The sequence below is a fragment of the Plecotus auritus genome, assembly GCF_963455305.1.
Source record: "Plecotus auritus genome assembly, chromosome: 1".
Classification (NCBI taxonomy): Eukaryota; Metazoa; Chordata; class Mammalia; order Chiroptera; family Vespertilionidae; genus Plecotus; species Plecotus auritus.
In genome coordinates this window covers 177,351,018-177,495,196 of record NC_137770.1, presented here as the reverse complement: position 1 = coordinate 177,495,196, position 144,179 = coordinate 177,351,018, and the positions used below count along the sequence as shown (strand labels likewise).

General features: G+C 40.9%; 2 protein-coding genes across 3 annotated transcripts; one reads left to right on the top strand and one right to left on the bottom strand.

Annotated features, from left to right (window-relative positions):
- The first annotated feature begins 57,167 nt into the window (after window positions 1-57,167).
- DAPP1 (dual adaptor of phosphotyrosine and 3-phosphoinositides 1) lies at window positions 57,168-110,419 on the top strand. Its single transcript, XM_080670718.1, has 9 exons — window positions 57,168-57,438; window positions 74,086-74,208; window positions 78,338-78,471; window positions 93,723-93,853; window positions 102,759-102,806; window positions 104,094-104,156; window positions 105,059-105,144; window positions 107,287-107,374; window positions 108,699-110,419. The coding sequence occupies exons 1-9, from the start codon at window positions 57,338-57,340 to the stop codon at window positions 108,765-108,767; spliced, it is 843 nt and encodes a 280-aa protein (XP_080526844.1). The 5' UTR covers window positions 57,168-57,337; the 3' UTR covers window positions 108,768-110,419.
- Window positions 62,607-132,577, bottom strand: LAMTOR3 (late endosomal/lysosomal adaptor, MAPK and MTOR activator 3). 2 transcript variants are annotated; one of them, XM_080670731.1, is made up of 7 exons: window positions 131,933-132,064; window positions 131,619-131,664; window positions 128,867-128,901; window positions 123,495-123,553; window positions 119,911-120,044; window positions 66,822-66,922; window positions 62,607-62,697 (listed from the first exon to the last, which is right to left on the bottom strand). In XM_080670731.1, the coding sequence occupies exons 2-6, from the start codon at window positions 131,625-131,627 to the stop codon at window positions 66,857-66,859; spliced, it is 303 nt and encodes a 100-aa protein (XP_080526857.1). In that variant the 5' UTR covers window positions 131,628-131,664; window positions 131,933-132,064; the 3' UTR covers window positions 62,607-62,697; window positions 66,822-66,856. The 2 variants fall into 2 exon arrangements, with proteins under 2 accessions (XP_080526857.1, XP_080526856.1); XM_080670730.1 differs by lacking the exons at window positions 62,607-62,697; window positions 66,822-66,922 and adding exons at window positions 115,508-116,507; window positions 118,580-118,643 and having other exon boundaries at window positions 131,933-132,577.
- Window positions 132,578-144,179: the final 11,602 nt, after the last annotated feature.

Genomic DNA, 144,179 nt, shown 5'->3' with positions numbered 1-144,179 from the left:
CATTCATATGCAAAAGCCTCTGTGCTCAGCTTGGATGGGGCGGAGTCTCAGGGTGGAGCAAACCACAATGGCTTCCCGTCAGCCCTGCCCTAAGAGGCCCCTGGGTCTCAGTGTCCCGCGGTAATTGCTGCAAGCACCTCTGAGAGAAAGCTGCCCTCGAGTTTCGCCCGCTGCCAGACAGTCCAGTTTCTCCCCATATGTGTCTGGGTCCCCAGAGTCTCGCCCGGAACTGGAGTTTAGAGCAGTCGGGAGCTTGTGTCTCCCTCCTGACTGAGAAAGCCAGTGGCACACTCAGTTGCCAGCCCTCTTTGCACACGCGCCTCTGCACCTCTGCCTTCCGCAGCTCCTGTGAATCTCAGTGTGCCCTTCTCTTTCCTTCTAGTTGTAGAATTTCCACTCAGCCAGCCTTCATGTGGTTCTGGATGATGTCCGTTTTGTCTTTTAGTTGTAGTTTCAAAATTTTTGTGTGAGGCAGCAGTTCAGGTGTTTACCTATGCTGCCATCTTGGTTTCTCCCTAATCATTTTTTAATAAGCATACTAACTCACTTACCATACCCATCTCCAATGGCTTTGTAAATCATTAGTTCCATTTCATATCATTAACCATGTTGATTTCAAGTATAATAAAGAAAAGCATGTGCAAGGTTAAATTCAGATCTTGAGAGTGGACGTTTTAGTATCATGCATTGATTTATCAAATATTTGTATAGTTGCTTACTATATTCCAGGAACTGTTTTTAGAGCCTCATAAATATAAATTCTTTTCTGAGTAGTTATGTAGCACAACGGAGAAAGAACTCAACGCTAGATTATGAAAGTTGGTACAGGAAAAAAATAGCAAAATATTACTGGAAGCAAGATTTGTGTGTGGCGGGGGGTGGGAGGGAGTGCAAGCGATATGCTTGACAACTGGAACTTTCTTTTGCTTTCTCAGAGCTGCTCCTCTCCTGAGCATTTCATTGCTGTCCTTAGTGCTGTGCTGCCAAGGGCACTTCATCTGCACCAAAGGGATGCAGAATGAATGATCCATTTTCCTCCCTGCTGGGATTTTTTTCAATTGCTAACATTGATAAAACATTTTTCAAGTTATTCTGTGCACATCATTTCATAGATTTCTATTAAAATAGGTATTTAGTGTAAACTTTAATATCCCAAATTTTATTTCATTACAATATTTGTGCATTTTCTAATTACCAACAGCTTTCCATAGCTGTATGATAGCCATTTCCTGTGACTGTAATATCCTCAAGTTTTCATTCTTTTCCTTTCATATATTAGCATCTTCTCTTTTTTTAAATATATTCTTATTGATTTCAGAGAGGGAAATGGAGAGAGAGATAGAAACATCAATGATGAGAGAGAATCATTGATTGGCTGCCTCCTGCATGCCCCACACTGGGGATCACGCCCGAAACCCAGGCATATAGCCTGACCGGGAATGGAACTGTGACCTCCTGGTTCATAGGTCAGTGCTCATCCACTGAGCTACACTGGCTGGTCAGCATCTTCTCTTTTCAAGAATGTGTCCTGTCCTTCCATTGAATCTTCTTCTGGATGTTTTACATGTCTCCAACATGCATCTCTACTAAATCAATAACTTCATCTGCGCAATGTGACTCTGTGTTTCCTTTCTTCTTTCAATTTGTCCATACCTAGCCAATATTTTTATTTCTTTATTGATTAAGGTATTATATATGTGTCCACCCACACCCCCACTCATGCCTTCACCCCCCTGGTGTCTGTGTCCATTGGTTAGGCTTATATGCATGCATACAAGTCCTTTGGTTGATCTGTCCCCCTTACCCCCACCATCCCCTACCTTCCCTCTGAGGTTTGACAGTCTGATTGATGCTTCTCTATCTCTGGATCTGTTTTTGTTCATTCGTTTATGTTGTTCATTATATTCCATAAATGAGTGAGATCATGCCTAGCCAATTTTTATTCAAAGGGTTTAGAAACCCAGCCTTTTGGTCAGAGGTGTGCTATTGGCCCTGACTGCCAGCAGTGGGAGTTTTCCGTGTATTACTGTTATCTAAGCCCATCTGCTCCCTCAGGTCCACTCCTTTCTAATTAATGCCAGGCACAGATGTGTTACCTCTGTGTCACCAATGATGAACAGAATAGTGTCCCAGTTCTCATGGAGCAATAAGGAAGTAGCCAAACATTGTTTCAATTGTTCTAAGTGCCAGGAATGAAACAACCAAGTTCTCTGAGGAAACTAAAAGAGCAGACCAACTTAGAGTGGTTGAGAAAGGCTTCTTCAGTGAAGTGTGATTATTGCTGTGATCCTAAATATTTTTTATGGTACATCTCTCTGATTTTTTCTTTGGGGACTTTTACCCTTGTCCTTCAGCCATCTCTGAGCATCCTTTACAGAGGTGACTTTCTCCATTAGCATAACTCCCAGATTAACACACCCTTCCCTGCACCTTTATTCAGAACTGGAAAAACCTGCTTTCTTTATTGTCATCTCCTGCAGTAGAAATAAAAGAGCTCTATCTCCTGGTATGCTGTACATGGGGACATGAGTCACTAACTGTGCTTTATTACAAGGTCAAAATAAGATCCCCTCAATATGTGGCTATCCCCACCACCCAGGCAAACTTGGCCATAGGGAGAGAGATTTGGCACCAGGGGCCATGTGACCAATTTTATCTTGAAAACTTTTCTGATCCAGTCTCTTCCCATTCCAACATATTTTTCCATATTTTACTTTTTATTTCTGGATTTCTTCTCTTGCCGTCATCCCCTGTGAGTGGTATATCAAAGTTCTTTAAACCATCCTCCACTCTTACATTTTTTTTAATTTTATTTTATTGTTTAAAGTATTACACATAGTAGTACATATATCTCCTTTTTTTCCCCATTGACCTTCCCCCAGGCTCCCCTATTTCCCGTCACATGTCCTCATCCCACCCCCCCCCAAGTCTCTTGTGTCCATTGGTTGTGCTTATATGCATGCATACAAGTCCTTCGGTATCTCTTTCCCCCCCTCGCCAACACTCCCCAACCATCCCGCTGTAATTTGACAGTCTGTTCGATGCTTTACTGCCTCTGTATCTATCATTTTGTTCATCAGGTAATAATGTTCTTTATTTTCCATAAATGAGTGAGATCATGTGATATTTTTCTTTCATTGTGGGGCTTATTTCACTTAACATAATGCTCTCCAGGTCCATCCATGCTGCTGCAAATGGTAGGAATTCCTTCTTTTTTATAGCAGCGTAGTATTCCATTGTGTAGATGTACCATAGTTTTCTAATCCACTCATCTGCTGATGGGCATTTAGGGTGTTTCCAAATCTTAGCTATGGTGAATTGTGCTGCTATGAGCATAGGGGTGCATATATCCTTTCTGATTGGTATTTCGAATTTCTTGGGATATATTCCTAGAAGTGGAATCACTGGGTCAAATGGGAGTTCCATTTTTAGTTTTATGAGGAAACTCCATACTGTTCTCCACAGTGGCTGCACCAGTCTGCATTCCCACCAGCAGTGCACGTGGGTTCCTTTTTCTCTGCATCCTCACCAGCACTTGTTGTTTGTTGATTTGTTGATGATTGCCATTCTGACAGGTGTGAGATAGTACGGCATTGTCGTCTTGATTTGCATCTCTCGGATAATTAGTGACTTTGAGCATGTTTTCATATGTCTCTTGGCCTTCCTTCTGTCTTCTTTTGAGAAGATTCTATTTAGGTCCGTTGCCCATTTTCTTATTGGATCATTTATCTTCCTTTTATTAAGTTGTATAAGTTCCCTGTAAATGTTGGAGATTAAAACTTTATCAGTGATAACATTTGCAAATATGTTCTCCCATAAAATGGGTTTTCTTATTGTTTTGTTGATGGTTTCTTTTGCTATGCAAAAGCTTTTTATTTTGATGTAGTCCAATTTGTTTATTTTCTCTTTAGTTTCCATTGCCCTAGGAGCAGTATCGGTGAAGAAATTGCTTCGGCGTATGTCTGAGATTTCTCTGCCTGTGGATTCCTCTAGCATTTTTATGGTTTCCCATCTTATGTTTAAGTCCTGTATCCATTTTGATTTTATTTTTGTGTATGGGGTAAGTTGGTGGTCTAGATTCATTTTTTTTTTGCATGTATCTGTCCAATTTTCCCAACACTATTTATTGAAGAGACTGTCTTGACTCCATTGTATGTTCATGCCTCCTTTGTCAAATATTAATTGAGCATAGTGGTTTGGGTCGACATCTGAGTTCTCTATTCTATTCCATATGTCTGTTCTTGCACCAGAACCAGGCTGTTTTGAGAACAGTGGCTTTGTAATACAGCTTGAAATCTGGTATTGAGATCCCACCTACTTTGTTCTTCTTTCTCAGGATTGCTGTGGCTATTCGGGATCTTTTTTTATTCCAGATGAATTTTTGGAGAGTTCTTTCTCAGTCTGTGAAATATGCCATTGGTATTTTAATGGGGAGTGCATTGAATCTATAGATTGCTTTGGGTAGTATGGACATTTTAATAATGTTGATTCTACCAATCTATGAACATGGTATGTTCTTCCATCTGTTTACATCTTCCTCTATCTCTTTTTTCAGTGTCCTGTAGTTTTCCACGTATAGGTCTTTTACCCCCTTAGTTAAGTTTATTCCTAGATATCTTGATTTTTTTGGTGCGATGGTAAATGGGATTGCTTTTTTAGTCTCTCTTTCTGTACATTCACTATTGGTGTATAGAAATGCCATAGATTTCTTGGCGTTAATTTTGTATCCTGTTAAATTGCTGAATTCATTTATTAAGTCTAATAGTTTTTTGATGGAATCTTTAGGGTTTTTTATGTACAGTATCATGTCATCTGCAAATAAGGACAGTTTTACTTCTTCTTTTCCAATTTGGATGCCTTTTATTTCTTCTTCTTGTCTAATCGCAATGGCTAATATTTCCAGTACTATGTCGAACAGGAGTGGTGAGAGTGGGCATCCCTGTCTTGTTCCTGTTCTTAGGGAAAATGGTTTTAGTTTTTTCCCATTGAGTATAATGTTGGCTGTGGGTTTGTCATATATGGCTTTTATTATGTTGAGGTATGATCCTTCTAGTCCCTCTTTGCTGAGAGTTTTTATAAAAAACGGGTGTTGGATTTTGTCAAATGCTTTTTCTGCATCAATTGGTATGACTATGTGATTTTTATCTCTCAATTTGTTTATGTGATGTATCACGGTTATTGATTTGCGGATATTGTACCATCCTTGCATTCCTGGGATAAATCCTACTTAGTCATGGTGTATGATTTTTCTGATGTACTGTTGGATCCGATTTGCTAGAATTTTGTTGAGGATTTTGGCATCTATGTTCCTGAGGGATATTGGCCTGTAATTCTCTTTCATTGTGTTGTCTTTATCTGGTTTTGGTATTAGGCTGACGCTGGCTTCATAGAATGAGCTTGGAAGTGTTCCTTCCTCTTGAATTTTTTGGAATAGTCTGAAGAGGATAAGATTTAGTTCTTCCTTGAATGTTTGGTAAAACTCTCCTGTGAAGCCGTCTGGCCCCGGGCTTTTGTTTGCTGGAAGCTCTTTGATGACTGCTTCAATTTTTTCCATAGTTACTGGCATGTTGAGCTGTTTAGATTTTTCCTGATTGAGTTTTGGAAGGTTGCATTTTTCTAGGAATATGTCCATTTTCTCCAGGTTGTCCAGTTTGTTGGAATAGAGTTGTTCATAGTATTTTTTAACAATCCTTTGTATTTCTGATTTTGTTTATTTGTGTCCTCTCTCTTTGCTTCTTGGTGAGTCTGGCTAGAGGTGCATCAATCTTGTTTTCCTTTCAAAGAACCAGCTCTTGGTTTTGTTGATCTTTTGTATTATGTTGGGGTTTTTTTGTGGTTTTTTGTTGTTGTTGTTGTTGTTTGTTTGTTTGTTTTTTGTTTTTGGTCTCTATGTTGTTTATCTCCGCTCTGATCTTTATTATCTTTATTGTTTCCTTCCTTCTACTTACACTGGACTTTTCTTGTTGCTCTCTTTCTAACTCTTTGAGTTGTAGGGTTAGGTAATTTATTACCATTGTTTCTTGATTTTTGCAGTAGGCTTGTAGAGCTATGAACTTCCCTCTAAAGACTGCTTTTGCTGTGTCCCATAGGTTTTGGATTGTTGTGTTTTCATTGTCATTTGTTGCCATGATGTTTTTTTATTTCTTCTTTGATCTCTCTGGTAACCCAGTCATTGTTTAATAGCATGCTATTTAGTCTCCAGGTGTTTGATTTTTTATTTTTTTGGATTGTTTTTATTGTAGTTGATTTCCAGTTTTATGCGATTGTGATCTGAGAAGATGCTTGATATGATTTCTATCTTGTTGAATTTGAAGAAACTTTGCCTGTGCCCCAATATATGGTCTATCTTTGAAAATGACCCATGTGCACTTGAGAAGAATGTATATTCTGTGGCTTTGGGGTGAAATGTTCTGAAGATGTCAATTAATTCCATCTGGTCTAGTGAGTCATTTAGGATTGATGTTTCTTTGCTGATTTTTTTTTTTAGAGGATTTGTCCAATGGTGATATTGGGGTATTAAAGTCCCCTAATATGATTGTATTGCTGTCAATCTCTCCCTTAATATCCTCCAGGAGTTGTTTTTTTTTTGTTTTTTTTTTATGTATTTGGGTGCTCCTCTTATGGGTGCACGTATGTTTACCAGAGTTATTTCTTCTTGTTGGATTGCTCACTTTAGTATTATGAAGTGGCCTTCCTTATCTCTTTTTATGTCCTTTACTTTGAGATCTAATTTGTCATATATAAGTATTGCTACCCCAGCTTTTTTTTCATTTCCATTCGCCTGAAAGACCTTTTTCCATCCCGTCACCATCAGTCTGTGTGTGTCTTTTTTCCTGAGGTGGGTTTCTTGTAGACAGCAGATATATGGGTCATGTTTTCTTATCCACTCAGCTACCCTATGTCTTTTGATTGGGGCATTTTATCCATTTACATTTAAAGTTATTATTGATAGGTACTTGATTGTCGTCATTTTTATTCTTTACCCCTGTGTTCCTTCTTCGCTTCCTATTTCTTCTTTTTACAGCAGACCCTTTAGCATGTCTTGCATTGCTGGTTTGGTGGTAATAAATTCCTGTAGTCCTTTTTTGTCTGTAAAGCTCCTGATTTCACCCTCAATTTTGATTAATAGCCTTGTTGGGTACCGTATTCTTGGATTCAGCCCCTTGCTTTCCATGACTTTGTATATTTCATTCCATTCCCTTCTGGCCTGATGTGTTTCTGTTGAAAAATCAGTCGCTAGTCTGATGGGGGATCCTTTGTAGGTTACTTTCTGTCTCTCTCTGGCCACTTTCAAGATTCTTACTTTGTTGTTGGTGTTTGCCAATTTAATTATAATGTGCCTTGGTGTTGGTCTTTTGGGGTTCATTTTGTTTGAGACTCTGTGAGCTTCTTGATTTGTGTGAGTTTTTTCTTCCCTATATCAGGGAAGTTTTCTGTCATTATTTCTTCAAACAAGTTTTCTATTCCTTGCTTAGTTTCCTCTCCTTTTGGCACCCTTATTATGTGGATGTTGTTTCATTTCGTGTTGTCTCAAAGTTCTCTTAGGCTCTCCTCCTGCTTTTTAATTTTTTTTTTCTAGAAGCTGCTCTGCTTGGGTATTTTTTCCTACCTTGTCTTCTAGCTCACTGATGTGGTCCTCTGCTTCTTCTAGTCTACTGTTGATGATGCTTTCTATTGCGTTCTTTATAGCAGCAATGTCATTTTTCATTTCCTCTTGGTTCTTCTTCATTTCTTCTTGATTCTTACACATATTGTTGAATTTGTCTTCTGTTCTTTTCATCCACCTTATAACCATTTCTCTGAATTCTTTCTCTGACAGGTTGCTTGCCTCCATTTCATTTACTCCTTTTTCTGGTGATGCCTGCTTTTCTTTCATATGTGAGCTGTTTCTTTCTTTTTTTTATATATATATTTTATTGATTTTTTACAGAGAGGAAGGAAGAGGGACAGACAGTCAGAAACATCGATGAGAGAGAAACATCGATCAGCTGCCTCCTGCACACCCCCCACTGGGGATGTGCCCGCAACCAGGCTACATGCCCTTGACCAGAATCGAACCCGGGACCCCTCAGTCCGCAGGCCGATGCTCTATCCACTGAGCCAAACTGGTTTTGGCTGTGGGCTGTTTCTTTATGTCCCCATGGTCTCTCTTCTTCAGGTGTCTGGTTATGTAGTTCTCTTTCTCCTGTGTTGATTTAAAGGCACAAAATACAACACAACAAGGCACAACGCACAAGGCACTGAACTCAAATGTATTTACTATACTAATAACCCCAAAAAAAGGTGAACATCAGAGAAAAGAGAATTAGGGGATAAGAAAGAAAGAAGAAGGGGAAAAAAAGAGAGAGAGGAAAAGAAAAAAAGAAAAAAAAGGAGTTCAAAAATGAAATTGGGAAAAGGAAAAAAAGTAAGAGAGAAAAGAAAGAGAATAAAAAAGAAGAGGGGAAAAAACTATATGGGGAGAAAACTCCAATAGAACAGCCACTAATCCCAACAAATTCCATCAACAAATACCTAGAGATGAATGCAAACTACAAACAACAATATCAAGCAAGGCGAGAGAAAACAGAAGCAAAAAACAAACAAAAACAAAACAAAAAAACAAAAAGAAAAAGTGAAACAATCTCACAAACAAGCATAAAAAAACCAATATAATCAACAATCAAGCAAACAACAAAAGGACACAGACAAAAAATTGTATAGTGAAGAAAGAGAAGAGAGGTGTGTATGGACTTGGAGCAGGGGATTGGAAATTAGATATATAAGTTGGGTGAAATTTTAACAGGGGGTGAAAAGAAGGAATAGGGAAAATCTAAAGCAGGAATAGGGTAAGAGAAACAGGACAACAAAAGGGGAAAAGTGAGGAAAAGAGTGTTGGCATAAAGGTAAAGTTGAGATAGAGTAAAATGATGCTAAAGGAAAGATGAAAATAGAATGTAGCACACTGATCCCAAAATAAAATAAAGAGAAAATAAAATGACACTTTTTAAAAAATGGTAAAATAGTAGTAGTAGTAATAATACTGATTAAAAATTTAAGCCGAAGCCGGTTTGGCTCAGTGGATAGAACGTCGGCCTGCAGACTGAAGGGTTCCGGGTTCGATTCCGGTCAAGGGCATGTACCTTGGTTGCGGGCACATCCCCAGTGGGAGGTGTGCAGGAGGCAGCTGATCGATGTTTCTCTCTCATCAATGTTTCTAGCTCTCTATCCCTCTCCCTTCCTCTCTGTAAAATATCAATAAAATATATTTTTAAAAAATTTTTTAAACGTAATAATTAAAAAGGTAAAATCAAGTGAGGAAGAAAATAGTTTCTTAAGTAAAAGATGAAAAAAAATTAAAATTAAAATGTGCAGGAGTGAAGGTCATTCACTTCCTCTACTGTTCTGTTTGGCACGCCTGTTTCCTATTCAGGACAGTATTGAAGATACCTGCATTCCACTGCTCCTCAGTGTTGTAGGCCACAGTCCTGATTTTCAAGCAGGCAGTACTTCTTTCTTTCTTATACTCCTTTATTTGTGTTTACACAAGAGTCAATTTGTGATTCAACCCCTGGGTGGCAGTGTTTCTAGATTGACCTCCAGATCTATAGGTCCTCTCTAGCTAGTGTTTAGATTTTGCTTTCCCTGTGGCACTTAATACCGGTTTGGGGAATGGGCTGCCCCAGAGCTGGTTCTCTGTTCGTTATTCCCCACTCTAACCCCCAGGTTCCACAAAAACAACTTTCCCCTGCAAGGATTTAAAGAGGAAAAAAAAAAGAGATAGAGAGAAAAGAGCCAGAGTAAGTGCGTGAACTCCGGCGCTGCAATGCAAGTCTGTGCAATCTTTTTTCCCCTTGGGTCTTAGCAGCCAGAACACTCTTAAAATTTTTAGGCTGAAAAAAAAAAAAAAAAAAAAAAAAAAAAAAAAAAAAATTTTTAGGCTGTCCTTTTGTGCCCAGTTCAGCTACGGGTTGCTTTTTAGAGTTCCCTTCTGTTAGCAGCCCTGTGGATCCCCTTCCACATTCGGGGATCATGCCAGCCTCAAGGGCCACGGACTTTTCTGAGCGGAGACTTCCCTGGATCCTCCAGCTCCCGCAGTGCACATTTCTCTCTCCTGCCCAGACCACAGACCTCACCTTATCCCAGGCAAAATCTGACCTTTCTGTGAGAAGGTGCAGAGCTCCTCCGAATCCGTGTGCTCGTGCCGCTTGGGGACCCGTGTTTCCAGGTCCGCAGCTGTTCACTGGGTGCCATTGTTGTAAATTCCTGGGATTTTCAGGCTTCCGACATCTACTCTCCCCTTCAAGGTGGTGCCGTCTCCGCCATCAGAGTCGGTCACTCCGGCAATATTGGTTACTTCTTAATGTCATATTTTTTCAAGTAACTTAATGTGTTTTCATTTTTAAAGACGCTGCTCCACCAGTGGTGAGGAGAGGAGGAAGAAGGACCTCTTTTATACTTGATTTCTTGATCCAAAGGGAAGAGATACTCAGGGTTGACGGTAATGTTCCTTGGAACTGGGATAGTATTAGAAAGCTCTGTTTGAAGTTCCACGTGGTGGAGGCCTCTTGTCACCGACTGGTGGATGGGCAGACGGGAGCCACTCTTACATTTTTAATGGATTCTCTCCATTGGTCTTGCCTCTTATAATAGCTTACACTTACATAGCACTCATGATGTCCCAGGCACAGTTCTAGACACTGTACCTATATTATGCCAACTAATTTACTATACACAGCCATCTAATGAGATAGCTACTTTCATTATAACCATTTTAAGGATGGAAAAGAGGAAAGAGAAAGCTGAGACACAGACAGCTTAAGTAACTCATCTAAGGCCACACAGCTAATAAGAGATGGAGCTGGAATTGAAACTCCAGAATCCATACTCTTAAGTATTTTGTTATATTGCCATTTTTTGTATTTTTATATCTTCTTGTTTAAACATTTTTATGTGTTTATGATTTTTTAATCTCTCATCCCCTCTGCTTAAATGACCATTTTTGAGAAACTAATTTCTTCTATTAGAATAGCAGGGTCAGAAAAGAAAGTATAATCTCTATTCTTCTATGCTGTAAATTCCATTGGTAGTTACTCTTTCTCCCCACTCCCCCGCTGCAAGAATATACCTACTTCCTTTTCTCGATGCCACACTGGGATCTTGGCTCCAACTTCTGTTAGAAATCTGTTATTCTTACATTCTTTACTCGTTCTCATCATGAGTTTCTCTAAAGTGGAGTAAATTCAAATGCCTACCCAGGACCCAAGCAAGTAATAAAAGGGAGAGAAAAAGGCCATGTGTCAGAAGCACAATGGTATGAGCTAAATGGAAGCAGCAGCTGATCCCAGACTTCAGTACCCCAAGGACAGAACTGATTGTGAGTCTGTGTCCATGCACATATAACGGTTAAGAAACCCAGCATTCCATAACCCATGGCACAGACAATAGGGTGGTGAAGGCCTGGGCGGGGCATGAAGGCAGGCTAGGAAACATCAGTGGGGGAGAAAGGGGGCATATGTAATCCTTTCAACAGCAAAGATTACAAAAAAAGAAACCCAGCATTTGAGAGGGACTGAGAGGGGTGGTATGAGGGCCGGAGGCAGTGGAGCCCCAGTGCATTTCTATGAGGGAACACCCTCCCGTGACCCAGGTCTTCAGATTTGTCCAGATAGGCAGGAAAGTGTACTCTTAAATGACAGTTGCTAATGTTTCCATAATGACTATTAATGCAGCTCTTTGCTCTTGGGCCTCCGGGTGGGGACCTCAGCTCTAAGTGCTCTCCCGTTCCATCTTATTCTCTTTACCTTTACATCCCCTTCTTCCCATAATTTCATGGAATTGCTTTTTCTTGCTTTCTATTATCACTTTTAAAGAAATATTTCATGTCTAACTTTTTAAAACTATTTTTATTGATTTCAGAGAGAAAGGGAGGAGGAAAGAGAGACAGAAACATCAATGATGGGAGAGAATCATTGATCGGTTGCCTGCACGCCCCCTACTGGGGATGGAGCCCACAACCCCAGGCATGTGCCCTTGACCAGAATCCAACCCAGGACCCTACAGTCCGCAGGCTGACTGAGCCAAACCAGCTAGGGCTCATGTCTAAATTTGAATACTACCTTCATTACACAGGGAGAAGATAGTCATCTATAAGCCAAGGGGAAAAGCTTCAAACTGATCCTTTCATTACAGCCCGCAGAAGGAACCAACCATGCCATCCGTCACCTTAATTTCAGACTTCCGACCTCCGGAACTGAGAAATCCAATTTCTGTTCTTTAGAGCATCCAGTCTTTGGCACCTTGTTGTGGCAGCCTGAGGGGACTAATACACCCTCCATTCTCTGTTTGCCAGCAGCCAGAGTGAGCCTGATGAAACCCGAGTCAAATCCTACCTGTCCTCTGTTAAAACCCCCAAAGCAAAGTCCTTCCGCAGGCCCTCAATGATCCGTCCTCCCCTCTGTCTTCTCTGCGCCTCACCTGCAGCTCTACCCTCATTCCTGCCCTAGCCACTCCAGGCTGTCTACGGTCCTCCACCAGCGGCACTGACCCCTGCCTCCCCGTCCCTGTCCTTCCGTGCCTCCTGCCAAGATACTCACCTGCTTTTCTCCCTGCCCACCCTTCAGGCCTTGGCTCAGGCACAGCCTTTCCAGTGGGCCTTTCCTGGTCATTTTACCTAAAATTAGAATGTCCAACCCCCCACTTTCTATTTGTCTTGCCTGCATTCTTATTCTCCTTAGCCTATACTACTATCTAATATAGAGTATATTTTATGCATCACTTAATATTTTCTGTCACCCTGCTAGGATATAAATTCCAGTGGGGACAATGTTCTATGACTGTCTTATCCACCTGACACATAGCTGATGCTCAATAAATCGTTCTTGAATGAATAAGTAAATGGCTGAATGGAGAAATTCTCTATACCAATCAGAACTCTTTCTTCTTCCTAAATGAAAAGCCTTGGTAATATTATTAATTTCATCTGTCCCTTTCCACAAGCTTGCAACACACTGTAATGTAAAATCCTTCCTGGTAGTTTTTCTGGTGTCGTTAACTTATAACACCATGTTTAATCACGACATGATATTATTTAAAATCCCTAATTCATTTTGAAAGAGTGAGAAGTCTTCTTTCTTCATAACTGTCAATGGCTCTTTTTATATGGTAAAATAAATCTAATTTCCTTGCAGTCCCATAGATGCCCTCACACCCATTCACAAGGTTTCTTCTGTTTCATACATCTATTTTTTTTTTTTTTTGCTTTACAGTATCTGAGTTGCTACCCCTACATCCCTTAGTTTTATCTCTATGGAATGAGCTGAAGGTCTCAGAGCCTCGCTGTCACAAATGTACAATGTCTGCTCACCTCCTAAAGCTATAGATTCATGCTTTTTCCATGAATAAAAAATTCCAAATGTTACTTAAACCACTGTAGCTTTAATAGGATGTTGAAGATAAATAATAATACATTATTAATTTCCAAAGGCTAAATGAATCATATTCTAAATTTTAGAAAGAATGGGAATTAGAAACCCTGTGGTTTTTAAAATATGGCCTAGAAAAGTCTCACTGATTGATTATAAGTACCCATTTGGGCAAATTGCAGCTTCCCAGCTTCCCATCTCTCCTGTTTTAATATGTCAGCCCTTCAGCTAATCCTGGCCTTTTCGGAGGACTTCTCTGACTGCTGCTTTTCTCTCCACCGCGTGACTCTCTAGATTAAAAACTGTGCCTTCCCTAAATTCCCTTCCATTGAGACTCTATGAACCTTCTTCATGCTGGGGAAGGGACCACTCACAAATTATTTAAGCTGTCATCAGTGTAAGATTCCTTGTTGGAATAGTTTTGGTCTTTAAGGAAGTATGTGTTTAAGCGACCATTCAGTCTGCTTTCTAGCTTCCAAAGGATTTCTGGGAACCAGGTTATCAAAAGAGTGCTCTCAGAGTTGAAACTTCAATTGCATTATATTCTTCAACTTGATTGCAATGGCTTCCAAAATGTATTTATCAAGCGAGGCCGTGGCGGGAAGCAAAAGAGATGCGTAATCTCGGCCCTAAAAATGCTTGCCTTCTGGCAGGAAGGGTGAAATCAGTATCTTTAAAGCAGTGAGAAGCCAAGAAAATGCAAATTGGGTGGAAGGGATCAGAAGTGCGGGAGCAATTCAGAGGAAGGACTGAAATGTGGTCCGCATACACAGGTAAGGTCGCAAGGCAGGAGGGGAGTGTCCTACCTAAAACCCCAGGGGGAAGATTTGGGTGATAGGGCCAGCAGAAAGATACTGCCGTCCAGAGAAAGAGCATAGGCGAAAGCATGGCCATCTTTCCTGAGGAATACTAAATGGAGGATTAAAATCTTCCACCTCCAGCCTTTCCTCCCTTCCTCCAAAATGCATGGTGGCCTGACCCCGTGGGGCTCTGAAAGCACCCCCAGAATGGAGCCCCTGTGTATCAGGTGAGAAACGTGCACGTCTACCCAGAATACTAGTGAGCAGCCTCTTGGTTTCTCCACTATACTTTGAAGAAAATAAATAAGCAAATGTCAGATTCAAATAGATCCCTCAAGAAGGATAATTTTAGTTGACTGCGACTGGAAGCCTGTCTGGGCACGTACCAGCACACAGATATCAGTTACCTTCGGTTACTGAGGAGCAGCAGGTGTCCTAACAAAGCTGCTGCTCGCCAAACCAATTTCAAATGACACTGCGCTCCCCCACAGCCCGGGGATTAGTGAGCGTGCAGCGGGCCCAAGATCACCTTCTTTACAAGTGGCTTCTGAGGACACCTGTGCTTAATTAACCATCATAGTCAGTGGCTACGTCTGAACCTGACATTTTGCCCGCAGAGGATCATGAATAATATAATATTGTTGAATTTAGAACCTGGAGGAAGTGACTCCCAGCTATCTGTCCTAGGTTCGGTGACGTCTGGAACATGGCTGGGTCTCTCCGAGCTACTATTTAACTCTAAGTCATGCTGTTCTTTCCTACCTGTGCTGTTTACTTTTTCCATTTGTCAAAGCCTGTTTGCTGAGCATTTACTCTGTGCCAAGCTCTCTGTCAAATGTTTGAGGGACGAAGAGAAGCACAATGATGAATGAGTCCATTTATGCCTTCAGATAGTGTAAAATTTTCTCTGATAACTAAATAGGGTCGAGCCCTAACTGGTTTGGCTCAGTGGAGAGAGCATCGGCCTGCGGACTGAAGGGTCCCAGGTTCGATTCTGGTCAAGGGCATGTACCTTGGTTTCGGGCACATCCCCAGTAGGGGGTGTGCAGGAGGCAGCTGATCGATGTTTCTCTCTCATCAATGTTTCTAATTCTCTATCCCTCTCCCTTCCTCCCTGTAAAATAATCAATAAAATATATTTAATAAATAAATAAATAGAGTCGAGTAAGACTAAGGCTATAAGAGGTCCAGAATAGGTCAAAAGGATGCTGGGGTAGAGTGATTAATTTTGAGAGAAGGTTTCCGTGGTGACTCTGACAGGTATCTTCTGAGTCATATTTTGAAGAACAGATACTATTACGATTGGGAAGGGAAACCTTCCTTGATAACAGAAGAACATAAACAAAGGCACATAATATGAAAATGCATGATGTATGTGGAAAACGATCAGGATCCCAGTGTGGTTGGAAGGGATATAATAAAAAATATGTTTCAAAGGTAGATGATGGGGAAGTTGGCCAGGCTGAGCAGATATAATTTTTCTTCTATAGGTTGGGGCAAAAGTAGGTTTATAGTTGTTTGTATGGAAAATAATACAATAATTAATAAATAGTAATACAAGAATAAACCGCGTTTTAGCCCTGACCAAGGGCTCTGTAAAAAATCAATAAAAAATATATTAAGAATAAACTGCATTTTATATATGACTTTAAACTCACTTTTGCCCCACCCTGTATTTAAGGGAGGGGGAAAATTATTTTCCATCTACCCAGTTTAGATTTATTGGCTGGGACTCTGTATATTAGACTGATAAAAGACAGATTAACAGGAGAAAAACAGAGATTTATTGACCTGTGTATCATGCATATATGTGGGAGTACTCAGCAATGAGTAGCTCAGAGAGTTGCTTAGAACTTGGGCTTATAGAGCATTTTAGAAAAAAAGTAATAAACTTTTAGAGAAGTGACAAGACAAAGGAAAGGGACCTTGAGCTTCCAGGGAGCAAATTGTGGAAAAGAAAATAAATGGAGAAACTAATGATAAATAAGGGTAAGTTTTAGCAAAATTTGTTATGTAGATTCCTTTGATGCCATCTCTGAGCCGAGAAAGGACCAAACTTCAGTGATAAACTTCTGTCCTTCCTGTAGAGAGGGGAAGGGAGACACCTTATGCCTTGTTTTTAGGCAAACAGGGGGAAGACAAAGAGCTTTTCTTGTATCTGCTGTTTCTCAATTGCCTTCAGATCAAAATAATCCATATGCCAAAGTGGCATATTTCAGAGTGGCATATTGCCACCCTTCATATATTAATATTCACATATGATCATGCTATATCTTCCTGCTCAAAACTTTGCATAACTATTATTTGTATATACAGGGTAGGGCAAAAGTAGATTTACAATTGCTCCTATGGAAAATAATACAATAATGAATAAGTAATAGTACAAGAATAAACTCTGTGTTACATGTACTCACGATTGTAAACCTACTTTTGTCACATCTGGTCTGCAACCAGAAATGTGAATGATGAACTGGAGATATTTTTAAAAGGCCAGTTAGGACCAGCAATCACCATATTTCTAGAGTGAGAAGGCCTGAGCTGGTTCAGAGAAAGTGAAAATAACAAAAATATGTAAATTTAAAATGTGGGCCAAGATGGCTCCAAAATTTCTATTTGAGTTGCTTGTCTTCCATCTTCCACCATGCTTTTCATGAGCATCCCATCTCAAGGAATAGAACCTCAACCTATTTCTAGATGTTCTGGATCTTCCCAGACCACAGTTAGCTATTAATAGACTAAAACTGACAAAGGATCTGACTTCAAATCAGTTGGAGGGTAGAGATACTTTCAAATGAGAAAGAGGAAACAGTAAGAAACAGTTCCTGAAGGAAGACACTGGGGTAGATTTGATCTTAAGCTGCCTAGTGGCCATCTGTGTAGGGCCATTCAATGGTAGTTAGCAATGCACACCTATGTTCTCTCATAGGATAGAGGTGATGACTACTGTGTCAGATGTAGGCAATCATTTGTTTGTTTTTGTTCATTTGTTTGTTTGGAAAGTTATCTACTGGGGAAATATAAGCTTCAGTTCTGGTGAATCTTCCAAAATGAAAACAAGAAGATGGAAAATATTCTCAGAAATCAAACCTCTTCTAAGAAAAACTCCAGCAGAGAGTTGAGGAAAGCATTATAGGAAATCCTGCTATGAAGACCACAGTGGTTTCTCTTTTTTAAAATGTTTTTTTAACTGATTTTTAGAGAGAGAAGAAAGGAGAGGGATAGAGAGAAAGAAACATCAACGAGAGAACATCATTGATTGGCTGCCTCCTGCAGGATGGGGATTGAGCCCGCAACCCAGGCACATCGGGAATCAAACTGGTGACCTCTTGGTTCCTGGGTTGACACTCAACTGCTGAGTCACACCAGCTGGGCATTGTTTGTCTTTTTTAGGGGGAGACCAGGCCTTCAGCCTGATGGCACAGGATGAAGTTCATTCATTTTCACTTAATCTACTAAGTCCCTATTTGCATAAATAATTGCCTTTGGCCCACTAAATGGGTTATGCCTTCCTTGAATCTAATCTAGAACTTCTTCTTTCCCAAAGATTCTGAGGTGGGGAACTTCACTTGTGATTTTGGGGAGCAAACAAGGGGTGGCACCCCAAGATCACACCTCTGTGCAGCTTGTACACCTCGCCTCAGGAACAACAGGGCAGCCAACCCTTGACCAAACAGGCAACTGGAAGTAACAGTTAGATGGAAAATGTGCTGAAGAGTTTTAAATTCCTCTGAAAGTAAAGCTGATGTCCTCATGTGCTTCCAGAGTAGTTATTACAGACTTTATTGGTTGAAAACTTTAAAAGATTAAGATCATTGGAATGAATACCTTGAAGCGATCTTGCCTAGCATCTAGATAATCATCTGGAACAATTTAGATAATAACATCTGCTTTTACTGCTTCTAAAACACTTTTGTAAAACATGATTTTTAAAAATACATTTTTGAATGGCAAAAACAAAACTATAAAGCAAAATTGGCACCCCAGATATGGGGATTTTTGGTAAGTTAATTCATAGTTATAGTTGAGCAGTATATTGACCCAACTGACATTTTATGATATGCATTATCTACAAAAAAGTATTCCCATTGTAGGATTCCTGAGCAATTATGAGCATGGGGTGTACACATTTTGTATACATGTGTGTGTGTGTGTGTGTGTGTGTGTGTGTTTGAAGTTTGCCTTTACTTACCACAGAAAACACATAAATTTGCTATGTAGGAGACAATCATTATCTCAAAAGAGTTCTGTCACCCCAATAAAATTTAATTAAAAAAAAAGAGTTCTGGATTCCTGTACTATATCCTCTGCCTTACAGTTTAAGGAAGACGAAAATATCATCTAAAAGAAAAAATATTCTTAGGAAATTTGCTATGCTCTTGAATTTTTAGGTGGTTTCCACAAAGCTGACATGGTGTTTTGTATGTGTATATGTGTGTGGGGGGCGGGGGAGGGCACGCGTGCGCGCGTTTCTCTTACAAAAGAAATGAACAAAGATAGGGTGTCCCCATAAATGTATACATACACTTTGAATAATTATATAGGCAGTGTTTATTAAACTACATTTCATTTTCAAAATTGGGCTATCAGCTGTCAAAATGTGTAAACATCTTTTGGGACACCCTGTACATAACAAGGAAGATATTTTAACAAAACTACGTTTTATCCCTGTGTTTTGTCCTAAAATCAAACATTTTCAAGATAAAAATTTCCCAAACAAGGGGAAATGAACAATAGCATTTTTTGTAAGAATGCCTTCTTGCCACTAATGAGAATGATGTTAGGTCATGACAGCTCTCTGTGATGCAAATTCTCATGGTGCCAAGTCAGTGTAGCATCAGGAATGGGCAGCATAGACCCTTCCTCAGGGCCTCGGACACCGTCTCGAATTAAGTTCTCTCAGTCTAGGCCTCCTTCTAGCTCACCCCCAACCTTGGCCTCTCATGCTAAACCTTGTCTAAATCTGACACCTCCACCAGGTCCTGCACTCGGTGGAAAAATACCATCGGCACATGTTATTTCCCATCCTCCACAGCTGTAAGACACTGATGACACGTAGTTCTCCAGGCTTCCAGAGACCTTTCCAGTAATTAACTATTTTTCATGGCAGGTGTCCATGAACCACTCCACCCCATAGATGGTCATGCTGAGTCCCCAGGATTGATGCCCTGCCCTCTGAAATTCCCTCACTGGGTGATGGCAGAGCCAAGTTCAGAAAGTGAGGCCCCTGAAGAAATGGGTCACCCCAATGTGAACTCAGGAAATGAAAATATGGCCTCAGGCTCAACTGCAGGGAGAATTCTTTTAGTCGACTAAATATAGTGCCCCAGACTGGAAGACAGCCAGAGCTCGGGGTGCCAGCTCCAGGGGCCTGCAGAGCACTCGAGGATCCCTCATTGCCACAGGTGGATCCCAGAGTCCTTTAAAGCTCTCCAAAAATAAACCTTCAATGAGACTGACTCTAAGTGTTGATTGTCTTGTCATTTTGCGATTCAGGATGAAAAGAGGTAGTGGTGAGGAGGAGGAAGAGGTGGTTATTCTTGTGAAATCAGACATACATTCTATGAGTTGCTGGGGAGTGATTTTGAAAGTTGATTTTTGTTGTTGTTGTTATTTTTATTGATTTCAGAAAAATAGGAGAGGGAGAGAGAGATAGAAACATCAATGATGAGAGAATCATTGATTGGCTGCCTCCTGCATGCCCCACACTGGGGATGGAGCCTGCAACGTGGGCATGTGCCCTGACCAGGAAATGAACCATACCTCCTGGTTAGACATTGATGCTCATCTACTGAACCACACCAGCCAGGCTGAAAGTTGATTTTCTTTCTTCTTCTTAAAATTTCCAACAGAGTCCTATGTAATTTGATCTCTACACTATCCTGTTTGTTTTGTAAAAGTTTGAGATGTGCATTTGGCAATCCATGATTCCTCACTGTCCCGAGTCTTCCGAGCTGTATGTGTGTGCAGCCCGGAGGCACCAGCTGTACACAGAGTGAAGGGAGCCCACAGAAGGCCAGCAAGGCCCCTTCCCCACTCCCCAGGGAGCCCAACCTCCTTGGGTGCAGGGGGAGGGGTGATAAAACACAGTGGGGATGAGCAAGGGCTTTGAAGCCTGATAGACCCACAGTTTGAATCAGGATTTCCCTCTTTCCTGCCATTTCCATGTGCATACCTCAGGTCATTTGTTTCTACCTCAGAAATAATAATAATAGCAAGCCCTCTTTATACAGAGGCTGTGAGATCAGATTGTCATCTATGGGATGCTCTCTGCATTTCCACCTGTTGCCAGTGAAAATGGGTTTCTTGGGGTGCTGCAGGAATAAGAATGTCCTGAGAGCTCTGCAGGAGGGTGAGGTTCCATGGAAATCTTTATTTCTGTGGAACTAAATCCCTGGGTTTCCAGGGTCCCATCTCTTTCCATGCTGCCATGGAAAATGTCCCATTTTGTCTTCATCAGGGCTAGGATCAAAGCCACTGCCCAGAGTTTCTGTTCCATATTGAAGCACAGTACAGCCCAGCATCAGGCTAGCTTAGCTCGTGTTCCCAGCGGCAGTCCATTGTGCATGGGGTCCGCTTGGCCATGGGCCATGTAACTTCTAGGGCCCCATGACTATGGAGGGAGCACGGCAAGTACAGCGAAGCAGGAGTGAAGCACGAGGAACCAGAGAGAATTCCTTTGTCTGGGGAGTATGTATTCCCAAATTTTCATGGGCATGCATTGGGGTCCTAGCCAATGATCTTGTTCCCTCAACTAGATTGACAGGCAAGCACCTTCCCTGTGTCACCTGACTTCACTGCCCATGTGCCCATCTTCCTCTTTGTTGGGCCCCTTCCCCCCTGATCTGTGGGAAAAGTTGCGGCTGCCCAGGTGACTGTGGTTATAATGTCTGGCCTCCCCTTTGCTCTTTTTGTATTATTAATGTTAGCAATATAATTGTGACAGTAACAAGATGAAGAAATAGTGCAGAGGGGTTATCAAAGGGCCTAACACATGATACTATCAGTACACCTTAGGATCTGACTTAGCAACTCAATAATTATCTTGAACAATTTAGGTAATTGTAGTTGCTTATACTGCATCTAAATCACTTTTGTAAAACATGATTTGGCATTAGCCACAGAGTATTAGAGACAGCGGTTAGTTGTACAAATGGTAGTAGTTCCATGGGATAATTCACAGAGAATGACTGATTTTATGACTACCAGAAATACAGAGGGAACACTCTCTTCTTCATTGGCATTTAGAATGTCCCCGGTTTTTCCATTTGACTCCTGAGTTAAAGTCCCTAGAAAGTGAGCACATTAAGGTGGCATTCCTTAACCAGAGCCCAGCTGTGACAAATGGGGTCCTTATGTTCGCCATTACCATTCCTCCATATTTTCGTGTGCATGTTCCCTTCCCCAAACGTATAACAGCACCCCTCATTCTCTGCTTCCCCATCTAGTAACTATCTAGTGTTCAGTGAACTTGGAGTCAATTAACCGTTGGATGCACGTGGAACCATCTACTGCTAAAAGATTCCTCCAGAGACACAGCCTATGAGCTGAGTTTCCCATCTCATTAAAGCCACTCTCTCCTCCCAAATTCCTGCATTGAAATACAGTCCTCAATAAACAGCTTTTTTTTCTTTCTTTTTTTTTTTTTTTGCACAGTTTGCCCTGTTTTGTATGACTGCTTTTGTTTTAATCCAATTCTACTCCTTTGTATTTGCTTCTGACAAACTCTTTTTTTTTTTTAATGTGGGGTTTCTTTCCCTGAGACTTTTGACTTTCCTGAGGCTTGTGTGGCTTGAATTTTGTTTATGTGCTTTTAAAATTCTAATTATAACTCTTTGGGGAACTGCTCTGCAAAAGGCAGAGCAAAAAAAGAGCTGGATGGGTGGACTGGCACACCGGCAGGGATTAAACATACATGTCACTTTGGGGCTGGGCGCAGCTGCCACAGCTAATGCCACAATGGACACCCTGCAGCAGAGGTTTGCTGTGATCCTGGGTTATATTTTCCTGGGTGCTTAGAAGGAGACCTACTTAATGGAGGAGAATGTAGTACTATCTCTTCAAACTGACTTACAAGTACTAAGGCATCCCCCCAAATCACCCCCCTCCCTCATTCTCTGCAAACAGTCCAAAGCCTGTCTAATTAAAAGGTCAAGTGTGGAACCTAAAAATCCCTGCTAAAGTCATGGTGAGCCACTTAAAAATATATTATATATATATATGTGTGTGTGTGTGTGTATATATATATATATTAGAGGCCCGATGCACAAAATATGTGCATGGGGGGGGGGGCAGTCCCCTCAGCCCAGCCTGCACCCTCTCCAATCTGGGACCCCTCAGAGGATGTCCGACTGCCGGTTTAGGCCCGATTCTGGGTATCGGGCCTAAACCGGCAGTCAGACATCCCTCTCACAATCAGGGACCACTGGCTCCTAACTGCTCACCTGCCTGCCTGCCTGATCGCCCCCAACTGCTCCCCCTGCTGGCCTGGTTGCATCCAACTGCTCCACTCCGCCAGCCTGGTCGCCCCTTACTGCCCCCTGCTGGCCTGGTAGCCCCTTACTGTCCCCCCCCCACCCCCCCGCCAGCCTGGTTGCCACTTACTGCCCCCCCGCCAGCCTGGTTACCCCCAACTGCCCCCCCTGCAGGCCTGGTCACCCTACTCAGCCTACTGCTCAGTCGTTTGGTCACCCCTCACTAGCCCCCTGCTGGCCTGGTGGCCCCACACAGCCTGCTGCTCAGTCGTTTGGTCACCCCTCACAAACCCCCCTACTGGCCTAGTGGCCCCACACAGCCTGTTCGGTCATCCATTCGGTTGTGATGGTCACTTACACTTTTATTATTATAGATATATTATATATATATTTAAATATATACATGTATACATAAACATATATACATATATATATATGTATATATATATGTGTGTGTGTGTGTGTGTGTGTATTTCAGAGAAGAAGGGATAGGGAGAGAGAGATAGAAACATCAATGATGACAGAGAATCATTGATTGGCTGCCTCCTGCACGCCCCCTACTGGGGATCAAGCCCGAAACCTGGGCATGTGCCCTGACCAGGAATGGAACCATGACCTCCTGGTTCGTAGGTCCATGTTTAACCACTGAGCAATGCTGTCCAGGCCGTGGTGAGCCATTTTATAAAAGATAGTCACTGACTGGTGAGGGGACTGCAGCGAGGAGACAGCATGGAGTCACCTCCTGAGAAGGGAAAGCTTTGGTGTAGGAAATGCATTTACATGCTTTGTCCCTAGCCCAGTCCAGTGAGGACAAAATAGATTTTCTTGTTAAGGATGCCCATTGAGGAGCCTCAGGATTGCCACTCCTACACACCACCCCACCACCCCTACCACTCTACCGTAGAGCCTACCTTCTACCACGAACAAGCAGCCTTTGGGGCTAAGAACTGTCTTTTTCCCTGAGTGACTGTTTTTATTTTTGTCATTGTTTGTAAATGCAGGGAGGGGGGTAGGCAAGGAGAATATCAGGTGCTTACACCCTTGCTTCCCAAAGTGCAGCCAGGATCAGCAACATCACCACCTGGGGACTTGCTCTGGATGAAGTCTCCCAGGCCCCACTCAGACCTACTGAATCAGAATCTGTTATATTTTAACAAGGTCCCCAGCTGGTGTGGGTGAACACTGAAGTTTAAGAGGCAGGAACCACACTTCATGCAGGTTGATTTATTTGGGGTTTGTATGATGGAAAGACAAGGCATTGTTTCAGGGTGTAGGAAGAGGATATGTGGACACCAGAGTCTGAACCCATTATATTCCTTGGTAGATTTATTTGAATGTCCCTGTCCCCGCAATGCCCATCAGTTTGTCAGTTCCTATGCTTGCTGGGTCAATGCCCTTCCCCTGCCAGAGGCCCTGCCTCAGTCATTTCCCATTCTTGCATCTGTCAGAGGTTCCCAGAGGGGAGGGGAGGGGAGTGTCTCACATACCTGGTACACTCAGGCCTCTGCCTGGAACTCTGCCCTCCTTCTGCTCCAGCTGGGGCCGCCTCTGCCTTGGTCTCTGAAGCTTGACTGCTGTTGCAGACATGGTCTCCAACTGCCCACAGAGAAAGGGGACACGTTCCAGACCTCCAAGGCCCAGACCAGCTGCACTAGGCTGCCGTCCCCTGGAGCTCTTTGCCATCTGCTCCCCAATGCTCCTTAATGGTCTCCAATGCTCACTGCTCTTCCAGGTAAGACCATTTCCCTTTAAGGGGCCACCACTTTTCTAGAGAGAGAGCCAGGGAGTGAGAAGGTTGGGAGAAGGGGCCCATGCCAGGTGGCTGGAATTAGTGGTCAGAGAGCAAAGCTGGAAGTGATGAAAAACTCAGCATAGAGAGTTTACTATTCAATGTGAAGCTTTTTTTGTTTTCAGGTGAGTGTGGGGGGGGGGGAGGCGGGGGAGGCGGGGAGGGAGGGTTCTGAGCTATTCGAGAGTGCAAGCCTTCTTCCATTTCTCCAAGCAACTCTTTAATAAAGTCTGTTGTCTCCAACTCTTTGGCAAGACGGCCAAGGTCAGAAGGACTGTGTCTAGCCTGAAGTCAGGTGGTCTGGTGAGAGGCGCTATCACCTCACCTTAGAAGGCACACCAGCTGGCTAAGTGACCTAGATTTCAGTGGAAGCAAGAAGTTGGGGAGAACAGTATCTATGAGAGTGTAAGTCCCTAGAATTCATCGAAATCTTGGGGCAATCACTGGATTTGCCATAGAAGGTGGGATGAGGGAGCCTGAAGTGATTTTTAAAAAATATATTTTATTGATTTTTTACAGAGAGGAAGGGAGAGGGATAGAGAGATAGAAACATCGATGAGAGAGAAACATGGATCAGCTGCCTCCTGCACACCTCCCACTGGGGATGTCCCCGCAACCAAGGCACATGCCCCTGACCGGAATCGAACCTGGGACCCTTCAGTCCGCAGGCCAACACTCTATCCACTGAGCCAAACCGGTCAGGGCCTGAAGTGATTTTTTAAGTAAAGGAATGGATGCCCCAGAAGGCTGAAGAGACGTGGATCCCTAGGAAACAATCCCACAGCTGAGTATAATTGTGCCCTTTCCTTCTGAACACAAAGCCCTGGAAGGGGAGAGAGATTGGCCGAGTTGAGGGTAAGAACAGCTACTGCCACCAGACTGTCCTTGGCCCCGAGGACCCCTTTGTCATTCCCTGAAGTCCAGCTTCCATCCCTTTCTCCTCTGCCCCTGTTATCAGATGTATGTCTGAATCCTAAGTCTGGATAACCTTCACGTTCCCTCCCAAGGGACCCCAGGGCCTCAAAAGCATCCGTGATGTTGAGTGACTTAAGAAGGCTGTGTCTGCTCAGTGCACTTGGAGGGTCTCCATGGGAAGCCACCAAGTCACAACAGCAGCTTAGATACGCTCCACAGAGCCACAGCCAGGAGACACGAGGACAAGAGAACTGGAGTTTACTTAGCTGCAGCTGTGCATGAAAAGGTCCTGGCCTTTCTTATTCCTGGGAACTTTTCTTTCTCTCCCTTCCCAGCCCACTGCCTGTCAGACACACACCGATAGTTAAAGGAAAAGTTTAAACCTTGTTTTGTGCAGAAGTGTTGACTGGTGCAAACCTATATAGTTGGTCAGCAGATGCTCGGTTTTCTTGGCTCAGGCGTATAGCCCTCATCATTTACCCCAAGCCCAAGAATCCATCACCATCCAGTCTTGGTCTGCAGGCTCTTTCATAGTCTCCAATGGCCCTCAACCTTTGCAGGCATGAGAGTCACTTGGGGTGATGATGGGGCTGGCCTGGCTGATTTGAGGCTGGTTGGTCTGTAGACCACGCTACAGGGAGAAACCTGTGCCAGCCCTCGACCTCAGGTTTCCCAGTGTGCTGACTCCAAGCTCCCACCCTCCTGGACACTTTGCTCCTACATGGCCTGCAGATCCCTAAATCCCTCTCAGGGGCAGGTGCGTCCTTTTTGCTCCTGCATATTCTTGTTTGAAGAGTTGCGTATTTCACAAGCTTAGCCAGAGCCCTCTTTTTTTAGTTTCCTTGGTCCCTTCACATCCCCTCCCAACCCCATCCCCCCACCCCCGCTAATGCCCTCTTCTAGTTCTTCACAATTCTGCCCTCCGTCCTGCTTCCTCTCTCCACTTAACATTCTGGAGGGGAAAATCACCTTTGTAATAGACCTTTCCACAGACCAAAACAAAACAAGACACATTTACATTTTAAGGGAAACTTCTCTTTACTATCATTAAAATATTTTAAATACCAAAGACTTCATATTTATAGGATTAACAGAGAAACCTCAGACCCCAGGGTCAGGAAGGAGCAGTGGCAGACTTCATCCACTTCAAAATCGTTGCTGTGGCGGAACCTCAATCTGCTTTCATTGTGAGACTGACGACCCTGAGGAAGCTGTTGGCACTATTCCCAGTCACCACTGCAAGGAAGGATTCTACCTTAGCACCGCATCGTCACCCACATTCCTTACTTTTTCTTTATTTATTTTTATTTTTTTGTTAATTCTCACCCGAGGATATTTTTCCATTGATTTTTTTAAAGAGAGTGAAAGGGAGGGGGAGAAACAGACAGAAAACAACAGTGTGAGAGAAACATACCAATTAGTTGCCTGCAACCGAGGTACATGCCCTTGGCCAGAATCAAACCCGGGACTCTTCAGTCAGCGGCCGATGCTCTATCCACTGAGCCAAACTGGCTAGGGCCACATTTCTTACTTTCAATGAAAAATAAAATGCCTTGAAGATTTATATTTACTAAATGAGGAGGGGAAGTGAGTGCTTAAAGTATATTGTTACTGCAGGAACAAAAAATTCTTTTTTAAGTATAAAGTTGAAATTTTAGCCTGGCCGGCATGGCTCAGTGGTTGAGCATTGACCTACAAACCAGGTGGTCACAGTTCAATTCCCAGTCAGGGCACATGCCTGGGTTGCAGGCTCGATCCCCGGTGTGGGGCGTGCAGGAGGCAGCCAATCGATGATTTTCTCATCGTTGATGTTTCTATCTCTCTCTCCCTCTCCCTTTCTCTCTGAAATCAGTAAAAATAATATTTTTAAAAAAAGTTGAAGTTTTAGACTCAACTCACTTTTTAAAAAAATTCTTTGATAAATGTTTGCATACTTATTTATTTATTTTTAATGTTTTTAAAATTGATTTTTAGAGGGGAGAGGGAGAGATAGAAACATCAATGATGAGAGAGAATCATTGATTGGCTGCCTCCTGCATGCCCCCTACTGGGGATGGAGTATCAATCTCAGGCATGTGCCCTTGACTAGAATCAAACCCAGGACCCTTCAGTCCGCAGGTTGATGCTCTATCCACTGAGCCAAACCAGCTAGGGCTCAACTCACTTTTTGTTCATTCAAATTTTTTTGGTGATGGTCCTAAAGCTTTGAAGGGAAAGGAGAGAGAAATGAAAAACTGAAGTTTTTAAAACTTGGTGAGACAGGTCATGATGATGCCGGAATCATCTTAATAGTTTGTTTTTTAATGTATCTTTCGTAAATGTGGTGTTGGGTGACACTGTTGAAATTCGGCTCCTTTAATAAAGAGCTATACTTTTATAGGTAGGAAGAAAAAAAGCAGTGGATCTCATTTCCACTCCGAATAAAACAGTTGGGACCCTAAAACCAATGCTGCCTGACTGCCACCTGGTGGCAGCATATCCTCATCACAGAAGTCCCACCTAGTGGCCGTGGAGGGGAACACGGGGTACAGCGGCCACTGGACTGCAAGACTAATCAGCAAACTAAAAGCACCGCTGACTAAGTATTTTCTATAAGGTCCACTCTCATAGCTTCTAGGGGTATTTTACCGTATGGGTTTGTTGATGCAGTTCCAAAGAAAGTTACATAAGGGCTTGTAAACCATGGTTTTCACTCTTAAGGAGTTCATCTTTATTTCACGCAGGCTCTAAAAGGACAAATGATCTACAGCCAATGTTCAAGTTTCCTAGTAATTTAATCTAGTTCAGAAAACACTTTGTGATTTTATTTTATATTTTGTTGTTTTTATTGAATTTATTGGGGTAACATTGGTTAATAAAATTATATAGGTTTCAGGTGTACAATTCTGTAATACATCATATTTATATTGAATTGTGTGTTCACCACCTCTTCTTCCATCACCATTGATCTACCCTTTACCCTCTTCTACCTCCCCCCAACTCCTTTCCCTCTGCCCCTGCCCCCTGCCCCCTGCCCACACACAGGATTATGGGCACTTACTTTCAAGGCCGACCTATGTTCATAACCTGATTCTACCCTGGCACCTCCTGGGAAGCTAAAGTATCTCAGAGATATATTAGCTGGCCCATTGGCCAAGTCATTTTTGCACTTTGTCATTTGCACATATTGGTTAGGACAGCAATCTTTTCAAATGAAGTCACACCAAGAAGACAAGCAGGATTTGAACAAGCCCACAGGATCCAAAAGTATGAAACCATAGTTTCTCTTTGTTGAATTAGCAGCTACTCTTGGAAACTTAAAAACAAAAGCTGGTGTGTTCCATTTCATTTCAGTCCATGCTTTTGTTATTTAGAAATCAGTGCCAAGCCAATTAAGCATGACCTTTCCATACAGATGGCGTCCCTCCTCATCAGCAAGCCCCTGTCACACTAAACCGTCAAATGCAGATGTTTGCATATTTTTGAGGCACGGTCCCTTAAAATGGCAAATTGAGTGCTAAAGTAAAGGCTTTGCAGAAAGGAACACAATATCACTTATTCTGTTTTCAATATGTGATAAGAAAGCCAATACTGCAGTTCTGGGAAAGTAGAGATGTCAAACAAAGCACTCTTCTTAAACCACATGGTTAATAAAATTATATAGCTTTCTTAAAATTATTAAGAAAGCACATATGCTTTCTTAAAATAATTGGAATAATGTACCAACATTGCTCTGTCTGAAGGCATATTGATGCACTGTAAAAGGAATGTTTTGTTAAATGCAAGTAGTCCCCAACACAAAACATAATGTACACCATGCCTGTGTATACAACACTGCATGATGGTTTCTAAAAGGTAACAACATCTCAAAGTTAAAAGGAAATCTTCAAAGTGATTTCCCCCAAATACAAGAATATTTTTCCAGTAGCTACAAAGGCAGGTAAAGAAGGATTGGGGGCCATTGAACACCAAGAATAACCAGTAAGAATTGAGAAACAGTAATAAACCCTATGAGAATGAGAAGTCAGTCTGCTTTTATCATCACCAGATACCAACTATTCGGAACAATGTCAATGTTGCTACTTTTCCAGTAGGGGCAGATCACCCTCATTCACTCCCCTCCCCCAGCCCATCCACAACCCATTTCCTGCACTATTAGGCCTCTGGTTTAATATAAAATTATATGACTAAGAGCATACTCCTTCCTGTAATAGGTTTTTTTGCCGCATCCTAGCCAGCACTTGTCGTTTGTTGATGATAGCCATTCTGACAGGGTTAGATGGTACCTCATTGTCATTTTGATTTGCATCTCTGGGATGACCAGTGACTTTGAGCATGTTTTCATATGTCTCTTGGCCTTCTGCATGTCCTCTTTCGAAAAGTGTCTATTTAAGTCCTTTGCCCATTTTTTCATTGAATTGTTTATCTCCCGTTTGTTAAGTTGTATGCGTTCCCTGTAAATTTTGGAGATTAAACCCTTATTGGAGATAACATTGGCAAATATGTTCTCCCATACAGTGGGCTTTCTTGTTGTTTTGTTGATGGTTTCTTTTGCTGTGCAAAAAGTTTTTTATTTTAATGTAGTCCCATTTGTTTATTTTCTCTTTAGTTTCCATTGCCCTAGGTAAAGATATTGCTACAACATATGTCTGATATTTTGCTGCCTATGGATTCTTCTAAGATTTTTATGGTTTCCCGTCTTATGTTTAAGTCCTTTATCCATTTTGAGTTTATTTTTGTGTATGGTGTAAGTTGGTGATCTAGTTTCATTTTTTTGCATGTATCTGTCCAATTTTCCCAACACCATTTATTGAAGATACTGTCTTGACTCCATTGTATGCTCTTGCCTCCTTTGTCAAATATTAATTGAGCATAGTGGTTTGGGTCAATATCTGGGTTCTCTGTTTGGTTCCATTGGTCTATATGTCTGTTCTTGTGCCAGTACCAGGCTGTTCTGAAAACAGTGGCTTTGTAATACAGCTTCATATCTGGTATTATGATCCCTCCAACTTTGTTCTTTTTTTCTCAGGATTGTTGCAGCTATTTGGGGTCTTTTTTTATTCCAGATGAATTTTGGGAGAGTTTGTTCTAGGTCTGTGAAATATTCCGTTGATATCTTAATTGGGAGTGCACTGAATCTATAGATTGCTTTGGGTAGTATGGACATTTTAATAATGTTGATTCTACCAATCCATGAACATGGTATATTCTTCCATTTGTTTATGTCTTCCTCTATCTCTTTTTTCAATGTCCTGTAGTTTTCTGAGTACAGGTCTTTTACCTCCTTAGTTAAGTTTATTCCTAGGTATCTTAATTTTTTTGTTATTGTAATGGTAAATGTGATTGTTTGTTTAGTTTCTCTTTCTGTGAGTTCATTATTGGTGTATTAAAAAAGCCATAGATTTCTGGGTGTTAATTTTGTATCCTGCTACATTGCCAAATTCATTTATTAAGGCTAGTAGTTTTTTATGGAGTCTTCGGGGTTTTCTATGTACAATAGCATGTCATCTGCGAATAATGACAGTTTTACTTCTTCTTTTCCAATTTGGATGCCTCTTATTTCTTCTTCTTGTCTGATTGCTATGGCTAGCACTTCTAGCACTATGTTGAACAGGAATGGTGAAAGTGAGCATCCCTGTCTTGTTCCTGTTATTAGGTAAAATGGTTTTAGTATTTGCCCATTGAGTATGATGTTGACTGTAGGTTTGTCATACATGGCCTTTATCATGTTGAAATATGCTCCCTCTATTCCAACTTTGCTGAGAGTTTTTTATCAAAAATGGGTGTGGGATTTTTGTCGAATGCTTTTTCTGCATCTATTGATATGATCATGTGATATTTGTCTTTCAATTTGTTTATGTGAGGTATCACGTTTATTGATTCGTGAATATTGTACCAGTCTGGCATCCCTGGAATAAATCCCACTTGATCATGGTGTATGATCTTTTTAATATATTGTTGGATGCAATTTGCTAATATTTTGTTGAAGATTTTAGCATCTATATTCATCAGGGATATTGGCCTATAATTCTCTTTCTTTGTAGTGTCTTTATCTGGTTTTGGAATTAGGATAATGCTGGCCTTATAAAAATAGCTTGGAAGTGTTCCTTCCTCTTGGATTTTCTGAAATAGTTTGAGGAGTATAGGTGTTAGTTCTTCTCTGAATGTTTGGAAAAACTCCCCTGTGAAGCCATCCAGACCTGGGCTTTTGTTTGGGGGGAGTGTTTTTATTACTGCTTCTATTTCATCAGTGGTTATCTCCTAATTATCCAAAGTGATATTTTGTAACTTAGAAGATATAGAAACAATACAAAGAAGCATTTTAAAAAGTTGTTCATGGGTGGGGGGGCAGGGAGGCGGGTTTCAATTGGGAAAAAATGAGACATATGTAAAACTTTAGACAATTAAAAAAAAAGTTGTTCATAATTTCACTTTTCAGAAGTGCTTCCAGCTACCTATTGGCATGTTTCTGGCATTTCCTTCTCCTACCAATTTTTTCTTTCTATGATTGAGATTATTTATATATTTATACTACAGACACTTAACAAATCACACTTTTAAAGGCTACGTAATAATCTAGTCTATGTCTGTGCCATGCATTTCTTAATTCTGTTAATGTTATACATTTAGGTTGCTTCCAACCTGCCACTTTTATAAGCTAATGTAACAATGAAGATTTCTATATTAATATTGAATTTGCCTAATTGTTTTGATTAAAATTTCTAGAATTTTAACTGGGTCAAAGATTAAGTACTTCTTACAAAGACCTTAGAAATTATACTGCTAAATGGCCAGTTTTCACACCCAGAGCAGTGTATGCAAATGCTGATCATAGCAGATCTCACTGACACTAAGCATTATCAGGGGGTGGAGGAGAGAGAGGGTGTTTGTTTGTTTTCATTTTTGCAATTTGATAAACAAAAAAAATAGTATTCCATTGCTGATATGGTGTATATTTCTTGAACTACCAGTGAGATTTTGCATTTGCATTTTCTCATTCATGAATTGCTCTTCAAGTCCCTTGCCCATAGAGTCACCCTTTTGAACTTAGTTTATACTGAAAACCACATGAAGAAGCACTGGTTTTTATAGGTTGTATGCCTGGGTGACTCTCATGTGGAAAAACCTTCTCTGCTGCCACATAACCTGACCCCGCTGACTGAGTCCTGCCTCCTGGAGCCACACACACTACTAGTAAGTGTTCTTTTTTGTTCCACAGACTTTAAAAAAAATCATTGCAGTCCCTCTGCAGTTTCTCTTCCCAGATGTGTCAGCTGTTCACCATCCTACTTGGACACATTTTAGTTTGTTGGAGTCCGTTAGAGTGATGAACCGAAAAAAATACAGAAAACAAGTTATGGTCTCAGTAGGAGGATGGGGCAGAACCTGGACCTCTCTTGGTATTGGTGCTATTTGTTTCTGTTAATGTTGCCTAAAGTGACCCTAATCATTTTATTTATTTATTTATTTATTTATTTATTTATTTATTTATTGCTTTTTGTTGTTGTTTTGGGTTTGTGGGGTGTTTTGTGGCTGTACTATCTCAAGGATGTCTCACAGTAAGCAACAAAGCTACCCAAACCCTCAACTCTTTTTCAGATGACCTTCTCACATATCATATCATTCTGTGCCTAACAGATTTCTATGAAGGTTCAAAAAGCTGGTCTTTACATTGATGGGAGGTGTACCTGGCACCACTAGCAATACGAAAAAGCCCATCCACTCTCTTTCTGGCACACAGTTTGATTACATTTCCAGGCTCTGTTGCAGTTGGTAGAGTCACCAAAACATTGTCTTCAGCAGAATGTGGGTGATTATGTGTATCTTTTATTGGCCCAGCCCATAAACATCTGCTCCTCCAGGCTGACTGGAACAATAAACCTGAGAGTAACTTTGAAATCTATGTGTTAACGATAGCAAGACCACCATCAGCTTGGTTTGTAAATGACTAAGGTGGAGGGTTGCCCCCACTGACGGTTATCTATGCTGGAGAGTTATGTGAATAAGAATTAAACTTCTTCTGTGTTGGTGTATCAAATGTTGGGTCTGAAGGAGCCAATTTAGCAGACCCTGACAACACAGGAGAAAATGAGGCCTAGTGGAAAAAACCTAGAAGGGAAACATTATGTGCCAGTTAGTCATCATTGACTCTCATTTCCACGCCCAACCTTCTCTGCTCTCCTTAAGTCACAGGGAGCTGGAAGCTTACAAACCACATTTCATTGATTCTCTTGCCAGCTATCTCCCAGAAAGAATTTGCCAGTTGGGAGAATAGAGGAAAGGAAGCAATGCTACTTCTTTTTAAAATTTCTGCTTTCGGCATTGCATCCGGCAGCAATAGTGGCAGCTGCAAGTTTCAGAAGCATTCGTGCCAGTTTTTAGCTGTCCCGACAGAGGGGTGTCCTCCTGGGCGCCCCAGAGGAACAGTGGCAGTGTCTCCCTCAGATCATCAACAGGTGTGACCTAGACCAGTGGAAGTTCCTACCACATGATCTCCTTCTTCCTCCTCTTGTTTTCCCAACATCTTTGTAGCCAGTTTTCTGCATTAGATCCCTGTCTGGATAAAATATCTAGAATAGATTTTCTGTTCTAATCTGGACACTGACATGCACAAATTCTCTGCCCAGTGCTGCTAATTACTAACAAGTTTCTTAACATTTCTAAGCTCCACTTTTCTCATTTATTAAAAAATAACAAGAATCATGAAACTTGCTCTGCCTAATTAACATAACATTCATACTATCCCAGTGAAGTGATTATGGAAATTCATAATTTATAGGTATGTTATTACATCACATATAGTTTCTGGTTAAGTTTCCTCTTGTTGGTCACATCTTTCTCTTTCTAGAATTTCAGGAGCCTGTTGGATATTTCTAAATCTTAATTCAGTTAACTATATAAGTTATTTCTTCTTATGAAAAAAGACTAATATAACCTGCTACAGGAAGAGCTGTTTCTTTATAACCACTGAGTGTGATTCTATTTCTCATTTAAGCACAAAGCTTCAGTCGTTTCAATGCTGCCTGTTGGCAAATGTCACCAATGACCCAATCAGCCTGGCTTCCTGTATCTGTGGGGAGCTAATTGAATGCCAGGGCTGGGCTTGGGCACAATATACATGGTAGACACAAAGGAAGACTGACCTCAATATCCCAGGTTAATGTTCCTTGACTTACACTCCCCAACTCAGGCCCCTCTTAGAAGAAGCAAGACCTTTATCCCCTGGCCTTTATCCCTCACATCTTCCCGTCATTCCTGGGAGTTCCCAGAAACACCTCCTCATGGGTGCTGAAGGCCAAGTTCCCTCCTGTTCTCTTGCTCTACCCTTTGTGCCACGGGTCCTATAGCCACCTTCTCCATGAGGTTGCTCTCTGCAGTGCACAGGACTCTACCCACTCCCCTGGCATGCCCCATCCCCTGGGCCACACTGGCTCTTTGGGTGCAGTCGGGTGAAGTAGACAGAAGTAGATGAGAGAAGGCTGGATTTTAAGTCCGTTTTAGCTTTCTCCTTAGATGACGTTGCACAGCTCCTTTTAGAGATTTATGGTGTTACCATTTTAGGATGTTCTTAGAGTGAGAAAAAATAAAAGACCAGACTGCCCCTCCTGATGTCTCTGGCTAGGCAATACTTTGTTGTAAGGAGCATCCTGTGTGCTATAGGATGTTCACTGCACTGTACACTAGATGTCAGTAGGTTCCCCAAGTTGTGAAACCAAAATTGTCTCCAGATTCTGCCAAATGTCCCCTGGGGGGAAAATTGTCCCCTATTGAGAACCACTGCTTTAGGGCCTGTGGATACATTAGGACTCTCCAGGGAAACAGAACCAATAAGACGTGTAGACGTGTATACAGGAGGTCCTCAAATAACATCATTTTATTCAACATTATTTCCTTCATTGTCATCTATATATATACAAAGAGCCAGGATCTATAATGTCCAAAACGACCAAAGGCTCAACCGAACACCAGAAGTCAGTCTTGCAGTCAGTGCTGCGGGTGCCTCAGCGACCCAGCACTGACTGCCAAGGGGGCTGCAGTCAGGCCCGGACAGAGGCTGGGAGAGAAAAGCAGGGTCTGATTGCAGCCCCCATGGCAGTCAGTGCTGGGTCAGCACGGCAGAAGTCAGTCCTGCAGTCAGTGAACATAGGGTCAATTAATATCTCTTTGAGAGGAGTTGAGAAAATAAAGTACAGTGTAGAGCAGGGGTGGGCAAACTTTTTGACTCGAGGGCCACAATGGGTTCTTAAACTGGACCGGAGGGCCGGAACAAAAGCATGGATGGAGTGTTTGTGTGAACTAATATAAATTCAAAGTAAAGGAGCGGAGGGGAGAGCAAGAGAACCGGATAGAACAGCCGGATCCAGCCCGCGGGCCGTAGTTTGCCCACGGCTGGCAATTACTTATATTATTTCACATAAAACTCTTTTCAACTAAGATATTTTCCTTTATTTAAAATGTATCTTTATTGTTGAACGTATTACTGATGTCCCTTTGTTTTAGTGTTGTTGTTTTTTTCCCATTGATCTCCTCCACCCTGCATCTGCCCCTTCGAGGCCTTCATCAGACTATTGTCTGTGTCCATGGGCTATTCCTATATAATACATAAAAATCTAGAAAGATTTAAATAAAATAAAATAAAATAAAATAAAATAAAATAAAATAAAATAAAATAAAATATATGCCAGGTAAATATTGAACAGAAGAGCTGAAGTTGCTGCATGAATACTGGATACAGGCTTGAAGCCAAAACACAACTCATGAGATAAAGTTAGTCATTGTAACATAACAAAAGGTTCCTTTCACTAAAGAGATAAGATAGTTCCCAATACTTATACACATAATAGAACAGTGTAGGGGTTCAGAATGTGCTTCACCAAGATGTGTCTCAGTGGTATGCAGATTTTTGAGCTAAGGGCAATTTTAGCTTCAGGCTCAAGTGAAAATTCTGTTGGGACAACACAAAACGAAACAATATTAGAATAATAGGGATACCAGAAGGAGAGGAAGAGAAGCAAGGAATAGAAAACCTGTTTGAAGAAATAATGACAGAAAACTTCCCTGATATTGGCAAGAAAAAAACTATGCAAGTCCAAGAAGTACATAGAGTCCCAAACAGGTTGAACCCCAAAAGACCGACACCAAGACACATCATAATTAAACTGGCGAACACTAACGACAAAGTAAGAATCTTAAAGGCTGCCAGAGAGAGACAGAAAGTTACCTACAAGGGCTCTCCTATTAGAATATCAACTGATTTCTCAACAGAAACACACCAGGCCAGAAGGGAATGGTTTTGGCGCCGATCAGCCAAAAGCCGGGCTCATGGCTGGCTAGCGCAGCAGTGGTGTTAGGCACCTCTCCCGCCTCTGTGGCAGCACTACGGATGTCCGACTGATGGGGAGTGGGCCTAAGCCATCAGTTGGACATCCCCTGAGGGCTCCCGGACTGCGAGAGGGTGCAGTCCGGGCTGAGGGATCCCCGCCCCCCGAGTGCACAAATTTCGTGCACTGGGCCTCTAGTTATATAATGTTGATGACATACCATAGGAACTTAACTCTTGTTTATATCAGTCTATGGCAAAATTGGTGTCTTTATATGTTGTTTTTGCCAGGGTTTCAAGAACTTGTTGACAAAACTAAGTGAGGACTTACTCTATATATAGAAAGAGATTTCTTATAAGGAACTGGCTCACGTAATTATGGCTGGCAAGTACAAAATCTGCAGATTGGGCCAGCAGGCTGAAGACCCAAGGAGAGCTGAGGTTCTGGTTTGAATATTCAGGCTGTCTGCTGTGGAACTAGGGAGAGCAATGTTACAGATGAAGTCCAAAAACAGTCTTCTGGAGAACTCTCTTGCTCAGGGGAGGCTGGTCTTTTTGTTCTATTCACACCTTCAATTATTGGATGAAGACCACCCAATTATGAAGAGCAATTTGCTTTACTCAAAATCTATCAATTTAATCTCATTCAAAAACACTGTCACTGAAACACCCAGATTAATGTTTGACCAACTATGTGGGCAGCCTATGGCCCAGTCAATATGACACATAAAATTAACCATCACTCATCACAGATACATAGTATCAGGACACTTAAAGTCCCTGCTCCTGGAGCTCACATTCTAGGCAGTGACCCAGATGACAAGTGTTTCAGTTATCTGTCACAGAGTAACAAACCACCCAAACCTTGTGACATAACACAGCACCAGTCTATTATGTGCTTGTATTCTTTATCCTAATATATATAAAGAGCTAGGTGGTGTCACGACCAAATGGGCAACTGGTCACCATGAAGTGCATGGAGCTTCTCTCAGTCCCCCCTCTCCCCCAGCCCCCGAGCCGCTCACCATGAGGGGGGGCTGGTGGCAGGGCGGGACTGGGGACTGTTGAGCAGCGGTGGTGGGCTGCTTCGCGGGGTGGCCGTGAGCTTAGTGGAGCAGTCACCCAGGCAGCAGAGAGTTGTGCAAAGCAGTTGCGGGGTCGGGGGAGCCTCGCAGAGCAGTGGCCGGGGGCGGGAAGGGGGGGCGGGGTGGTTCACGGAGCATTGCAGGGTTGCAGAGGCCATGCGACAGAGGCCAGGCTAGGCCTAGGGACCCTAACCCTGCACGGTTTTGTGCACGCTGGGCCTCTAATATATATATTGATTTCAGAGAGGAAGGGAGAGGGAGAGAGAGATAGAAACATCAATGATAAGAGAGAATCATTGATTGGCTGCTTCCTGTACTCACCCTAATGGAGATGGAGCCCACAACCTGGGCATGTGCCCTTGACCAAAATCAAACCCTTCAGTCCGCAGGCTGATGCTCTATCCACTTAGCCAAACTGGTTAGGGCTGTGCCTGTATTCTTTAGACCCAAAATTCAAACAGGACATAGAGGGATGTCTCGTTTCTGGTCTTCAATGTCTGGGACCACAGCTGGCAAAACTCAAACCACTCCGAGTGACTTTAATGGCTGGAGTCTGGAACCATCTGGAGGCTCCTTGTCAGTTGTGTCTAGAACCTGGACTGAAATGATTCGAGCTGGGCTCCTTTGGGACTGCCAACCAGAGCACATACATGAGACACTCCATGTGATGTGGGCTTCCCTCAGCATCACAACTGGATTGTAAAGAGAACACTTTGGAGAGAATGTCTGAAGTATGAATGGTCCAAGAGACATGGCAGAAAGGTCATTCATGTCACCTGCACCATATTCTATCGGCCACAAATGTGTCACCAAAGTCAGGCCAGATTCAAAGAGGGGAATTGGGTACTACCTCTACTTTTTCTTTTCTTTTTTAATGTAAATTTATTTGTTAACCCAACAATACATTTGTTTATTATAAGAAAAAATTAATACATATACAACTGTTTTGATAAACACAAACATGTGAGATCAAAAGTTATGATGCAGTTATATCAGTCCACCTCTGTAATTTGTTTTTGGTTGCACATTAGTGAGATATTCTCACCCTTGAGATAAGTATTTGCAAATGGTAATAGCTTTTATTCCCTCATCCAAGAGCACACTGTGTATCTGCCACCTCTTGATGAGAGAGTTACAAGGTCATATTGCAGATTATGTCAGATGGGAGATATATAAATGGATAGATAGATTGATCGATAGATTATAGATAGCTAATATATAAGTGTATGTAATATAATTTATTTGCCACCACAAGTAAGCAAATGTCCTATATAATTAATTCAGGTAGTGCTAAGCAGAAGTGGTATTCAAAATATTTAGATTGCAAATGAGTACAAAGGATCTTTTGGGGATGATGAAAATGTCCTAAAATTAGATTGTGGTGATGGTGGCACAACTCTGTAAATTTACTAAAAATAATTAAATTGTACACTTAAAGAAAATGAACATATGGTATGTAAATTACACCTCTGTACACCTGTTAAATACACAATTAGCACGTCATGGGCACTGAAGAATTAGAACAGACACGGATGCTGGCCCTCATGCTGGGACAGGGCCCCAGAGGCTCCTTCAGTTAGTGGGGATGGAAAGGTCTCATGTGTCTGGGGGACACAGGTGGCCAAATGATAGGGAGAAACTTAGGGGTTCAGGACAGTGGCTACTTCCAAACCTGTATGGAAATATTTTTGCATTTTAATAAGCAACACTGAGTGTTTTGAAGCAATAAGGCAGAGTAAGGAAATGGGAATGACAGGCCTGGGGCAGTAGGAGAAGCATTTATTTTATTTATCTTCACCTGAGGATATGTTTTTACTGATCTGAGAGAGAGAGGAAAGGAGAGAGAGAGAGAGAGAGAGAGAGAGAGAGAGAGAGAGAGAGAGAGAAAGAAAGAGAGAGAGAAGAGATGGATTGGTTGCTTCCTATATGCGCCCTGACTAGGCATCAAACCCATCACCTAGGATATGTGGATATGTGCCCTGACTGAGAATTGAACCCACAACCTCTTGGGGTACAGGACAATGCTCCAACCAGCTGAGCCACCCAGCCAGGGCTGGAGAAGCATTTTAGATTTGTAGTAGTTAGAGAAGCACTTTCTGAGAAGGTGACCTTTGAACAAAACACCTGAAGGAAGTGAAAGAGGAAACCAGATAAGATCTGGAGGGAGAGCGAGCCAGGAAAAGCGAAAAGCAACTACAAAGTCCTGAGGCAAAAGTGAGTCAAGTTCAAGGAGGAGCAGGGAGGAGGGAAGAGCTAGTTTGAAGAGAGGGGGTAGAGGGCGAAACATGTATTTGTTTCATATCACCGAGGGAGATACCCTGTCGCTACTTCAATAACAAAGCAACTGAACATACTGGTAGGAACTGAGATAAAGTCCATGGAAGCCATGAATTTGATCCTTGACATTCCATTCCCATGGCCCTGAAGGAGCTCTCCTATGAATGCACAGTGGATGAGGGGACATATGGCCCTCGGGAAATATTGAGAGAACGGAGCTTTTCCTGGGTGATACACCAAAGGGAGATTCCCAGGGAACCTCACTGCCAGGCAAGGATTTCCCTACTGCTGACGAGGACTCTTGGTTTTCTGCCTTTCCTGGAGTGGGCTTTGTGACCCACACAGCTGCATAACCTTCAAATACTTGAAGATGATATGGAAGAATTAATCAAGGCACTGGTTTTGTGAATGGAGCAAATATTTCACATTAAATAAAGGAGGCTGAGATTGGAGTCCAAGACTGAATATTGAACATGAAAAGTGGGAAGACAACAGAGAAGAGGAGAAATCAGAAAGAGGCAAGGGGAGAGGTTGGGAAGACTTCTGCGGGGTGTATGCTTCTGGCAGATGTCTGGTTTTGTTGTGGAGCGAACGCAAGTGAACGACCACTGGAGTCCAGACCAGATTAAAATTTAGGGAGCCTTTAATAGCCAGCCGGCGACTGCTCTCTCTCCACGCAGGGAGTCCAGAGAGCAGCCCCGACCCTTTGTGCAGGACCACTTTTAAACACATTAACCACATCTTGTTTTTGCAGAACAAGTAACCCAAGACAAAACAGTTTTTCCTAAGCAATGTCAGGATCATGCTATTGACGACCATGTTATTTACAGGGTCATCCTGTTCTTCAGAAAGCTGACAGTGATCTATGAAAGAAGGTCTACATGCTGGGAAGGGGCCATGAGACCGTATCTCAAGGCCTGGCCTGGTGTCAGCACTGACAACTCTATCTGGGGCATAGTCCACGGTCTCTCTGGAATGGGCAAAAATTCCCACCCTCCAACATTCCCCACTGGTTTTATGTGAATGAGTCAAATCATTGACTCTTTTGGGTCATTGTTGGCGAGGGAGTTATATTGACCTATGAGGACTATAAGCTTGATAGAATTAATTCTCTGCTGAATAAAGTCAGTGGGCCTGTTTATAAGGTAAGGGCCAGGAATGAGGGCCAGGACTAATCTTTAGAGGGTCCAAAGAGTCCTGGACTCTCTATTTTGCCTGGGCCGTCTTAAGCCAGGTGTGATGAAGCCATGTCGGGATCCTGTCGACCTTGACTGCTGTGGGGGTGGTCCTTTCCAGGTAGGAGTCAGTCCTTGTGTGGCAAATTTCTTTCCCCAAACAGAGTCACCAGGGTGGAAGGATGGACCAGATCAGAAGTTGGTATACATGCTTCTGGACTGCTTTCTGGGTAGGCTGTAAAGCCTGTAAGAACTTGAGTAAAGATTGGTTATGGATTTCAGCTTTTCTAGATTGGGTTTCTATGTAAGCTGGTGAGGTGGTTAGGTCAGGGTTTGGAAGAGTCACTAGAATCTGTAGAGGCCCCACTGGTTTTAGGGCAGCCTCCCGGGCTGCTTCATCTGCAGCCTCCTTCCCTCTTGCTTCTGGGGAGTCCCCTTGTCTCACATGGTTAGATATGGAAAGGCTTAATTACATCTGGTAGTGCTAGTTGGCCCATCGTCCTTGCTCTGCTCATATCTGTCTAACTGCCTAATATATTACCTCAAGGATCCTGGCTCTGAATTCTTTTAGGGAAAATGGACGTTGAATTTCTTCTGTAGCTGCTTCGTGCTGAGGAGGGGCGGAGTTTTCTCTCAGAGCCAAGAGATCCTTGCTGTCTGTCAGAGTGACAATGAGGCCTGGGCACAGAAGGAGGTGGGCTTGTGACCTGGTGGAGACAAACTGTAACAAATGGTCCGGTGGAAGAGAAAGAAAACCTTTCAGTTTTAATAACTTCTATTGAAATAGAATTTTTCTCCTCAAAATTACCCCCATGTTTATCAAAAGAGCCAAATCAAGACTAATTTATCTATTGTATTTAATTTGGCCTGATTGTTTGCATAAACATAACAAGAATGGTAACTGACTACCTTTGCCGAATTTCATGATTGAATCTTAATATGCCCCGTATGGCCAGGAAGCCAAGCCATCCAGCTGCCGTCAGGCCTGCCTCTAGTATCTGCTGAGTTAGGTGAATCCTCACCTGTAGTGGCTCTAACCGGGCCCATGCCCTAGGCTTTAAGGCTCATCTTAGCCCTCCTACTCATCGCGGCTCAGAGTGCGTTGGGGTCCCGCAGGGACGCAGAGGCACCCTTATTGCTCCCCTTCTACTTTGACCAACCGCCAGTAATGGTAGGGTATGGGCCTGATGCTCCAGCACCAGCTATTTTCAGGGCTACCAAGCAGGATACCAGACTTTCTCCATGGCACTCTATTGGCTTCAAGTCTTCAGAGTTCAGGCAGGGCTCTTTAAAACATGATACGCCAGTCAAAGTTTCTGGTTAACAAAACCACTATTGGAAACCGGTCTTATTGAATTTATGCAAAGAAATGTATTGCCATGATTTATTTATTAAGTATTGCCAAATTTCAGAGGAATTGTATAAGGAGAAAAATATACTGACTGCTTTAAGATCTGATTTTCCTTGGCAGTCCTTTCTATGGATTCTTCAGAGTAATGTAACTGTCTTCAAATGACAAGGAGAAATTCAAAATGTGTCTATATTCAAGTAGACAATTATAGCTGTCCTTGTAATAGGATTCCCCCTACTTGACTTGTCCTTAAAATTTCATATGGTCTCTGGGAGGGGTGACATGCCCTCTGAGAAAGGACTAAGGGAGCTTTATTGCTTTACAGAGTCTCACATGTCACAGGACCTCACGGGGTCTGTAATTCCTGTAACAAAGGGCTGGCACTCACCACTTCCCTCTGTTCCAAACAGGCTTCCCGGTTTCCTAAAGTTGAGGTTTGTGCCACAGCTGACATGGGCATGATCACACAGGCCTGCAAGACAGTATACAGGCTGCCAACTATCTTTTAATAGAGACCAAAACCAGATGGGTATTTTCCTTGCCCATTTGGGTATCTGCCCTTTTGGCAACTGCATTCAAATCTGTAAGGTTAATGCAATATTATTAACACAATGAAGTACAATATTGGCACTGTGGCCACCTTAGGTAGCCAAATCTTCTGCTACCATATATGACACATGGTAGGGCTATACACATATCTTACGTAGGTGACTAAGGTCTATTCTTGACCTTCCCACACAAAGCAAAATTGTCCTTGTCTTTCTGGAGTCATGTCCATGAAGATGCAGGCATCATCTAAGTCTATTATACAGCTTTCTGCAGGCCACTGTCAGGGCTGTGCATGGTGGCCAGTTCTTTCTAGCCACAAACACAGCCTGTCTAATTTCCCTAAAATTTATTCTGGCACGGGAGAAAGTTGCTTTGCTGTAAATAGTCAGCTTAACCCCTACATAACTGGGCTTGGACATCTGCCTAGAAAGCTGTAATTTATAAGTTTAACATGTGGCCTTAGGTCCTTCCAACCCAACAGGGTCTCTGCCACCCCTCAGTCAGACTCCTCCTCTGTTGGAGAATCTCAAAGTCCTGAAGGCTCCCCGGTCCAGGGAGAGTGCCTTTCCTTTGCTCTTTGACTTTAAGCTGCCAGTCCAAAACAGCCAGAGTTGCAGTTAGAAACAGCTTTGCATATTGCAAAGTGCTTCTGTGCCAGTGGCTTGGGTATTAGGCCCCTTGTCTTCCCGCCAGACCCCTTTGTGGCAGAGCAGCGACCAGGCCTCTCCCAAGGGAGTGCACTGGAAGGGGATCTCAGCCCCTCCTCTTCCAGCAGCAACAGGTACTGAACCCTTTCAGTACATTTGCAAACAGGGAGCTTTCACTAGCTCTCTCTGCTGCTTTTACAGATCCCGGGCTCACTGCTCTATTCCTGGGGCTGCAGGAAGGCTAGTAGCAGTCACTGGCTTCTGGTTTAACTGCTGCAGCCAGCAAGCCAAAGGCCTAAGTCTTGTATTACTTGTTGTAAAACACTCATTACTCACTGGGCAGCAGCGGGGCAGCTCTAGTGTCAGGTAAATGCCTGCTGTCCCCGCTTTTCTCGCTTTTCTCGCTGCTGCTGCTTCTTCCAGGGCCACTGTAAGCAGCTCGGGCATCCAGCCTCCCTCACCCCCTTCTTTCACCTGGCTCTCGGGGGTTGAGTCTGCCTAGCACCCAGTTTTAAATCACCAGGGCGCCTGCAGACTTCAGCTCCATTTTTCCTCCGCTTGGCTCCTAGGAGACTAGTTGTGTGTTTTTTTCTTAGAAACCTCAATCCTTTAAAGATTATTAAAAGTGAACAGTTAGCATTTTTAGATGACTTTTTATGAACACATTTAAAATGTACTTTTTCAAGAAAATATAACTAGACCTTCAGTGATAAAACCAAGAGAAGGTAAAAATATTTCTTTTTGAGAGACAGAGATTTTTAAAACTTAAACTAGTTGTCAGCCTTAAAGATATTATATCTTAAAGTTCCTTTGCTGAATATTCCACCACCACCCAAGAAGTAATAAAATGGGGCAGAGGAAGATCCACTGTGTTTTGCAAAAAACCTTATATAGCATAGTTCAGATAAGTAAGAAACAAAGGACACCAGCAGAGCGGGTTGTAACCTATATCTCCCTGATCTCCCTGCAACGCCGCCCCCCCCCCCCCCACCTTTTCTGCATTAACCATTTACTCTGTCCTTAGCAGGGGAAATAAGGCAAGCGGTCTGAGATCCTGTATAACCAGGCTTTTTACACTTAAGGATACTTTTTTCTTTCTATAACCGTTGTTTTCCCTCATAGATTTTTTACTCTAAGCCCCTAGACTCCTAGATGATCTTAAATCCTCCTCCTTACTATTCTTGATTTCTCCAACCACCCAAAAGAGATAAGAAAGCCATAAATAAAAGTTCTTTGCTCTTTGAAATGTCACAAATTTATACCTTCAAATTAACCCTAGGACTTTAAAATTTCAATTTAATACAGCAAATTCACAAATCAGAGCAAACTGAAACCCTTACTTATACATAGACAGAAAATTTTATTAGCTAAGTGGGCTGATTCCCTCTCTGACGGAGAGCAAAAGACTCTGAGAAAAAGGCATCTCAGCAGCTGCTAAAGACTTCTGAATTCCGTCATAGCAGGTCCGCCCTATCTTTAAACAAATTAAACAATAGAAAGAGATAACAAATACTCTCATGTGTATAGCCAGACAGCACAAAGTAGCTTTCACTTCACACAGACTCTCACACTTACATTTATACACCAGACAGTCTGAGTTTTTGACTTCTGGGGAGGTGATCAAGCTCCCCCTTCCACTCACTGGGATATGGGAAAGTTGGCCATTCCTGCTCACAAAATTTCTGTAAATCAAAAGCATTAACGGAGGCTCCGTAATCATCCGCTCGCCACTTGAATTCCTGAAAATTTTTCAAAAAACATTGCAAGGGAGTACAGACAGAAGCAGACTGACCCATTCTAATGATAGAGACAATTAGACCACAATAACACAGAATAACAAAAGACAAAGAAAACCGACTGAGGATCACCAGGCACCGTCGTGCGCCGGGATCTGGTCTCGGAAGTAGCGCTGCGCCCAGCCTTCCAGAAACTCCAGATGGACGCCCACAGAACAGAACCAGAAATAAGTTTCTTTCCGGTAAGAACCAGATCCAGGCGGCTCAGATCAGAGTCAATCAGGAAATTTAGCAGGCGGGTTTCCGACCTCTACCAGTCCCGGGGCAGAGGAACGTCTCTCAGAGATCTCCCCCTGGGTCGGAGAGTCCGGGGACCCTGGTGGGCTCCGGTCACAGGACCAGGCAAAGGCTGGTTATCTCACGGGGGCCTCCAAATGTTGTGGAGCAAACACAAGTGAACGACCACTGGAGTCCAGACCAAATTAAAATTTAGGGAGCCTTTAATAGCCAGCCGGTGACTGCTCTCTCTCCATGCAGGGAGTCCAGAGAGCAGCCCCGAACGTTTATGCAGGACCACTTTTAAACACATTAACCACATCTTGTTTTTGCAGAACAAGTAACCCAAGACAAAACAGTTTTTCCTAAGCAATGTCAGGATCATGCCATTGACGACCATGTTATTTACAGGGTCATCCTGTTCTTCAGAAAGCTGACAGTGCTCTATGAAAGAAGGCCTACGTGCTGGGAAGGGGCCATGAGACCGTATCTCAAGGCCTGGCCTGGTGTCAGCACTGACAACTCTATCTGGGGCATAGCCCACGGTCTCTCTGGAATGGGCAAAAATTCCCACTCTCCAACAGTTTGTCTGGAATGCCTGGACCTTGGGAGCCCAGACTCTGGAAAGCCACGTTTGACTGTTACACAGATTTCCCTCCAGAGGAGATCAGTGGCCTGGGACACTGGGAGGTGCTCACCGCAGTCTCCCAGCTGCTCCAGAGCTAGCACTTCCATCAAAATTACCTGATAAAAAGGAGGAGAAAAAAAAAAGGAGAGGTGTGGATGAAAAGAGAGGTTCTATGGAAAGGAACCTCACAGGGTGATCTGATCGTAAATTACTAACTGGCAGGTCATGGTGGGTACTCATGCCACAGGCTATAATTTTTTATTTATTTATTTATTTTATTTATTTATTTATTTTTTAAAAGCACCCCTGGTCCTTTTTTTTGTAAATCAGTAGCAATACTGTCTTCCAAATTGTCTTTCTTTCTTTCTTTCTTTTTTTTTTTTTTTTATAAATTTTATTGATTTTTTACAGAGAGGAAGGAAGAGTGATAGATAGTCAGAAACATCGATGAGAGAGAAACATCGTTCAGCTGCCTCCTGCACACCTCCCACTGGGAATGTGCCCGCAACCAAGTCACATGCCCTTGACCGGAATCGAACCTGGGACCCTTCAGTCCGCAGGCTGACGCTCTATCCACTGAGCCAAACCGGTTTTGGCCTATAATTTTTTAATAAAAGGTTCTTTGCCTTAAGCAAGCCCTGCCCATTGTTTCCGTGCATATAATTTAATACACCTTTGAAATAAGCCATAACCATCCTCAAGAGAGCATCATACTAAAGAACCATACTAAAATCCAATCCCCACCTTGCTTTCTCCAGTCTTCCTTATGTCCCTTCTTTAATCTCAAAGGCATAAAAAAATAGCTGCAAAACAACTCATCTTCAGAGGATCTAAGATCTTGCTCCCTGGCATATGCTGTCAGTTCGGCTCAAATAAACTCTTACAAAAATTCTCTACAGGTTTGGATGTTTCTTATGTCAACAGAGGGAATATAACATTTTTTAAAAAGAATAGTTTATTGATTTTTAGAGAGAGAAGAAGGGAGAAGAGTGAGACATCAATGTGAGAGCTTAACATGGATCAGCTGCTTCCTATACACCACCTACCTGGGATCAAGCATAACTTTTGCCACTGTATTGAGATGGAAATGTTTTTCTTCTTGATGAATTCCTCAAGACAAAACTCTATCCATTAGTGTGAGAGATCACTTAGAGGAGAGCTTATGTCTTGTTCATTTTTGTACCCCTTCCACTCAGCACAGTACCTTGGGAGTCAATAGTAGCAGCTTGACAATTCTTGTTTAATCGATGGTAAAGACCCTTGTCTGAAGATTCTGGTAGAAAGATGAACATTGAGCTAACTTTTTATTTTGGTCATTGTGTCGGTTTGAGTTTCTGAATAGAAACTAGATGCCAAGACAGAACTAGACATGCAGGTCATGTCTTAGGTGGGAATGCCTGAGAAGGCTGAAGAGGAGGAGGAGAGTAGAAGACCTGGAGAGCCTCAGACCACAATGTGGAGCCATGTGCTAGGTTCTAGAGCTGCCATAGCAAAGTGCTGTGCCCTGGGTAGCCACAAACAATCGAAATCTATTCTCCCTCCATTTGGGAGGTTGGAAATCTGAAATCGAGGTGTTTGCAGCATTGGTTTCTTCTGGAGGCTCTGTGGGAGAAGCTGTCCCCTCTCCTGGCTCCTGGTGGTTGCTGGCAGCTTTTTGTTTTCCTTGGTGGGTAGATACGTCACTTCAATCTTTGCCACTGTCTTCACACCACCGTCTTCCCTGTTTTCTAAAGACTTTCTTGTGAGGACACTAGTCATTGGTATTAAGGACCACCCTAATCCAGTATGACCTCATCTTAACTAATTACATTTGTAAAGAATCTATTTCCAAGTAAAATAACATTCTAGGTTTTAGGTGGACATGAATTGGGGGGGGGGGTGTGGGAAGAGCACTGATCAACCCAGTACACACTGACACCTGTGAAGGGAGAGAAAGAGGAAGAAGGGGGATGGGGTGCAAAGAGCCTCAGTTCTAAGAAAATCTCCATCAGGCCAACAGGCAGTCGCAGAACAAAAACTGCCCATGAGAGAAGTTGACATTGGGCAAGAACAGTCCAGCTTTAGTACCCTTATTGCCACACCCTCACACCAGGTTCTTTCCAGAAGAGAGTTTGTGTGGCTGGCTGCCATGGCTGCCACAGAGGGGCTTGAACATAAAGGTTATGTTCTGACCCTGGCCGTTGTAGCTCAGTTGGTTGGGCATCATTTCGTGCACCGAAAGGTTGCTGGTTCGATTCCCAGTCAGAGCACAAGCAGTACAGGTGAAGGCCACAACCCAGGCTTGGGGAGAGCCAGAAAAACATCACAAGAAGTGGTATAAAACCATGCTGAGGCTTGAAGATGCAAAGGAGTTAGCCGGAGGAAGTACAGGGGAGGGCACACCAAACAGAAGGAGAGTGTGTGCAAAACAAGTGTATTCTTTATGGGACTACATTTAAGTGGTGCTTGAGTCTCCTCCACCTCGGGGAAGAAGAAAGGAGAAAACATGGCCAGATAGTTTCTCAGGAGTGGGTTTTGAGTTGTGCTGGTGCTGAGTATAGAATGTGGAACTTTCCTAAATTTACCCCTCCTCCTCACTCCTTATCCAGACTCGTTTCTTGTTTGGCATGAGATTTTGGAGACCCTGTCTGGAGTTGGGATTTAGACAGACACAGATATGACTGAAGGTCTGAGGAATCCAGTAAAAATCTGTTTGCCTTTGCCTGAATTTATCAATGAGAGAAAAATTTCTAAGGAAGAAGGGAGTGTAATATGATCAATATTACTTAACAATGAGGCCTGAAGAATGGTTCTGGATAGAATATGAGAGAATTCTCTTTTTTTTTTTTTTTTTTTAAATAAATCTTTATTCAGATTATTACAATTATTTCTCCTTTTTTCCCCCATAGTTCCCCTCCAGCCATTTCCCACCCCACCTTCTGCCCTTACCTCCCCCCCACTGTCCTCATCCATAGGTGTATGATTTTTGTCCAGTCTCTTCATGAACTCCCCATACCCCTTTCCCCCTGAGAATTATCAGTCCACTCCCTTTCTATGCCCCTGATTCTATTGTATTCACCAGATTATTCTGTTCCTCAGGTTTTTAATTCACTTGATTTTTAGGTTCACTTGTTGATAGATATGTATTTGTTGTTCATAATTTTTATCTTTCCTTTTTTCTTCTTCCTCTTCTTTAAGAATACCTTTCAGCATTTCATATAATACTGGTTTGGTGGTGATGAACTCCTTTAGCTTTTTCTTGTCTGTGAAACTCTTTATCTGCCCTTCAATTCTGAATGATAGCTTTGCTGGGTAGAGTAATCTTGGTTGTAGGTTCTTGCTATTCATCACATTGAAAATTTCTTGCCACTCCCGTCTGGCCTGCATAGTTTCCGTTGAAAAGTCAGCTGACAGTCGTATGGGTGCTCCCCTGTAGGTAACTAACTGTTTTTCTCTTGCTGCTTTTAATATTCTCTCTTTGTCTTTTGCTCTTGGCATTTTAATTATGATGTGTCTTGGTGTAGTCCTCTTTGGATTCCTTTTGTTTGGGGTTCTGTGGGCTTCCTGGACTTGTAAGTCTATTTCTTTCACCAGGTGGGGGAAGTTTTCGGTCATTATTTCTTCAAATAGGTTTTCAGTATTTTGCTCTCTCTCTTCTTCTGGCACCCCCATAATTCTGATGTTGGTACGCTTGAAGTTGTCCCAGAGTCTTCTTACATTATCTTCAACTTTTTGGATTTTTTTTTTTGCTTTTTGCTTTTTCGGTTGAGTGTTTTTTGCTTCTTTGTATTTCAATTCTTTGACTTGATTTTTGTGTTCCTCTTGTCTGTTTTTGGGTCTCTGTATAATATTTTTTATTTCAGTCAGTGTATGTTTAATTTCTAGTTGGTCCTTTTTCATCTCTTCGAGGGTCTCGTTATATTTATCGGCCTTTTCTAGGATATTCTTAAAAAGCCTTATAACCGTGGTTTTGAATTCTATATCCAGTTGTTTGTTTTCCTCCATTTCTTTCGTTTGTGATCTGATTCTTAGACGCCGCATTTTCACTGCTTCCCTGAGTTGGTAGATTTGTGTGCTAGGTTTCCAATTTGGCCCAGTGGGTCTGCCTCCCCAGTTAACCTGGGGTGGACACTCTTGGTGCACCCCTTTGTGGACTGTGTGTACAGCCTTGTTGTAATTAAGTCTTTATTGTTGTTGGTATCACTGGGAAGAATTGACCTCCAGGCCAGTTGGCTGTAAGGATCAGCTGTGTCTATGCTGGGAGAAGTCCGGTGCTGGAGACAGCCTTATAGGATTAGACTTGCCAAATTGCAATAGCCTCTGTGCTCTGCTTGGATGGGGTGGAGTCTCAGTCTTGGCTTCCCATCAGCCTTGCCCTTGCTAGCACGTGTGTGCCTTCAGTCCTCTGCCTTCCCGGCTCCCGATTCTCCGCCTGAGAGTCCAGACTCCCCCCACAAGAGCGTGGGTCTCCGGGGGCTCGCCTGGAACTGGGGTTCACTGCAGTCAGAACTGTGGCTCACTTCAGTCAGAACTGGTGTTCGGTGCCGTCAGGAGCCTCTCACTCCCTTCCGCTAGGGAAAGCCTGTGGCAGCCTCCCGCAGCCTTTGTGCGCACTGGCGCGAGCGGACTTTCAGTCTTCCGCCTTCCCCGGCTCCCGAGTCTCCTCCCGAGAGTCCAGACTCCCCCCACAAGAGCGTGGGTCCCCGGGGGCTCGCCTGGAACTGGGGTTCACTGCAGTCAGAACTGGGGCTCACTTCAGTCAGAACTGGGGTTTTGTGCCGTCAGGAGCCTCTCACTCCCTTCCGCTAGGGAAAGCCTGTGGCAGCCTCCCGCAGCCTTTGTGCGCACTGGCGCGAGCGGACTTCAGTCTTCCGCCTTCCCCGGCTCCCGAGTCTCCGCCCGAGAGTCCAGACTCCCCCCACAAGAGCGTGGGTCCCCGGGGGTTCGCCTGGAACTGGGGTTCACTGCAGTCAGAACTGGGGCTCACTTCAGTCAGAACTGGGGTTTTGTGCCGTCAGGAGCCTCTCACTCCCTTCCGCTAGGGAAAGCCTGTGGCAGCCTCCCGCAGCCTTTGTGCGCACTGGCGCGAGCGGACTTTCAGTCTTCCGCCTTCCCCGGCTCCCGAGTCTCCGCCCGAGAGTCCAGACTCCCCCCACAAGAGCGTGGGTCCCCAGGGGCTCGCCCGGAATAGGTGTTCAGTGCAGTCAGAACTGGGGTTCAATGCGGTCGGGGGCTCCCTTCCCCCTTCCGCCAGAGAAAGCCAGCCAGGCACTCCGCCGCCCTTCCTCTCTGCGCGCACAAAGACCCTTTGCAGTACCTCCAATTCTCTGTGAGCTTTTCTCCTTCCTTCTAGTTGTAGAATTTTCACTCAGTCAGCTTTCCTGCGGTTCTGGATGGTGTCCGTTCTGTCTTTTAGTTGTAGTTTTGAAATTGTTGTGCGAGGCAGCAGTTTAGGTGTTTACCTATGCCGCCATCTTCTGTGTCAGTCAATATGAGAGAATTCTCAAACCTAGCTTAATCCAGTTCCATGGAGGAAGCTATGCTAAGGCTGTCTGGATATGGCCAAAACTCACCAACTTTGAGAAATGGGTCACCTCCAACCAATGCAACGCTGGAACAGCTTCCCTGCCCCCACCGCACATTCTCAGAAAAGAGTGAGTCATGTAGAAACAGAGATCTGAAGATATCTCTGTAGAGATAGAGATGAGGACTGTAGCTTGTGTAGCTACCCCAAGGAACTTTGGAGATCAGGAAAGAGCAATGACACCCACATAGATAGAATATGGACCACAATGGCCTGGTACAGGCCCATTATATAGTGAGGGGTCTGGAAGTAGCCAATGCTGGGGTTCCACATAGCAGCCAAGAAGGGAGTGGAAACCAAAATACAAGTCAGAATTCTAAGTCAGGTCTGTACACATGGTCTAAATGGGTCGGTGGAAGAAAAGCTGACCAACGGCAAGTAGAATGATTCCCAGGAGGCATGGTGAGAAGAGAAGCCAGGGTGGGGTGGCAGTGTTCAGTAGAAGGTGAAGTGTGTGACCAGTCTCAACCCACAGGCTCAAAGGGGAAGAGTCGGGCTGCCTTCTTACCACCACTTGGATAGTATCTGCCTAGTTGAGATATCCACTTGCTTGTCATTGTCATTTCTCAATGACCAAAATTTACCTTTATAAAATATTTCCTGAGCACCTGGGAGCTCATACCATGGCTCTACTGGGCTTAATTTTTCAGAATTTTAAATCATCCAGGAAACTGTTTTGTTTTGTTTTTTATTTTAAAGAATGTATCATAAAGGTAAAATGCAAAGTGTTTAGATCTTTTCTTTCGCTTTCTGTGGAAACGACTTCTATTTCTCTGTTTCCAGTTTCCCACTCTCCCAAAAGAGGCAGGGGTTAGAGGGAACTTGATGAGTTAAAGCCATATCCAGACACCCTTAGTCAACACAGAAACTAGGACTACTTGTATGGACAGGTGAGGAAAATAAAATGGGGTCCCAATTAATTCAAAAAGACCAATCACCGTAGCCTTTGATACTGTATTAAGTGATCACATAACTGGGGCAGAGAACACGGAGGTGGTGGTTTGAAGTAAAACTCCATTATTTTTGCCCTGGTTGGTGTTGCTCAGTGGTTAGAGTGTTCGCCTGCACACCAAAGGGTCACCGGTTCAATTCCCGGTCAAGGGCATGTACCTGGGTTGCAGGTTCAATCCCAGTCCCCATTCAGGGCATATGCAGGAGGCAACCAATCTATGTGTCTCTCTCATATTGATGTTTCTCTCTCTCTCTCTCTCTCTCTCTCTCTCTCTCTCTCTCTCTCTCTCCCCTCCTTCCCTTCCACTCTCTAAAAATCAAAGGAAAAAATTTTCTCAGGTGAGACTTAACAAAAACAAAACAAAACAAATATCTCCAATATTTTTAAAAGCAATATGGCATCCCTGAGCTTGCCACAGAATTAGGAGGAGAGACGGAAGCTCTCCTTTTGGAGAGATGACCTGCAGCTAAAAAATAATGGTCAGTTCTTTCTTTTTCTGCTGTTCCTCTGTTCCAATTGAACTTGAAATTTCTTCTTTTTCATGGGTGGGAAGAACAGTCAGTGAGAAACAGTAAGGGTCCCTCAACCCCAAGCTATGGTAACCCCAGTTTATGATAATTCCAAGCCATGGTTTTCCTTTCAAGAATGTATCTTTTGCCCTAACCGGTTTGGCTCAGTGGATAGAGCATTGGCCTGCAGACTGAAGGGTCCCAGGTTCGATTCTGGTCAAGGGCATGTACCTTGGTTGTGGACACAACCCCAGTAGGGAGTGTGCAAGAGGCAGCTGAATCAATGTTTCTCTCTCATCGATGTTTCTAACTCTCTATCCCTCTCCTTTCCTCTCTGTAAAAAAATCAATAAAATATATTTTTTTAAAAAAAGGATGTATCTTTTATTTTCCACCATCATGAATGATGGGGAAGAAGAAAGAGTGCTTAGTTAACAGTAAATAGGTAACAAGGGCACTCATAGAACCATTCCCACTATGGAGGGTGTGAGTAGAATTGCCATTGCCGGTGACCAGGTGAAAATCAGACATTGTGATCTGTAAGATAAATAAATTAGAAAAAGATCAAAAAGGGTCTTCCAGCATTATGCTAAGCAAAATAAGCCAGTTGGAGAAAGATAAATATCACATGATCTCACTCATATGTGGGATATAATGATCAACATAAACTGATGAACGAAAATAGATCCAGAGACCAGGTAGCACTGAACAGACCTTCCAACCTCAGAGAGAAGGCAGGGGAGGGGGGTGATTAGAGATCAACAAAGGACTTGTATGCATGCATATTAGCATAACCAATGGACACGGACACTGGGGCGGTGGGGGCTTAACCCCCGGGGGTAGGAGTGGCTGGGGGGGGGGTCAATGGGGGGAGGAGGAGACATGTAATACTTTAAACAATTAAAAATTAATTGTTTAAAGTATTACAAAAAAGTTCTCCTTAGAGGAGTCTCAAGTGTTAGAAGCTCATTCTTCTAATAAAGAAATTCAAATCTGGATGAAATAGCTCTCCCCACATTCTTTTATGAGATAATTGATGATTTGAGTGTGATTGCCATTCCAAAAAAGGCCTAATATTTTTGATAAATAAGATATTTTCCAACAAAGAATAAGATTTTCCAAAATCGTTAAAACAAGGTAGATTGTTCGTGTCTGTTTCTGTGTCCAACATCGGTATGGGAAGAATTAGGCACTATGAACCAGCACCACTGAGGTGATTATAAAAATAAATAAGAAGTGAATTATGTGGTTTTTTAAAATATGCTTGAGCTTGTTAGAAGCAACTAGTCTAATGTAAAATGTAATACCAGATGGTTTTATGAACATTCAGTAATTCTGTTGAAACCACCTAGTAATGGTGCACCAACTGGTTCCACCACAATGCTGAACATGTATTTCGTGGAGCAGGGGGTCGATGGGGAAGAGAGGGATCCTGGGAAAATGTAATAAATGACACAGTGAAACAATGCAGTCACAGAGGAGGACAACAGATGGGATAGCAAAACGAGAAAGGGAGAGTGGCAGGAAGATTGAAAAAAAGAAGAGACTCATCTTAGTCTCTTCTACTCTGCTACTTTTCTGAAAAGAAAAGAAAAGGCTAAAAAAAACAACACAGAATTTGCTAAAACAGGAACAAAATAGATACTAAAACACTAAACAAAGGGCTATAGAAAGAGAACAGGAAATCTGCTGCCTGCTGGTCCCCTGTCTCTGCCGCAGGCACATTCTGCACCTTCCTGGCCAGGACTGGCCGCTGCTACACGTGGATCCTACACTTCTCTCTGAACAAACTGTAGCTGAGAGAATTTTAAGTGCGCATATACAATCAGCGTGTGTTATCAGAGCCTCATCTCCCCCAGGCTGTCTCCAGACACTCAGGAATTTCTGGCAATCAGAGGAATCCAGGGTCTCACAAATCTCAGACACCCAGAAGTAATAAGCTTTAGAGGCACCTCTCGCCAACAGCAGAGAGGTGTTACCAGACAGCACCCGGAGTCTGTGGGAGAGGGCTGTCCCCAACCTCGATCCTTGTCTTCTCATATAAGGGAATTATACGAGAGACCTTGACTGCTTTGTGAAAAGCCAATTCATTAAAGCATATACCTTATTGAAAAGCAAAGCAAGCAAACCTATCCATCTGGCTTATGAAGTGCAGACGGGTTCTCAGCTACTCTGAAGAGAGAGTTGGGTGGGGTCCGACACTTTATATACCCTCTTGGCTATAGATTTCAAGATTCTTTTGCTGAATATTTTGGTGCAGATGAATCCTCAAGGCCCCCCCCCCCCTTTTTTTTTTTTTTTTACTTTGTTGTGGCCTTCCCAGAATTCTTGAGAAGCAACTGGCAACTTTATCTTGTCAAGCCTTGAGACTGCTGGCTTCTCTGCTTAGGGAGTAAAACTGTCCTTTTTTCCCTTTCTGCTTTCCCCGTCCCTCTCTGCATTCTCGCCTTGGGGAAGTTTTTTACCATTTGCTCTCAAGTGTCCTTGGCTGGGGAAATAATGGCTGGTTAGTTACAAGCTGGCTGCAAATTGCCCACACGGTCTGGCATTATTGTAACTTTCCTACCTCAGTTTCCTTATTCCTCCTGCCCTGGAATCCTGTAACACAGGGAAGGACATTAAGGGAAGGTAGAATGATAGCAGGCCCCAATGAACCTCTCCTTTAGAATGCTCTGCGGCCTTGGTATCCTAGAGAGTGGTCTCCTCACACGTTAATGTGCAGGGAGTCACTATGGGGATCTGGTTCCAATGCAAATGCTGGTTCAGAAGGGCTGGGATGAACCCGAAATTCTGCATTCCGATAAGCTGCCAATGGTCCTGGTCCTCGGACAGCTGGATGGCCACTGGGAGAAGCAAGTTACAGAGCCCTCTGCTGAACCCTGAGTGATTCAGGGCATGACTAGACAGAGAGAGAGAGAGAGAGGGAGAGAGAGAGAGAGAGAGAGGGAGAGAGAGAGAATGAGACCAGAAGCACGTTCTCTCCGGCAGCACATACACAGAGAAGGCAGGAAGCACACACGTTCTTTATCCATGCATCACTGCACTTTGCCCGGCTCTCCAGGATTCAGAGTTACTGCGGTTTCCCTTTAGGACTCTCAGGCAGGTGGAATTCTCTACTCATGAGTCTAGACACAAAGCAACACAAGCAACACCAGCTGTACGCCCCGTGACGGAAGTGACGGGGTGGGGGTGGGGGGGTTCCAACATGCCCCAGTAGTTGGCAGCAGGCTGGCCCCATCCTACTTTTCCTGCATACCTTCTTCTCCCCTTATCGCTCTTCCATGGAGAAAACAATAAATGTCTCTGAATCATGCCTACCTGAAAGTCAAGCATATGTTGGAAACTTGGATAAATGAAGCAGAAATACTGAGAAAGTGCTAAAAACCAGACTTCAGGATCGCAGTCAGTGATTTGACTCTGATTTGTTTACCCATGCTAATGATGTTCCTGAAATAGAAGCTTCCTCGGTGTTCTGGGTGTTCATGTGTGAGGCAGAAGGTGGGGTGAATGAGTGCACGCACCGCCCTCTACAAACCCGAGGCTGACAGCACTGGGGAGAAACTGTGGTCTGGTCTCAGGAGAGGCGTTTGAGTTAATTGTGCAGTCCTGGTTGGAGTGCTGTCATGTTTATTTCCTGTGACAGAAACTACAGGTTGCGTGATCAGTGTGGGTGTCCTCAGAGGTGGGAGCTAAGTTTGCATGCTTCCTGACTGATAAAACACTCCCGCCAGTGCCTGGGGGCCAGGGTGGTGAGTGTCGGTGGGAGGAGTAAGCAAGTTTCATTTCCTTGCTGGTGGAGACTCACAGCTGGCTTCTCTCAAAGAGGAGGAGAGTGTGAGGAGCAGCAGAGCTCCCTTCTCTGCCTCTTCCCTCATAGCACCTGCCAGGGGCTGCACTGACGTGAGGAGCGTGAATGGGCAGAGCAGAGTCTCTAGAAGGAAAGATGAGCACCCAGGATCCTTCCGATCTGTGGAGCACACCCGATGGAGAAGCTGAGCTGCTGCAGGACTTGGGGTAAGAGAGCAGATCCGCTTTTCAAAGCGCTTCTTGGGTGAACATTGACTCTCCGCTCCCACCCTAATGCTCCCTTGGATGAATGATGATCTTTAGCACTCTGCCACTCACTCTTCTATCCCCTCCACCTCACTCATGTGTCTGTTAGGTGTCTTCCTGCGTGGGGCCAATGGCATTGTAAAAGCACGTATTATTTTTCCCTGATGTGAAAGCAGGTAGATGCAGAAATTGAGGCAAAAGTTAAATGCTGGGCATTCTTGGAGAGTAGGGATAGAACTGGGATGTGTGAGTTGATGTTGCTTGGCTTCCTTGATATCGATCTGGTTTATAAATAAATGTGCTGTTAAACTTGTTGAGCTCTAAGCTGTTGCGGGTAAAACAGAAAGCCTACAATCCTACTGTAACAGGAGAGGGACTTTTCCAAGAGAAAGAAGGAAGTGTCTACAGCGATGTCCGCATGCCTTTCTTTCTCCTGACACTGCATTTGTGAGCTCTTGTCTGTATGCATATCTGCAGGGGCAACCGTGAGCCTTTTAAATACTAGCAACTCAGAAAGAGGATACAATTTCTGCCTCAAGCAGGTAGTGAGTTCCAGTGGGTGGAGTGGTAATAGTCCTGTCTTTAAGAAGGGACCAGATGAGACAACTCATCAGGATATTTAATTAGAGAAACAAACATTACACCAGAGAGGAATAGGGGATTTCCTAGAGACACTGAACCTTTATCCTAAAGTATCGGGAAGAGCCTGATGAGGCTGGTTTCGACACCAGTGCTTCATGAGAGGCACGACCTGCACCTTATGTCTGAACAAGCAGCTCAAATCTTCACAGCAAGCCAATGACATAGGAACTGTTATCATCTCCATCTTACAAAGGAAGAAAATGAGCACCAATGGGTTGAATAACTTGCCTTTATCACACATCAACTAACTGGAGAAGCTGGGATTCCAACCTTCCAAAGTCAATGTTCTTAACAGGAAACACTGAAACGGGGGTCAAATCTGCCTGCGTTAAGAAAGCAGAGATTGTGTCTTTGGTGCTGCACGGTTGTAAAAGATCTCAGTAGGTCCTGTCCGTAGATTTTAAATTTGAGGTCTCAGAATTGAACTCTAACTTCAGAAGGTAAATCAGATATAATAGCTGAAATTTTCTATGAAGTAAACTCCTGTCCTTGGGAATTCAGAGTTCTAAGATATCACTAGCCTTCTAGATTTCCCCAAAGAGAAAAGATTGAGAACCGCTAGCAGGGTCGCCTAAGACCATCGGAAAACACAGATATTTACATTATGATTCATTAACAGTAGCAAAATTACAGTTATAAAGTAGCAACGAAAATAATTTTATGGTTGGGGGGTCACCACAACATGAGGAACTGTATTAAAGGGTCGCAGCATTAGAAAGGTTGAGAACCACTGGTGTGGGGAAATTGCTCTATAGTTGTGGTTCTCAACCTTGGCCGCACACTGGAATCACCCAGGAAGTTTTTTAAATTTCTGCTCAGGCCACAGACCAAACAAAAGATATCAACATCTCGGGAGTTAACTTTTTCTTATTTAACTTTCCAAGTGATTCCAGAGTGAGACAAGGTTGGGAATCACTGCACAGAATATAAACCCATCAGAAGTGCTGAGTAAATGTGGCTTTATTTTTCATTTATTGGGTATGTAACTGGATCTTGTAGCCATCTATACATGTTGACATTTTGTTTGTTGATTGGGAGCATTTTGTTGAACAATTTTATTGAGGCATATTTTAGAGATTTTAAAACTCTCATTTCAAGTGTATACAACTCGATAATTTTTAGTGATTTTAAAGAGAATACAACCATCACCATAAATCAGTTTTAGAACAGTTTCATCTCCCTGATGAGAACTCTGAGGAGCATGGTTGATTTAAATGTACTCAATGGTGTGCTGACAAACCACATAGGACAAGGGGTAGTACTGATTTCCAGAGTCTGCCTATTTCCCTGAAATAAATACTCCTACTTCGAACCATGTCAGCCCCCCAAGGATTTAACAACCAGCTTGCAAAATTGCTGAAAATTTACTACTTGACTTAAGCCAGTACTTGCCCCTCCAGGACATCACTGATATATCTATTCTAGGTAATAACATTTGAGAAGACTTGAAAATGACTCGTTGCCTCCAGCAGAATTCTGAATATAAATGAAGCTTTGTTCCCCAGCCATTAAGTCACTGGTTAGGTATGATCTATACCAAAACTTCTGGTTAATTTAGATTTTTTAAAAGCTCCATAAAAACAAAAATGATTTAATGTACTTGAAAGGTAAAAATAGATAGCTTTAATGACTTAATTTTAATAGGTTGTTTGATTAGATAGGTAGATTTTTACATTTGTATTTTTTGATAGCTACAGACAGTGTCAGATATATTCCCTCAGGTGATGATTAAATCAAAGAGATAGCAGATGTCTTTGTCTTTTGGTCCCTAGTTTTCTTCAGGCTATAGAATATGTAAGCTCTGCAAATTAAACCCTGACCTGCAGCCAATCCCTCACCTGCCCGTCTAGGACACACATGACTTGCTCAGAGCACAGTCTTATTCCTTCTAAAGTACTTAGGTAACTCAGATAGGTTTCTGTGTCTCATTTACAGAAATCCATAAATGAAAAACATTTATTTTCTTTCATCTTAAAGGTATCAATGTGTCCAGCAGCAATAAATAAATAAATAAATAAATAAATAAATAAATAAATAAATAAAACTATCTGCAGTTATTGCTCAGCTTCACTGACACCTTGGCAGATGGGGTTGGGGAGGGTGGGTAGCAGTAAGGGGCAAGGGGGTGGAGAATGGCCCAGGAGAAGCAAGAGGTGAGCTGGGAACAGTCAGGCTGTATGCTGCTTTCAAAAATGAAGCAATGGGGAAATGAAACAAGTGATGAATAGTAGAGACAGCATCTAAATAACAAGCCAGTGTGGAATTGCTTGTCAGTTAATAACTTAAAATTCCAAAAAGTCTCTGACTATAACAAAGTTTCCTATGAGATAATGGAGAAATAATAGAGTTGTATAGTTTATAAAGGGGTCACTACAGACACAAAAGGGATACTGAGAAATGCAAATAATTTAGGATATTTTTAAATTACATATTCAGATTATTTTGTCAGACATATTCTAATATGTCTGACAAATACAATAACTTTGTATTGTATTTGAGAAATACAGTAACTATCCTCTTTTCTATATACTTTCCCAAATGCTTTTCTTTATAAGAAAGTGTCAGTGTTTGGCTGTGTTGGCCCGTGTCAAGAAACTAGACTCTAAGCTCTGGATATTTAAATAAGCAAATTGAAACATCTCTCATTTCTCTACCCCTTAACCTTCGCATAAAAGAGAAGGTTAGAATAGATCAGGGATCAGCGAACGATTTTTGTAAAGAGCCAGGTCATAAATATTTTAGGCTTTGCAGGCCTGTGATCTCCGCCAAAACGTTTCACATCTGCCATTGTGGTGGGAGAACAGCCAGAGACAACAGAAACAATGACCATGATGGTGCTCAAGCAAAATGTTGTTGTTGGACACTGAAATTTGAATTTTATATAATTTTATGAGTCACAAAATATTTTTTCTCCTTCTCCGCACCCACCACTTAAAAACATAAGATAATGGCTTTCAGTCCACACAAAAACATGCGCTCTGGCAGGAGCTGACCCTCAGGTGATGGTTTGCTCACCCAAGAAATAACTGATAGCAACCCCAAGGAGTTCTTATTATGAAGCAGACTTTTAGCACACACTAGCGCTGGTCTTTAATAGGTATTGGTATGCCAACTTTACATGCAGATACTCATTAGCAGAGAAATCAGCTGCCTGATGTCCAGTGAATCTGGGTCCTGAATCCGAGCCAGGATTCTCTCTTGTTGCAATAGTCATTCTTCACTGACCCCTTACTCTGTGCCTACACTGTGCCATTCCCATCCACGATGTCATTTAGCCTTCACAATAACACTTTCAATATGTATAATTATACCCATTTCATAGATGCAGAGGGTGACTTCAATTTAGTTCAGTGACCTGTCCAGGTCACTGACCTCATAGTAATGCAGCTGAGAGATACACCAAGGAGAGTACTCCAAAACTGATGCTCTTTCCACTGACCTAAGAAGGTATATGTTCTAATCATGGCAATTAATAATCACTGGATGCTCACTATATGCCAGGCACTATTTTAAGCCCTTGGCATGTAGCACTTATTAAAGTCACACACCACTGTAGATAGATACTATTAAACATGTCATTCCCATTTACAAATGAGGAAAGTGAAGGACAGAGCTTTGATCACATGCCCAAGTTTACATGCTCAAAAGCTTCAAATTCATTTTTGCTCCAGAGTCCATGCGCCTGTCCACTAATGAAACTTCCTAATTTCCATCAAACTTCTTTCTTATGATATTAGCATGATATATTAGTGCTAGCATGAACTGAAAGAAATACAAAAGTTCTGTGATCACCCTGACCGGTTTGGCTCAGCGGATAGAGCGTCGGCCTGCGGACTGAAGGGTCCCAGGTTCGATTCCGGTCGAGGGCATGTACCTTGGTTGCGGGCACATCCCCAGTAGGGGGTGTGCAGGAGGCAGCTGATTGATGTTTCTCTCTCATCGATGTTTCTAACTCTCTATCCCTCTCCCTTCTTCTCTGTAAAAAATCAATAAAATATATTTAAAAAAAAAAAAGTTCTGTGATCACTACAACCAACAAATTATACTACTAAAATACATTCATTATTCTTTCACATTATTCACGTAATACACATACATGCACAAGACAAAACCAGGTTAATATTCTAATTAATAAAAAACTTTATTGAAGTTTGTGTAGATTCATGGAGGGCGGAGGCGCTAGACAAATTGATAAGGCTAAGAAAAGTCTAGAAAAGTCAAAGCTTTAAAGGAATCTTATTACAGATCTGAGATAGCAAGTAGAGCAATAACGCTTGTTCCTCTTCTGTGCACAATTCTGTAATCTTGGAGTCTGAAAACGGAAGGTGAGTCTCTTGTGGCGGTAGGAGAATATGTAACTAGTGTACAGTTTGCTCTCTTTGACTCAAGCAAATTTCCTCTTCAGTTGTGTTTTCTGTTCCTCTATGGGTGGTGGTGACTTCCTTTGCCTTACATGTGGACATCTGTTCACACGGGTTCTCCACGTTGAGTGGAGTCACTTTGTTTCATGTATTCACTTTCCCATTCATTCATAGATCCATCTGTTGTTGATGATAAATGCAATGCGGTTGAGGGATACTGAAATTAAGAAAAAAAAATGGCTGTCCCTCGCGGAGTTTATAGTACAGAGAACAGAGAGTGCACAGGCCTGTACAGTTAGAGAATGCAAGGTAGAGTGGTTTGAGGGTGATAACAGTGTCTGAATAGCAGGGAGGAAGGGGATCATGGGACCTGGAGAAGATGTCTTTGGGACTGATAGGATTTTTTTTGTCAGTTGAAGTCAGAAAACAATGAAATAGAGGGGAGATAACTAATATAACAAGGAATCTGGAATCTTTCTGCATCCCCCGAAGTTTGGGGCTCTTACCTCTAGTCATAGCTTCCCAAAAGTGGCCCACTCTGTCTCCTGTACCAGCCCAAAATTGTCAATGGCAATGCCGCCCCAAAACAATGGCCCTGAAGCAGCCTTTTATGAGGTACAGGCTGCAAGAGTGCCCAGAGTAAATGCAGAGTCAAGCTTGATTCTACTCAGACATGAGGCCTCCTGAGAGATCCTCTGGTTTTGGATTTCTGTGCAGCCCTGCTAGTCCTCCTCAAGTTCTTATCCACAGATATTTTTTTCTAGTCAGTCATTGAGCGTTGGGTCCCATTCCAAATCAAACAAACATTCCCTGGTCTTTTGGTCTTGCAGCCATGCCTGCACAGTGCAGGCCAACCTGGGGACTGGACACATGGACCTCTGCTAGAATGAGATGCAATTTGCCACCCCTCCCTCAGTCTCTCCCAGTCTCTGACAACCCTGGGTGTTGATCCACCTCTGCATTGGACTCTTTATGTGTCTATGTCCTCCTCCTCTTTGGCTTCTGCCTTTGTCTCTTGAATACTGTTTGGGTCATATTTGTGTTCCTAAATCACTGACCTGTATGCTTCCCACTATTTATGTGAGCTCGTGTGCCTTTCTCTGTCCCCAAGTTTTGGTTTCTATCTTTCTATCTCTATAGCTCTTAACTTGTGTGTCTTTGAGTCTTTGTGCCACTCTGTGTCTCTGAATCTCTGAGTCTCTGTCTTTCTCTCTACCTCTGTGTTACCATCTTTCAGAACTTCTTGCCTCATTCCTCAGACTCCTTCAAGAACAGGTTTATCTGGGTCTCCAACTCCCACAGAATTATCTTCTTCCTTTGAATCCTGTTTCTCTTTAGGTGAGCCAAAACAAAACAACAACAAATAACTCGGGGCCCGCCTTTACTTCATTGTTTGACCAGGCACTCACATAATTCTGCCTCTGACATCAGATCAGGTATGCTTCTCAAAGCTGGGCCTCACCATTTAGCTCTGCTATTAGCACATGCAGATTTAAAATGGCAACATGGAAAACCACAGACAAGCTGGTTTCATCACAGAAACCTCCTTACTGGAAAGACTGTGGCAAGTCCTTCTTTCAGCCTCTCCTATGGTTACACTATGCCTATCTGAGGCCTCATTAGAACTTTCCAACTCCTATGCAAAGCCTTTGCTTGGTTCTCTGTACTTGGACAGGGCCCACCTCATGATCAATGGAAAGACAAGCCCACATTTGTGATTATGGCAGTTAATGTTCATCTATGGACCACACTGTCTTTTCTGACATAGTAAGAGCTATTCATGCCGCATGGATAGCTCTTGAACAAAATAAGACATTTCCTTATCCTAAACCATGATTTCTGATGGCAGAGAGGGCCAAATGCTTTATTTTTCATAAAATCAAAGAAGTTAGTACCAACTCAATAAACAAATGAACATGAAGGAAATCAGCAACTAAGCAATCCCATGGAATGACTCAAGTTTGAAGGAAAGACTGACTCCAGTTAGGATTGCTTAGAGTGAGATTACCTAATAGAGTCATCTTAGAGAACAATCTCCACTTTGTTCAGAAGGATTCTGAGGCCAAGTATAGGCTTAGCAAGAAAGAAGACAGATCCACGAGCTTATCTATGGCCTTAGAAAAGGGGAGTGGCATCAGATGCTATGAGTTTGTTAACTTTGGTCTAGAGAGTTGAGAAAGTGTGTCAGGGTCATTGTAAAGTGAAAATAATTTTGAAAGTGGAGAAAAGGAGGAAATTCTCTAGAAAAGAGTGCTTTTGTTGGCTGTTCAATTCCAGGACATTTTAGCTGCTTTCACACAATTGGGTTGAACCCATTGCTTTGGGTTGAAATGTATGTCCTTACATTTCAAAATGTATGTCTCATTACAATTCTAATGGGACAGAATCTAGGTTCTCTATTACTTCTCTCTGCCTGGAAGGAGGAAAATATGTCATTAAATATATGAATAATCTGTAGACAGGGGTCACTAGGAAATTTTCTCATGAATAAGTATATAATCTAAGTGGATATGTGGCTCATGTTTTAATGTGAAAGATCACTTTCTGTGCCCATCATTTTTCTAGCTTCATTTTGCACAACCCTTCCACGTAGGCCCTCTGTTTCAGCTAGCTCCAACTCATGATCTTCCTCCTCCAGGAAGCTTTCCCTGATCCTCCCAGCCTCCTGTGAGGTGCCCTTCTATACCATTTACTGTCCATTTCACTAAGATGGCAGCTATTTGGGGATTTGTCGATAGCACTGGCCTGCAAATCCTTCTCTTTTCCTCCCCATTGCTCCTGTAAAGCCACTTGGTACTTTGCTTTGCCCTCTTTGTCCTCCTCCTCGGATGCCACGCACTGTGAAGTCAAACCATCAAAGTTATTGAAATGAATTAAAGTGTTTAGAACCAAGAGTCCTTTACCTCTGTGATTTTCAAAGTCTAAACTGCATACCAATCACATGAGGCTGTTGATAAATACAGGTTATACCTCAGCAGGTGTAGGGGCCCTGAGAATGTGAGTTTCTAACAAGACCTCAGGACAGAGTAGCAAGGCTTCCCATTGTTTTCAAACACCAGGTGCAGCCTATTAGTGTCTTAAAGTCAGTTTAGTGGGTCACAATCAGTATTTGTTAAAAGAAATGCAAGAGGAAAGAACAGTGAATAGCATCTAGAATAGTATTGTTTCCTATAACATTTTTGGCTTTTTGTGTGTGTTTATAATGTGTATCTGTATGTGTGTTTATACATATGGAGAGAGAAAGAAATACAAAATGTATTTATATCACAGGCCAGTTCAAAAAAGTTTAAAACCCACCTCTTTAAAGGACAATGCAAAATGAGATATAAAATTCTATCAGCAAATTAAGACAGTAAAATGCACAGGGATAAGAATCTATGACGGTTCCACTATGCTGGGGTGACTTTCCAGAAGGTTCTAGCAGGAAGGGGCACTGGAAAGAGAGAAGAGGCTGAATTTGGGGTCCAGTTTTCTGGATCAAGCTTGTCCTTTTTTCTCTGTGGTTGAGCTTATTTCCTGTACCTCGCTGAGAGGCAGCTATGAAAATTCTTCAGTGGGTGGGTGTTTCCTAATTTGTTACTGTATCGTGGAAGGGATAATACCACCATTTCCTTCAGGGTCAACTGTTGGTTTTGATCATCTCAAAAACCCAGTACAAATATTCCTTTGAAGCTTCATGAGTCTCTGCTCTGTTGCCTCTATCAGCTTTGAGATACAGTAATGGCTACATGTGGGCCATGGGGCGGGGGTGGGGAGTGGAAAATAACATTTCTTTGAATATCTTGTTACAAATCCTCGCTCTTTTTTTTTTTTTTTTTTCCCCCTCCAGGGAAAATGAAAGCAAAAAAAAAAAAAAATGTTTTAAGTGTTAGGAAAATGAACCTTATTCCAAACTATTCCCAGCAGCTAGCACAATGTCTGGTATAGTCAGAATATGTTGTATAATTAGCAATTCTTATATCTTATTTTCCCCTGCAAAAGTTAAAGAATCATATAAAACATGTATAAAAGAAGACTGTTCCAACGTATGAAAATAAAGAGGGTCTTCTTACGAGGCATTATTTTAGTCACCTTGACAGATGAGAGAAAACTGAGGTTGCTACGTGAGTGGGGTCACATGCTAGTAAGGCTGGAGACAAAGGCATCTTCTCTTCTCCCCAAAATTCTCACTGACACTGCATGGATGTTCGAGGTCTAAGTTAGCGGCTTATTAGCATTCCTTTTCACTTAGCATTTCCCAGTAGTAAAAAGGTGTCTTCTTGCCCTTAATTCTAAAGACATCACCGTTCAAATGCAGGGGGTTGGGGGGTGCTGATGGAGTAGCAGAGGAAAATGACTTACTTGTGAGATGTAATCAACAGTAGGTTTAGTGTGAATCAGCAGCATGATGCAACTGTCAAGAAAGTAGTGCAATCTGGGGTTTCCTTCAGGTGTACTGGCAGCTAGAATAAGGGAGACCTGTGAGGCTTTGTTTTGCAAGTCAGGCTTTAGCTTCAGACCTCAGCATTAAGCTGATTAGAAGAATTTGCAAAGTAGTCAAAGGAGATAAGGTTTCTGGGTGCTAAAGAGACGGAAAGACTGTCATAAAAGGAGAAGTTGAAGATGATGGAAAGGGAAGAGAATACATTCTAAATGCTTTTAACTATTTGCTTATCTTTTTTTTTAAAGTTTAAGTCTAAAACCCAAAAAATAGCTCTTGGACCATCTGTTGAAATCAGGAAACTAGCAATTCAATATAGGCAAGAGTTTCCTGGCATCAATTATGGAAGCACAGAATGAGCTTACCTATAAAATAGTGAGTTCCCCCTCATTATCAGTATGTAGTCAAAGATTGGAGAGTCATGGTAGGGTTTAGATTTTATTCACACACTGTACAAAAATTAAAAGAATTATAAACCAAGCTGATGGTTGCAACAGATTATATATGACTTTTTTAATAAGCTAAATATTTTTAATTGTTTAATAAAAAAAATTAAAATCTTATATGACTTTTATAATCACCAGAGATGAGTTTACTGTGAAGACAATAAAGTTTCAGCCTCCAGGCCCCTCCCTGGTGTAGACCCCGGCAATATAGTTAATAAATGCTGTCACCTCAAGGAGTATTTAATATTAGTTCCTGCACATGAGCATTTTAAATGCCCTCGAATCTTAGGGCTTATATTTAAGAGAAATTTGACAGAGGTCCCCAAATTTGCCAACAATCTTAAAAACTTCATTACCATTAAAGCTGACATAACTTTTCTACACTATCAATAATTTTAAAAATTATACTTAGTGGGAGACTGAATTACTGTTCTATCCTCTCTCTAGAAAATTATATTAAAATATTATTATATGAAGAAATAATAAAAGATAATATAGCCAAAAATAGGAAAAGTATAGGGGTGTGTTTAAAAAATCAATAAAAGTAAGTTATTTTTCTCATATTTGTGATGTTTGTGATATTCATCAGCTTTTTTATATGTATTTTTGTGTGACTTCTCATTCTAAATAATTATTTTCTTATGATTTTATATTAAATATCTTAATGAAACTTCCAGATTTTACAAGCTTTAAGTCCCTCAAGATCTGACTCGCCCTGGCCAGTGTGGCTCAATTGATTGGAGTCTCCTATAAACAAAAGATGGAGGGTTCAATTCTTGGGCCCACACTCAGATTGTAGGTTCCATCTGTGGTCAGGATGGCTGTGGGAGGCAACCAATTGTTGTGTGTGTGTCTCTCTCTCCCTTCCTCTCTCTAAAAATCATTAAAATAAAATAAAAATTTTAAATCTGACTCTTATCCCTGAAAATAAACAAAATAAAAAAACTTTAAAACACAGTTCCAATTACAAGAAATTTAAGTCCATGCAGTTAGGATTCTATGTAATGAGCTGTTGGATGTGCATCTTAAGCCATAAAAAGCTCTAGAAATAAAGAGCGTATATTAGCAGCCAAGTCCTTAGGTATCCAGTGCCAAGGAGCATCAGTCTCCTCCCGGCTGCATCTCACCTCCTGACTGCTGCTCTGCATCACTCACACCACCTGCAGTGCTCTGATCCTGTGGGCACCTGGCATGCTCTCTCTTCCAGGCCTTCACTCTGGTTATCCCCCTCCACCTCCATTCCACCCTCCATCCAAGTGCTGGGTCAATTCCAGCATTTAATAAACAGTAGTTGAATGAATTTTAAAATAAAACAAATTATTAACATTATTTCTGGAGGCTGAATTAAGGAAGAAATTGAGTCTCTTATTTTCAAATTTTAGTTACCCAATAAAGATATTAATCTATTTTTTTTATTGACTTGAGAGAGAGAAATAACACATTAACCTGTTGTTCCACTTATTTATGCATTCAGTGGTTGATACTTGTATGTGCCCTGACCAGGGATCAAACCCACTACCTTGGCATATGGGAACGACATTCTAACCAATTGAACTACCCTGCCAGGGCCATTTTATTTTTTTCATTAGAACAAGCTAAATTAGAAAAAGTTGACCAATTTAAAGTCTCCTTTCTTTAACAATACCCTCAGTCTTGGTTCCTTCTATTGAGGAAACCATACTTACGAGTTGGGTATATACTTTTATTTTATGTGTTTGCATATCTGTATAGTTTGGAGAGAAAAGGGGTGATTTTATACAAATAAGTGATATCATTCTGTACCTGCCACTAATTCCTCTAATTGAATAGTGTGTTTTGGGATCTATCAACTTTTGATTTGGGTTTGTGTACACAACACATTTAGCGTTTCTCAGTGGGGGTGCAATTGTCATTCTGAGCAGGACAATTTTCCTTTGTTCAGAGCTGCAACATTCTTTGCAAGATGTTAAGCATTCCTGGCATCCCCCTCACCAAGTGCTGGTAGCACCCAATTCCCCTGCCCTCATCATTTGACAATCAAAAATGCTCTCACACCTTTTCAAGTTAACACTTTTGGTTATCTTTTTACATAATCTCATCCTATGACCACTCAACTTTGTCATCTCACTGTTACTGGATATTTACGACAGCTCCAACTTTTACTCTCACAAACACATCCACAACAAACACTTCTGTTCCTTTTCCTTCTGCTGGTGGGTGAGGGTTCCACTGGGCAGACCAGAGAGGTGGAATCGCTGGTCAGTTACACTAGAGGTGTTGACTTCCCCTCCGACTGACACCTCTCCCAACCGTACAATGCTATCCATCGTCCCCAAATCCCCTAAGAGTTAATACTGTCGAACTCCTCCATTTCAGCCACTCTAATGGATAAAGAAATGGCACATTGCTGTTTTAATTTTCATTTCTGAGATTAGTACTGACATTGTTTATTTAAAACACATCATTCCTCTTGTGTGGAAGTTTCACTTTCTCTTCTGTACACAACTCCTTCAGTGTTTCTCAGTGGGGGTGCAATTCTGTATGTGGATCTACTTTAATTTTTACTACATATATTTTACAATCAGAAGAAAATTTCACACAATTAGTAAATAACGTGTGTCCTTCAAGGCCACTTCGATGTTGGCTCACTTAGGGAATGGTCTTCATTTTTCTTCCTGAAACCTTGTTGGGTGCTTCACTCTCTAGTATAGAGTTTGCAAAGTATTTGTCTTGTGCTCCTGCCTTGAATAATGGTTTCTTGAAGCCCAGCCTAAGGCTTTCCCATTTTTGTCCTTTTGACCTGCCCAGTACAATGCCTTGCACAATGCTTTGTTCAGATTTAAAACTTAATAAATAAAGATTTTGATAGAAGGTAGAGAAGGTTGATAATGAGAAAACTACCAATGTCATTCTACTATATTTTCAACTTTTAGTTCTTCATAGACACAAATGGACATATTTCTACAAAAGATATGTAATATTATTTGTATTTATAGTTACTTCCCTGGAAGATATGCTCATCCTAAGTTGTTTTTTTTTTGGGGGGGGGGGTGGGAGGGAATGTTTAACTCAATCAAAAGAGAAAGTTTAGGCACTAATGAAAGAGCTATTTGGGGAATGAGGATCCTCACTGCCCCATAGACATCAGAAAGTGTATGTAGGTGTCTGTCTGGCAGGCCCAGGACTCCATAAAATCCAACAGATGTCAAGATTGACTCAACAAGCTGTCACCAGAATGTTCACTGTGATTCTTCTTGCTTTATACTTCGTATTTTTATATATTTATGATAAATTATTATTATTTAAAAGATTAGAATAAAAAATTAGCAAAACTGCCATCAAGCTCTAATTATCAGAAGAATTCTATAAATGCTTTAAACACAGACTTCAGATCTCATTGAAAAGCATCCAAAGGAATGTTCAAATCCTTTGTTTTAGAATTTTGTTGATCAAATTTTGTTGCTTCAAATATGTAATCTACTGGCTCATTCTAAATCTTATTCTGAAATGTTCATCCAAAATTTAATTATTGGCAAAATGTATTTAAGAACTTAGAGCCTTGTAGAGATTAGAGTTTGGGTTGTAGCCAAACCTGAAGTATTTTTATAACTTCACTTTTAATTCCTCCCATTGTCTTTTTTTTAATTAAAGTATAAATGACATACATCATTATATTAGTTTTAGGTTCCAATTGTCCTTTGAAAGCATTTTGTAGTGAGAAGATTTGAGCCTGTCAGTGAATAGGTTGAATGAATGAGGCTGCTTTGTGGGTAATAATTCAATAGGTTTTTCTTTTAAAATGTTTTTCCTTGCAATTCCTTTAAGCTAGCAAACACATTTTTAGTACAGGATAGAGGCATCTCTGCCCCAAAGAGAAAATATGCTAAAGAAACACACAATAGGAAATGCAGATTTAGAAAATAGCTTGGAGACCTATGTAGAAACTTCCTTACACAGTCTTACGTTTTGCTTTTCTTATGAAGTTAACATTTCAGGCCATGGGATATTACAATGGATGCCAGCGTAGCTCATGACAGCAGGATCCCTCACACCTAGAATCAGGCTCTTCCTTGAAATTCTTGTACACTATACATATTTCCCTAATAGCACTTCATTTACTGGTATTGACATTATTTGTGTAATTGCCTGTGTCCCCTTCCTCTCCCCTGCCCTGGATCATGGGTCCCTTGCAGTAGCAACTGTCCCTGGTACCTAGCTTTCTGCTGTCTGAAATAAATTGAAAGATAAAAATTACATTTAAGCAACAAGAAAATTACAGTATAGAGGATGCATTCCAAGTTATGGCTCTGTGGATCTCAATGGCTTCATGATAACAACTGTATGTACTAAGTTTTGCTGTTTGCCAGGGCTGTATTGAACATTTCGTGTGTGTTAATGTGAGCAGTACTCACAAATGACCCACGAGGTATGACTATTATTTTATTAAATCTTCAGCCAAGGAGTGAGGATATTTTTTCCAATGATTTTAAAGAGAGTAGCAGGGAAGGATGGAGAGAGAAAGAGAGAGCGAGAGCAATAGCGAGAGCGAGAGAGAGAGAGAGAAACATTGATGCACATGCCCCCACTGGAGATGGGGACAGACCCGCAACCCAGGTAGGTGCCCTTGACCAGGAATCAAACACGCAACCATCCTGTGTACAGGCTGAGGTTCCAACCACTGAGCCTAAACCAGCCAGGGAATGAGGTATGACTATTATTAATCCTATTTTAGAGGTGAGAAAACTGAGGTTCAGATTAGTTATGTAACTTGTACAGCTACTAAGAGTTATCACCTGCTCCAGAGGCAACATCTTAATCACCAGCCCGGACTGCCTCCACCAAGTCATTAAGGCAATAAGAGCAAGGTGCAGAAGAGTGTGCCAGAAGGCTCTATTTCCATGGAGTTAGGAGAGAGGACATATTTGAATGCCTCTCGATAAACTATTTTCTACCTTTTTCATCTCATGGCACACATAAACTAATTATTAAAATTTTGTGGCATATCAAAAAGTTATTTGCTGATCTGAAAAAAAATAGGTATAATTTTAATTTATTTACAAAATAATAATAATAGTAATTACCTACCCTTTTGCTCCAAGTGAATTTTGAAAAAATCAGGTGCCTATACTTGTATATAAGGATTTCTGGTACCAAGAATTAACCAATCAGCCTAGCCACTGTGGCTCAGTGGTTGAGCGTCAACCTATGAAACAGGGGGTCATGGTTTAATTTCTGGTCAGGGCACATGCCCAGTCTGTGGGCTTGATCCCCAGTCGGGTGCGTGCAGGAGGCAGCTGATCAATGATTCTCTCTCATCATTGATGTTTCTATCTCTCCCTCTCCCTTCCTCTCTGAAATCAATAAAAATAAAAATAAAAATAAAAATAATTAACCAATCAGATGCAACCTTATTATGCAACATGACCAATAATATGGAACTTTATTATATGACCTATATTTATTATATGACCTATATTTATTATATGACCTATATATTTATGGTTTAAGACAGGGCATTCACACCAGATGCCTATTGTGTTGGCTGTTGTCACTTTTTTATTTGACAATCTAAAAGAAAAGAGGTCAGTGCCCCTGACTTAATAGTCAGGTACTGCATGTTTTAAAAATTCTGGTGGCACACTGAATGAAAATAGCCACTCTAGATACATAGGATATCTCTTGGGAGAAAACACAGGAAAATGGTTAGCATCGGTGTCCTCTGGGTAAAGGAACAGGGGAACTGAGGATTAAGGGTGAGAAAAAAAGCTTTCTTTTCACTGTCTTCTTTTGAAAAGTATTTGGAATTTTTTTTCTTCTACCATGGACATACCTTTTCTAAAACGACTTTTATTTTTACCATAGATCAATTTGAATCTCCTTGGGACTTTCCCAGCTCTTCAGATATTTTTCAGTTAGAAACAATAGTAGATGGGTCTTGCATCTTGTATAAAACATCTGAAATCCTTGTACTCAACTTCATCTCACTCATGACAACGGACTCTAGTATAAAAGCCCAATGGTCTCCCACACTGCCAACGGTGGTACCATACTTGCGAGAGAGACTGTGAGAGAGAAAACCAACGAAAGAGAGGAAACTGGCCAAAGCCTACTCTCACTGTTATTTTTTACTCGGACTTTTAAAATATTTCCTGCTTACAAAGTAATTTTGTATGTTTGTCCGTTACCACCATGACAAAGTACCACCAAATGTGTGGCTTAAACAGAAGAAATGTACTGTCTCACAGTTCTGGAGGCTAGAAGCCCGAAATCAAGGTGTCCATGGGGTTGGTTCCTGCTGAGGGCTGTGAGGGAAGGATGCTCCCGCCCTCCCTCCTAGACTTGTAGATGGTCATCTACACATTCACATGGCACTCTCACTATTTACAAGTCTGTCTCCAAATGTCCCCTTTTTATGCGAGGACACCGGTCATATTGATTAGGGCCCATGCTAATGATCTCATAACTTGCTAAATACCTTGTTTCCAAATAAGGTCACATTCTCCGGTTTTGGGGTTAGGTCTTGAACATATGAATTTTCAGAATACAATTGAACCCCTCACACTTTGCTAGTTACCAACCCTCTCTGCTCCCCCCTATAGCCACACCCAGGAATTTCCTTGTCCTGGTGTTCGGCTGAGAGCTTCGTCTCCTGGCTACCTATGTGGGAAATATTGCTGAGGTAATCTTGGAGAGGAAAAGCCAGTGAGAGAAGAGTCACCTTGGGTTTGCCCTGAGTGAAAGCACTTTCTCTCCTTCCTAGGTGGTATCACGGCAATCTCACACGCCACGCAGCCGAGGCTCTTCTCCTCTCAAATGGATGTGACGGTAGCTACCTCCTGAGGGACAGCAATGAAAGGACCGGGCTGTACTCTCTCTCCGTGAGGTATGATGCTTAATAACTCTGTGACTTCAGCATGGTCCCATCTCTTACCCACATGGCCATTGACTTTATCATCACACTCAAATAGCCAGATAACAAAATCCTCTTGGTTCTTGGTAGACCAGCCCATCCAAGGATTCCAAACGCTGAGTGGGGAGACTGTTAAAACACATTATTGCTCCTTCCACTGGCAGGTAAAAAATGTTAGAGCGGAAGGACCACTGGTGGTGCGTGAGGTCCGAAAGGTTGGCAACCAAAACCGTTTGCTTGACTGATAAAGAAACAGAAACCTGAAGTGGTAAACTACCCTATACCCAATAAACCAAAGATACAAACAGCACCGGAATCCAGATCCCTGAATGCTGGCCTCGTGTCTCTTTAATATTTTTTACTTCCTGGAAAATCAGAGTGATTTGTGGCTGTGCAACTTTTATAATCACTGACCTTCTTTCTCAGGTTGCATTTCCCCTGGATGCTAACAAAATTAACCTAGTCCCTCCCTACCAGGCACACTAAAAACAGTGATTGCCCAGTCCCCCCAGGGTCTCTCTCCTCTCCCCTTTCTCCTGGATGGCCTCCTTATCAGAGAAGTTGACCTTGCCAAGAGATAACCAGGGGGAGTCGCTGGTTCTTATGCAGCATCTGTCACTTAGCCTTCAGTTGGCAGGTAGCAAGTCTTTGTGGGCTCATGGGCAGTTGCCCCTGGCTTAGACCAGGCATGTGAGGACTCCATGAAATTGCCTTGGATGCCTACTCAATAATCTCAAACTGTTACTATTTTATTCCTATTCCTTTGATGCCACCATCTACCTTCATGTCGCAGTCCCTCATGTTGATCACTGATCCCTCACAATAAGGTTTTCTCTTTTCTCTCCTGCTCCACATGGTGCAGGCCTCCTTGTCACCAACTCAGTAGCAACATCTATACTCCTTTCTCTCTGAAATCTCTTTTATATCCAGCTCAGCAACTTTTGTTTTTTAATCTCTCCCTCTTTCTCTTTGATAGGGAAAAAAACTGGCTATAAACATATTTCCCTGCATAATTTATGACAGGCTTCTATGAGCTCAAAAACCAAGAATTAACGTATTTTCTTATTTTCTCTTTGGACTTAGGGCCTTCCATATTTTCTATGCTACATAACAAATTACCCCAAAACATAGTGGCCTTCATACAACATACATTGATTACCTCGCAGTTTCTGTATGTCAGAAGTCCAGGCATGATATATAGAGCTGGACTCTCTGCTCAGGCTCCTAAAATAAAGGTGCTGGCGAAGGCTGTGACTTATCTGGGGCTCAGTGTCCTCTTCTTTCATTCTCTCCTTTTGTCTTCATTCATTTCCTTGATTCCGTAGGACTAAGTCCCCATTTGCCATATAGCTATGAGCCAAGGTCTACTCTTAGCTCCTAGAGGTCACCCACAGTTCCTTGCCAAGCGGCCCCGTAGGCAGTTCACATGGATGTTTGCTTTTTCCTAGACCAGCTAGTACATGTCTCTCTGACCTCCTCTCATATGATTAGGCCCACCCAGACAATGCCATTATTTTAAGGTCAACTGACTTGGGACTTCATTATCTGCAAAACGCCTTTAGAGCAGTATTTACATTAGTGTTGTATTGAATAATTGGGGAAAAGAGGGTGTGTTCCGGGGCTGAGAATCTTGGGACCATGTTGGAATGCTGCCTGCCCACCCTCCATTCCCAGAATCACTGGAAGTCTATAGGCCTCTTTAAGGGGAGTGGGAGAAATAGGTGGGAAAAATAAGAGGGTCACAGAAAAACATACACATTAATTAACATTTTTATGTTACTCTGCTGTATTTTCTTTATAAATTTTCTAAATAACATTTTTGATAAAATAAAATTCTGTTTAGGTGGAAGCAGGAATGGTGCTTTTTCTGATCAACAGCAAATGTTAAAAGTGGTTATACTGCTGATTCCTTATTGCATGGATCTACCCCAAATCTCAAACAAACCTGTGGAATTATGGGATCAAAAAAATGTTAACTTTTCACCTATATATGTCTCATCTGAACAAATGGATCACAAGCTCCTTACAAAGAGATGGCATATATATTCCATCTAGATACAATTTTAAATATAAATCATTCATTTCCATTACTAGCACTTGGAAATGCTCTAAAGAAACAAAAACCCACCAGCAGAGGTGACAGGAACTATAGACCAGCTCAGGATAATAAATAAATATTGAAGAACATCTACTCTGTGCCAACCGTCTTTGACAAGTGTTATAGAGGATTCAAAGAACTTGCCTTAGGAAGTGTAGCTTCATATTAACAATAAGACATTTCCAGATACCTCACTGCAAAGTAGAATGTGGTAAATTACATGAAAGAAAGCAAAATAAGTGCTTGTATTGTTGAGAAGAGAAAAAGCAAGTAACACAAGCTGGACGAGTCTTGCAATACTTGACGGAGTCAGTGGCATTTGAATGGACACTTGATCAGAAACAAAGGGGAAGAAGTTGCAGGTGGAGGGAACTGTCTGAGCTAAGGGACAAAATGGAAACTCCTAGGAGAATGCTTGTCTCAGGGTGTGGTCCCCAGACCAGTAATATCACCTGAGAATGTGGTAGGACTGCAAATTCTCAGACACCACCCTGGACCTACTGAATCAGGGCCCAGAAATTGGGGTTTTAACCAGGCCTCCAGATGATTCTAATTTATTTTTTTTTAATATATTTTATTGATTTTTTACAGAGAGGAAGGGAGAGGGATAGAGAGTTAGAAACATTAATGAGAGAGAAACATCTATCCGCTAGCTGCCAAGGTACATGCCCTTGACCGGAATCAAACCTGGGACCCTTCAGTCCGCAGGCCAACGCTCTATCCACTGAGCCAAATTGGTTAGGGCTCTTTTTTTTTTTTTTTTTAATTGACTTCAGAGAGAAAGGAAGAGGGAAGGAAAGATAGAAACATCAATGATGAGAGACAATCTTTGATTGGCTGCCTCCTTCAGACCTTCCATTGGGGATGGTGCCCGCAACCCAGGCATGTGCCCAGACCAGGAATTGAATCATGACCTCCTGGTTCATAGGTCAACGCTCAACCACTGAGCCGCACCAGCTGGGCTGATTCTAATTTCTGAAGCATGTGAAAGTTAGGGCATGCCCTGCACAGAGAAGAGAAGAGGAGTGGGATTCAAATATATATACTATATGTAATTTATAATTTATTTAATGCTCTGCCTCATTCCAAAAACGAGGTGGAAAATGCCAATGTAGGAAATTTTATATTTTAGTCAGTAGGCAGTGGAACAGACAAGGAAGGAAAAGGGCTGGCCTTACATAACTAATTAAGTGACAGAAGCAGAATTCAGACCAACTCCCAAACAAGTAAGGGGGGAGGGCCGAGGACAGAGAAGATGTGACCTACCATTTCCACCATCTCTCTTCCCTGCTCTTATTAAATTCCTGCTCCTTAAGGATGTTAATGTTCAATGACTCTTTCCACAAGTCACAAAAAATGCACAGGGAGAATTGTCTCTTATCTTCCACTAGAGTGAAAAATTCACAAGAGCACACTCTGCTGAAAGAAACTATGTCAATGATTGTGTTATAATTGTCAGTTTTTAAGGGGATTGACTATTGATATGAAATACCTAAGGTTACTATTTTCCTTCAAAAATGATACTCATCCTATATAATAAAAGGATAATATGCAAATTGACCCTAACAGCAGAATGACTGGGAACGACCAGTCGCTATGACAGGAACTTACCACCAGGGGGCAGACACTCAATGCAGGAGCTTCCCCCTGGTGGTCAGTGCACTCCCACAGGGAGAGCTCTGCTCAACCACAAGCCAGGCTGACGGCTACGAGCGCGGGAGCCTCTCCCGCCTCCTTGGCAGCACTAAGGATGTCCGACTGATGGCTTAGGCCTGGGGAGCAGGCCTAAGCCATCAGTCGGACATCCTCCAAGGGCTCCCAGGCTGCCAGAGGGATGTCTGACTGCCAGCTTAGGCCTGCTCCCCCAGGAAGCATGCCTAAGCTGGCAGGTGGACATGTCCCGAGGGCTCCCGGACTCGGGAGGGCACAGGCCAGGCTGACAGACCCCCCTGAGTGCATGAATTTTTATTATAATAATATTGAACATTTATTTTTCCTTTTCAGAGCCAAAGACTCTGTCAAACACTTTCATGTTGAATATACCGGATTTTCATTTAAATTTGGCTTTAATGAATTCTCATCTTTGAAGGATTTTGTCAAGCATTTTGCAAATCAGCCTTTGATTGGAAGCGAGACAGGTAAGCTCTGAACACAAAGATCCTTGACCTATGAGCCATTGTTTCAGGCGGAGGAGGAACAGGTGGATTTCAATTAAATACTTGTCAATTCTATTGAATTATGTGGGTATACCAGGCAATTGGATTTACTTAGAAAGTTTTTCCCAATTACTGTGCCATATGCTATATTAATAAATTATATACATAAATTTATATTTATGTGTATCTCAGTATTATCTTTAGGAGACAACAATGTGCTTTGTGAAAACAATAATTTTTGTCAGATTATTTAAAGGATTGATTAAAAGCACACAATTTCTTTAAAATGACCTATTCACTTTATAATAGTATATACAATAAACAAAGAAAGAACAAAGATAAGAATAACTTTTTGATGCCTCACAATTTTTAGGTAGGGTAGTTTGCATATTGGAGAGACCCATAACAGATAATTTTGAGCCTTCTTAAAAATGCAATTTGTATTTAAATTTCCAGAAAGATCACTGAATATTGAAAATATTGACTAGCAATTGCTGGCCTGAGCAATCCCTTCATTTCATCATAAAATTCTGTTTGTCTTGTCTTGGTTTCTCTTAAGTTTTTAAATTGGACTTACATATGGCTAAAACATTTTAAATTTGTCTATTTGAGTTGTTAGAGTCAAAGCAGAATATGAAAGTTAAAAATCAGACAAACACACTATCTTAGTATTTGAATTATCAGAGTTTTTTTGTCCATACTTTTTAAATAAAGTAAATGATCATCCTTATAGTTGTAATATAGAGTCACAATTTTATTTGTCCTAAATGGTAATTCTCAGTTAATCAAAAGTTGGCAATTCCAAGAACCTGTGGCACAGAGGAACTCACGACTTGATAACACAACTGGTTACCATGAATTTGTACATACTGTTTTCTTGGTAAACATGGCCAGGGGCCTTTTTGTTAACTTTAGTGTGGTGGGAAGGGATGCCATCATTGTCTTTTCCTTTTCTGCTGTTTCTGTGGTCTGGATAGACCCTGGTATGAATCATGCAGTGTGAAGTAGAAATGAAAAGCACAATGGAAACCACAAAATATTTGCCTTACTTTATACTGACCATACAAGGCCTATAATAGAATACCCCAAACTATAAAATTGAAGCTATAATAATTTTTCTGGTGGAAATTCTCCCTGCCAGCCCTGAAAATTACTTCACCATTTAACCAGAAGTAGTTCTCATAAACAAATGGCAGGTGGGGAAGTGTTTATTTCCATTGCTACTTGGGCCTTGGCAAGCATTTCAATTTCTCAAATCCCTTCACTTCTGACTTATTTCCTACCTTGTGTCCAACCCTACACTTAGTATTGTTCAATTCTTGGTCACTGGCAATGGAGAGATTTCTGAAGCCAAAGACTTTGTCATCTTCTATCTTTGTCCTTCTCCATGTCCCCCAGATCCTGCTATAGTGCATGGCACTTTGGGTGAACAAATGGATGGATGACTATGAAGAGGAACTCTTTGTAGCCTTCAAAACCATTATTATTATTATCTTCCAGTTTTCTCTTCTTTCTCCAAATAAAGTCAGCTCCCTTCTTCTAAACTCTCCTCCTAGACTCCATTTTCAACCCCTTTAATCATTCTCTGTATTCTTTCCTGGACTTTCTCGAAGTTAGGGGAAAGTTACCCATTCTGCCTACCAACAGATTTCAAAACAATTTAAGAGGAAAGTGAATGTGGAGCTTTTTAGTTGAACCTTTCTGGCACTGATCCAATCACCAGGCAAGAGGCTCACCTAAGATTGACAGTGATTTAGGGACAATGCTAAAAACTCCGTAAATACATTTATCTAGCTAAAGGAGGTTCATAATTAATGCATTAGGGATTGTAAGAATGTGTAATCTTGACTCCTACAGTAGTTTTCTCCAAAGCTAAAGCTTGCTATATTATTACCATTATTTTATAGTATTATAATTATTTTATTGACTGTAATAAAATCCGGGAAACTAAGTTTTAATGCCCTCCACTGCATCTCCTCTGTTCTATTCATTATCCAATAGAGAATTTGTTGCTACTTGAACCCTGCTACAGGAACCTGGTGCTGATGAATATGCACATGACTTACTGGCTTCTAGCCCTTGAGTTAGATTCTGCTAACTTATGAAATATCCCTCTTATCTGTCCCAGCCAGATGAAAACAAAGCCACTGAAGCTGGGAACAAGGGGCGAAACCCATGACAAGTGATCCAGTTTTGCCCCTCTGGGAGTAATAGGCTCCAGGAAACTAGATAATGTGCTAAAGTCATGATGACTCAAGGACAGAAGGTCCTCAGAAGCTACAGAGTAGGCACTGTGATCTCTGAAGAATGGTGAATGGAAACTTGGATGCCACCTTCTAAAAATAGGTGTCTTCTTGTTCATTTAAGAGTTGGCTTCTGGCCCTGGCTGGTGTGGCTCAGTTTGTTAAAGCATCACCCTGTACACCAAAAGGTGGTGGGTTCGATTCCCAGTCAGGGCACATGCAGGAGGGAACTGATCAATATTTCTCACATCGATATTTCTCTTTCTCTCTCTTTCTGTCTGCCTTCCTCTCTCCTTCTGCAGCATGGTAATGGATTTATGGCAGGCCCTTCTCTGTGAGCCTCTCATAGTGTTCCCATGCCAGAATAAATTGTGGCCTCGAACCATTGCCCAGCCTTCTTACCTGTGGGCTGTGAGCACTGAAGGGGGTTGTACAGTGTTTTGTTTTTTAAATTGGCTTCTGGTGTTGGCTCCCTATGATCAGAGATCAGGAGATCTCCAGACTGATGATTCCTTGTGTACCATTAGATGAAGTGCAAATTCTTCTTAAAGTTTTAGTTAGATAAAATATCACCAGGGAAAGCATTTGCCTGCCCAAAGGATGAAGCCCTGCCAGGGTTCTCACCTCCGGATCCTCAGAATGGGAAGGACTAGACTTGGGTATTTCAGGCTTCTTTTCTCAGCCCAGACCCCATTCAGACCAGACTCACCCTGCAGGGCCTGGAGAGTGAGTTTATTTAAGAGAGACTTTCTTACACTCATCCACTGGGAGGGATGGCACCACCTCTGAGGATAACAGAGAAGACCTGCAAATAGCCAACAAGCTTACACCTTTGCCTTACATTTACAGTTAATGTCTTCAGTTGACTAAAACCCAGAACACTTGGTTCTGGATCATAAAAACATATTTGTGGTCAAGATAGGTAAACATATTAATCTAAAGGGATGAATACTATTTTAAGATATCTTTCTTTTCATTCTATTCCTATTCCCTAATCTTTAACTTTGAAGAATTTCTGTTTCCTGCTCTGGATAATGAAGATTCCCTAAACAAGATCTAACTTTCCTGACAACTCTGAGATTCTCTTAGCATAATTTCCCCTTTCCCTTGCTATAATGTGCATTTCATCTCTCTAATCTCCATTAATGTTTCTGTTCACTCTAATTTTTCCTTATTAATAACCATAAGCACTCTTAAGCTATTTCTAGTTTTCAAAATCCAATCATTTCCCAAGTATATCATAGAGATATGTAAGTACCCTTTTACTTTACTTTCCTCAATGGTCCTTTTATCTTCTCACATATTGTATATTTCACTAAAAAGTCTTTGTACTAGTATGTAAACTCTACGAGAAGAGAGATTTTAGTCAGTTTTATTTCCCTGGTATGTACCAACACATAAAAGAATCAATGATAACAATTATTCACAACATTTCATGTTGGGTATCGCATTACCAATGCCTGCATTGCAGCTTGCATGGCAACCCACAACCAGCGGACTCCTGACAGTTAACGTTTACTTCCCAAGTTTATACAAAGCATGATTTGAATGATGTTATGTGTTGTATGTATGCTCAGTAATGATTAAATTCAGAATTTGCCTTTCATTTGTAATATTAATATGTTATATAAAACCATCTCTTTATATTTGTACATGGCTTCTAAATTCAACTCCATTAGGCTTTTGAGATTTTTTATATGCTTTTAAGATTTTTTTATATGCTTGTTACATTATTAATTTTTACTGTATCCTCTTATGATTGACTAAGTTTCCTATATAGTCTTGAAAATATAGATAATTCTCTTTATATTAAATTTCAAATATTATTAGAACAAAAATTACCTTTCAATTACCCTTTGTTTCTATTGCAATACTTATGTACATAAAATTGTCATATATGATTTATGATAGGAATTACTAGGTTGTGACTTTAATCACCTAACAGCATGAAAAATTATATTAGTCAAATGCTTTGTTTGTACTTACCCTTTATAGTAATTGGTTCTCAGTTTTAAAGATGCTATCTGGTTCTTTCTTAAATGTCAAATTTCCACTTCTCTTTTTGTTTTGATGTGGGGATTCCCAACCTCTTGATAACTGCTATGGTTGTTATTATATTTTGTGACACCAGCCATTTTACTTAGGTAGCATTTTAAAATAATTAAGTTAAAACTATTTTTAATTTGAGAATTGTGTGACATTTCTGAAAATAATTAGTGACAACTTGGAATTTTGCTAAACCACGACCAGAAATCACTTCTTAGTTTATGTTTGCCAAAAAATACATATTTTATTAGTTTGTAATGAGGTGTTTTTGAAAAAGGAAAAAGCAAGCAAAAAAGAGAATGAAACTAGCATTTGTGGAGTGTTTACTAAGTTCTAGGCATCCTACTAGAAATTGTGACAAATATAAAATTCTTTAATCTTTGAAACCACCCACAATAATGTGTAAAGTGGTCCCATTTTCAAATGAGGAAATCAAAACTCAGATATTTTAAGCCATTTGTCCAAGATTACACACCTAGTAAGCATCAGAGCTGAGGTTGGAATACAGACTAACCTAGTTCTAAAGTGTAGGCGCTTTTCATTCACCTTGCTCTCTCCTGAAACCGCTCTGTGGTAACATGGCGGTATAGCATTGCCACAGTGCAGCATGGCCTTAAATGGATTTTAGTGGGAAGGATCTCTGCCACAGTACATCATAGGATGTTATAGGATATGGTGAGGCTACAATACTTATGTCAGTCCTATCCCTCTGTCTCTAAAGTCTATAATAATATTTTTGGCTTGTGATGTGAAGCCATTGTCCTAAAGAATGTAAATCGGTTTGAATATCTGTCTTTGTAGGTATTGCTATTTGAGAAATTATACTAGAGGAAATCTTAAAAAAGAAAAAGAATGATTATAAAACATCTCCCAAATACTTTGGCCCCTCTCATTCATGTCTCCCCAGAAAGGCTATAAAACAGCCTCTGTAAATACAAGAAGGTAAAATAAAATTGGAAGTTTGATGGAGGAAAAGAAAAATGAGACACAAAGATAAAATGACACCAGGAAAAAAAGTATTTCAAATGAATATTGCACATCTATGGCAAATAGGACATGAATTTAGTTACTATTTCTTGCTCCTCAATTGAGGAGTTTAACTAGAGTTACAGATGTTAGAATAGGCAGGGATCTCAGAGACCATTTAATCTTTTCTTTAGAAATGAAAAAACAGCCCTGGTGAGAAATGTTGAGGCAAAAACTCACACATCCTTTTCTGAAGCTGCCTCCTAAAGAATCAGTTTTTTAATTTTTATTTATACATATGCTCTCTTGCCCACGATAAATAGAGTACAATATTTCACATGCTGTACAGAGTTTTCATGGTGGTGACCAACAGAGCTGAGAATCATCCTATATAATAAAGAGGTGATATGCAAATTGACCATCACACCCTCGCACAAGACAGCCACCCCCATGTGGTCACAAGATGGCCACCACAAGATGGCTGGCAGGGGAGGGCAGTTGTGAGTGATCAGGCCAGCAGGGGAGGGCAGTGAGGAGTGACCAGGCCAGCAGGGAAGAGCAGTTGGGGGTGACCAGGCCTTCAGGGTAGGGAGGGCAGTTGGGGGGACCAGGCCTGCAGGGGAGGGCAGTTGGGGGGGACCAGGTCTGCAGGGGAGGGCAGTTGGGGGTGACCAGGCTGACAGGGGAGGGCAGTTAGGGGCGGCCAGGCTGGCAGGGGAGGGCTGTTGGGACTGACTGGGCTGGCAGGGGAGAGCAGTTGGGGGCAATTGGGCGGGCAGTGGAGCAGTTAGGCATCAATCAGGCTGGCAGGGGAGTGGTTAGGAGACAATCAGGCAGGCAGGCAGGCAAGAGGTTGGGAGCCAGCAGTCCCGGATTGTGAGAGGGATGTCCAACAACCAGCAGTTGGACATCCCCCAAGGGGTCCCAGATTGGAAAGGGTGCAGGCTGGGCTGAGGGACACCCCTCCCCCCTCAGTGCATGAATTTCATGTACCAGGCCTCAAGTATATGGTATAATGAGTAAACAATTGAATTCCCAGTTCCACTCCAGTCCTAACATTCACCAGCTGTGTGTCCTCATGCAAGCTGTATAACCTGAGCTTGTTATGAAATTGAGCTGATGGTGTAATAGTTCATACCTTAAAAGGTCATGATTTGCAGTGAAGATTGAATGAGATTAGGCATGTAAGACATTTAGAATGATTCATAGCATGGCATAAATACTCAATCATTATTATTGTTACTTAATGAAGTCCCTTTGTAGTAATTCATTCCATAATACTATACACAAAAGCTATACATTCTTTGATATATGATGAAGAGTTAGTTTAGGGAGAGTTGAATGTGTATTTATCAAATATGTATGATTTCTTCTTCAAATTTTAAGTTCCTTCTAATGTAAATGAATGTGGTTGAACTAGCACCATTTTATGATGGGTTATAGTCCATTTGCAGAGCAGGTTGCAAAGAAGGATGGAGGCAAATCTTGAATATTCCTATAAACTCCACCTAGAAAGCCACTTCCATTGGCAGGAAGAGACAGAGGAACTCATGCATAAGCCAGATGCAGAGCTTGTTTTCTGAGCCTGAGGTCAATAATGAAATATGGATGGATGTGATCTCATTTTTTAAATAATATATTTTATTGATTTTTGTACAGAGAGGAAGGGAGAGGGATAAAGAGTTAGAAACATCGATGAGAGAGAAACATAGATCAGCTGCCTCCTGTACACCTTTTACTGGGGTTGTGCCTGCAACCAAGGTACATGCCCTCGACCGGAATCGAACCTGGAACCCTTCAGTCTGCAGGCCGACTCCCTATCCACTGAGCCAAACCAGTTAGGGTGTGATCTCATTTTAATATAATTCATCATATAGATATTGAATGCCAACTATGAACCAGGCATTTGTTAGTCACTGACAATTTAGTGATGAATCAGATCTCACCCTTAAACATCTTACCACCCAGTTGGGGAGCCTGCTGGGTAAAGCACTAGATTTAGTGCATGAAAGAAATACTCAAAACAAAAGTTCACCTTTTAGGAGCGATGTGTGCTCTTGCACTACACTCTGTTTCAGACATCAAACCAATGCCTGTGCTGGAGACTGTTCTTACTCTTCCTGCTGAATATAAGATGAGCTCTTCAGTGCAATCTCATAGTATTACAGAGTAGGTATCCTGTAAGCTACAGTTCAGTCAAAGCACATCAAAATGCCTGTCTCATTCCTCTTCTGATCACCTCAAAAATGTACTTTCACCAAGCATTTCTGAAATCAATTCAGTCCAAAGCAGGAAACAACAGTCTCCTTCATGTAGTTCAGAAACTGAAGTAAAACTAGCTGCCAGGTTCCCAAGACCTGTGGTTGCTGACATTCCTCTCTCTTCTCCTTCTACCAGCCCTGCCTCTGGTTGCCTTTTTATCTGAATCTTCCAGCCAAGTCCTGGAGTTAATTTGTTTTGAATATTATTAGCCTAGAGTTCCTCTCCTATGGAGCCAAGGCACTATCTTTGAACCTTGGGTGGAAATTATAATGAGTCTGCAGTGGCTTAACGATATAAGTTTCTTTTGATTGAAAATCATGTAAACCAACTCTGACAAGCTGAATTAAAAAAAAAAAAAAAAAAGAGGAGTACAGGGAGAGAAGTGAAATTTTGGGGAAGGATATTAGTATTTCATCCCAGAATTTAAGCACAAAGCTGAAAAACTTAAGGAATCATCCCAGTGATCATGGCAACTCTGAAGCTTTTAGCAAATTAAAATGCCTGCCTTGGTCTTGCTCTGATCACTTCAAAAACGTACCTCCGCCAAGTGTTTCTGAAACCAGGTTTCATGTCAAAGGCAGGAAGCAGCAGTTTCCTTCATGTAGTTCAGAAATTGAAGGTAATGGACCTTCTCTCCAGAGAAGTAACTAAGCAGATCCCCCAAGAAGTGAGTCCAGAGAGTGCAAGCTCAGGTGAGGCATTTAGGGGGAGGGCCAGGTCTATGGGGCTCTACTTTTGTATTGGGATGGGACAGTCTCTACACAAGGAGAAATCATCGTAAGCCTAGCAGCCATGCCAACAAGTTTGTATATTGGCCCTTCCTTGGGAAGAATGGTCAAATAAGGAGACCTGTCTTTAAGAAGGCCAGGTTTTTATCAGCAGAAGTTGCCATTTTGTAAGGAGTTTATCATTTTCTTCATTGTACCATTCAGTCTGACCTCTTTCATGGTCTTACTAGTTAAAATCAATTTATAGTCAGTTCTACTTTCCTGGTTGACTTAATAGCATTTCTTTCAGTTTAGCATCTATTGGTTAAACTTTAGAAGAGACTTTCAAAATAGAATTTGGGTCCTGCCAATGAAGATATGGAGAGCCACACTTGAAGTTATTGCCTTGTCCTTGCCCCAGGCCAGGATGGTTGTGAACTTTGGAGGCTGGTCCATCCCAGGCTCTTTCCTGCCTTAAACCTGAATTACTATGACTTTTATTCATTCCTTTGTTTGTTCATTCATTCACTCATCAAGACGTCATTATGTCGAAAACTCTATCAAGAGGTAGGGATACAAAGATAAATTTGGAATCATATCTGCTCTGAGGGGCTTATAGGGTTTGGAAGTGTGCCTGCTGTAAAGGCAATGGCTTTATAATACCAAGGGGTTAAAAGCAACGCAGGCTCAGGGAACAACGCTGGCCCAGAGATGCTTACATGGCAGCATCACTGGCCCTATGGCTATCCGCTCCCCAGGACTGAGACTGGTAGGCAGGATAACAGCCCCCTCAAAGATGCCCACATGTCTCCCTGGACCTGTCAGTAAGTTATGTTATGTGGTGAGAGGGAATTAAGCTTTCAGATTAATTAAAACCACTAATCAGCTGACATTGAGATGGGGAGATAATCCTGGATTCTCCAGGTGGGCCCAGTGTAATCACAGGGTCCTTATAACTGAAGGACAAAGGCAGAAGAGGGAGAACCAGCATGAGAAGACTTGACTTGCTGTTGCTAGCTTAGAAGATGGAGGGGTAGGGCGACCAGTCAAGGAATGCAGGCAGCCTCTGGAAGCTAGAAAAGGCAAAGGAATGGACTCTCCTCCAGAGCCTCCAGGAGGAAAGCAGCCCTGTCAATACCTTGATTTTTAGATTAGTCACACTCTGAAATGACTTCTGACTTCCAGAACTGTAAGATTATAAATTTGAGTTATTTTAAGTCATTATGCTTGTGATTTGTTACAGCAGCAATAAGAAAAGAGAGCCAATAGGAGTATGCTGGGAGGTATGAATGCTGATTATATGCAAAAAAAAGAAGATTGAATAGGTGCATCTTTCTAGAGTATCATTTAAAAAATTATTTTCATATGGAACAGGATAAAAATTTGGCATTGACTTTGAAGAGAAAGCACAAGCTTTCACATTCCTTCTCATCTGTGAGCTGCTTTGATCCCTGGGCTCCAGTTCCCCTGTTCTCCACAGTGTTCAAAAGGCACTAATATGTCTTAGCCCTGTAGTCAGTGAGTATCAGACAACTGTCATTATTATTCTTAGCAGAATGCTGCACATTATTCTTTTAACTTGACATTTCAAAATCCATTGTCCCATAGATGCTGAACATTGGACTTTCATTTAGGATTTTAAAATACTCTATATCAAAGTAGAATAACATTTAATATTTTTATAATCCTTTTGCAAACACTTCTTTATAGGTGCCTAAAACAAGCTTGTGAAGAAAGGGTAATTATTCTCACTTGTCAGAGGAGGAAACAAAAGCTAGAATGATTGTCCAAGGTCAACAGTTTCCAAGTGGTCGTGTTGGCTCTTTCCATGACATCAGGGTGGTGCCAGGCATGTCGCTGATGGTGTTTCTCTGGGGTCGGTCACATAGTGCCAGTCCCCAATTCATCAAGCATCTGCCATCTAATGACTGTTCACAGAGCCCTGAGCCTGCACAACGGCTGCTCTTGATTTAGGTGTCGACGCTTTCATTCTGACTGTAACACTGTAACCGGCCCCTTGTCCTGATATGACTCGATCTGTTCTCATGAAGGGATCGCATTGACAAAAGAGAGCACAGACAATGTACCAGGGCAGGAATGGGGCTTCTGATAACTGCAAAAGGCCATTTTCATTGTGTTCCCGACGCCACTGACTGACGTGAGCTAAGTGCAGAAAGAGGAGGAGACTGGAGTCTCCCATTCATTACTGGGGTCACGATCAATGGCTTTTCTCAATGCTCCTTTTTATGTGACAGCAGGGCATTATCTGGGCCCAGGTATCCGAGGCTGCAGTTGTGTTTGGGCAGTGAGTACCTCATGTGTACTCAAGCACTGTAGGAAGGTTTTGTTTTGCTTGTAGGTTTATCATTATTAATTAGGGTTTTATAATTACAAAGGAGGTATTTTTCTCTCCTCATTGCCTTTCTTTTTTTTTCTTTTGTATGAATGTGCCTTAATTTATTTTTTAATTTTTTAAAATAAATCTTTATTGTTCAGATTATTACAGATGTTCCTCTTCCCCCCACCAGCTCCCTTCCACCTGATTTCCCTCCCCCATGCCCTTAACCCCCCGCCACTGTTCTCATCCATAGGTGTAAGATTTTTGTCCAATCTCTTCCCGCCCCCTTCCCCTCAAGAATTGTCAGTCCACTCCCTTTCTATGCCCCTGATTCTATTATATTCACCAGTTTATTCTGTTCATCAGATTTTCTTATTGACTTGATTTTTAGATTCACTTGTTGATAGATATGTATTTGTTGTCATTTTGTTGTTCATAATTTTTATCTTTACCTTTTTCTTCTTCTTCCTCTTCTTAAAGAATACCCTTCAGCATTTCATATAATCCTGGTTTGGTGGTGATGAACTCCTTTAGCTTTTTCTTGTCTGTGAAACTCTTTATCTGACCTTCAATTCTGAATGATAGCTTTGCTGGGTAGAGTAATCTTGGTTGTAGGTTCTTGCTGTTCACTTTGAATATTTCTCGCTATTCCCTTCTGGCCTGCATAGTTTCTGTTGAGAAATCAGCTGACAGTCATATGGATACTCCCTTGTAGGTAACTAACTGTTTTTCTCTTGCTGCTTTCAAGATTCTCTCTTTGTCTTTTGCCCTTGTCATTTTAATTATGATGTGTCTTGGCGTGGTCCTCTTTGTGTTTTTTTTTTTTTAATAAATCTTTATTGTTCAAATTATTACAGGTGTTCCTCTTTTTTTCCCCCCATAGCTCCCCTCCACCTGGTTCCCCACCCCACCTCATGCCCTTACCCCCTGCCACTGTCTTCATCCATAGGTGTAAGATTTTTGTCCAATCTCTTCCTGCACCCCTCACACCCCCTTCCCCCTGAGAATTGTCAGTCCACTCCCTTTTTAGTCCCTGATTCTATTATATTCATCAGTCCATTCTGTTCATCAGATTTTTTATTCACTTGATTTTTAGATTCACTTGTTGGTAGATATGTATTTGTTGTCATTTTGTTGTTCATAATTTTTATCTTTTCCTTTTTCTTCTTCTTCCTCTTCTTAAAGAATACCCTTCAGCATTTCATATAATCCTGGTTTGGTGGTGATGAGCTCCTTTAGCTTTTTCTTGTCTGTGAAGCTCTTTATCTGACTTTCAATTCTGAATGATAGCTTTGCAGGGTAGAGTAATCTTGGTTGTAGGTTCTTGCTGTTCATCACATTGAATATTTCTTGCCACTCCTGTCTGGCCTGCATAGTTTCTGTTGAGAAATCAGCTGACAGTCGTATGGGTACTCCCTTGTAGGTAACTAACTGTTTTTCTCTTGCTGCTTTCAAGATTCTCTCTTTGTCTTTTGCCCTTGGCATTTTAATTATGGTGTGTCTTGGTGTGGTCCTCTTTGGATTCCTCTTGTTTGGGGTTCTCTGTGCTTCCTGGACTTGTAAGTCTATTTCTTTCACCAGGTAGGAAAAGTTTTCTGTCATTATTTCTTCAAATAGGTTTTCAATATTTTGCTCTCTCTCTTCTTCTGGCACCCCCATAATTCAGATGTTGGTACACTTAAAGTTGTCCCAGAGGCTCCTTACACTATCTTCATATTTTTGGATTCTTTCTTTTTTTTGTTTTTCTGGTTGGGTGTTTTTTGTTTCCTCATATTTCAGATCTTTGGTTTTATTCTTGGGGTCCTTTGATCTACAGTTGAATTTCTGTATATTATTTATTTCAGACAATGTAGGCTTAGTTTCTGACTGGTCCTTTTCCATTTTTTTTGGCATTCTCATTAAGGTCTTCGAAGGTCTCACTAAGTTCCTTGAAGGTCTCACTAAGTTTCTCAGCGGTTTCTAGAAGATTCTTGAGTAATCTCATAACTGTGGTTTTGAACTCTATATCCAAGTTTGCTTTCCTCCATTTCTTTCATTCGTGACATGTTTCTTTGTCTCCGCATTTTGGCTGCTTCCCTGTGTTGATGGAGTGGCTTTGTGTGGTAGGTGATCTATAGGGCCCAGTGGCTCAGCCTCCCCAATCACCTGAGGTGGACACTCTTGTTGCACCCCTTTGTGAGCTGGGTGCACAGTCTTGTTGTAGTTAAGCCTTGATTGCTGTTGGTACACTGGGAGGAATTGACCTTCAGGCCAATTGGCTGTGAGGATCAACTGTGTCTACAATGGAAGAACTGCTATGCTAGAGACACCCTTATTGGGCAGGACTTGCTGCAGTGGGGCTTTGGTGCTCACTGAGTCTGCCTCTTGAGTGTGTTGCTTATGGATGTGAAGAGTTGAAATCTGGTGTCGTCTCATACTGACCAGTAGGTAGACTGGCCCCTGGATCTTCAAGGAGGTGCAAGTCAGCTACTGTCTGAGGCCACCCAGCAGTAGCTACAGCAAGATCTGCAGATTTCTCCTCTTTGCTTGGGGTTTGGAGTTTTGGAGCTGTCTGACCTAGCTGCAGTTTGTTAGGTTAAGCTGAGATAGGGCAAGCCATTCATATGCAAAAGCCGCTGTGCATAGTTTGGGTGGGTTTTAAAATTGGCAGGGCGGGGTCTTAGCGAATCCCTAGAAAGTGGCAAATAGCAATGGCTGCCAGTCAGCCGTCTCTGTGTCTCTTCGTTTCTGTGTCCTTGAGTCCCACACCCCAGTGCAGTAAACAATGATTCCTGTGCACACCTCTGCAAGAAAGCCACCCTCACTTTCCGACCCGATGCCAGACAGTCCAGTTTCTCACAGTAGGAGTCTGGGTCCCCAGAGTCTTGCGGGAAACTGGAGTTCAGAGCAGTCGGGAGCTTGTGTCTCCATTCCGCTTGAAAAAGACAACCGCATCCTCACTTGCCAGCCCTCTCCATGTGTGCCTCTGTACCTCTGCTTTTCCGTGGCTCTGCACCTCCTACACCTGTGGTCGGCAAACTGTGGCTCGTGAGCCACATGCGGCTCTTTGACCCCTTGAGTGTGGCTCTTCCACAAAATACCACAGCCTGGGCAAGTCTATTTTTGAAGAAGTGGCATTAGAAGAAGTTTAAGTTTAAAAAATTTGGCTCTCAAAAGAAATTTCAATCGTTGTACTGTTGATATTTGGCTCTGTTGACTAATGAGTTTGCCGACCACTGTCCTACACAGTCTCAATGCACTTTTTTCTTTCCTTCTAGTTGTAGAACTTCCACTCAGCCAGCTTTCCCATGGTTCTGGGTGATAGTCGTTTTGTCTTTTAGTTGTAGTTTTGGTGTGGTTGTGAGAGGCAGCACGTACAGGTTTATACCTTATGCCGCCATCTTGGTTTCTCCCTCATTGCCTTTCTCTTAATACAATTCACAGTCTGTACTTTCTATACTTTTTCAAATTACCTTTTCAAAGGAGTCTTTCTGACCACCCATGTAAATGTCATCCTCACCCAACCCCATGCTTTGGCTCTCTGTTCCTTTACCTTCTCTATTCGTTTCTTCAAAGCACTTCTCTCACCTGACATATTGTGATACCTCCTTTGTTTGCTGTTGTATTTAGACAAGTGCCTGACACTTAGTAGAGCTCAGTAAATATGTGTTGAATGAATTACTGAATTCTTTAATCTACCCCAGTGTCTAGCACAATACCCAGCCTGCCGTATAAGAGACCCTAGTAAAATAAAAAGGAAGAAGTCATAGCAAAGTGTGGGGGGGAAACCTTAACTTACTTTTTTGCAGTCAGAGTTTCTAGCTTCGGATTGACTGATTGATTGGGGGAAGGGAAGGATCAGAATGGGGAAACTTTGGACTTGGGGTTGAAAGCATAGAGTCAGAACTGCTCCCAGCCCCTGAGTGACATGCCCAAGACTGGCTTTGGGCAGAGCCCGATTCCTGCCTGGATTGCCCTCCTGCAGATAGAAGTGAATTTTCACAGCATATCCACTTAAGATACGCAAAGGCTTTGGTTAGTTTATTTCATTAGTTCGGTGGTAGGAGACAGTAGAGAGAAGCTGTGAGTACACTTTTGAAATTCAGTGATTTGTTACAGGTTTGTTCTAAAACTAGTAAGAAATAAGGGCAGTGAAATAAATCCTCCTATATTCCAGTGCATTCATGGGGTTTGGATTCATGACTTTTGTAAAATCTACTGGAAAACTTCCAGTTATTGCCTAAGGTCTAGATCAATATCGCCTTTTCTAGGAAAGATTTTCTGACTCATTCCATGGAAGGGTTAGCTCTTCAGGGTTAGTTCTCCGAAAGCCACCAGCCTGCTTTGTTCATATCGCTGACATTGGTCTCTTAACCTGTTCATTTAAATGACTATTGGTTAAAAGAAAAAATAAAAAGAGAGAGAAAGAAGTAAATGACTATTCGTTAAGTGATATTCAGTGACAGTTCTCTCTGAGCACTAGGAAGCCAGAAATCATGTCATCACACCTAATATCTCCAGTGTCCAGCTCAAGCGCCTGTCACATCGTGGTACTCAGTGAATGCTGAGAAAATAAACAAGTGAATACATGAACAAACAAGAGAGTACAATCTAGCCACAGCTATCTCATTGTTAGCATTTGGACCTTCTTTCTGGGGAAACTATATGAATATGTTTTTCCCCTCCATTCAGGCACTCTGATGGTTCTGAAACATCCCTATCCAAGAAAAGTGGAAGAACCTTCCATTTATGAATCAGTCCGTGTTCACACAGCAATGCAGACAGGAAGAACGGAAGATGATCTGGTGCCCACTGCGCCTTCGGTAAGTGGCCATCAATCTGACACAGCTTTCTTGCTGTCCAATAGCAATAAAGTGCAGTAAGAGTAATATACTTTCAAAGTATGTTTGCTCACATAAAAATTCTCACTTGGGATATAAAACCTGGAAAGGAACATAAGGTTTGAAGCTTATGACTCAGTTTATCTGGTTCAGCATAAATCATAAAAAAATACAATGTGATTATTGAGAGGATCTTAAATACTTAGAAAATAGCACTTAAATCTCCATCCTCACTTAGTCAAACTACTTCATGCTAGAATGGGTGAGAGGTATTCAAGTTCACATAGTTGACTGAACTATTATTCTTCAACAAGTTTCTAAAATAAAGAAAACAATTTTCTTCTACATTTCAACTGTATATGGAAAAAACTATTTTTCAAAAATATTGTACTGCAAACCCTGGGGATGTTTTTTTCCTAGCCTTTTTTTCCTTCACTGAATGAAGGACACAGACAGAAAACACCTGCCCTTCTCTGTAACAGGGCCATTGCACAGTTTGAGTGCACCCAGAGCACTCATTGTTCTTCTGAGAGTCCACTTCTGTTTGTTCTGTGAGCTGTGACCCTGCAAAGATTCCTCTCCAGCACCCTCTGCCCTACATTATGCTCAAGGCTCCTCTATTCTCTTTCTTTTTGTTTGCTGACTGTTCCTGGAATAAGACATCTGGGTTTGTGCAGATAATAAAGAAGACAACACACAAATGAAACATCAAGAACTAATTCTAGATAGCAACCATTACACATGAAAAATATTCTCTTGGAGATATTCAGCTACAATTCTATTAAAATATGTGTGATCTCTCTGTCTTTGCAGTACTTTTTCTACTCTGCCACCAAAGACATCTCTCTTAAAAAACAGATTCACCACATACCTTCCTGTTAACATCCTCTGTGGTGTCAACGGTCTGTTCAGCTGGCCTGGACCCTGCTCACGCCTCTGGCCTCACCTCAGGCTATGCCCACACTCACACTGTGGAACCTGCCTCTCTCAACAACATGCATTTCTGATTGTGCTCCTCCTTCCTGCCCTGCATCTGAAATGCTACCAACGCCACGCTGTCTCCTCATTTTTCAGGACTTGCATCAGGGATCAGTATCTTCCAGAAAGACTTCCAAGCTCCTCTTAGTTTCCTGTAAAATGCCCCGCTTCTGTGCTCCCAGGCGCCCTCTGTTTGCCTTTATTCTGGACTCGTCATAACTACCCCCAGCAGCCTGGCACTCTTAGGACAGGAATCCTAGCTTATAGCATAGCTTTCCAGCCTAGCCAGGTTCACAGCACACTCTGCATTCTTGTCAAGAAGCTGCATCTACTCAAAAAGTAAGATTCTGCAAATTGGTTGAGAAAGATATTTTAGCTTTGTTAAGAGTTGGAGGAGGAAGCATCAGACCTCAAAACTAAAGAAATTTGGGAAAATAAGACAAATCGTCATCAGACCAAAGAACAAATCAAGACCTACCTTTTAATTCTTTTTCTGTTTTCCCAGTAGACCCCATCGTTCTTAACTTTCTTCTTAACCCTTCCTTACCCCACCACCTATCACTTCACCATCTCATTCACTTGTAGTCTCAGTTTAATGTCACATTCTCCCCTTTACCCTTCTCCTAAAGATCTTTATCCAAGGTCAGTTATACCATACCTTATGTGTGTCCTTTATCAACAGTAAAATGCAGGTAACACCTAATTTGAAGAGTTGGTGTGAGCATGAGAAGTAGAGAGAATCGATCACTTTAGACCAAAACCTGGAAGCCTTATTACTTACCTCCTTTGCTCACTCCAGGTATCAGATGATTTACCTGCCCAAATATCTAAATATGATCATATATAGAAGGTTCTGTATAATGGAGTTTTTAAAACAGTGGTGAATGAATGGTTGAGAATGACTGCACTCACACTATATAATCAGAAGTCCATGAAGTTTTTTGTGCATTCATATAGACAGAAAATTATTAAGGGTTTCTAGTGGCCCTAGCTGGTTTGGCTCAGTGGATAGAGCATCGGCCTGGGGACTGAAGGGTCCCAGTTTGATTCCGGTCAAGAGCACATGCCTAGGTTGTGGGCCTGATCCCCAGTAGGAGGTGCGCAGGAGGCAGCTGATCAATGATTCTTTCTCATCATTGATGTTTCTATCTCTCTCTCCCTCTCCCTCTCTGAAATCAATAAAAATATCTTTTAAAAACAAAGGGTTTCTAGTGGATACTGAAGTATCTCTTATTAGTCCTCACTAGAGAATAATTGATAACTGGACCAGCTGGCTGGGAAAATAGTCCTGGTTGGATCAGATGCTCTTGTCCCTTACTGAACATAAGTTATCAGCCTTCATTGTTGTCCCCAATGCCAACATGATGAGTACCACCATCTCCATACTGAGAGCTCTGAGGGCTTCCAGACTTCTATCTTCCCTTTTTGGGATGCAGGTCTTTCATAAGCTCTAGCAGTAGAGAAAGAAAATTAAGTCCTATTTACTGAAAAAAAAAAAAAAAAAAGAACTTCTTGCTTGAAGTGAAAATGAAAACAGATGTCCCATTGCCCAGAAATGTAGATGCTTGTGTAACACTGTTTAACATCCTTTGGCAACTGCATTTGGGGAAATTACTATTTGTCTATTTTATAAACAACATAGGATTGGGTTCCTGAGATAGGATGAAATTTAACTAATTTACTTATTTAAAGTTCTTTCTCTTTTAATTTACTTTATTGGGGTGACACTGGTTAATAAAATTATATAGGTTTCAGGTGTACAATTCTGTAATATGTCATCTGTATATTGTATTGTGTTTCACCACCCTAAGTCATATCTTTTTCCATCACCATTTACCCCCACTTTAACCACTTCTACCTCCATCAGCCCCCTTTCCCACTGATAATCACCATACTGTTGTCTATGAGGGTTTTTTTTTGTTTTGTTTAATCTATTTACCCTTTTCACCCAACCCCTCAACCCCACTCCACTCTGACAGCTGTCAGTCTGTTCTCTGTATCTATGAGTCTGTTTCTATTTTGTTTGTTAGTTCATTAGATTCCAATATAAGTGTAATCATATGGTCTTTCTTTGACTTACTTCACGTAGCATAATACTCTCCAGGTCCATCCATGCTATTGCAAAAGTTAAGATTTTCTTTTCTTTCTTCCTTTCTTTCTTTCTTTCTTTCTTTCTTTCTTTCTTTCTTTCTTTCTTTCTTTTTTTCAGAAGAGTAGTATTCTATTGTGTAAACATACCACAGCTTTTTTATAAAAAAAAAAAAATACCAAGCAACTTGGGTTGCTTCCAAATCTTGGCTATTGTAAATAACGCTACAATGAACATAGGGTTGCATATATTCTTTCAAATTAGTGTTTGGAATTTCTTCGGATATATTCCCCGAAGTGGAATCACTGGGTCATAAAGGAGATACAAGACTTACTGATGGATTGAATGTGCTATGTGAAAGAAAGAGCGCCAGGGTAAACACTTCTCCATTTACTGAGATGGCTAAGGTGGCAGGAGGAGTGGGTTTTGAACCTGGGAAATGTAAAATGCCAATTAGTTATGTGGGTAGAGATTAAGTGACATAATATAATCCAAGTGCCTAATGTAGAATAGGTCCTATCTAAAATGCCAGCTTCATTGCTTTCCTTTTGTGGTATGTGACATTTTTAACAACTTCCTTCTAAAATTTCCGTTCCCTTTGCTTCTGCAATAAACGTTCTCTCTTTAGTCTGTTATCTCTTTAACATATTTCATAGTTCTTTTGTTTGACACTCTCCTTGCATGTTTGCCTTTTTAAATATTCTGTCTTTGAAGCTCTTCTCACAGTTAACAATTTAGTGTTGATCTTTCTAGCTTTTTTCTTGAATAAGATTATATATTATATATACAAAAAATAGATTATATATTATATATATAAAACAAATAGATTATATATAATGAGCTCTTCATTGTAATTAGAGTTACAATTTGCTTGTTTAATTAATTATCTATGGAATCTCCTTACATAGTCCCCCAAAACATAATTAAAACAAATTCCTAAATATTCCAATATTTGGATATACCATTTTTATTTAGTTAATCCTCTCTTATGTTTTTACATTCTGTTTTTGGTGGTTGTTCAAGATTTTTTGAAAATATACATGCTATTTATTATTTTAAATAATTTCAAATTTACAGAAAAAAATTGCAAGAATAGTACAAAAAATATATGATACTTAAGAATAAACTTAAAATGGATTAAAGACTTAAATGTTAGACTCAAAACCCTAAAAATCCCAGAAGAAAATGTAGGCAGTAAAATCTCAGATATTTCTTATAGCAATATTTTCACTTTGAGCAAAAGTGAAACAAAAGAAAAAGGGAAACAAAAGAAAAAATACACAAATGGGGCTACATTAAATTTAAAAGATTTTGCATAACGAAGGAAACCACCAACAAAATTAAAAGACAGTTAACTGAATGGAAGAACATATTTGCCAATGATGCAGAGAAGGGGTAACCTCTTGCACTATTGGTAGGAATGCAGATTGGTGCAGCCACTGTGGAAAGCAGTATGGAGTTACCTCAAAAAAGTGTTAATATGACTCAGCGATTCCACTTCTAGGAATATATCTGAAGAAACCTGAAACACTAATTCAAAAGAATACATCTACTCCTATGTTCATAGCAGCATTATTTACAATAGCCAAGTAGGAAACCTTACCATTTGCAACAGCATGGATAGACCTGGAGAGTATTATGATAAGTGAAATAAGCCAGTCAGAGAAAGACCATATAATTTCACTTATATGTGGAATGTAATGAGCAAAATAAACAAACAAAATAGAAACAGACTGATAGATACAGAGAACAAATTGACAACTTTCAGAGGGTTGGGGGACTGGGTGAAAAGGAGAAGGGATTAAGCAAAGAAAAAAACCTCATAGACACAGACAACAACATGATGATTATCAGAAGGAGAGGGGAGTGGGGAGGTAGAAATGGATAAAGTGGGGATAAATGGTGATTTGGGGTGGTGAACACACAATGCAATATACAGATGATTGTATTATAGAATTGTACACCTGAAACCTACATAATTTTATTAACAAATGTCAGCCCAATAAATTCAATAAAAATTTAAAAGAAAGAATAGTACAAAGAAATGTGTTTGTTCCTGAGCCATTTGAGAGTAAAGTGCCTACATGATGCACCATCACCCCAATACTTTTAGTGTGTATTTGCTACGTATAAGAACATTTGCCTACAGGACCACATACAGCCACTCAAATTAGAAAATTAACATTGATACAGCACCACTGTCCCATCCACGAATCTCATTCAGGTTTCGCCAGTTTTCCCAATAAAGTCCTATACAGCAAAAGGGTTCAGTCCACAATCACAAGTGGCATTTATTTGTCCCAGTTCTTGAGTATTCTTCACTCTGGAACACTTCCACAGTTTTTCCTTGATTTCATGACTTCAACACTTCTGAAAATTAAAGGCCACTTATTTTGTGAAATATTCTTCAACTTTGATTTGTCTGATGATGCCTTGAGATTAGATTCAGGTTTTGCATTTTTGGTAGAAATACAGCAAAGATGATATCTGCACTTCTCGGTGCATCCGCTCAGGTGGAACATAATTTCGATTTGTCTCATTTGGGTGTGTTTGATTGCTTGATTAGGTGGTATCTGCCAAGTTTCTTCACTTTAAAATCACTTTATTACATTTTTTTATTAATAAATATTTTTGGAGAGGTTGAAACTAAGTAAATATCTTATTTCATTAAACTTTATAAAAATATATTTTTATTGATTTCAGAGAGGAAGGGAGAGGGAGCAAGAGATAGAAGCATCAATAATGAGAGAGAATCATTGATTGGCTGCCTCCTGCATGCCCCCAACTGGGGATCGAGCCGTCAATCCAGGCATGTGTGCTGACCGAGAATCGAACCATGACCTCCTGGTTCATAGGTTGATGCTCATTCACCAAGCACACCGGCTGGGTAGTTTCATTAAACTTTTATCCACCAATTTTAGCATCCATAGATATTTCTTGGCTATTTATTACTATTTTGTTGCCAAATGGTGATTCTGTGATTCTGGTTTTCCTTTTACATATATAGGTTGTCATTCTACTATAAGAAAAAGCTTTTTATTTTCTGAATCTCTGCAATCATTTATTTTTATATCAATGTTTAACATCATGACTATCATTATTTATTTTGACCCTTTACATTTTCCCAGATTGGCCAATAAGAACCCATTCGAGGTGACTTCTATGTCATTATAGCCTCATAATTCTTTGAGAATGTTCTTACTTTCTGGTATAGCAAAAATGTTCCAGGCTTATCCTGTACATTCCTTACATCCATATCTAAAATCAGCTATTTCTCCAAGAAATTCTGTTCTTTTTTTTCTGGAGCATAGTACTTTAGAAGCCAAGACCTGGGTACCATGCTTATTGTTATTAGGATGTCACTCTCCCAGCCCACTCTGAGAACAGAGCTAGCAAAAGTATATATTATATACCAATATACATACACCTATATTGATATCTATATTTATTTCTACTTCTATTTCTATATCTACCTCTCTACATATATTTATATATCTATACCTATGTATCTATCCATCAGCTATCTATGGGTTCCTGCCAATACTTCCAATCCTGATCCAACACTATAAGGCTCATTCTAGATTTTCCACTTTTCATATTTGTAACTCCCTTCTCCCACAGTGAGGACTATAGACCCCATTATCTTCAACACACGTATGTATGATCAACCAAATGTAGCAATCTCCTATTGCCCAGGAACCACTGCCTGGCCATTGCCACCCCTATCCTCATCTCAGATGCCCATCTAGCCTGACGTGGCTCTAAAACTAAGCCTTGTCTGACACCTGCATCCCCCCAAGCAGAAAGCCCTCCTCACCTGCCAGGCTTCAACACAAAATTCCAAGCTATTGCAGCCACCGTTGTCCACATAGATGCTCTCTATAACCTGCTTGCTCCCACCCTGTTCTGGGGTGCAATGCCCTCACATTGATGCCTACTTGCTCCACCCCACCCAGTGACTTTTGACTAAAGTTAAGGCAGGCAGGCACACAAGCAGATAAAAAGGATGGTAGGAAGACTCATCCTTTATTTTTAAACATTTAGTTGTGTCCCAAATTGGTTTCCAATTTGGGACACTTATTAATATCTTTCCTGTTACAGATCATAAATCTTTTAAAAGATAAATCTGCTGTATAATTATTTCCTTTCTTACCTCCTGAGAACATGAATAAAATTAATATTCTCAGCTCTTCCCTCTGCCGCCTTCTACTTATCTACCAAAAGCTTACAAAAATACTAGATTTATAGCATATTGCTTGGATGGAAGTAAGATGAAGTGGGTAGCATAGTTTCTTAGCTTGATTTCAATGAACAATTCTATAAGGGCCTTCTATATAACAATTTACCCTTAATTATTTTGCCTGCAACAACCCAAAATCTTAAATTTTTTTGCCATTTTCATAATATAACAACCAAACTAAGTTCAGTCACTTCAATTTCCTTTAAATACCAAAATAATTCAAACTGATTATGCTAAATCAAATTCACCAGTATTGTTTAATATTATTTAAATGAACACTTGGGAAGTTCATCCTTACTTTAATGCCATAAGAATGTTAAAAGAAGTGGTGATATTTATTTCTTGCTTTAACTCTTTTTACTGTGGTAGTTGTTGTTCCTCTTTTTATTTAGAGGGAGAATTCACCTCAAGTAAAAATACTCTGGAAACTCCCATAAAAAGAACCTTGATGTCAGCTAAGTTATTTCTCAATTTTTACTCACTTTTTCCTTACTAATATAAGATATATCATAACACCATATTAGGACAAAATATCCTACCAGGAGTTCAATTTATGCTGAAACCTATATATTTCTTCATCTTAGGGCAGTGGTCAGCAAACTGCGGCTTGCGAGCCTCATGTGGGTCTTTGGCCCCTTGAGTGTGGCTCTTCCACAAAATACCATGTGCGGGCACGCACATACAGTGCGATTGAAACTTCGTGGCCCATGCGCAGAAGTCGGTTTTCGGCTCTCAAAAGAAATTTCAGTCGCTGTACTGTTGATATTTGGCTCTGTTGACTAATGAGTTTGCCAACCACTGTCTTAGGGTTCTTCTTTTATGCAAATTTCTATTACTACAGTCCCTTACCATTTGTTACATTTTATAGTTGCTAGGGAAGTGTATGATAGTATTACCCTTGAATTAATGATGTATGTGTTAGTAGAAATGACTCATTCTCACTTCCAATTCCTTTTGGATGAATCAAGTATAAATAAACCTGCATTCCAGAAAGTCTGCTCCATGGAATACAGGTCTCCAAAGATGGTCTATGAAAAACTGAAGAGGGGTTTGGTAGAGGATTATGCAATAAAATAAATATTGGAGTGGTATTTCCAACATTCCCTTTAAAAAAGTCACATTAGCACAATACAGACTTTAGGAAGCATGGAAGTGAAGAAATTCCTTCATTTTGCTTAAGCCAGTTTCCCAAATGGGTTGACCCAGCGTCAATGTGTGCGTGCATGCTTGCGTGCCTAATACCCTGCAGCAATCCAAGCAGCTGGGTTTCACAGGACACACTTGGCCCAACACTGACTTTTATAAGTGATATGATATGGTTTATTGTTTGCAAATAGCTAAGTCCTGTCAGAAGAGAGTATTTCAGTCATTGCCTGTTGCTACAGAATTATGCAAGACAATCCAACCTGACAGTCTCTCACAACACAGGAAGGATTTTCAAGGGCCTAGGTGAAGAATGGAAGGTGATTATTTAAAGATCAAAGGCAAACGTGTTTTATTTAAAGACAGGACAGAAATAGAAAGACAAAGATCATGTTGCCATAGTTCTGGGCTTCACTTGGTGCTTCTCTCTTTTCCAGCTGGGCACCAAGGAAGGTTACCTCACCAAGCAGGGAGGCCTGGTCAAGGTAAGGAGGCGTGTATTTGCTGGTGCCAGCCATGAAGAAAGACAACATGTCATGGAGTTCTCACTTTGACCCTTTTTAAAAGCATAATTGTCTGCTCATTTCAACCTAGTTATAAGATTTACCTGTTTCAAGGGTTCATCTTAATGGCCAATGTTAGCTAAAATCCTGGAAAATTACTTGACTATTTTCTGACAGAGCCAAATGTATCAGAGTAGCCTACAGTTAATACCCAAGAAAAAAATACAATCCGTTTTTAATGGAATGATGGAGGAGGAGGAGCAAGTTAACGCCAGCATATTTATATAAAAACATTTTATTAACAAAGGAGTTAAAATTGTATAAAATGTTAGCTAAAAGTGGGCAAAAACTATCACTGGCATTAATGTAACTATGTTGTTTGTATTTTAAATCCCAAAGAAAACACAATTTAGGACTTGACTACCCCTGGGCATCTAATTGTCCCTCCATTTATGTGATCATATTTTTAAAGTTACTCTTTTATTTTAATGTGCCAAGAAGACCTTCATGTACTATCTCTAACCTTCCTATTTTAAGAGTCAGGGCACTTAATCTCTCTCAAGGGTACTTCCCTGCTTGAATTGAACCTACATATTTATTTAGTTATTTGTGTCCCTACTGGACTGGATGCTCCCTGAGGACAGGAAGTATTCATATTCACAGCAGGTTTATTTTTAAATCCATTGTTACTTCTTTAACCAGGCACATTGGCACTCAGGATAAGATTAGGGTTCAGTTAGTAAACAAAAAGATGTGGGGAACAACAGTTTTTGCCATCAATGCCGTAGAATTCTTAGGCAAAGTTTAGAGTGCTGTGTAGTTTGAGGTTCCTAAACCTCAATTTGCTTATTTGCAAAACAAGAATAATAATATTTGGCATTGTATGAGAATTGGCTGTAATATATGTAAACCTTCAAGGATAGTATGTAGCCTGCAGCAGATGCTCAAAAAATGAAATGTATTCTTCTTATAACAGAGTTAAAAAGATGAAAATTGTAGTGTTTGTTACAAAACACCCTGAATATTTACAGTAAGCTATTTTTTATTTGTTTAAATATGCTAATGATATCCTTGCCTTTACTGTGACCTTAATGCACAGAATCATTGTAATTTTTGTAGGTATTTTGAAACTTTTTATCAGAAATGACACCACAAGAATATTTTCTTGTATCTAATCTTTTTGACTTTTTTAATCAAAAGGAAATTATCTTGTTGAAATACTGCATTTCTGTATTCCAAACCTTCATGATCTGATTATTTCTTTCTCAGACCTGGAAAACAAGGTGGTTCACTTTGCACAGGAATGAACTGAAATACTTCAAAGACCAGATGGTGAGAAACATAATAATACATTTTCCCTTTAAAAATCAGCTCTAGATGAAAGGAACATCTGCCTTTAAAATCCCTAAAATTTTCCTTATGAACACCTGAAACACCTAATAAATCAGTGGAGAGGTGAGTTCTTAATTCCTGATATGAGCCAAGTTTTTTTTGGCAAAGATGAGATGTGTGTCCCAGGAACTGCTCTTTGGGACCAGCTAAACTAGGGCAATAGAATTCCTTTCCTGCCACCAAGTATTAACTGCCTTTTACAGCGATTTCTCCCTCTATTAAAAGTATGTCCAGGTCCCATACCCATTTCACTAAGCCAATTTAAATTTATTTTGTTTCTTCTCACTTCCCCAGCACAAAATTTCCGAGAAAGCAGAAGTTTAAAAACACAAGAGATGCCTTCACTGGTTTGGTCAGTGGATAGAGAGAGCATTGGCCTGCGGATGGGAGGATCCCAGGTTTGATTTCGGTCAAGGGCACATGCCCAGGTCGTGGGCTCGATCCCCACCCAGTAGGGGGAGTGCCAGAGGCAGCTGATCAATGATTCTCTCTCATCATTGATGTATCTATCTCTCTCTTCTCTGAAATCAACAAAAATATATTTTAAAAAATAAATAAAAAAACTAAAATTTAAAACCACAAGAGAAAAATGATACCCTTCCATATGTCAAAATCCATCTCCATCAAATTAAGATTGATAAATCAATGTCCTCTTAGTGCTCAGTAGGCCAACTTCCAAACCAGGATTGCGTTTCTTCCCTTGGTAGGTTTTCTATTACCCATCCCCTTGATGAAAGGGAAATTGACGGTTACACATGGTGGAGGATTTGTTAGGGAAATAAATGATGAACAGATCTGTGTTTTTTATGATGACATAGGTTGCTTTTTTTTTTTTTTTTAAGTCACCAGAACCAATTCGGATCCTAGACTTAACAGAATGTTCAGCTGTACAGTTTGATTACTCACAGGAAAGAGTAAACTGTTTTTGGTAAGTTGTTTTTATAAGGAAAATGTTTTTAAAGTCTCCTTGCCAGGTGTTTTAACTGAGGAATAAGAAACTGTGTCTTAATGTGTACAAATGTTTTGATCTGGGTGGCGTGGGTTTAGTCATCACACAAGGCATTTATGTTAGGAGTGCACGTCTGCCAGGTACAATTGATTAGGCTGTGCACTGCCCAAGTGTGATACGCATAAAGGGATGCCATTCACCTTAAACAGCTTTATTCCTTTGGAGTTTCCCCCTCATTTATAACTTTGTTAACTCCAATGATGGGCGATTTGTATTGTTATGACAATTTCTGGGAGATGACACAAAAGTGTTTTGTTTTAACATGATCAGTCTAGCATGACAATTTTCTAACTGGAAGAAGTCAAGTATCTTGAGAAAGAGGTATCTTATTTCCCACCAATTTTTATTTTAAAGTTTTCAAGCATACAAAAGTTGAAAGACATATATCCATATATCCCTCACCTAGATACATCAGAAAATAATTGTTAATATTTTACCATATCTGATTTATCTCTATCTAATCACATTTTTACCTGAACCAATGGGAGGTAAATTGCAGACACCATGACACACTATCCCTAAATACTTCAAGATGCATCTTCTAAGAATAAAAGTGTCACTGCTACAACTACAATACCATTATCACACCTAAGAAAATTGACATTAATTCTATAGTATCAACCAAGAGTAGACGTCTTCAAAAATTTGCATAAAGGAATCATATGAGCTAGCAGGGGTTTATGTTTCTCATATAACAAAGTACTTGGAGGCAGGCAGCTGTCTTGACAAGGTCAGGTCCTGTGCCTCTACAGTTTTGTTGGCCTTTTCCTCATGCTTGCTACTCCAGAGTTCATGTAAGTCATGACAAAAGATGTAGGGATGGTATCAGCTATGCCTGTCCATTTTTATCAGGAAGGCAGGTATTTCTCCAGAAAGTCTCCTATCAGATTTCCCCTCATATCTCATTGGCCTAGACTGGGTCCCATGGCTATTGCCGGCAGCAGATGAAGCAAGTAAAGGGTACTAGCATCATTATAGTTGGTTTCAACTAATTAAAATTTATCATCTAACTAACTCATGGCCATGGAATTCTGTTGGTAAGAAGAAAGGAAAATATCTGTATTAATAGCCAAGTAATAATGTCTCCTATAGGGAATACCAAACAATGATGATTCCAGAAACCAGTTTTGTACAATGTGTGTACAATGTCACTCCCTCCCTCCCCACACAGCCCACCCACCCCTTAACTGGACCTAGCATCAAGGTGTACCTTCTGTACACAGGGGACTGACCGCTCATCTATTCAGCATTCATTACTGGTGTAAACAGAATATGCTGTTTGAGCGTTAGGATATAGAAACCATTCTGAATTTTAGTTCAAGGCTTTTTTTTTTTTTTGCTTTTTTTTTTACGAAAGAGAAAAAGATGTTTGATATTTTGCATCTCAACTATAAGCACAGGGAGTATGGGCAAGATGTAAGCTAAGGCTGACCTTATTAGTCAAATGATTTTGACTCTATAGTCAAAGAGACAATCAAATGAAGAGCTATCATATATTATAACAAGTCTTTTGTGCCTAGTGGAAAGTTCATCTTCCCTCCAGCAGAGACTAACTAACTCATGGCCAGAGATGGGCAGAAGGACTAGCTAAGGAGTTTGTTTCAGTGTTTTTTCTCCCAGTCTTTAAATAGCTAACACTGCCTACATCCACAGGGGGGCAGCATTTTTCTCATTGAGGCAAGCTAATCCAAATGAGTTCCTTCATCAAACTTTTATCTTGCATGTTCTTTGAGTCATAGCATAGGTTCTGAGTCATTTTACAGATCAGCCAAATAAACATGCAAGTGTTATATTCAGTCTAAGACAAAAGGATATAGGGGTGTCCTAGACATATTTTCCTCTTCTTTGAATTCTCATTAGAAAATATAAATCTAGCCCATAATGATAACATGAATCTACAGCATCCTCGACATTTCTGCGGAGTGCTGGCAGGAATAGCAGATTGCTTCCCCAGGCCCTTTGTCAATTCTTGTTTTCTTGGAGTACTCTAATTAGTGTTTAACTAATACATATTCAGCTCACCACCTGGAGTGTCTTACCTTCTTTCTTTTGTCCTATCAGCTTAGTATTTCCATTCAGGACATTTTACCTCTGTGCAAAGACAGGAGTAGAAGCTGATGAGTGGATCAAGATATTACGCTGGAAACTGGTGAGTTAATGAGTTTTCTGGATGGATGTCTAGTACTCAGAAATAACATGGCGATGATTTAAGACATATTTCTGTTGAAAGAATCAGACAATCCTGAGACTCACTGGGATATCTACTTGCAGGCTTGTGGAATAGTCTGTTCATTCTTTTGGGACATGGAAGGGCTGCAGAAAGGGGTAAAAAGAGAAAGTATGGACTGGCACTGGGGTCTCAGCCCCAGAGCCTTCGCCTTGCGCCCGAGCGTCTATCAGTCTTCCTTTAAGTGTGCAGGCTTGGCCAATTTTGCCTGGAGGAGGACAAGTGGGACCAGAAAGTCAGACAGAGGAAAGTTGACATATTTCTATAGTAGAAAATCCTTTTAAATTGCCAGAGAAGAAAGCTTGCCCTGGGTTCTTAGCTTAATTTCCAGCATAGCATTACTTTATCCAGGTCAAGGACAAAAGGTAATGTAACTGCTTCCTATATACCTCCCAGGGGAAATATGGAATGCTTATAAAAATATATCAATCTCATACATTTTTCATATGTGTTTGTAAGTTAGTGAACTGTTATCCCAGAACTTGGCCTTAAAGCTTTCTAAAATTTCCTGTAGACATATTATCTTGAAACCCTGGATGTTTTTAACATAAACAAATTTTCCCAATTAAGTTTTTTTGAAATTAGCTGATAATTAGAATCTTGTTGAAACTTCCTTTCTAGATACTGAAAATTTGGTTTGGTTATCTTTTCAGTTTGAAATCCAAATAAATATACCACTCATTTGAGATGGTTCTAATGTATTTGATATTCAGTGGGAAATATTTTGCCATATGGAAACTTTGCTGAGATATGAAAGAATGTCTTATTTTTCCAGTTTTATAATTATGCAAGCAATATATAATCATTATAGAAAAATTAAGGTTAAAAATACATCAAATGCACAGTTTCAGACTTTTCCCTATGCCAATATTTTAAAACAAAATCTAATAATTCTTAAGTGTTCTTTACCTGCTCACTCTACCTAATAACATATTAGGAACATCTTCCCATATCAATAAATTTAGATCTGTCTTCTTTGGATTCATTTACTAGTATTGCACTTTATGGATAAGTATAAATATTAGGCCAATTCCCAATATACACAAGTTTGAGCAACCACTTTACTATAGTTCTCCTGAAAAAAAAAAAAAGATTAAAACTTGGGGAGGGAGCACATGATAATTAATTTATAGTTGCATGGTTTTCTTACTAATCAGCATGTCTTATTTAATATTTGTTCAAGTCAGAGTTCGTTATCGTAAAATTGCTCAATAATTCATACACATGTATGTGCATTTTATTACAGTCTCAAATAAGAAAACAGCTCGACCAAAGGGAAGGCACAATCCGATCTCGATCCTTCATCTTTAAGTAGACCTTTCCCTCGGGGATGCCCTGGCCCGACAGCAGGGTGGCATGCTCGCCCCTGCTGTGATCCATAGCAGGCCTCCGCTGAAAGCTGACTAAGGATTTTTCTTTAAAAACAAATCAAAAGAAGATTAGGATCTTTCTGAACACACCACATTTGCTGACTCATGGGAAGCTGCTGCCCTTCAAGACGTTGTCATCTCCTTCAGAATACCGAGTCGCCGTCGTTCTGATGAAACTGGTGCAGCTAGCTGCCACACCCCGTGTGCTCACTCTTAGAACGCACAATGGAAGAGAAAGGGCTTGTGTTTGCCCTTAGCGTGGTCCAAGCTTGTGGACTTTGTTTGCCCCGAGTCCTACTCTGTCGTGGTCAGCTTATCTGACATCCAGATTGTGCTATTACCCAGAAAGGTAACAGCTGTCTACTTTGAGGCTCAGGCTGCCTCTTGAGAAAGTAAATTGAGATAGCAAACATCAAAGATTGGGTTGGGTAGAGGGAAATAGGGTTATTCTGCTTTTTGCCCCCCCCCCCTTTATACAAAAAAACAAAACAATTTCCAAAACTGTAATAGATAATGTTTGCAGTATTTATTTTCTCTTTGTAAAAGGCTCAGAATCTGGTAGGTTCTTCCTTCCCTTCTAATGATAAACCTGTGAGAACTAAATGTCTTATGGATGATGAGGTAGAACCATAAAGGAAGGTATAATCTAAAAAATATCCTTTAACCATTTTGGAGAAAATGTTTCAAAGAGTGAGAAAACAAATTGAGGAAGGTTAATAATGTAGCAGATGACATAGTTTAATGATAATAGTATTATAGTTATTATTATAACAATAATAGAGCACATGTGAGCACTAAGGTACCTTTCATCCAACATTTCTCCAAACAGACTGCAAGGGCCTTCTCAAGAAAAGTGTGCTACAACAGTCCTTTCCCCAGAGTAAACAGTAGGTGTTGGCCCAAGAGAAATAAGAATCACCTGGCACCGAGATGACTGAGCACCCTGACCTTATTCAAGGGCAACTTCTGTTGTCAGTTGAGGGAGCAATACTAAGTCCACATGCAGTGTATAATGGTGTTTGTTACATAGCATTTTCAGACTAGAATAAGGAGATTGAAATAGGAGAATGCAATACTGTCATCCAAAGCTCATAAATAGATTCTATTATCTTTCTTAATACTCCCCCCCCCCTTTTTTTTAGCTAGAAGTTTGAAGGGAGGGGAAGTAGAGGAAGAACCCCCAAATACAAAGATTACGGTGCAAAGCTATAACAATGCTCTTTCAGTCCAAAGGAATAGCTTGGTAAATTAGTTTTTCTGTTAATTTAAGTTTCTAGGTCTCAGAAAGTTTTGTATTTTAAAAAAGATGTTTAATATATTTTGTAATGTTTGTGTCATATTAGATAAAGCAAATGTCAAGTTAAAAGGCATTATGTTAAGTTTGTAAAGTAAGGAGTTACTAATGAATCCTTACTGAGATGTATGATTTTATGTTTTGTTTTCTCAGAACCAAGGGTGTTTCTTTGTATAGGCAATATCATTTTTTACCTATTGTAAAATATGCCATTTTATTTATATTCTTTGGTTATGTTTATTAAAAAGAGCATGCTTTTCTGTTTGGTATTTTGCCATTAAAATGTTTTTAATATCTGTAACTTAAAGAAATTCAACTGATCAATATCATAAATAGCAATGAAGCATCCATATCAGTTAGACAATGAGCTCCAAAGGATTCTGAGTTGAAGAAATAGTCTGGGTCTTCAAGGATTTCTTAGTTGAATATGGAAAAGATAATAAATACATGATAACATATAGAAGTACATAAGGTAAATACTGCAGGTGAAGCACACAAAGCTATATGATGGAGAGTATGCTGCAGTGGGGATATAGCCTTTTTTTTTTTTTTTTTTGAGGGTTTGACATGAAAAAGGCGAGCTAATATATATCTACTATGTCATTAATACTGTGCTAGATACTTTACCTGTCAGCAGCCCTGAAAAGTGGTCATGATTTCACCTCCTGAGAGGAGGCCCTCAGCTCTTTCTGCAAGTCCAAGGTAAGGGAGAATGTTGTGTGCCAATGGCAGATCTGAGTGAGGCTGTTTCGGAGAAGCACCAGTAGTGTGTCTGTGTCAGGCCATGTGTGCTATCAGGTATATGGTTATCATCAAGGCAGTACTTCTTAACACATTGCGGACAGATCACGAGAATTCTCGCTTCATATACACAGTGTTTTACCAAGTATCATACTTTAAAAAGATACTAGCTTGTAAGAACATGTAATAAATAACTTCAAAATGCAATGAGTATTTAATTTTAAAGCGTGCCTTTAACATTTAAGTAAAATGTTTTTTGTACTAGTTCAATAGAAACTTGTCTGGCCACTGGGTAAAGCTAGCAATAAAACTACTGGTCCGCAATGTGTTAAGACACACAGTAGGGCCCCCTTATTCCTGGGGAATAAGACCCAAGACCCCCAGTGCATGCCTGAAACTACAGATACCAGTAGTACCAAACCCTATAGATTTCCTATACATACATAACTATGATAAAATTTAATTTACGAATTAGGCACAGTAAGAGATTAACAATAATAATAAAATAGGACAATTATAATAATACACTGTAATAAAAGTCATGAGTGTGGTCTCTCTCTCTCAAAATATCTGAAATTTTCAGACCATGATTGACTACAGGTAACTGAAACCTCAGAAAGTATGACTGTGAATAAAGGGGGACTGTGTATTCTCAGAATTCCCCTGGGAATATCTTGCCCACAGAAGCAATGTTCCCTCCGGACCAGGAGAGTCACCCCATGTGGGGATGGCCATTACTGCCTTGGAGGGAACCCTGGCCCCCTGCTCCAGAGCCACTGGACATCGGAACAGTCAGTGGGCTAGAGCCCTTCTCTTCCCACCCATGTGGCACGTGAGAGACCAGGTTCTTAGATCCTCACCTGAGCAAGTACAGTACATAGAGGACTTCCAGGCTTGAGGCCACCCTGCTCACTACGGTTCAGGCTGTCAGGGCATGGTGTCAAGCAGAGTTTCCTAAATCATCTATGGTGAAGGATCAGATCCACTGTGCCCCCCACCCCTGCCTCCTTTAATTTCAGACTGGAATTTTATAAAATCCAATAAAAATACATTGTTAGAAAAATGAAGTAAAAATACCAATATCCTAATTCCAATTTTATTATCAGGTTCTACAGACATAAACTCACTGTGTCAAATTGCTGTTAAGATTTCACAGCTCTCAATCTCTGTACTTGTCACATACCGCTAATGTACAGAACAGCCCAGTCTGCAGACCACGTTTTGAGGAGCTCTGTTGTAAAGGCCTGGCAGGTAAAAGGAACTAAAAGCCTTCTTTAGAAAGGATTCACCTGAAGGTAGAGAGGGTTGAGGAGCATGTTTTATTGATGAATTATTGACATTTGTAATAGGGTGAATCTGAGCGTATTCTTGTCTACTACTCAGGTGCTTAGCAAAACCTAAAGTTTTTTCACTAGTCTCAAGGAACACTGACATCGTGTCCCATTTACAGCCATGAAGATGGCACCCTTAGCCTTCAGCTGCCTCTAGGCATCCTTGTCTTCTATCATCAGCAGTAGCAATGGCCAAAATTGGGGGGCAAAGCTCATCCCAGAGAACAGAAACAAGAGCAAATGAAATTGACAGGTGCCATGTGGTATTGGAGTACATGTAAAGGGCCCTATGGGGACTCCCAGAAATATCTGGATGGCATTTAAGAGGGACTGGATTTTCCATAGAAGCAACAAGTATGAAACCAGATAAGCGGTCCAGTAGGCTCGGGAACCTGTGGTCATTGCCCTAGTTCCAGAAAGCAACATTGGTAAAGGCATACGCAGCAACTGGCAAAATACCCACATTGGTTTTCTGAGCCATGGCACGAGGGCTATCATGGCTAGAAAGGACGAATGTAGACCACTGCAACTGCCTCTACGTAGAAAGATAGTAAACTAAAAGCAATGGAGGGATTTCAGAGATTAGTGCCACCATCCAAGGCTAGAGGATGCAAGGGTGTGGATCCCCACACCCTCATTCGGCGTGCCTATTTGGCCTGTGCAGAAAATAGATGGCTCCTGGAGCATGACAGTGGATGATGACAAATTTAAGCAGGGGGTGACTCCAATTGCAGCTGTCCCAGATGTGATTCCATTGCTTGAACAAATTAACACACCCTGATACCTGGTATACAGCAATTATTGAACTGGCAACTGGTTGTTTTTTTTCCTCTCTTTTCTTGATATTTATTAGTAAAGAGCATCAGAAGCGGTTTATCTGGCAAGGCCAGCAATACACCTTTCACTTTCCTACCTCAGAGGTTAATCAGTTCTCCAGCCCTATGTTGTGATTTAGTCCATGCAGACCCTGACCACCTTTCTTTCCACAAAACTCTCTCACATTGGTCCACTGCATTGATGACATTATACTGTTTGGACATAGGGAATAAGAAGTACCAAGTACTCTAGGCTTATTTGTAAGACATCTATGTGCCTGAGGGTAGGAAATAAGTCCAACAAAAAATTAAGGGCCTTCTAATTTTGTGCATGTCCATATGTGTCAGTAGGATAAATATCTTGAAGTGGAATTGTTGGGTATAAAGGTTAATTTTTGTCAACTTGACTGGCCCTGGAATACCCAAATTAAACATTATTTTGTGTCTGTAGGTTGTTTCTCTGGAGAATCCTAGTATTTGAAAGTTGGAGAGATTGTCCAATTGTCCCTCAAAAAGAGGCATAACAATTCTATAAAGTATAAAAAAATTCGTTCTACTAGCTATTGAATAATCATTTCCCCATTTACTTAAGATATCACCTTTTAAGTCCTCATATGTATCATATTTTTCTGTGTATAAGATGCAATTTTTTCTAAAATTGTTAGACCCAAAATAGGGAGCCGCGCGGGTGTGTAGCTGCCCATACCTTGTCAAACTGGCTTCCTCCAATCATGAGCCTTATTGTTACTGACATCAGCTGATGCCGTAATTGGAGGTGGAGAGTGCACAGATGCAACAGGGACCAGAGTGTTCTGAGCCCATAAAGATGTCAAAAAATAAAAAGGTATATACTGATAAGCAATTGTCTTACTCTGCAAAATTCAAACTGAATGTAATCAGCGATGCAAAAAGAGCATAGAAATAGAGTTGCAGAGAGACAATTTGGACCTCCTCCCACTGAGTGTCTGATCAGACAGAGAAAACAGGGAGAACAATACCTTAAGATGCCAAAAAAGAAGAAGGCCTTAAGAGGAAAACGAGCAAAATGGGCAAACTTGCAGCAGAGGCTTAAGACTTGGATTATGGAGCAGCGCCAGAGTGGCTTATGTGTGTCAACTAAGCTTATTCAATGTCAGGCAAGAATGTTCCAAGTGAAATGAATATTGTTGATTTTACAGGAAAGGCAAAATGGTGCTTTCATGAGGAGAGAGGGTTGGCCATGAGAACACAAAGTTAGCTCAGAAAATGCCAGTTTATGAGGATGGTCTCACATATATAGTGACTCAGAAGACAGCAGTGATACAATAGAAGTTGAAGAAATTGGTATGTCTGGAACTAATTGTGATGAAGAGAGCAGTGATGCAACAAAGACTGAATAACATGATATGCTGCATAATATCATAGTACTGGTATGTAAACATTACCTGCAGTAATTACTAAATAAAAATGTGTTCTGTTTTATGTTTAAAATATTGATTTCTTAATTTTGGGTTGGAAAAGTGGGGGGCGTCATACACATGGAAAAATGCGGTATGTACTAAGGCCTGTTCCTGGGTTAGTCTGTTCCATTGATCTGTCCAGCAGTGTACCTAATTTAGTTTTGTACTACCTTTTCAGAACTTAAGAAATTTTCACCTTATTTTTCCAAATGAACTATAGAATAATTTGTTATACCAATTTGAATAGAAATTGTAATAGTAGCAGTATTTGCCATGCAGAGATTAAGTATCACTACTTATTATCTTTTCTGGGGTTTTTAGATGCAAAATTATTATCTGCAATTAAAATGTGTCACCTCATTTATAAAAGACCTTCTTGTTTTATGAATCATTGCATTAGCAAAAATTTCCTGGACACCAATAATCCAGATAATGGCAATTCTGGATTATAACTGGTGTGTCTAATACTTCATTAGAGTGTAACAATTAACTATGTATAGTTCCCTGCAGTTAAAGCATCTCTCTTGCCTCTACTTCTTTGAAAAGGCTTTTGTTCTTGCCCAATTCAAATGCTCCTATTCTCTCTCAAAATAAAGCAGAATCTAATGCTAAATAAATAAATGCCACTTTGTTTCTATAGCATCCTTTATCACAGCATTTCACATATCTGTTTCATTTACTGAATTGTAAGTTCTTTAAAGGTAGGTACCGCAATTTAGTCTCATATTTGTATAGGATTTAAGGAGCAAGAGGGAGTGAGGGAAAGAAGCAGGCACAGTGCCTGGCCCACTACCTCATTCCACAACTCAAGGACCATATTTGCACACATTCCATGTAAAATGCACCCCTGGAACACGGAAATATGATGTGAATTGTGCTCCTTAAGAGTTCTACAATGTGGTAGTTCTGTGAATGGCAACAGGTCTTCAATGCATGTGTACTGTACTGAACTGTACCAGGACAAACTGATTGTCAAAGAACCCAGGAGGAAATTAACCACCGTGAATGACGGACTGCATTCCTGAATATAAAGGGAAAATTCTAGAAATATGATACCAATTTCATAGAGATTAAATTAGGCTCATGAATATTTATTTTCCTACTGACAGTTTATGCCACATAAAACTATCTCCAAACGGATATCCACAAGAAACACTCACTACTTATTTATGTGGTTCAAAAGAGTGAATTAAGTAATTATATCTTTAAACTTTTGAAACTATAGTGTTCAAACTATACTTTTAGAAATACTACTTTATTTATACTCATGTATTGAAAAAAATGGCTGTAGTATCATGTTTACATATGTATCAATATTGGGAACAGAGCTCAATAATGAATCATATCTAAATTTTATGAACAATGCACAAACATTAAAACACTGACTGGTTATAGGAAGCAGAGTGGGTGGAAAACCATTAGCTACCATTTTTATTGAACAGCAGCACCCTCTAAGAAGAATCAAATCAATTAGTAATATTCATCTATATTGCAAAATAATATATACACAGGAAAGTTAGTGATTGTACTGATTTTATTACTTTTACTAAGCCATTTTATGTCCCCACACTTAATGCAAAGAAATAAAACAATATGAAAAAAATATGTCCTCATTATTATTCACAATAAAATAGATCTGCTTCTATCTGCAGGCCTGGCAGAATGTACAAAGGGGAGCACTTCATGGCTCAAGTGGATCAAAGGACCATTTTGATTCCGACCCACCCAATAGAATCCCATGCAGATTTGGGGATTGGACTAACTCCATGGGAGCTGTGATAGACAGAAGCATTTCTGTGGTATCCCCAGATCTCAGTAAATAAGACCTATACAAGAAAAGATAACAATCTGTCCATAAACTTTTAGTACAAGGTAAAAAAGGGACCCTTTTTGGGGTACATGGATACAAGTATGTTGTGGTCTCAAGATTGCTAGATTGATATCTTGTCTATTATAATGAAGATAAGGTAGACATCAAAACCACTGTCAGGTTAAGAAACTTCTACAACTTGTCTCAATTCTTCAAATAATGGAGCAAGTTCCTTTTCTAAGCTGACAATTAGTCCTAAAACAAAGAGATTAAGAAAATTAGAACCTTAGAAAAAATGTTCATGAAAAAAGTCTTCGACTTAAATTCCCTTTGGTTGAAATTATTACTAAAAAGTAAATGAGATATAGTTTATTCCCCATAACTAAAGCAAAATATTCTAATTCTAAGTAAATTAACCAAAAAACTCATATTCATTATGAACTTTCTTCCATGTTTAAAAGAAAGTTCTATGATGAATCTGGAAGACAACCTAGTCTAATAATTAGCATGTCTAGCTTCTCCTTAATTTATCAGAGTGAAAGGCTACATATTGTAGAAACTGCTTATTTTATGTTGAAACTAGAGGCCCAATGCACAAAATTCGTGCAAAGGGCTTGGCCCCTGCCACGGGCCCCCACCCGCTGTTGCGGCCTTGGTACTCCCCCCCACAAAACCCCACCGCTGCCGCGGTGGCCAGGGGCTTCTGCCTTGGTTCCCACTGCTGCAGCAGCCGCCTCCTTGGCCTCTGCCCCTGCCCACTGCAGCGGCCACCTCAGCCCTCTCAGCCCCGGCTTTGTCCGGAAGGTTGTTGGTCTAATTACACTTTTATTATTATAAATATGGATCTTCCTCTTTCTCACAGAACATTAAAAACATCTGGGATTCTCAAGGAAATGTTCTAGGTACTAAAATATAATTATGTACATCATAATTTATAAAAACCAATGAGTTAGTATGTGATTTATCACAATTACTGTTTAATATACCTAAAATATTGATACCACTATCCTATACAAGGGTGAGCAAAAGTAGGTTTACAGTTGTGAGTACATGAAATAAGAGTTCACTCTAGTATTATTTATTAATTATTGTATTATTTATTTGTATTACAACTATAAACCTACTTTTTCCCACCCCTGTATAATTTACAAAGTGTTTTCACATATGTATTTTACAGCTTCAATACATTAGAAATGGAAGAGAACTAATAGATCATCAAATCCAAACCCCTCATTTTAAAGACCAGGAATCTAAGGACTGGCTTCAGTGATATAGATAGAAAAAGAACTTGCTCTAACAATTCTAAACAGTGGTCAAATGTGAAGGAGACAGACCCTAAACAAACAAACAAACAAACAAACAAACAAACCACTTTATCCAAAGGGAGCAAAAGTACAATTCAACTAAACACTATTACTTTGCACATAAATACCCAGTGAAGGCTACTGGATATAATGGGATCTTACTATCCTCTATGGAAAATACAGCTTTCTAGTGTTTGTTCTCAATTCCTCAACCCTCAGGAAGAATGTGATTATGTTCACCCTATTCACAATCCTCATAGTCATCTTGCTCACTATCGTCCAAGATTTTAAAAATTCTAATAGACTGGTCTATATGGAATTTAACTCATCCTTGACCATTTTATTTTTGTTTGGCTCTCAACTCTCTTTTTGTTTTCTAAAGCTCTTTTTTTTAATCTTTCTTTTTTCTTTTTTTAAAAAATATATTTTATTGATTTTTTACAAAGAGGAAGGGAGAAGGATAGAGAGTTAGAAACATCGATGGGAGAGAAACATCGATTAGCTGCCTCCTGCACACCTCTCACTGGGGATGTGCCCGCAACCAAGGTACATGCCCTTGACCAGAATCGAACCCGGGACCCTTCAGTCCGCAGGCCGACGCTCTACCCACTGAGCCAAACCGGTTAGGGCTCTAAAGCTCTTTTAATGTGAGCAAGACATAGCATTCAAGTGGTAAAGATAACATTTAATTTTCTTTTTTATCTTCAAGGATAACTTACCCACACAAGCAGATATTAGCTCCATTATACAGATATGGAAAACAGAGAATTTATTTTTTCAGAGAGCAAAGACCTTGCCCACAAATTCAGATTTTTTTTTACCCTAATCTACTAATCCTATCATATTAGACTATTCAGATACAGTATCATAAACAATTAAAAGCTGCATTTAACAGGAGGCAGCCATCAATGATTCTCTCATCATTGATATTTCTATATTTCTCTCCCTCTCCCTTCCTCTGTGAAATCTATCTATCTATCTATATATTTTTTTAAAGCTGCATCTAAGGTAATTAAAACACACCTGTATTGGCATTGCTGCTGGCTATGAAACTCACCACCAAAGGTAAACGATTAAACTGAACCACCTAAAAAGAAAAGAAGATCTAAATATTATGTTGTATTGTGAAAAGGCAGTATAATTCAATGAACTATCTTAATCTTTCAAAAAACCTTTAAATGGTCAATGTGTAAGGTAACAGCCCAGTATCATGGTAATACCTCATGAAATATGAAAGAGATGAAAATAAATATTTCCATAAAACAGAGTTACTGAGTATCTCTTAGAGACAACACTATTTAGCCTGGAAAGTTTTTAAAGTGGGACTGTGTCTTCATTTTTTTATCTCTAAAGACCAGCAGAGTGTCAATTACATAGTAAGAGCTCAATAAAAACTTAATAATTAATTAAATGGCTAAAGGAAGTATTTCTCATTCCAGTAGCTGTATCTTCATGGTTTTTCTGCCTCCTATGTACTACTAAAATTTAAACAAATTTAAATTAACTTTAAATCAACTATCTTTAACTTAGCTTCAATCTAATCCTTATCAGTCAAGTTAAAGGCCAGATGGGTTATTTGTTTACCAATATACATTAAAATGTACAACTTTTAAAATAAAAAGATGTTAACTGTGTATCATCAGTAGTACATAAGTCATACTTTGGTAAGCATCACTCAAATAGATAAGTAATTAATTTATTCTAAAGAAAATGTAGCTGGAGATCAAGAAGTATGTAGCAACTAATTTCTTTCCCACAATTAATAACCTCACTTATTTACATACAGGGTGTCCCCCCAAAATATGTATACATATTTTAACAGCTGATAGTTCAATTTTGAAAATAAAATGTATTTTAATAAACACTGCCTTTATAATTTTTCAAAGTGTGTGTATACGTTTCTTGGGACACCCTATATATAATTGTATATTTTCCATATGTACATATATCCCAAACCAAATGAAGGAATTAGCCAAAGTAACAAATTTAAATAATTTATCATTTGACTTTCAAGAGAAATTTTTATCTATCACCAACAACGCAAGTGTCATTTGAGAAATCACAATTGTTAAGCTAAGGGCACCATCTACTGGAGTTAAGAGTGACCTGACTTACCCTTTCCAGGATAACATGTACTTTATTATTACATCTTTTTAATTACTTCCCACAGTAATTAATTCCTGGTGTCAAATTTGAAGAAAATCACTTCTGTGAAACATAACTCATTTGAAGGCTAAGATCTTAAAATTCCACCCCTTTCAGAACTCAAATTTAGAATGATAGCACAAGCTATTTTATATAGAAAACATAGTAATAGTTGAAATTAGCAAACCATTTGATAGTTATGAACTTACCTGGTAGGTATTATAGTAACAGATGATACTTTTATTTTTTGAAAGTCCAAGTTTGCTCCCTTGGTCTGTTGCAAGGGCAAAAGTAGATAAGAAACCAGGTCTCAAAGCATGCTCTGGAGCATTATCATTGGCCACTGGAAATACAAATGATTTAAGTAAAAATTATGCAGTGGACATGGTAGAAAGATTTGCAACACCTTTTTAAGACATATATCTGTAAAAATATCAAGCACAAGAGTTCTGTTTCCAATATTTAAAATCACATCACTAACTGGGTCTCATCAATTCGGGTGTGAAAAACTGTTGAGATGTTGAGTGAGCGATCATAACTAAGGGAAAAAATGATGATTCTCACAACATATTTTATTTTTAAAAAGAATATTAAATGTTTATATTTCTTTAATATCTATCTACCTTAAAACACAGATTAATCAGTACAATTATATATTTTATGAAGTGACTGATTTTGGAAGGAGGGGGAGAGAGAGGTACATCAATCTGTTGTTTCACTTAGTTATGCATTCATTGGTTGCTTCTTGTATGTGACCTGACTGTGGATCAAATCCACAACGTTGGTGTATCGGGAAGCCGTTCTAACTAACTGAAGTACCCAGACAGAGCAATCAGTACATTTAATAAACTGAATATTCTCGTTAACTGACGGCCAAGCTAGAATTTTTAAAAAGTTTCGGAAAACTTCGCTCTCATAAAACCCATAGTAGTATTGCTTATTGGTATTAACAATTATGCAGCTGGCCAACTTTTTCCTTCACTCATTAAGTCATGGAGTTAGTTGTGCAAGTGTAAGGCTTTAACACAGAGATCCTCAGAAAGAGTATTAGAGCTGGCAAATCTGACATTATTCTGTTTAAAGCCTTCATTACAGAACTAAGAAAAGACAAGTGACTTGCCCATAGACACCTATGTTTTATAGTAAGTTAGAAAGCACACTGGACCACACATCAGGAAATGATGGGTTCTAATATTATTTTGTCACTGACTCACATTGCAACTTTGGAATAACAATGTACTTGACAATCTTCATTTATAAAACAAAGTAAATAAATTATTTCTAAACTTCCTTTAACTCAAGTCTAAAATTACCTGACATGTATGATAAACCCAGGTAGAAAATAAATTGACAATAAAATGTATAGAGCATTATTTACTTTCTTTAGTAAAGCTATTACAGTGTCCTAGTATAACTATACCCATCCATTGATGATACAAGAGAGTAGTAAAATGTTCTTAATATATACTGACTGTGACAACATGTACACTAAAAATAAAAATAAAAAGGCTTAAATTAGGTAAAAAGTTCTCTTTTTAGGTTAGCAAGCTCTTCGTTAGGTAAAAAATTCTTGTTAGATTCTGGTTAGCTAAAAGTTTTGTGAAACTTAAAAAGTTTTTTAAAATCTTATTTCCAGTAAAGAAGTACAGAATCAAGAAAGATTAAACAAAAACAACCAATAGTATGTTGATTCAATTATATGGATGTTTATCCTAAAACTACTGATAAAAATATATATTGGGAGAGAGAGTCTTTATGTATAATATATCTAGCTGCATACATGCCCAGCCTCATCACTTAAGAATTACTAATGGTTTATATCAAGCACGTCAAACTCAAAGGCTAACACAGGCCAAATAAACAAGGTTTAAATTTATGTGGGCCGTAAAAAAACAAAAGCTTCAATTTTCATAGAAACGTAGGTTTATTTCAATAGAGACATAATGAATACAAAGGGCTGAAGTAAATGAGTAATTGTTAACATAAAATAATAGAACATTTTAAGAAAAATTATTTATTCTTGAACATTAACTTACCAGATACTGAATAACTGCACAAATTAATAAGCGTAATGCAAATAAACCTATTTTTCTTGTTCTCTGAAAGCGAAATATTTCCTGTTGCACATATCAAACAAGACAGTACAAGACTAATGATGTGGCAATGGGCTGCTAAAATATTCGCTAATATTAATGGAGAAAAATGGTGCGCCTTCGCATAAGGCGCGTAAGGGAAATGAATGCAACACGATTATAGTAATCAGTCATTAGTGAACACTGTAGTTTGTTATTAATAATCGTATCAATAAAGAGGGAATATGCTAATTGACCATCACTCCGTCACAAGGATGGCTGCACCCACAGCTGAAGCCAAGTTCCCATAAGGAGCCTTAACTAGCAATCAGCAGGGACCTGAGGCTACGCCCACCCCCGCTCCGTAGGGCTTGACAGGGGACCTCAGGCCACGCCCCCACCCCGGCACCAGGCCAGAGGACCTGAGGCCACAACCCCCGCCAGGCGGGGCTTGACGGGTGACCTCAAGGTGTGCTTCCCGTCCTGATGCTGGAGTAGGGGACCTCAGGCTGCTCCCACCACCCCAGCACCAGGCCGGGGGACCTCAGGCCATGCCCCCACCAGGGGGGGCTTGACAGGGGACTTCAGGCCACGCCCCCCACCCCAGCACCAGGCCAGGGAACCTCAGGCCGCATCCCCCACCCCAGCACCGGGCCAGGGGACCTGAGGCTGCGCCTCTCTGCCTGGTGGGGCTTGACAGGGGACCTCAGGCCGTGCTCCCCACCCAGCGGGGCTTGACGGGGGACCTCAAGGTGCACCCCCAGTGCTGGGTCAGGGGAACTCAGGCTGCGGCCCCTGCCCAGCGGGGCTTGACGGGGAACCTGAGGCTGTGCACCCCTGCCTGGTGGGGCTTGACGGGTGACCTCAGGCCATGCCCCCCACCCAGGGGGCTTGACAGGGGATCTCAGGCCGTGTCCCCCACCTGGTGGAACTTGATGGGGGACCTCAAGGCACACCCCCCACCCTGGTCTGGGGGACCTCAGGCCATGCCCCCCGTCCTGGCGCCAGGCCAGGGGACCTGAGGCTACGTCCCCTGCCCGGTGGGGCTTGACAAGGGTGGGACTGGCCAGGTCTAGATCTAGCCCAATGGGGGCGGGAGCCGGCGGGGTCTGGGTCTCCTGAGATTTTGAGGCACTTGTGGGTGGGCAGGGACTTGGCTCTGGGTCCCATGGTGCACCCCAGACTCTGACAGGAGAAAGGTTTTCTTATACATTTTACTAATTTTCTTTCATCTCTGACACTTCTATTATAGAGAAAGGGCAAATAGCATATTAAATTATTTCCTCTAATTAATCCCTTTTCAATGTGCACGAATTTCATGCACTGGGCCACTAGTTATGTATAATGGGATATTGTAAAAATTAAGTTATGAAATTTTTATTAAAACCTTTCTTACATACCATAATATTGGCTGGGCTGCAAAAATATTTGTTGTGGGCTGCAAGTTTGACATGCTTGGTTTATATTATACCATAATATGTCTTTAATGGGAAACTGGGCCTGTCATTAAATCCATGCTTAAGCTCTGAATGGCAACATGATACATTTAAAATGTATTAAGTTATAAGTTTCAACATACAAAAGCAAACATTTCCACCCAAAGACCTTCTCTTAAATTTTCAGAAATGGGTTTCATATGCTTGCTTCTGTACTACTCGGATGTAAGTACATCTTTATTCTAAAGCAAACATGACACTGGCATATTAAGTTCTCAGTTTTACCTTTAATAACAGGCACGCCGTCTCTGTCTGACACAACAATAGCATGAAGCCCTTCAACACTAGAAAGGAAAAATATATAAAACATTTCACTTTCTGAAAATGTGTACCTCAGTCATAATGATAATTTTCATGTGTATTTCTGAAAAACCACGGAAACTCAATTCTTGACAGCATAAGCTACTGTTTACTAAAACTCTTCCAGAAATTAAACAAATGTGTATCATTGACAATATTTATAATCTTTACAATTTATATAGTTTATTGATGAAGAGCTAAAACATAGCTGATTCTTCATTAAAATTGCTAATTATTCTGTGGTTTACAAAAGTATGACAGGTTGTCAGCAGTGGATACAATGGCAAAGACAGACTTTTTCTTTCATTCATTCTAATAACAAGTGCCCACTATTTGTGGCACTGAATATTTATAATACCATGCTAAGCAAAAATAAAGTCACTGTCTTCACAAAACTTACAATCTAAAAGGAAAGTAACTATCCATCAAATAGTCTTGCACTAACAAATATAAAGCTACAATTGTGGCAAGTGTCAATTAAGCGATCTGTGGGGATATGAGAGCCTATAATGCAGAGGAGAGGGGAGGGAGGGCCACAGTGGGTCAAGGAAGGCTTCCCTGAGGAAGTAAAAGCTCAGCTTAGATGTTATGGCGCTGATTAAGAGAAGGGTACAAAGATCATTCGAAACTGAAGAAATTGGATGAGAAGAATGTAGGTTATGCAGCAATCCTTTCGGCCATCCTACATAATAAAAGGCTAATATGCAAATCGACCAAACTGCGGAACGACCAGTCACTATGACATGCACTGACCACCAGGAGGCAGATGCTCAACGCAGGAGCTGCCCACTGGTGGTCAGTGCCCTCCCACAGGGGGAGTGCCGCTTAGCCAGAAGCCTAGCTCACAGCTGGCGAGTGCAGCAGCAGTGGCAGAAGCCTCACCTGCCTCTGTGGCAGCGCTAAGGATGTCCAACTGCCAGATGTCCTGGCCTAAGCCATCAGTTGGACATCCCCTGAGTGCATGAATTTCATGCACCAGGCCTCTAGTGTCTATATAAGGAGCAGTAAGCAGAATGGTCAAGACTATACCTCTGAAGTTAAAAAGGCCTGAGTTGCACCCAGGCTATCCGGCTTACTATTTATGCTACCATGGGCCAGTTATAAAACTCTCTAAGCCTCCATTAACAATCTGAAAATGGGGAAAAGTGTACTTTTTGGCTATTGCAAAATTCAATAAAATAATACATGCAGAGGTTAGTACATAAGTTTACATTAAAATACTAATTATTATTAATATCAGGGTATCATCTGTACACCCTGATAATGATATAATTTATCACTACAGTTTAAGTATTAAATTATTAGTAAGAACTGCTAGAGCACAAAAGTATAGTGTCAAAAATTATAATGAAGAAACATTCTCAAACTTTCAATATTTATGCAAAATCTAGAGCCTTGAAACTATCTTATACCATATGTAGGTTGCAACTCAGAAATATGCTCAATGTTCCTACTATATAACCTAGAATTATCATTCCTTATTGTGTTAACCTTAATATTTTAACTAAGCAATGAATAATATTCACATTAACTTATATTTATATTCCTGAAATTATATGTTTTTAAATCCCACTGTCAAAAAATGTTTGTCAGAGAAGTGTTATTACAATTTGAGGGGAAAATGTTACAAACAAAGCCATTTATCTTCCTCACATTAAAAATAAGAAAGATGAAACAATTGTGTACATTTACTAGTATTATTTTCTATTATCATTAAGTCCTAAAATTATCTATGGACTGAAACATAACCTATGTGATTAATACATAAAACAATATATTCTTCTAAGTTAAAAACTAGATTACATAAAAATATATCCTATAGATACTTGAGACACCCACACACTACTTTGTGCAGTTACCCATGGCACCATCTCTTGAAATAGAAAAAGATTGATAACCTAACTAACCATCAAAAAGAACAAGTTAAATAAGTTATGACACATAAATGCAATGGAATACTCTGCAAACAAAAATGCAGCTCTTCATGTACTGGGAAGGAATGATCTCAAACTTAACAGATGTTAAGTGAAAAAGCACATGGTTTTGAATAGTGTGTAGAAGAAGCAACTTATATAACAACACATGTAGGCATTCGTATGTGTATGTTACAATAGATTAAATGTTTGTCACCCTCCAAATTCATATGTTGAAACCCTAATCCCATTGTGATGGTATTTGGAGGTGGGGCCTTTGGGAGGTCATTGGGCCGTGAGGGTGGAGCCCTCATGAATGTACTCAGTGCCCTTATAAGAGGCTAGAAAGCTAGCTAGCTCTCCTTCCCTGTGTGAGAATATGAGAAGTCTGCAATCTGCAACCCAGAAGAGGGCCTTCACCAGAACCCAGCCATGCTGGTGCCCTGATCTTGGGACTTCCAGCCTCTAGAACTAGGAGAAATAAATTTTGATCATTTACATGTAAGAAATATCCAGCCTGGTCAGTGTGGCTCAGATGATTGGATGTTGACCTATGAACCAGGAGGTCATGGTTTGATTCTCAGTCAGGGCACATGCCCGGATTGCTGGCTCAAGCCCCAGAAGGGGGTGTGTGCAGGAGGCAGCCCATCTATGATTCTGTCTCATCATTAATGTTTCTATCCCTCCCTCTCTGAAATCAATAAAAATAAAAGAAATATCCAATCTATGGTACTTTGTATTATAGCAGTCTGAGACCTCTATGTATACACGCAAATATGTATGTTTATATATACATGTTTGCCTGTAGGTAACAATGGGTGCCTATGAGGGGAACTATGTGGTTGAAGGGTAGTGATGGGAAACTTCTCATTCTATACCCTTCAATTAACTCTTGAATAGTGAACTTTATGAATGTATTGCCTACTCAAAAAATAAGCAAATTAAAAAACAGATAAAGAGTACTACAAAAATGTTTTAAAAATCTGTGTCACCATAGGTACCTTTTTTCTTTCAATAGTAATTAACTTAAATGCCAACTAAAGCACCAAAAGAGGAAGTAGAAATTAAAAAGATCTCCTTTTTAATGGATTTCAAATTCACAGAGATAACAGTCCAACAAAGTAGAAAAATTACTCACATAATTAAAGTAACCACTTAAAAGAAATCAGGTCACAAATATAAAAGGCATTTCCCATTCTACACACAGTTAACAAAGAATAACTGGAATAGATTTTTACTAATAATTGAAAATAAATATAATGCATTGATAGGTACACTATACTTTTAGAAGAAATAAATGAAATTGTATGAAATATTCTGCAGAAATCTAAACCTTACACTTACTAAAACATTTTTAACATGTTTTTATTGATTTCAGAGAAGAAGAGAAAAGGAGAGATAGAAACATCACTGATGAGAGAGAATCACGGCCTCCTGCATACACCCTACAGCGGATCCAGCCCGAAACCTGGGCATGTACCCTGACAGGGAATCGGCCCGTGACTTAGCAACACTGGCACTAAAACATTTTTATCTAACCTCTCCCCAAAAGCAAATGTTACACTGGTAATCAATGACATCATACTTAGCCCTAGCCAGTTTGGCTCAGTGGATAGAGCATCAGCCTGCAAACTGAAAGGTCCCAGGTTTGATTCCGGTGAAGGGCACATGCCCGGGTTGTGGGCTTGATCTCCAGTGGGGGACTTGCAGGAGGCAGCCAATCCATGATTCTCTCTCATCATGGATGTTTCTCTCGCTCCCTCTTCCTTCCTCTTTGAAATCAATAAAAATATATATTAAAAAAAAAGACATCATACTTAGTTTTATTAATATAATAATGAAACATTTGGTTATTTTAAAACACAAAGTTGTGACTATTTAAGACTGAGACTGCTTGAGTCACAACTGGATTTAAAAATACAAATCCAAGAACTATATTTAACAGAGAATTAAAAAAACAAAACAAAACTGACTTGGTTGAGAGGCGTAGCAGTACAATTAAGAGCATGGACCCACAGCTCTGAAGCTAGGCTGCCTGTGTCCAAACCCTTAACTTACATACATCTAGCAACAAATCAGTGTGTATTCTAATATTTTCTTTATAAGTGTTCAATAATATTATTTCTCCATTCTTTTGGCTCTTGGGTTGCAATATGCCTACCATCAAGAAGAAATGGTCACGAATATGAATTAAACTACCCTCAGTCATGATGGGGAAAAAACACCACTTTGTACTAATCCTTTTCTTTCCATTATGAAAAGATTTTCATTATGTTTTTACAAATATCAGCTATGCCTCCATTTCTGTATTTTGTCATCAGTGTGATATTCCCTCTCCCATCACCAATTTTAGCATCCTTTCAATATGCTAAACTTCTAAGAAGGCAAATACAAATACAGAAAGCCCTCATTTTTGTAAAGTCCTAATTTAGAAACATTTTAATTGCCAGATTAAATAACACCATTCCCTCTCAACAGCATGGGTCAAATTTCAGGAAGTATGATATATTAACTGAATAATTATATAGAATACAAACTTCACTATCTCTTTAGTTCACACATTGCTATGTAAATAACTGACATAACAGACACACATTGTGATCAATAAGTAGTCACATCACTTTTTTCAAAGAGTGCTGATTGATCACTGAACATCGGTTGTTTATGCAGAGAACAAAACATGCAGTATCTCATTGTCCAGTGATATTAAAAAATAACGGAAATGAGGCCAATAAAGATTAAATACAGCAAAGAAATGAAAAGTGATAATACTGGAAGTAAAATCTGAATAGAAATTAAATGGAGTTAGAAAAGAAATAGCTGGCTGAGAGGTTGACATTATCATTGTTCTGCACAAAATGTACAGCCAGAGAACTTAGTGAAGGTGGACTTATTGACATAAATGAAAGCGGTTGTGATGAAAAGGATAAAGATGCCCCAGAGGAAATGACACTGGCAAAAAAGCTTCCTATTAAAGAACTCTCAGTGATATTTCACAACACTGGACAAAATGTTGAAAGCTGATTCAAACTTAGGAGTATGCCAATTTGCCATGGCACAGAAAAACTGCCTGTTCCTTATCTTAAGGACATAGCTTTCACGTATCTTAAGGTATATGGAAAGAAGTAGGCAAACACTGTTCAAACTACTCCTGATTAAGTTTTTTTACAGAGAAATAAATGTACTCTTGTAACCTCTCTAGGCCCGGGGTTATTTACCTGCAAATTCAAAGGATATTATTCATGCCACCTAGGGCTATGTCAGGTAAAGTGCTAAACAATAGCATTATATACACACAATATTTAGTCTAAGATAGCAAGAAACAAAATGCTACATAAAATTAACCTGTTATGCAGAATTTATTTAATGACAATAATTTTTTACCTTGGTAACTTTTTATACAGGAATCGCTTTAGGTCCTGAAAGAGAACATTAACAAATCATATAGTAACATGCCTTGTACTAATTCTCTAGATCCTGTCCTATTCACACTTCAGGGACCTTAAGTCATCATTCCTAACCTTTCCTGTCTGTGTTTTCCTTCCCTTTCTGATTTTGATACTTACTGGTTGTGTGACTTGAAGCAAGTTAACCTTTTTCTCTAAGCCTCAGTTTCATTATTTGTTGAGTAGGGACAATAGCACAACCTAGGTCTTAAGATTGTTTTTTAAAGTTTATTAAGAAGATGCATGTAAAGTGATTAGCATATCTGGAAATGGGAAACACAAATATGTATTAGCTGTAAAATTAGGTCATATTTTCATATTATTTCAAATCCTGTTGCTACTGTTATGTTCACTTGAGAATATATTATGAATATCTTTCCATGTATACACATCACTTTAACAATCCTGGGTAAATTAATTTATTTCTCTGAAATTTAATTTCCTCACATGACTAAATATATGATGTCAAGTGTTTAGCATGACTAAATATATGACAATGTATGTCAAGTGTTTAGCATGTGACATAATTAGGACAAAAGAAAAAACTATTTTACTTTGTCTCAATACACTCTCTCATCTGGAGAATTTCATTGACAAGCAGGTATCAATTAAGAGCTCTACAAAGATAAATACGATACCTGTTATTTTGAACCTCTAAACTCTACAATTCTCCAAACCTTAATGTTCATTTTATTTCATGTTATCACCACCAGTTTAGCTTTCCTCTCATTTTAAACATACACAAGAAAATCTCAACTTATCACGGTGTCATCTAAAATCCAAATTTCTCAATCATTTTGTTCCCACTAATGGCACTACCAACCCCATTATTCAGGTTAGAAACTGTGAGTAAAAGTTAACCCTAATCTCACATTTGTCACTTTTAAATCACCTGTGAAGGAAGTCAAATGTTTTTAAACTGATTCCTTCTCCTTTTCAACAGACATTACGGTTTACTTTCATTTTATTATTTATGACTTGCACTAACCTCCCAATTGGTATACTGGTCTCATGTTTCTATCCCATGCAGTTCTATACAGTGCCAAGAGTCATACTTTCCTCCTTCTCTAAAGCCATAATTGCAGTGATTTTCAACCTTTGCTATGGATAACATATGAGGAACATTAATAAACACACACACACACACTCTGATGGCAGGGTTGGAGGTGCTCCCCAGATGATTCCCTGTGCAGCCAGGTTCAGAACCAATGATTGAAAGGCTCTCAACTGTATACTGAACTATGTACAGACTAGAGGCCCAATGCACGAAATTCGTGCAAGGGCCTTGGCCCCCACAGCTGCAGTGGCCACCTCTGCCTCCGCCCCCGCCCACTGGGGCTTTGTCCAGAAGGAAGGACTTCTGGTCTAATTAGCATATTATGCTTTTATTATTATAGATTCTTTAGACATTTGAGAATCTACAACATGACCTATGACTAAGTTTATAGCCCTGCTTCCGACCACTCCCTCATACATACACTTAGCCCCAGCTAAACTGGACTATTCACAGCTCTTCCATACATACCTCTCCCTTTCCTAAATTGGCTTAGATTATTCATTCTTGTAGTAATATTCTCCCTCTCTTACTTTTTAAAAAGTTGCCACTCATCATTTAGAGCTAATATGGACGACCAAATACTCCAATCAGGCTATCCTGATAGACACAAACCAGAGGTAATCACTTGAAGTTTTCACACAGTAATGTATGCATATCTATGATCCCTTGCATAGTATGTTTTTAAGTTGTAAAACTCTGAAGTAGAGGAATTAGACCTCAATCTTCATTATTCCACCCTCAGCCCTTATGACAGAAACCTTTGCAAGAGAGATACTCAATAGATAGTGATTGGATTATGCCTGACTAATAAGGTCTCAAAAATATAATGGAAGACATCCAAAAATGGAGAAGTAAGGGCATTAAATGTTACTTAATATTGAAACACATAATCTTGCAATCTGAAAAGAAACCAGATTCATATTAATGCTGAACGTGTAATGGTTAAGAGCATGGACTCTGGAGCGAAACTGCCTGAGTTGGTATCTTGACTCCACAAGTACTAGCTGTGTAACCTGAGGCAAGTTACTTGATCTTTCTGTGCCTTATCATCATTTATAACACAGCGGTGACAGTGTCTACCTCACAAAAGTTATAAGAAATGAATATATGTTCAATATTTAGAACACCCAGCATGTACGTAAGCAAAGTAACAGCAAGTAAAACATAGCCATTAGTATGAGTATTAATGTCCTGCAGTTTCCAGTAACTAGCACAAGTTACCTAAACTTAGAATTTGACTTTTGTTACTGGGCTAGAGATGTCAGTTGGAAATCAACTGAAATTGCTACAATGAACCTAGACACCATGACCACTTGCTGAAAAAAAGGATTCCGAGCAGCAAATCACAATTTAGACACTCAAATGGCAAACGTTCAGAGCCTCTTATGCCCACAGGATTTGGGGAGTACGAACAGGCACCTTGGTGTCCTCCACCCCCATTCAAAGACCCACTCAGGACCCCAGCAAATCCATTCACGTTAGTATCTCACTGCAGAGCCTACAGAAAATAATTACGGGGCGGGGCGGGGTGTAAAACGAAACAAATTTCTACTTGGGAAGCGCTACCTCTCCCCGCCCAGTAGTCTCCAAACTCTCCACCCTCTCCTTCCTCTTGTGCTGTGGGGTAACTCACATCCGCCATGATGAACCCCTTTCTCCCGCAGGTTCAATATCCACGCCTGAAAAAGAAACTCCTGGTGACTCTCCCGTCAAGATTCCCTCGCACCCCGACCCTAACAAGCGGCAAGAATCCGCGCCTCTAGGACCTGGGGACACCGAAGGGAGTCAGAGTTCCCGGATACCGATATGCCTTAGCCCACTCCACCCCCCCAACCCCCTGGATCTAAGTCCAAAGCAAGGGGGAAGGGGTGTCCACTCCTCTTCCAGCTCAACGCCCGCGCCACCCGCGGGCCCAGGCCTGAACATCTGGCAAAGTGGCCCAGTTACCCGGCTCTCTGGGCTGCCTGGTTCTCTGGGCAGCAAGGTTCGTGGCTGTCCACTGTCTCTTCAGGGACAAGCTTCCAAGACAGGTTCCTCAGAAAGCCGCCGTCACATGACTTGTGACCTCCTCTGTGCTCCAGGAAGCATTCCCTACGCCTCCGATGGGCGTGGACACGGGATTTCCGGGGAGGGGCAACGAACACCGTGCGCGCGGGCTGGCGTCGCGCCCCGCCCCCACTACTCCGGCCCTCCGCGGGCTGCTGCCTCCTGCGCCTGCGCAGACTCCAGGCCGCGTGGCCGCGGTGATACCCGCGGTTCGGGTTGGAACCGGGTCGCTGCGTGTTTCGCCACCGTAAGTCCAGCGGAGACGTTTGTTTTGTGCGGAGTGTATGATTTTCATTCGCTTTTCGGGATCCGGCATCATAAAACCTTTTCTTCAGTTGAACAAATTTCAAGGTGTGAACAGCAAGCCCCAGGTTGCCGGTTATTAGAAGTCCCATGATTTCCTAGTCTTTTGGCTTTCCCCTGTTGGCCACCTGGTAGGCAAATTCGGAACCTTTCCCCTGCACTCAGTACTGGCCCATTGTGCCCCGCTTGGGGCTCCCGCCCTTTCTGCGATTTTCCTGTTATTCTCATTTCAGGTACCACAAGAGACAGCTGAACTGCTGAGAAAAGCAGCTCTAGGCCCGGCTTCCCGCAACCGCCTGCACCCGCATCGGCTTAACCGTCCCCCCTCCCTCCTCTTGCTTGCTGACACGGATATACTGGTCTCAGCCCACTGTGAGAGAATGTAATAAAATTCCTTAAACTCTCACAAGGTCTCTTGGCCTGGCTCCTTGTCGGCGGGGACCTAACAGTGTGGTGCTGAAACCCAGGATACACAGGAGGAGCACGTAGGGACCCCCCTCCCGGCTGCAGGCTTCTCCAGACCACACCGGCCACTCCAGTTTCTGGTAAGAGTTACTTCCCTTGACCTGATTTGCTGGCTTTGCCCCACGAAAGTCCTTTCGGGCGGGGCTAGGGTTCACTTCCGGGTCCCTGGCTACCCTGTAAGGAAAGGAATTGAATCCAAGCAGCTGGCAAGCCTGCGGGGCCTGCTACCCCCCACTCCCATCTTTTTTTCCAGCCTCCTTAAAGTTGTCAAGGTCGTGTTATCCCTGTTAAAAAATGTGTCAGGAAAAATGGCTTAAATAATAATTGGCTTTAAAATCTCATCGAGTGTTAAGACAAGAAGTGTAACTGAAATGAAGGGTTTTTGATGAAGTTTTTCAGTTCTTTACTCTCTGTAATCGTCCTTCTCTCTTGTCATACTTACTCCACCCATCAGATCCTACTCCTCCACGCCAAGCCCCCTTCCACCAGCCCTGGACCTTTCCACCCTACCCTGAGGCTTCTGGTCAGTCCTTCCGCACCTGTCCGGCCCCTCAGACCCTCCCTTCAAACCCTCCATTCATTCTGTCCTCCCCTCCCCTCTGACCCCCCAACCCTCCTCCCACTGCCCCTGTGTCTCTGGACTCCACCTCTTCATCCACCCCCTCAGCCTTCTTACTGAGCCCCATCTCACTCGTTCCTGGACAGCCCAGCCTCCAGCCCTTTCCATCTTCTGTACTGCAGACCCTTCCTACTTTGAAACATCCCAACCACCTCTAGCCCTTTGTGGGGATTATCTCTCCACCCTCGACCTCACTGGTCACCTCCTTCAGCAACATGCCAACACAGTTCTCCCTAAGCCTACCACTGACTCCCACCCTTGATCCTCCACTAGAGCCGGGAGACTGGATATTCTTCCAGCATTCAACAGCCCGGGGACCCTAAAGCCCAGGTGGACTGGCCCACACCAGATACTTCTGACCACACCGAATGCGGCCAAGTTACAAGGATATCCTTCATCATTCCACTCCTCTTCAGTTGAAGTGAGCCCCTGCACCCCAGGCTCCACCAGTCTGTTTGTATTGGAGTGTCAGCCTCGGACCAACCTGCCTCAAATTCACAAAAATTCCCAAGGAACTGTAAGCCCCTGACCTTTACCTAATCCCCTATAAGCCAGACTCCCCCCGCCCCCCCCCCCCCCCCCCGCCCATTGCCCCTTACTGCTCTATCTATACTGGTCCCTGCCTCACTCGTACTCTGCACCTCATCTCATAGCAGCTGTTCCTCTCTCAGCACCCACCCCCCACCGAATCTTACCTCTTGTCTTTCCTGTAGGACACGTTCCTCCCAGAGGATTTTCTTGACTATTCCTGGGAACTGATTACAACATGGTTAAACCTGGCCCCATGATTGACCAAGATACTATAAGATCTTTCCTCTTCTAGTGCCTGGTCTTCCTGTGGGTCAACCTTATCATTCTTGATCTTCTGATGTACCATTACCTTGTGTCACCTGGTTGGAACTACGCTTAACACTGTTAGGGTTGTACAATGATCTCCTTAATCCTTCTTCTCTCCTTATTCTGTACACAGATTTACCCCATACCTCTAAAAAACCTCTTAAGTCCTCACTATCTCTCTCGAACCCTAGACCTAAAATATCACCTCCTCATCATAACCTGTTTTCCCCTCTTTTCAGCTAGCTATACAGCAACCCCAACCTCCCTACATGCATGGGCCAACTCCAGTCTATCCTTGCACTACAAGGTACATGGAGGACTCCCATTCCAACTCATGCACCTCGATGAAATTTATAACTTCAAAATCACAGAAATGACTAAAGGAACACTCACAGGCAGGGCTGTACAGTTACTCCAGTCATACTTAAACAACATAACCGAACACCACTCCAACAAAGTCCCCATCTTAAGACCAATAACAACCAACACCATCATAGTATCTCAGGCCCCTCTCTGCATCAACAGGACACACCCTGCAGGAAAGGTTTTAGGATACCTTGATCAACACCTATGCCACTTTACTCTTGAAATTCAGCCCTCTTTCAAGCGCTGGGCAAGCTATGTAGTTACCCAAACAGCCTACTTCTCAAAGCCTGTTCAATTCTCAGCCTGGCCTACCATCTCAGCAACCTTCCCAACAACCGACACCTCCCAGTTCTGTTCAGATCGATCTCTTTCCTGCGTTAACTACTTCCCCTGGCAGGATTGCAAATCACAGTCACGTTCTCACTGCCGCCAAATCCCCTCCCATGGCCTCACACACTCCAAATTTTGGGTAGACACTGACAGAAAATATATATTTTTTGAGAATACTACCACAGGGTCTACACAGGTCAATCCTGGAGGCCCTTTTCAGCTCCTTACAGGAGCAACCTTAGCTGGAACTCTTTCTGTTTGGGAAAATGAAAACAACAAGCTCACTCACCTCTTCACCATCGAAAAAAACTTCTGCTTAAAAAATCAAGGAATCTTGTTACTGTGTGGTACCAATACCTATCTCTGTCTCCCAGCCAACTGGACTGGGACCTGTACCCTAGTCTATCACCCCTGAGATAGACATTGCCCCTAATAACCAGTCGTTTAAGGTTCTTCTCACCGCTTACTCTGGTACCAGGAAGGACAAACTAGATGATAGGGCCTCAAAACTCCAACAACTTTCAGAATCCTGGGGTACCTGGCCACAGAATCTGAACTGGCTTCTACCTTTAGTCAGATCCCTCTTAATGTTCTTTCTGGCACTGATCTTTGGCTCATGCATCCTAAGAGCTGTTTCTTCCTGCCTCTAAAAATACATCCAGACTATCACCAATAGATCCATAGGGGAAATAATGCTTCTCTAGTCCTACACTAGATATCATCCCCTCCCTCAGTCCCTGACTAAGTAGGGACAGCTCTACGCCCCACCTGAGCACGAAGAAGCTACAGAAGAATGAGATCAACCTCCCTCATCAGCCCCAGCTCACAGAAGGAAAATAAAAGGATAGAATGTTGGGCATATTCTGAATCATACCCCTGCACTCAGTACTTTTCCATTGTACCCCACTTGGATCTCCTGCTCTCTCTGCGGTTTTCCTGTTATTATTTCAGGTGTCACAGAGAAAGCTGAAGGGCTAAGAAAATCAGCATTAGACCTGGCTTCCTGTGCCTGCATCCGGTTCCTGGGGACCTTCACAAGAGACATAAATATCCCACCCTCCCTACTCTTGCTTGCTGACATGGATATACTGGTCTCAGCCCACTGTGAGAGGATGTAATAAAATTTCTTAAACTCTCACAAGGTCTGTTTGCCTGGCTCCTATTGGTGCAGACCTAACACCACCTACTGCTCTTTATTCATGGCCTTGTCTAGAGTGACTTGAGGAGCCATGGGCTTTATGGAGTTCTCACAATTACCTGTGTACCTCAACATAAGCAGACATTGGACAACCTTCTTTCACAGGCTCTTGTATTAGAAGGCTGTGCCTGTAAGGAATGCTATTACTTTTTTATTTGGAGCCTTGCTTGTTTGCACATTTTACAAAAACCTACAGTAGATAGAAGGAAGTGAAGTATAGGGGAACTTGTTTATGACTGGTCTTTAGTTCCAATCCCTAGCAGGTACAAAAAGAATTAACTCTAGCCCAAGACATGGCGAAAAGAATTGGATATTTATTTTCTATTACTGAGAAGATGAAATGGTACATATGTTACAAATGACTTTCATTATTATAAGTGAATTTAGCAGTTCCATAGAAAATGACCTGATTGAAGATCACTTCCTTTTCCTTATTTAAACCCTTAGCATCTGGGACACAGCTCCATTAATATGCTCTCATCTATTCTAGTCTCCTAACTTAAAATTTGGCATTCAAGCCTGCCTTGGGGTTCTCTGCTATATTTTTTTTTTATTCTGAGAGTGAATTCTAAATCTGCACCTTTTATGAGTTTTAGGTTCATATTTTCAGCTGCTTGGTGGATGTTGGATAGATTGTCTTACTGTCAGCTCTAACTCAAAAGCTTCAAGGTTTCCAATAAATCTGTTTCTCCTGGTCTATGTCTGTATTGGTTTTGTGATTCTACCAGTCATGTATCATGTTTGCACTCTTTTCCTCTTTCTTAACAATGTCATTTGCATCTTTATATTTTTTTCAATTCTTCATTCAAACCATTATATCAATAGCTACTTAACAACGACCAGATAAGCCTTCCTAACACAATACACATCACTCCTACTCAAAAATTTTTTAGTGATGTACCTTTGTAGACAATGACCAAGTTGAGTCTAAACTGGCACTAACATTCTATTACTTCTAAACTCATTCTAATGTGAATCCTATACTCCAGCCAAATTGATTATCTCCCTCTTGCATCAACATGACTTACTTTCTCATACTAGTTCTGGAGGTTACTTTAATCTGAAATGATTGCTTCTCTTGTAGGGGAGGAAAAACTTCCTTCTGCACACTTAGGTTTTATGGCTGGGCCCAAGAATTAATCTGACATAGATAAGAGGAAAATCATACAAATTTATATATTTTTACTTGTGCATGGGAGTCTTCAGAAGGAAAATGAAGATCCAACGAAGCTATTAGGCTCGAAAGCTTATATACCTTTTTACACAAAAAAATGACAAGTTGTGTGGATGTGATAAGACAAAGGGGCTTAGGCTAGGGGGCAGTCATTGTGGGATGGTAACTATTAAATATATGGCGGGGCGGGGAAATAATGGGAGATAAGGCTATTTTAGTAGGTTTGTTTGTACAGGTCCATTTCAGCATCAATCCTCAGTATCTGGTTATAAGGAATGTTTTCTTCCTAGTAGGAGGAAGGCACCTTTCTCAAGGGAAATGTTATGACCTGATTTTTAGGTAGAAAAGGGAGGTCAGAGAGCCTTTTCTGCATCTGCTATTTCTTGCGCCTTCAGCTCAAAATAGTTAATATGCCAAAATGGCATACTTTGGGGTGGCATGTTCTGAAACTCTTAACTCTTTACCATAGCTATTTAAATCTTGTTTCCCTATAATACCTCAGAACATTCTTTTTAATTTTTCCAATATTAGTTGACATACAATATTAGTTGACATACAATATTAGTTGACATACAACTTGACTGCTAACAATATTAGGTGTACAACATAGTGATTAGATATATTATTTACAAAGTAATCATCTCAATAAGACAATTACCCATCTAACACCATACATAGTTATTACAATATCATTGACTATATTCCCTATGCCATACTTCACTTTCCCATTACTATTTTTATGACTGCCAACCTCCCCTCCTATCTGGTAACCACCAGTTCTCTGTATCTGAGTTTGTTTCTGTTCATTTATTTTGATTTTAGATTACACATATAAGTGAAATAATATATATCTGTCTTTCTCTGACTGATTTATTTCACTGAGCATAATATCCCCATGTCACAGATGGCAAGATTTCATTTTTCATGACCAAGTAATATTCCATTATATAAAGATATCTCGAAAATGTATACACACACTTCAAATAATTATAAAGGCGGTGTTTATTAAAATGCATTTCATTTTCAAAATTGAGCTAACAGCTGTTAAACTGTATACATTTTTTGGGACACTGTATATGTACCCCATCTTCTTTATCCATTCGTCTATTGATGGGCACTTAGATTGCTTCCATAACTTGGCTATTGTAAATCATGCTGTAATGGACATAGGGGTGCATATGTCTTTTCAAATTAGTATTTTGGATTTCTTCAGATAAATTGCTAGGTCATAAGGTAGTTCTGTTCTTGTTTTGTTTATCAGGAACCTCCATACTGTTTTCTATAGTGGCTGCACCAATACAACCCCATCAACAGTGGACCAGGGTTTCCTTTTCTCCATATCATGGCTAATACTTTTGTTTGTTGATTTATTGATGATAGCCATTTTCACAAGCGTGACATAATATCTCATTGTGGGTTTAATTTGTATTTTCCTGATGATTAGAGATATTGAGCAACTTTTCATATGTCTATTGACCATCTTTAGGTCCTCTTTGAAGAAATGTCTATTCAGATCCTCTGTCCATTTTTTTTTAATTTAATAAATCTTTATTTTTCAGATTATTACAATTGTTTCTCCTTTTTCCCCCCATAGCTCCCTTCCACCTGGTTCCCACCCCACCCTTTGCCCTTACCTCCCCCCACACTGTCCTCATCCATAGGTATAAGATTTTTGTCCAGTCTCTTCCTGCACCCCCTATACCCGTTTCCCCCAGAGAATTATCAGTCCACTCCCTTTCTATGCCCCTGATTCTATTATATTCACCAGTTTATTCTGTTCATCACATTTTTAATTCACTTGATTTTTAGGTTCACTTGTTGATAGATATGTATTTGTTGTTCATAATTTTTCTCTTTACTTTTTTCTTCTTCCTCTTCTTAAAGAATATCTTTCAGCATTTCATATAATACTGGTTTGGTGGTGATGAACTCCTTTAGCTTTTTCTTATCTGTGAAGCTCTTTATCTGACCTTCCATTCTAAATAATAGCTTTGCTGGGTATAGTAGTCTTGGTTGTAGGTTCTTGCTATTCATCACTTTGAATATTTCTTGCCACTCCCGTCTGGCCTGCATAGTTTCTGTTGAGAAATCGGCTGACAATCGTATGGGTGCTCCCTTGTAGGTAATTAACTGTTTTTCTCTTGCTGCTTTTAATATTCTCTTTGTCTTTTGCTCTTGGCATTTTAATTATGATGTATCTTGGTGTGGTCCTCTTTGGGCTCCTTTTGTTTGGGGTTCTGTGCACTTCCTGGACTTGTAAGTCTATTTCTTTCACCAGGTGGGGGAAGTTTTCGGTCATTATTTCTTCAAATAGGTTTTCAGTATCTTGCTCTCTGTCTTCTTCTGGCACCCCCATAATTCTGATGTTGGTACGCTTGAAGTTGTCCCAGAGTCTTCTTACACTATTTTCAACTTTTTGGATTCTTTTCTCTTTTTTCTTTTCCGGTTGAGTGTTTTTTGCTTCTTTGTATTTCAGATCTTTGACTTGATTCTTGCGTTCCTCTAGTCTGCTGTTGCGTCTGTGTATAATATTTTTTATTTCAGTCAGTGTATGTTTAATTTCTAGTTGGTCCTTTTTCATATCTTCGAGGGTCTCGTTATATTTATCGGCCTTTTCTAGGATATTCTTGAAAAGCCTCATAACCGTGGTTTTAAATTCTATATCCAGTCGTTTGTTTTCCTCCATTTCTTTCATTTGTGATCTGTTTCTTCGTCTCCCCATTTTTCACTGCTTCCCTGAGTTGGTAGGGTAGCTTTGTGTGCTAGGTTTCCTATATGGCCCAGTGGGTCGGCCTCCCCAGTTAACCTGAGGTGGACACTGTTGGTGCACCCCTTTGTGGACTGTGTGTACAGCCTTGTTGTAGTTAAGTCTTGATTGTTGTTGGTATCACTGGGAGGAATTGACCTGCAGGCCAGTTGGCTGTGAGGATCAGCTGTTTCTACACTGGGAGATTTTCGGTGCTGGAGACAGCCTTATAGGATTAGCCTTGCCAGATTGCAAAAGCCTCTGTGCTCAGCTTGGAAGGGGTGGAGTCTCAGGGCGGAGCAGACAGTCTTGGCTTCCCGTCAGCCCTGCCCTTGCGTGCGAGTCTCCAGACCTCTGCCTTCCGCGGTTCCCGAGTTTCTGCCCCACAGTCCAGATTTCCCCCGTAAGAGCGTGGGTCCCCAGGGGCTCACCCGGAACTGTGGTTCAGTGCAGTCGGAACTGGGGTTCAGTGCATTTGGAACTGGGGTTCAGTGCAGTCAGGAGCTTTCGACTCCCTTCTGCTAGGGATAGCCTGTGGTAACCTCCGCAGTCAGTCCTTGTGCGCACTCGCGCGTCCAGACCCCTGCCGCCGCGGCTCCCCTGAGTCTCTGAGTCTCCGTGTGCCTTTCTCTCTACCTGACAGTCCAAACTCCCCCTGTATGAGCCTGGGTCCACAGGGTTTCGCCTGGAACTGAGGTTCAGTGCAGTCAGAACTGGGGTTCAGTGCAGTCAGGGGCTTCCTTCCCCCTCCTGCCAGAGAAAGCCAGCCAGGCACTCCGCCGCCCTTCCTCTCTGCGTGCGTGTCTCCGTACCTCAGCCCTTTGCCGCTCCTTCTCCGTGAGCTTTCCTCTTTCCTTCTAGTTGTAGAATTTCCACTCAACCAGCTTTCCTGTGGTTCTGGATCATGTCCGTTCTGTCTTTTTTCCTCTGTCCATTTTTTACTGGGATTGTTTTTTTGGTATTAAGTTGTATGTGTTCCTTATATATTTTGTATGTTAACCCCTTAGTGGATTTATCTTTGGCATGCATATATTCTCTCTTTCAGTACTTGTCTTTTTGTTTTGTTGATGGTACTCTTCATTTTGCAAAAACTCTTTAGTTTGATATGTCCCATTTGGTTATTTTTGGAGGACCTAGGAGAGACTAGGCCATTAACTGAGGCCAGCTGCCACTATTGCCTGGCTTGGGACTGCTCAGCGAGAGGTACAGGCATACTTAGGCCAGCTGCTGCTTGTTTGGGGTTTGTGGACCTTTGAGAGATATTTGGAAATTTCCCCCGCATGGGCCAGGGTATACTGCTTGTGTGGAGGATCAGCTGGAAGAAGTTTGAGCTGGTGCACCATTTGGGTGGGACGAGGTCTCAGAATCATTAGGTAGGCCAATTGGTGTTAGCCAAGGCCAAGTTAATGGAAAGCTCAGATTTGCCCCCTGCCTGTACTTACCAACTCTGTGCGGGGAGGGCTCAACAAAGGAAAAATTGTGTCTGTTAGCACTTCTAATCACAGAGAGCTTCCCCTCTCCCTCCCCCTCCAGCTCTTGCCCTGAACCTAGTCAGTGCAGCTTCTCACCATATGTCCCTAGTGCTTTTGGAGCTACTGAAACAGCGCTGGAACTCAGAGCAAGTGAGTTTGTGAGTGAGTCTATGCATGGTCCCTTTAGGTCCTGCAGTGCCTAGGTCTCCAGCAGCCCTCAGTATCAGCTGCAATCCTCACTGATTTTTAAAGTCAGATGTCATGGGGACTTACCTTCAGGCATTGGAGCACTGCGAGGATCCTGGTGTGGGGCTGGGACCCCTTGCTCCTTAGGTGAGAGACCTTAGCAGCGGAACTATCTTAACCATCATACTATGGGTTTGGGAATCACCCATTCTGCATCTTCACCCCTACCAGTCTCTAAGTGGCTTTTTCTTTATCTCCTTATTTATAGGAATTCTGTTCAGCTAGTCTTCAAGTGGTTCTCAACAATGGTTCTGTAAATTGAGTTGTAATTTTGATGTGGTTGTGGGAGGAGGTGAGCACATTGTTTACCTACTCCACTTCTTGACTGCTACTCCATATTACCAAGAATAATTGATATGTTTCATGCATAATTATGTGTCGTGGTTTTGGTTTATCTCCCTTATGAGACTATAAGGTTTAGAGGACTGGGTCATCTTTTTCATTTTTTTTGTCTAAGTTTCTTACACTCAGCAGGCCCTCATTCAACACTTGTGGAATAAAAGTGACTAAAGAAACCATTAATCCTGACCCTGACTAAAACTTTTTTATTCCTCACCATTTCCCCACCCAATACAAACTCTAGTGAAATTTTTAATTTATGGAAATGCTGCCTTTCATTTTAACAAAATTCTTCATGTTAATGGCCATAATAAAGGGAAGTTGACCTGGAAAATATTGCTAATTTTTTCTTCTTTTTGATTGGGAAAAAGGTAGACCATAGTTTTCCAATATCTCCAAACACTACTGTGTCCTCAAACTTTAAGAACTAATGAGATTTCTAATTTTCAAGTGTGGTGGTTTCTGAATTATAGCATGTCAGTGGGCGAGTTCCTATGTATTGGGATTGACTATTTGCGTTTTCTCAGTAATATCACTGCTGTTAGTTAGGACTAGGGGAAATATTTCTTAACCTAAAAGGTTATCAGTACTATGTACAAGTTATCCAAAGCGGGGTGGACCAGATGATTCCTGAGGTTCAGGAAGAAAAACTAGTAGAAATTGTACACATACACACACAATTTTTATCTCATCATCCAAATTTTCTATTTTATTATGTATACAACATATTAGTATATTATATAGTTAATAAACATACATTGTTGAGGTTCAAACTTGATTGATTATAACAGAGCCTTTGTTTCTGCTTCTCTTTAACTTAAATTTCTCTTAGCTTTTGTATAAGGCATACATCTCCACTTTTTAAAATGCTTCTTTCCTATCAGAAAATCAACAATCATCTGAATTTTGTTGCATGAAAATTCTACTTGGTATTCAAACTCATGGGGAGAAAAGTCTTAGTTAATTCTCCAACATAAAAAATGAAAAATTTATTGCTGACACTGTCCAAGTTAGATGTCTTACTAATTTTTATTCTGTTTAGGATTTGACCTATTGATGATAAAACTATAAGGTCATAGGCAATAACTTTCTCTTTCACACTACCATCCACTGCATCACACCAAAGACTTTACTCAGTCACTTCAGAAATCATTACCCTCCCCCGCTCCCCCACCACCACCATACACACATCTCTAGCTTACATCCAATAGTAAATCAGGGAATCACTCATGTGTCAACATCTTAAACTCCCCTACCATCTGTAGTGCCTGACAGAACCCAAAATTTGAGTGAGGTATTCTCCATGCCTATGCCTAGGCTGCTGGGTTAAGCTGGAGAAAGTAGACACAACTAAACAGATTGTAAATCCTGTCACCAACCTGGGACCCACAAAAATCCCATTTAATCGCTAATCATCCGACTCGGTGAAAATGATTCCTTCAAACTGTCTTCACTTTCTCTAAGCCTTTTTATCATTCTTCTCCCTCTTCCACTTTAACGAACTGCCTGTTTCATCAAGAAAATGCAAGCCATAATGTTGTCCCACCAACACTACATATATTCCTGCATTTGCACCCGTCATCTGTGCATTCCCTTCTGAAAAAAATGGTGGTGTCTCTTAGCTAAAGGAATTATTCATCTTTGCAATGGATTCTTTATTTTCTGGACATATCAGGTACTTAAAGCTATTATCCCTTTTCTATTTTCATTTTCACTTTCTACTTGGCCCTTTATATCAAAATAAAAAATTAGTTTTCCCATGTAATAAATATTAAGGTCTCATGTAATTAATAATTGAGAAAAAAAGCCTTCTTATAAAACCACATTCTCTCCCAGCTACCACCCTTTTTCTCTACTCCTTTTATAGCTAAATTTTTGAAGTTTTTAATTGCTGCCTCCACTTACCCCAAATTCAATCAACTCAATTATACTTTTGGTTCTGCCTTCTTTATATCTCTCAAAATCATTTACTTATATTCCTACTCTGGTCCAAGCCATGATTACCTCTCCTTTGACAATTTCCTATCTTTTCTACATTCACTTTTGCCCTCCA

Excerpts from the sequence above, each read along its gene's own strand:
- DAPP1 (XM_080670718.1), top strand. The coding sequence starts at position 57,338 with ATGGGCAGAGCAGAGTCTCTAGAAGGAAAGATGAGCACCCAGGATCCT. Across the intron at positions 57,439-74,085 it reads GAGCTGCTGCAGGACTTGGG|GTGGTATCACGGCAATCTCA; the intron begins GTAAGAGAGCAG and ends TCTCCTTCCTAG. Across the intron at positions 78,472-93,722 it reads TTTGATTGGAAGCGAGACAG|GCACTCTGATGGTTCTGAAA; the intron begins GTAAGCTCTGAA and ends CCCTCCATTCAG.
- LAMTOR3 (XM_080670730.1), bottom strand. Across the intron at positions 123,554-128,866 it reads CTGTATAAAAAGTTACCAAG|TGTTGAAGGGCTTCATGCTA; the intron begins GTAAAAAATTAT and ends TTTCCTTTCTAG. Across the intron at positions 120,045-123,494 it reads CGGCGTGCCTGTTATTAAAG|TGGCCAATGATAATGCTCCA; the intron begins GTAAAACTGAGA and ends TTGTATTTCCAG.